General features: G+C 39.6%; 6 protein-coding genes and 1 long non-coding RNA gene across 13 annotated transcripts; 3 read left to right on the plus strand and 4 right to left on the minus strand.

The window, feature by feature from the left end:
* Positions 1-10,786: 10,786 nt before the first annotated feature.
* Positions 10,787-24,253, minus strand: rhot1b (ras homolog family member T1). Of its 3 annotated transcripts, XM_062431294.1 has the most exons (20): positions 23,952-24,253; positions 22,928-22,986; positions 22,669-22,750; positions 22,427-22,470; positions 22,278-22,331; positions 22,062-22,114; positions 21,492-21,600; positions 19,400-19,501; positions 19,164-19,262; positions 18,893-19,001; positions 18,664-18,784; positions 18,445-18,529; positions 17,938-18,083; positions 17,615-17,715; positions 17,119-17,249; positions 16,775-16,858; positions 16,225-16,347; positions 15,470-15,672; positions 12,840-12,962; positions 10,787-12,086 (listed from the first exon to the last, which is right to left on the minus strand). In XM_062431294.1, the coding sequence occupies exons 1-20, from the start codon at positions 23,986-23,988 to the stop codon at positions 11,969-11,971; spliced, it is 1,983 nt and encodes a 660-aa protein (XP_062287278.1). In that variant the 5' UTR covers positions 23,989-24,253; the 3' UTR covers positions 10,787-11,968. The 3 variants fall into 3 exon arrangements, with proteins under 3 accessions (XP_062287278.1, XP_062287285.1, XP_062287271.1); XM_062431301.1 differs by lacking the exon at positions 12,840-12,962; XM_062431287.1 differs by lacking the exon at positions 10,787-12,086 and having other exon boundaries at positions 12,151-12,962.
* A 956-nt stretch (positions 24,254-25,209) lies between these two features.
* Positions 25,210-31,214, minus strand: LOC133992340 (arf-GAP with dual PH domain-containing protein 2-like). 3 transcript variants are annotated; one of them, XM_062431079.1, is made up of 11 exons: positions 30,905-31,214; positions 30,346-30,476; positions 29,440-29,531; positions 29,124-29,212; positions 28,891-29,003; positions 28,612-28,758; positions 28,316-28,399; positions 28,163-28,225; positions 26,016-26,090; positions 25,577-25,805; positions 25,210-25,455 (listed from the first exon to the last, which is right to left on the minus strand). In XM_062431079.1, the coding sequence occupies exons 1-11, from the start codon at positions 30,990-30,992 to the stop codon at positions 25,427-25,429; spliced, it is 1,140 nt and encodes a 379-aa protein (XP_062287063.1). In that variant the 5' UTR covers positions 30,993-31,214; the 3' UTR covers positions 25,210-25,426. The 3 variants fall into 3 exon arrangements, with proteins under 3 accessions (XP_062287063.1, XP_062287054.1, XP_062287073.1); XM_062431070.1 differs by having other exon boundaries at positions 26,016-26,093; XM_062431089.1 differs by lacking the exons at positions 28,163-28,225; positions 28,316-28,399.
* A 1,911-nt stretch (positions 31,215-33,125) lies between these two features.
* tefm (transcription elongation factor, mitochondrial) lies at positions 33,126-35,813 on the plus strand. The gene is made up of 5 exons (XM_062431823.1): positions 33,126-33,258; positions 33,441-33,928; positions 34,679-34,828; positions 34,910-35,088; positions 35,270-35,813. The coding sequence occupies exons 1-5, from the start codon at positions 33,216-33,218 to the stop codon at positions 35,532-35,534; spliced, it is 1,125 nt and encodes a 374-aa protein (XP_062287807.1). The 5' UTR covers positions 33,126-33,215; the 3' UTR covers positions 35,535-35,813.
* A 2-nt stretch (positions 35,814-35,815) lies between these two features.
* atad5b (ATPase family AAA domain containing 5b) lies at positions 35,816-41,904 on the minus strand. The gene is made up of 13 exons (XM_062425617.1): positions 41,379-41,904; positions 40,425-40,521; positions 40,239-40,321; positions 39,939-40,087; positions 39,033-39,184; positions 38,626-38,890; positions 38,437-38,530; positions 38,302-38,366; positions 37,920-38,082; positions 37,635-37,765; positions 36,760-37,568; positions 36,310-36,468; positions 35,816-35,943 (listed from the first exon to the last, which is right to left on the minus strand). Exons 1-13 carry the CDS (start codon positions 41,902-41,904, stop codon positions 35,865-35,867), a joined length of 2,772 nt encoding a protein of 923 aa, XP_062281601.1. The 3' UTR covers positions 35,816-35,864.
* A 2,780-nt stretch (positions 41,905-44,684) lies between these two features.
* Positions 44,685-56,642, minus strand: suz12b (SUZ12 polycomb repressive complex 2 subunit b). Of its 2 annotated transcripts, none has more exons than XM_062431808.1 (17): positions 56,357-56,642; positions 55,967-56,111; positions 55,278-55,324; positions 55,117-55,181; positions 54,877-54,945; positions 54,638-54,687; positions 54,264-54,349; positions 53,943-54,174; positions 53,681-53,786; positions 53,499-53,604; positions 53,232-53,409; positions 52,148-52,233; positions 51,656-51,799; positions 50,543-50,700; positions 49,675-49,873; positions 48,812-48,891; positions 44,685-46,819 (listed from the first exon to the last, which is right to left on the minus strand). In XM_062431808.1, exons 1-17 carry the CDS (start codon positions 56,369-56,371, stop codon positions 46,507-46,509), a joined length of 2,079 nt encoding a protein of 692 aa, XP_062287792.1. In that variant the 5' UTR covers positions 56,372-56,642; the 3' UTR covers positions 44,685-46,506. The 2 variants fall into 2 exon arrangements, with proteins under 2 accessions (XP_062287792.1, XP_062287784.1); XM_062431800.1 differs by having other exon boundaries at positions 52,148-52,236; positions 56,357-56,641.
* Positions 56,643-58,894: 2,252 nt separating this feature from the next.
* utp6 (UTP6 small subunit processome component) lies at positions 58,895-66,860 on the plus strand. The gene is made up of 19 exons (XM_062429144.1): positions 58,895-59,095; positions 60,130-60,214; positions 60,314-60,355; positions 60,560-60,652; positions 61,017-61,064; positions 61,160-61,223; positions 61,364-61,482; positions 61,613-61,690; positions 61,793-61,874; positions 62,230-62,311; positions 62,514-62,692; positions 62,915-62,994; positions 63,179-63,256; positions 63,532-63,711; positions 64,881-64,961; positions 65,391-65,500; positions 65,594-65,660; positions 65,877-65,949; positions 66,284-66,860. The coding sequence occupies exons 1-19, from the start codon at positions 59,004-59,006 to the stop codon at positions 66,436-66,438; spliced, it is 1,788 nt and encodes a 595-aa protein (XP_062285128.1). The 5' UTR covers positions 58,895-59,003; the 3' UTR covers positions 66,439-66,860.
* A 6,842-nt stretch (positions 66,861-73,702) lies between these two features.
* On the plus strand, positions 73,703-95,953 carry LOC133998404 (uncharacterized). Of its 2 annotated transcripts, none has more exons than XR_009927355.1 (3): positions 73,703-73,914; positions 91,567-91,702; positions 95,700-95,953. It is a non-coding gene; the product is annotated as an uncharacterized LOC133998404 (long non-coding RNA). The 2 variants fall into 2 exon arrangements; XR_009927356.1 differs by lacking the exon at positions 95,700-95,953 and adding an exon at positions 92,333-92,520.
* Positions 95,954-109,015: the final 13,062 nt, after the last annotated feature.

Genomic DNA, 109,015 nt, shown 5'->3' on the forward strand with positions numbered 1-109,015 from the left:
CAGCGACAGAGGTTTGCAGAGCTGGAAAGGAGCCTGAATTTTCCCTCATCAAGAACAGAGGCTCAGGCAGCGGTCCAAGTCTGTGAGGCAGGGGGACGCACATTTGCAGAGTTTTTCACTTTGCGAGATGCGACGCAGTAGCAGCAGCGGAGCGCAGATCCATCTGAAAGAAATAATGACATCATCAAATGCTGACAACGACATGAAACGCAGGGCAGAAATGACAAACCGGACTGAATGATGCACACGTCTCACCTGGCTGTTCCGTCCAGAGGAGCCGGTGAAACTCGAATTAAACAGAGTGGGCACAGTCATATGACAGACTCAGAAGTCAAAGCAAGTGCCCGATTTTTTTGGTGCGTCATGATACTTGGCACGCTGTTTTCTGCGGCGCAGAGCGGGGCCATCCGTCTGGTTTCTCCTCAGTGTGCCGGCAAGAAACCTTGAAGGAAGAGGAGGGGGTCGGGGTCCGCCTCCGCCGGGATGGTTGGTTCAGCTCCAGGAGACGCCAGGAGTCTGGCCGCATGCGTCCTTCCAGGCACAGGGAGACAGAGGGAGAGGGTGGGGGCGGAGAGGCAGGGAGAGATTTGACCGGCGGTGAGGAGGGATCACCAGCCTCTCCCGCTTAGGGGTTTCGAGGAACTCCGGCTCCATGAATAGCTGGCTGTCAGTCTCTCTCACTGGCTCAGACGGTTTATTTGCGTCGTTTGGTCATTTGTACCTGCTGATGATAGTGATACTGAGGAACATTATGATAAAGGTGTTGGAAACAGAATGCAGGAAAGCAGAGCGTAAGTGGAGAAAAATTAAACTTCAAATTCACCATGACCTCTATAAACAAAGCCTTTGTAATTTTAACCATGAGTTATTGAAGGCTAGACAACGACGCTTTTCTATAATTATTAATAAGAACATCAATACTGGCACTCTGTTTGCTATGGTTGATAAGCCTACAACTCCCCCTAAACAGATACCTCCAGAAGTCCTTTCCACAGAAACGTGCAATGAATTTGCTTGCTTTTTTAGTAATTAAATCCAATCCATAAGGTTACATATTAACACAAATCAGCAAAACAATAAAATGAAGCAATTGTAATCCTTAAAATCACCCAGGAATAACTCAACTTCTATATCAGAATTTAATACAGTTGACCAAAAAACTATAGAGGAAACAGTTCAGCAGTTTAAACCATCAACACGCTGTCTCAGGACAATGCCATCCAACTTTTTTTTAAACTACTGTGAACTCTGTCCATACTGATTTGCAGCAAATAATAAATAGCTCACTTCAATCAGGCACGTTTCCTAAACCCCTAAAAGTAGCTGACATTAAGCCACACAAAAAAGGGAATGCTGGATGTTTCCATGTTAACCAACTACAGGCCTATCTCAAATCTTCATTTTATAGCCAAGATGGTTGAGAAAGTTGTTGTTTTTTTTAAAAGATTTATTTTGGGGCTTTTTGCCTTTATTTAGATAGTACCTGGCAGAGATGCCGACAGGAAACAGGGAGAGAGAGAGGGGAATGACCTGCAGTATATCTGCGATTATGTGGCATGCACTCTAACCACTGGACCACCAGGGCGCTCCAAGAAAGTTGTTTTTAATCAACTCAGCCATTTCTTGAACTTCAGTGGACTTTTTGACAAATTTCAATCAGGCTTCCGACCTCATCACAGTACAGAAACGGCTCTTATTAGAGTGCTAAATTATATAAGGTTGAACACTGACTCAGAAAAGGTGTCAATTCTAGTATTATTGGATCTCAGTGCTGCGTTTGACACTGTGGATCGCAGTATACTGTTGAACAGGTTGGAAATTTTGGCAGGACTCAATGTAACAGTCCTAGAATGGTTCAGGTCCTACTTGGAGGAGTTATTTTGTGACCATTGGAAGCTATGAATCCAATCGAGTGGCTATGACCTATGGAGTTCCTCAGGGGTCGGTTCTTGGAGCCCTTCTGTTCAGCCCATATATGCTGCCTTTGGGTCAAATTCTGCACAATTCTAATGTTGACTATCATAGTTATGCAGATGACACATACACATATCTACCACTGTCCCCAGATGACCAAAAGGTCATCCAAGCTGGCATGTTCAACCAGAAGTCTTCCAGCCACGAGCGCAGTGCCTTTTTGCAGGCCATCTTGGAGCATGAGGAACAAGACGAGGTCATGGGCCAAGACTATGTCTAGGCATGAATGTGTGTGCGTGTGTGCACCAATGACACACAATTCTAAAATGTGTGCTTTCCTATGCTCTGCTCGTCAATGTGTTTACTGTATTCAGGAGGAAGATGAGGTCCCAGACGATGAGATGGTCAACCAGATGACTGCCAGAAGCGAGGAGGAGTTTGACCAGTTTATGGTCTGTCTTTATTCCAAAGATAATTTACATTTCATACAAACACATCTATAATCCATTGATGAAGTCCTCACTTTCTGCCATAACTCAATCAAAATCCTCCCCCTACATCTTTGTATCTCTCGTTCTTTTTCCTCTTCTTCATCTCCCAGCGTATGGAGTCTCTTCGTTTCTCTCAAGCAAGCAATAGAGGAGGGAACACTGGAAGGGATGGAGGAAGAGGTGCGCCACAAAAAGACGACCTGCAACAGGAAGAGGGACCGCAACCTGGATCTCCCTGGCCCCTTTTCTTCCTCAGGGAGACGAGTATGAGGAGACAAAGATGAAGATGGAAAGAGGCAGAGAAGACTTCTTCACAAGATATTTCTGTTTGATCTTTCCACCTTTAAGTTAACTTGTATAAACACAAAACCAAACAGGTCAGTCTTTAAACACTTCACCCAACTGGACACTGAGGACAATCTCCCAGTGTTATAACTGGGTGGAAACAATTAGGAGAGTTTTTAAAAAAACCTGCATTATAGAAACCATCCAAAGTCTTTACACAGATCCTTTATATTTGGATGGTGACATGCAGTTCACTATGGAGGAGAATGAGGGGAGAGCATCATCATCAGAACATTTTTAGTCATAGATTACAATTATCTTATCTTTCATGTTTAAAGTTTACATGGAAAAAAACTAACAAAGGGAAATTTTATGTGATGAATTCAGTTATTTATGGAGATCTTTCATATGCTGATAAATGTGTTTCTCACCCTGATGATCATCTCCTGCAGTGCCAGTGGGCGTCAGCTGAGTGAGGTCTTCATCCAGCTGCCATCTCAAAAAAGAGCTTCCAGAATACTTCGAACTGACCCGCAAGCCTATAGACTTCAGGACGATCAAGATAAGATCAGAAAAATGATTATTTTAGGGTAAATTGGTCACCGTAGCAACAAAGTATAGACCCCAAAAAACAAAAGTCTCTACTCTCTCTTAGATGAAGTGATGTACAGACTCACTCCTTTCCATCTCTAGGAGAGGATTCGAAGTCACCGCTACCGCAGTCTGGGTGACCTGGAGAGAGACGTCATGCTGCTCTTCCAAAATGCTCAAACCTTTAACCTTGAGGGATCACTGGTGAGAGCTGCTTTATACAATCATCACTCATTAACACAGACAAATACCTGCTTTCCTCCTCTCTATTGTTTACTGTTCAGTTAGGATAGTGTGAGACCTCTCACTCTGGGTATTTTTATACATAACAGAAACTGGTATAGCTGCCCTCAGCAAGGTCAATATTTCATAATTTAAACAGCCATAATTACCATATCATCAATTCAGTTTTGATGAAACCTGGAAAAATGAATAATTTTGTTGCTAACTGGCCCAGCAGTTGCTTATGTCTTTCATGGAAGAAACGTTCTTTCAGTTCTTTCTTTTAATTTCCCCCTTTAAAAGAAAGTAATTGTAATCATGCAGGCTGAATATTTTGTCTTTCTCCCACTGAAATCTTTATCTACATGATGACGATAATGAAATCCAGCTGTTTTCTCTCATGTTATGTGAGCAGATATATGAAGACTCCATCGTACTTCAGTCGGTGTTCACCAGTGTGAGGCAGAAGATCGAAAAGGAGGAGGAAAGCGAGGGAGAGGAGAGTGAGGAAGAGGAGTAGGAGCAGGAGGAAGGATCAGAGTCAGAATGTAAGTATGTCTGTATGAAGAGAGCAGCAAAAGTAAAAACACAGCGGACACAAAGAGACACGAAGAGACAACTGCATCTGATTTTTCTTTCAGTGCTACTCTGTTTTCTGATTGTATTTCTGAGTTTTAAGTCCTGTTTGGACCAAAAGTTCCAGGTACTTCAGAGGAGCTAAACTCTAGAAACTAAAAGTCCCTGTTGTGCATTCCTGTTTGCATTTCTACTGCAGCTGAGGAACCGGGTAGATCATTCATATTGAACCCATGAATTAAGAAAAGACGACTACAGCTTTTGAAACACAGTATTCACACAACAGAGTTGTCCTTTTGTTACTTTTTGTTGAATGATTCTGATGTTTGAGTTACTGATGGAATGAATGAAAAGATGAATAGAAAAGTGCCTTTCTACTCAGTAAATAATCTATTTAGCGTTTGATGGTTACTTATTTCTGCTTTGGAACATAACGGCCATAAAAGAATCAGAGAAAAAGTTTAATTATACTTACTGGCTTGTTTTGTTCTCTCTACTGCTGAGTTTAAAATGTTTTTAGTCATACTAGTTGGCAAGGTAATTCCTGACAAAATTAATTGTGATATTTTTGGTGAACCTTTAACTTCTGAATTTTAATTTGTCCAATATTTTCAATGCAGTCCAAACTTGTTTATTAAGGACACAGCTCATGGTTTCTCCATAGTGCAATAAAATACAAAAAGAAAATAAATATATAAATACAGAATAATTTATTTTGAATAAATACATGCAAAACTAATGTGATTCCTATCAGCTTCTTTTCTTTGTTTGGGTTTAGTGCTGATTAGTAAATGCTAAGATGGTGAGCATAGTTAACATTTTACCCAGTCGTCATGTTAGCATTGTCTTTCAGAGCATGTTAAGCATGCAGATGTTAGCATTTAGCTCGAAGCTCTGCGATGCTGCTATGATTGTTGACTCTCAGTCTTATGTAAAGATTGTTTGTAGTCAGCTGACACATAATTGCTTTTATTTTATCAGGCTTGAGTTAACTGATGCAATGTAAGTATTGTTGCTATGGTTATTGATCTATACTACTGTCATGTTTGTACGGTTAATCTGAAGCACCAGTGAGTTATCTTATTTTAGCATGAAGACTTGAAACAAGGGTAATAAGGGAAACAAGTAAACACATGGCTGCACTATGTGTTGGACTATTTCTTGGCTGGGTGCAGTATTAGTAGCACGAGTAGTATCAATCTTCTCATCTATCTCTCAGGGAGACAGCTAATAAGTGTATTTTCCAATGTTTCAAAGTATTCCTTTGAATATCAAAGAAATAATGAATACATTGTATGCTGTTCTTTTCCAGCAATCAACAGGTATGCAGCCATGCCCGCAGAAGCCAAGCAGTCGCGTTCTATTGCTCTCTACATTGTGCTGCCGATAAGTAAGTTCTACTGTCTCTGCGTTTGTCAAACACCTCAGCTTGCCCCACTTATTCACACTTTGAAATTCAAATGGCTGTTTCACTACTTCCCTGCCCTTATCTCGCCACCTGTTCGTCAACTCTTCTCTTCCACTCTGTAGTGGTCGTGTCTCTGCTGGTGTTTGGAGCGCGTTGCTGTGGAGACACTGGCGTCTGAAGAACACCAACACCATCCACTTTGACAACCCTGTGTACCAGAAAACCACTGAGGATGAGGTGCACATCTGCAGGAACAGTTCTGATAGCTACGTTTGCCAAGTCACTTATTATTATTATTAAAATTGTTGTTATAAAATTATCTTCAAAATGCACTGCAAGTATGTAGTTTGCTCATTCCGTGTTATGCGTTTTTTGCAGAGGCAAATGCTGAGCATGGATGACATGGATGTTGCATGACCCAGAGACATTGTTTTTATCTGAAGTGAAGGTGAAGCTTTCTACTGCTGCTGCTTAACAGCCCCTTCCCTCCCCTGTGACCTCATTTTGTGGCTTATGTTTCTGACCTCAGCACTGTACCGTCCAAGTCCAAAGGGAGAAAAATAGAAATGCAGATCTTTGAAAGTGTGGTTTAGTTGGACATAACAGAGCATAATTGCAAAAAGCCACAAAATGGTTTCAGAAGATGATGTTCTTAATCTCAGAGCTTTGACTCTTTTGAAGCCGAATCTGAAAATGGTCTATCTATCATTCTGTCATTTTCAAAGATGCAGATGCTTTATTTCTCCTTCATTACCTAAAGAAATGTAAGCAGTCTCTTGTGCAAGTTAAACTTGAAAAGCCTGATCTGTGCCTTCCATCCACAGTTTAGTTCTGTTTATGGGGGCTAAAACGAGCCTTATAGACCTTCCAAACCAGTTTCTGTGATAATTAATGCCAGAGATTTAGCCCTTAGTGGGATGGTCTTCATAATTACTGTGTGGACTTCCTCTTCTCTTGGCTTCAGAGTTGTGCATTTTTGTTGGCTCCCATATCAAACTCAATTTTTTCTGTATCATCCATCATCTATCTATCAATCTACACATACGGTTCAGGGTATGAAGAGTGACAGATGGTTTACAGTGTAAATGGAAAAGCTGCTGAATTTTTCTGAAGTGAACCAAAATGAAGAATATGTACATTTTTTAAATGAAGATGGAAACAAGTGATTGTAAGTGATTGCTTATCAAAACACTGTAAATAGTCTCTGTAAATGTTTTGTAAATCACTGGATCATTAGTGGTTCTGGTTACTCGGGAGTGAATTAAAACTAGCACGTTGTTAACGTAGACACAGGTAGCACACAGTAAGAGGTCTGTTGGTGAAGAGCTGTGCCAATCGATCACTACACCCTCTTCCAGTCTGCACATATTTTCCAATTATTGATCAGTATTCACCAAGTGAAGTGCAAATGTGATTAACATCCAAAATGTCAAATTCACTTCTTGCTAGAAGACAGTTATTCTTATATATAATTAATTTAACTAATTACTTCTTCTTCTTCTTAAATGCATTTATTGATTGTGTTACTGTATTTCCACACATTATTGACATATGAGATTTTACAGTTTGAGTCATCTCTATTTATTCAGCATGTTTTTACTGCTAAATTTTATTCGTGGTATCCTGATAATATTTTCTGTTGCAATGGCCCAGTATCCTATTGGGGTTCATTCACATTTAACCGTATTTCATCTCATGTTATAAATACCAAGTGTCCCAATGAAACAGCATACATAAATTCCTAAATTTCAAAGTATCCTCCTTTATAGACTTAGAAAGAAGGGAGTGTCCAAGCTTGTAAATTCCAGGTTGTTTTATGGGTATATAACCTGTTCCCTCCAGGTCTGCTGCAAGAGTCACTAAAATGATGGGGTCCCATTACAGACAAACACCCACCTATTAACTAGTGAGACATCAAACACACTTAATAGTTGGGTGGAAGCCATCTTTAAGGAGAAATGATGCAATTGTGGTGTGGTCTGTAGTGTGTAGGTTGATCAGTATCCCTCTAGTGAAACTCCCCCAGCTCTGTGATTGCATTGCCATGGAAACAATATGGCCAGTTGATATTACAAACCCTGGAGGTCTTTTCCTGACTCCTACACAGTGACATAGAGTTCAATTTGAAGCCTGTTGTCTGTTACCTGTTGCCATGTTGTTTGGAAACACCCAGGAGCCATTGTGCGTCGCCACTCACAGAGTCAGCAAACCATGGCCAAAAGGGTCGGATCAGAATGCAGATGACTAAAAAATTATAACAGCTGCACAAAATAACTAATTTTACCTCCCACATAATGATAATCATTAAAGCTTAAACAATGAATTTCAAAGTAAAGCCTATGCACAAAAAAGCCAGTACAGGGGTGATTAATAGAATGTAAGGACTTCGGGGCATAAAGCTGCCAGGATTTGCATAACAGATGCAATGCACATCTTATGGGCATAAACATTAAACTTTAAAAAGTTTTTAAGCTTCACAATTAACACAACGTGTTTCTGCTGTTCCTGGAAGCAGTGGTCGATTTGTGAAATTTTAACAAAGGGGATGGTGGCCTTTGAAGACATTTGAGAATGGAAGTTTTGCTTGTAAAAACATCTCAATCATAGATCTAATAATTTAAAGTGTTACAGTATAAGTAGTTTCTATTTTATCAGTGCATATTTAAAATTCTGAATTATATTGCAAAACCAGTCAGTCTGCATTTTAAATAGTCTGCTTCTATTATGAATTGATTCAGTTCTGTATTCAGTTATACCGGAAGCAGTGTATCTCTATGATGTCTCTTCACACGTTGCTACTTTGATCACAAAGGAGACACTACTTTCTAAAGTATATGAACTACAATATAGTATGGAATTGAGTATTTATAGTATATGGTTTAGAGAATGCTATATACTGTATATCCAAGACGAAACTGACAGAAACCGGGGACTGAGAGAAAAAGGTGTAATTACAAATCCATCTGCAACTTCAGCACAACAGATTTATCAATACACAGCTCAGATAGGCTACTGATATTTCAGAGACATTGTCAGATTCGTACTTAAAAATAAATCTCAGTCAGATAAAGGATCAGTGAGTCAGGCAGACTGGCCTAACATATTCATAACCTTTCTGTCCCACACTCTCCCTGCTACTAGGGGATGGAGAGAGGCTATGGCAGGTTAACGGGGGAGATACATTTTGGTCATTTTGCTTACAAGCAGGATGGCATCAACCCTTAAATTGCCTACTGCCTGGAAGTAAAATCCTTAATTCAAAGAAAATTACACTAAAAACTGTGTACAGAGAGAACTTAACACATCCTGGAGGTTTTACAACAGACAATAGCTGCAAATTTCTTTTGAGATCCCCCCAATGAAAAAAATTATCAAACCATCTTTCATATTACCAGCGAGTGAAGGGAATTATTGTCTTGTTAGCTAAAGGCATCAGTGGGAATTTCCATTAAAATCAGCTAATTGGACAAAATAAGCTTTGACGTGCTCACAAGTCATGTGCTAAAATTAGCTGAGGAGCTGTAACGTGACAGGCAGAGAGATGATGGAGGGAGATGAGGGAAGAGAGTGTGAACAAGAGGGTGAAAGAATGAGAGCGATAACCAAAACACCTGCTATGTGGGAGAACTTGGCTCATGTATAAATTAACAGCTGGGCAGTATTACCTTATTTTCACAGGAGTCTCTCTCAAAGCAGGCACTAAGTGTTTTCTTGGTAATTCTAAAGAAAGCCTGTTGTGTTCACACTTTACCGGTATGCACTAGCACTAGCTTCATTTTCATGGATAAATAGGCGTTCTCATGCAGCACAGTGTCTGACTACCTCACATAGTTACAGATACTCATTAGGGAGAAAATCAGTGGTGCTTTAAATGTCCTGACAAAGCAGCTGCACCAGACAACTCAGCTTCAGATCTTGTGGATTTAATAACCCAGAATAGTTTTTGGGCCTTTTTAATATAGCCTACTGCTTCATTGAACACATTTTTACATTCTGTTATTCAGAAAGTTTGTTGGTTAGTGAGTAGTCTAAATGTAACATTTTGGAAGAGATTAAAATTCAAGGTCAGGACTCTGAGTAAACCAGACATAATCCTCTGTCACATCCCTCATGAATAAGTGATTCAAAACTGCGCAGCGGGTCCAAGCGATAGCTGCTTCAGACTAATATGCCAGTAAATAAATGACTAGTTTATTCACGAGCTTGTAAACTCTGTATGTTCTGTATCAAAAAGTCAAACTGAGAAAATTAAACTGAAAAGTATTCGATATTTCGAGAGAAACCATCTGTGTGGCTGACAGTCATAACGCAAGATGCTGTTAAATTACCATGACAGAAGGAAGGGCTCCTTGTTCCTAAATGGAGATGATGCCTTGATTATATTTTGTTATCATACTGGAACACAGTGCAATCATATCTGAAATCTGATATGTTAATCATCAATTTGATATTTCTTAAAGTGACTCCTTACACATTTTCTCAAGGCTCACCTTGTACAATATCACTGACCACTTAAACATGCCATGCTGGTCCATCCTCCCCTCATAGACTGGCTTGTTGTGGAAGCTGCTTTACTTTTCTAAACACATGAACAGACTTGAGTTATTTTCACACTGAATTGTAAAACATACATTACATTGGAGCCAATGAAACTGGTAACTTAGTTTTTACACTTCTTTTTTGAAACAACACTGCCCTCTTGTGTTTAAACAGATCTTACCCTGATACATATTAAATGTGTGTTCCAAACAATCACTGGATGCAACTTCTCATCTAGTCTGGACAGTTTTCCGTTCAGAACAGTCGAGGACAGTTGATTTGGTGATATAGAAGCTGTGATTGTAATAACTAATTGACAAGTGTGTCTTTAAAATTGTGTTTTCATCATGTTCCTTAACACATTTCCCTCTGCTGCAGTGCTCTGTAGACTGAAAGACAACCTTATTAAAACACAGACCATGTGCAATTCAGAAATACATAAAATAAAAACATTTCAGTAACACTTTCTAATTCAGCCTGCAACTAATGGTGCAGTTTTGTTGTATGAATTACATAGTGATAAAATGCTTGGTACAGTGGAAGAAAAAAAAAAGAAGACTGCTGGGTTCAAGAGTAACAACTGGACATGTTTGAGGAAGGAGAATTATACTAGTTTCATTACCTGATGTGTATGCGATACAAACAAAAAAGTTACACTATCAATGGGCTGTATTAAAAAATGTTTCACTGAAAAGCAAGCATGACTAAGACAATTAAATTTTTGGTAAAATGAAAGGAGTCAATTCCATCACACCAGATGTAACAGACATTTATTTATTGTAAACTTTTGGAAAGGCAGGGATGAGTCAATACATCAAACTGAAGACCATGGCAGGCAGGTACAATTGCATGAAAACTGATAACGGACTGATTGCATCTTCTGCAACCAGGAGAGCTAACCAGGGATCAACAGGGGGGTCCGACAAAAAGACCATGAGACTTTTCTGAATCCATGGATCCTTGAGAACTTGCAAGCAATGTGGAGAAGTTGGCATGGTCATTTTTATACGGCAATTCTTAACACACTGGAATGTGGTGAGAAATTATGAAGCATGCAGTACACAGTGTATATTTTCACTATTTAAGCACACAAACACACACGAAAAGTAAAGTGACCAACGTGGGAAGACATGAGAGAGAGCAGCTTCGTTCCACATACTCACATCCGTTCATCAAACACCGACCTGCTCAGATGTACAAACATCAAAAGAAAAAGTGTGCATCCAAACGTTTGGCCATGACAGGCAAACCAATAATCTGTCAGTGTTGAGAATCAATGCTTATGTTTGTGAAATTCTCAGTGTAGTTTATGACCTGTTTGTTGAACTAGTTCATTTGCATTTAGTGTCTGAATGTGAATCAAAAATGACCCTTTTTGGACTAATGACAAACAAATGTACATCCACTATGTTATATACAGTATTTACATATTGTTCACTCTAATAAAATCATGGATTCTATTGCATCCCTCACATCACAATCCCTTGTACAAGTGACACCGAGTTGTTCATTATTTAAATCAGCGAGCAACCAAAAAAATAGCTATTTATGCGACTCTCGGATGTAGCTCACTACGGCTCATCAGCAGCCTCTATTTTTCAATATAAATATAAATATATTATTTTTACTTTGCAAATACTTGCAAACAAACAGATTAAGCAAATTAGCAATTTTGGTACAAAATTAAATTTTTTTTTCTTCTCTTTTATCCCCAAGAAGAGAAATGTAAAATGGAAAGAAAATGCAAAAAAATAAAATAAAAGTTAAGGTAAGCTTGCACACATTTTGTTTTCAACTTATTGGGACCTTTCCAACAATAAACCCATCACAGATTTTTCCATAAATTTACTAAATACAAGGTGGGAAGTCTTATGGTGGGACTGGTCAAAATAGTTCTATATGTACCCTGTGTAAAGGGGGGTTGGACCCAGGTGCCGCAGAATCACCGTGGTTTGAGCAGTACTCTGTACATGGCGAAGCCCAGCACCACAAACACTGTGGCCCCGACACTCGCTTTCAGCCAGAAGGTCGAGCTCTTTAGGTCTGCTTGGCTCATGTGTCTGTGAAAAAGAGAAGCACGGCCAAAAGGAATATAAGATTAATGCCTGTGAAGTTTGTGAAGAACTAAAAACACTATCTCTTGAATTGATATCTCTGAACAAATATGAATGAAGACAGTCTCAGATGTTAGCAAAACATATTACAAAGAGGGTTGATGTAAACAGGAAAAACAGACATGAAGAAAAATATGGACGAATTGATGACAGAGCAGGGGACGAAGCCTCAAAATATGGAGATCTCATACAGATGAGAAGCTAGCAGGGTTATAGTTATGACATGACACAACAAGAACCGACATGAGTTATGACATCTCTGTTGGATGAGACAGCTGAGGAACGGCAGCACAAGCAAAGAAATCAGCAGCAGGGAATACCACATCAAATGAATGACAATGGGACTGGAATCCAAATGCTTTCAAAGTGCTTCCAATACTAATAAATGAAGCCTGGGAGGAATATCAAAGAAAGCTGATAGGAAATGAAGATATCAGAATGGTTTCTCAGAGGAAAAAAATTTGCTCAAAGGACTCTGACAGCATGAAATAAGGGGAAAGGAGTGAAATGGCAGGAAATTATGTAGAAAACAAGAGGGACTTAGAAGTAAGTAAAGGTTTTGCTGATGAATGTCACTTTTAATCTAATTTCTGAGAAACTGATGGCACAAAATGAAGAAAACTTTGCAAAGAATGGCAGAATAAAAGGAAGAAAAATGAATGAGAAGAAGAAGAAAGGAATGTAAGAGGTAAAGAGGACCTTCTGAGTACCACAGTGTAGAGTTTGGCCCTGACCGTCTGCAGCAGCTCAGAGTTGAGGAAGTTCTGACACAAGCAGAAGGTGCACCGGTTACAAGTGCACATGCAGCGCAGCCTGGCATGGCTGAGAAGAGATACGGGGAGGACAAACACCATCACACAGTTCATATACGTACACACAGAGCCAAACACAGCACACACAAAACACACAGGGGAAAGAAAAGACGGTTTGAGTTAAAACATGCCACTACCATCATTAGAGCCTCATCTGTGGCTCATTACCTGAAAGCTGAGATCCATGAAAGATGATGAAAATATATTTAGGAAGATGAATCACTACACTAATCTCTAGAAGGTCATTCAAACTAAACTATTCTTAAGAAAAAGTATTCAGAATACACGTTTTCTAATAAAAGCATTTTCAAATTGACTCAATCAGATCTTGTCTTGAACAGGGATGCACCCAGGCTCTACTTAAACTTTGCTTTCCTAACTCTGTAAAACAAAACGCAAATACATAGATATAAGTTTTCTGAATTTTTATTTATAAAAATAATTGTATCCGATACCAGATCATCCCAATGTCACCAATAGCCAATCAAGCTATTTCAGTCGGTATCAGACTGATATCAGTACATCTATAGTCTCAGACTTCAGAGTTATTCAAGGAGATTATTAAACTTGAACGTGATCCTTTCTGACTCTAATAGTTAAATAGTCTCTTATACTAGTTCTTTGAACAATAAATCCAATGGGGTATGCAACATTCTTACAAAAATGAAAAACTACCAAAGAATGGTGGAGCATAAAAAATGTGTCTGTCGCTGACTAGGCTGTGGATTAAAATCTGCTTTCATTTAATTACGTAACTGTTTGATGTGCACAGTGGTGCCGTGTGTTGACAGTGAACTGCAATATGATTGCAGGAGCGTGACCCTCTGGGAGAGATCAGCATCCCTGCTCAACCCACAGTGCAAAATACTGTGGCATCAGACTGAAAGCAACATGCCCAGAGGTCAGTGAACTGTGTTAATGCATGTAGACGGCAGTACATGATAACAGAAACCGACACTTGCAAGGAGAAGAAACATCCCAACAGGGAGTGAGTTTATCTGAGGTAGGGAGCTATGTCACAGAAATCACAGATATTTTTGGATTCTACGGAGCCCCAGAGTGGTCATAGAGAGAAAATATACAAATATAAATATAATTGAGGCCATTTTTTACTACACAGAGTGCTAGAAATGCTATTGCTGTATCAACAATTCAATCACTATCATTGCATCTCAAATGATAAATAATACTTAGTTTACTAGATCAGGATACCAATCAATGTTTTCGCTATAGCAGAGGCTTATTAACAGCTAACTGGTTTCATGGGGTTACGTCACAGTGCATATTTTAAAAATTACAAGCCTGATTATGTGAGGCATGCTCTGCACACACCTGCATATTCTTAGGTGTGGATGCAGTGAGAGTACAGTGCACTAACACTGTAGACTGACAATTAAGTCTATGAAATCAACCTTAACTTGGCATCAATCTATTCACCATAATAAAGCCAATGTTGAACACATAGGCAGGCTATCAACAAGCAGCTACGGTATGTCTTAATCCACCGTGCATAAAGATGTACACAACTCATTCAATGACACTGATAAAAAAAAGAGCTATTTGTCAGCTGTGTCTTGTGCCGAAAAACTAACTGTGGGAATGAACTGTGTCTTGTGTGGATGCAACAGCATTTCAAGTGCCTGATGCAGTAAAACGTGGCCTTGATATATTTTTTTCATCTCTCTATGACCATTCTGTAGAATTCTGATCACGGTTTGTGTTTTTAAGTTTAAGTTAATCCTTCCTGACCATCGAACCATAGAACTATAAAAACCATGCTGTGTTTTCAGCGATAGTGAAATGGGGATGAAACAAAACAAAATCTCATCACACCAGCAAATCCTTTTCAGTGCACAAGAAGTACTAAACAAAATGTAAGATCAAAATACAAAATTGTCTATTAAACATCAGCAACCACAGTCATGTCCATGAAAGCTATTAAGAAGAAGAAATTAAGCCAAGAGAAACAAACAAGCTGAGAGAGACAAGTTGGCATGTGACATTTGGCACAGATAGACATGCACACATGTTGAAAACTGGACATTTGAAATTTGGTCTTTTGAAAGAAGGTCGAAGATTGCATAAATAAAATTGCAGTCACCAAACTGACATCAGGAGCAAAAATAAAAACTGGCTCTGGTGGGTAATAGTCTGTAAAAGTGTCATATCTTAACATACTAGTTATCCATTAGCTGGTAGATTATGATTTTGAATATCCCTGTACATTTTAAACCAGAAAGTTGTGTCAAAAGTTGACACAAACAGATAAGACTTAGGGCCTGATTTACTAAGATCCCAAATATGGGTACTAAATTGTATGTGCATATTTTCCACACGTTCTATCAGTTGAATGCTGCTGTAATTTGGTCAAATAATATATGAGACTTAAGTCTGTATTAGTAAAATGTATTTCAAAACTGTAAAACTACAGTTACACCTGCTACCATTTGGGGAAAATGGAACAAAAATGCTTTGGCAAATTTTAACAAGTCTAGATCATGTGTAGTGTATACGTACGGGTACATGGCCATTGTGGTAAGCTTGGTGTAGATGTCTCTGCTGGGTGCATCTGCAGTGTTACAGGTGAACGACTGTGGAGGTGGCATCTTGTGCCTCCTACAGAACTCCAGAGGACTGCAGCCGTACAGCTGTTTGACCTCTGGCAGGTCCGACTTAGCTGCTATCATCATACATGGAATCTTGCTGTCCATGAAATATTGCTGAGGGGATAAAAGAGTACGTAATGAAGGATCATGGTTGAGTAGGACTGTGCGATAAGACATGTATCCTCACATAGGTAATTTCATATCCAAGTAATAATACACATCATAATATAGTACATTTTCTGCAAATTTAATGAATAAATAGTTTCTGGTTCATGCACGTCCCCACCCCCTGTCATCTGTCCATCATTTGTGCAGATTTAATTATTGTCATTTACAGTTGTACTACTGTCCTCTACTCTCTGTGGTTCAGCGAGGGCGAGGCTCAGCACACACAGCAGAGTAGAGGATAGTGAACCAGGACAACTACACTCATTATGTTATTGTAAGTGCAAAAAAAGCTCAGCATGTAAAATACTGCAGTGAAGAGTGTCATTTACAACAACAAAATAAATGATAGAGCATTATATGAAACAGACATTTTTTTGCCTTCACACAATATATATCATCATATTGCGCAGCCCTATCGTCAACATGTCAAGATGAAGTCACAAAGGGTTGACACACATTTCTTTCAACTCAGCGAGAGAAATGCCCACATAGTTTTACCTTGAAGACTTTGGCGCAGTACTCAAAGGAGTAAGGATTGCTGATGTCATAGACCAGGCAGACAATGTCACAGGCCAGATCAGCATCAGACAGGTAGTCAAAGTCGGGGAACACTTCATGAAGCTGAAGAGAGAGGAGATGTGGAAGAGTCTCAACCTTATTCTCTGCTAACGTTCTCCATATTGCTTTGGATAGCTGTAGAGGCCTAGTTTACTAATGCCATCAGTTAATGTGTAAAAAGATGGTGGAAGAAATACAGACTAGTGCACTTTGCAAGTTAAGCTTTATAATGCCGATGCCTTTGTCATGCAAGTATAAATGCTTCCTTGACAAAAGCATTAGGTGGACATGATAAGAAGCTTACACAAACAGCCAGGTAAGCACAGCCACCCTCACACTGGCCTTGAGGGTTTGGAAGAGAAATCTGTACACAGTGCATTGTAGTACATATATACTGTATATACTAATCAGGGCTTTATACAAGCACTAGAAAAATGTTATTTAGATACAAAAAAATACCCATTAATTATGCAATAACTGTAATACTCACAAGAAGGTATTTCTCTTGACCGTAAACATAGGTTGTGCTGATGGCGTAATAGGATATGTGTTCCTCTCTTATCATATTTTGGCGCTGAGAAGAGAAGAAAAATATACATCAGGCAAGTGTATTTTTGATGTTATACTGTATGTGCTAAACATAAGAGATTTCTGACAAGAAACATTTCAGTGGAATAATTCGCATATACAGTATGTTTTACTCACTCAAATATATAGGTTTGTTTTTGCCGTGCCTGTAAGGGTGGGGTGGGTTTATGAGAGAGTAAAACCACTGGTGAAAATATCTATGGTGGCAAAGCCTCCATTAAAATGCTAGTGTTTATCTCTGTTTACCATGAGGTTTGTACCCAGGAAGGCTTGGAGGAAGCCACTCTTGCCGCTGCCAACGTCTCCAAAGACATTACAGCGGAAGACACTGCGCTGGGTCTGCTTCTTCTGCAAGTCAATCTTCTTATCTCTGGTCACTGCAGGGGGGGCAAAACACACACTGGTATCAGAGGATTAGTTGAGACTGCTGCTGTACACAACGTACGCCTGCAGTCAGACAGCAACAACATTCAGTTTGACCAGCTGCAGCAACTCTCGAGCTGCTGACGCTATGTCAGAGGTAACTACTGATGTGAAAATTATTCAATAAAGCAATTTATTCAACAGAACAAGGACTTTATGATGCTGAATAATACTAAGGGCTCTATCATTAAAATGAATTAAGGTAAGAAATTCAAATTAAAATGTCCTCGTTACAATCATGAACGTGATGTTACAATCAACTTTTATATGATTTGAAAGCTTATCATGAATATAGAAAAGGTAAAACAGTACAATCTACCTGTAATTCCTGCTGCTTGGGACTCCTGCTCAGCAATTATTGAGTAACCGAGGTAACCCAAATACTCCAGGCATCGCTGGACGTCGAGATAAGTTGTTAACCTGGACAAAAAGTGATGGTTTAGTTTATATGTACAGTGTGAATCCTGTGAGGAGTTTCTCAGGCAACTAGGCATCATCTCAAAATGTAAGATCTACCATAATTACAAATAAGACTTTTTAAGATGTTTCGGACCTTCTGAAAATGTTATATAATATTTTTTAAGGATCTGTGGGAATCTTATACACACATGGAGCCTTTAAATAAATTAAATGCCCACTTACGTCCACTGTGAGAGATACCCCTGGTAAGTGATCCAACCCTGGTCATTAGTGCAAACTGTGTTATTGACATCTGGGCCCCAGGGCATGTACGGAAAAACCTCAAACAGGTCCCTCAGCTCCTCTGGTGACAAGGCACAGTCACGATCCTGAGATACACAAAGGTTGGTTAGCTGTACACAGGAAGACAATCAACACTGAAAAAAAGCCACTTGGTAAGCTGCCTGTCAATTCAACAAAAACCAACATGGACTGAAACACACCCACACGTTTGCACAAGCTACCACTTTCTTTTTTTCTTTTTTGACCTTAATTCTAATGTCACTACTAATTCTTCTGTTAATCCCTCCTCAGTGGCAAGAATTCAACTCCTCAGCGGGTGGTCAGTGTTGGCAGGAGGAGAGTTCTTTGGTTTCATTCAGAATTAGGTGCTGAGCCGCTTCCTGTAAGCGTTGCCAAAGGGCAGAAACTAAAGTAAATACAGAAGCAGTCATGCTTGCAGGGTTGTACCTTATCATGTTTGTCAAAGACGCTCTGCAGGAAGAGGTAGGCATTGTGGTTGAGCTCTGTGGTGCAGTCTGGAGGAATTTTCAACCTGAACGGGGTGAAATACCACAGTGTGAAAAAATGAGTCATATTAAAACAGCAAAAATCAAGATATGAAGACATTTGACACAGTTAACATTACTGAAGAGAAAAAAAGGCAGAGGTGTTAAATCAGAGACTTACGGAGGGAAGAGGTAGTCCTGATTTAGCTCCAGGTCATCATCATATCCAAACCTCCTGAGGACTGTCCAAGTTGTTTCATGGCGACCTCGCTGGATGAACAGCGTGTGAAGGAATAGGAAGCCTACAGAAATAAAAGACACAGAAATAATCAAACAACACAGTCAGGAGTACTGTGAGAGGTTTCTGTGCTAGAAAAACATGAAAAGGAGGTCAGCCAAGTTGTTCCTACCTTTCAGAGTGAGTCCGTTGTCACATACACCATCGCTCAAATTCCTCCGTACCACATTTTTTACATCCTCCAACGCCTGATGCTCTAGTGGGGTGTTAAAGCATGTCCGCTGTGGGAAGTCAGACAGAAACATACTTTTATAACTAGCAATAAGGCCTCTGTTCACAAGAGAGGGAATGGTTTCCCCTCCTCAAAATTATGAAAAAAATAACCTCCAAAATTTCTTTTTTGAATTATTGTTGAATTTATTGATCTGCAACATTTGATTTACCTGGAAGAAGTTGAGCTCATTATCATTGAGGATACCATCGTTGTCTAGGTCAGACACTTTGAAGATTCGAGTCAGGGCTTTTACACAAAGTGGCTTCATCTGAGAACAAACGCAGCAGACCAAAAGTCACTCAGAGAGAATGATTTCATAACCAAATGTCTCTGCATGCCTGAAGATGTGACAGAGACGTCAGATGAAATCACGACTTGAGTAAAAACACTTATCCTCGCTCTTACATCTTTTTTCTCCGGACAGTAGAGGGGACCTGTTGGATGAAGAACAGCCTTTTGGGCATAGTAGAACAGCTCTGAGATGTTCTTCAGGTTCTTCGCTGAACACTATGAACAGCAGGAAAAAAAGGTTTAGTTATACACATGCACACAAGTTTTCAATATTGCAATTATATAAACATACTGTACAGTACATAGCCTTGAAGCAAACCAGCCTTAAAGCCTTTGCAACCCTGTGATCAATACAGTCTGACATGCACTGGTAATCTAGTGGTAAGTAAGGCCATCCCTGTTTACCTACTGTGTGTGTTTCTATGTGTGTATTGGTCTGTATATACTCTCTATGTGTGTGCGTGTGAGTGTTGGTGGTGTGAGCTGACTAAACGCCAGACAGGGTATTAACACACAGGATCCGTCTGAGTGACACCGCTGGTCTAATTACCTGTCTGAAAACCCATAGATGACGACCTGATAGCAGATAGCACTCACTGCTTCAGTGACAGTTTGTGGTCACTACTGTCACCTATCATACTCAACACTACTGTACAAAACAGAAACCTAGCACATCAAACACTGTGGGGCTGCCGCATCGTAAACACTGTGGGCCTGATTAACTAAGATCCCAAATAGTGGGTACTTGCGTGCACAGTGCAATAGATTGTGCGTCTCGTTTGTGTGCGTTTTGTGGGTGATCTACTAAGAATAACTGCATAAATGACAACAGGTGCAACAGGGTGGAGACAGCAGTATTTAAATGAGGGTTTTGCGTGTCTTTATGGAGAGTTTGGACGAGCAGAAAGCTGCAAGCACAAAATGAAATGTGATCAGGTTCTAGGGAAAGAGGTTAACAAATATATTGACTTATAACAAAAACAAATATTACCAGAAAAACCGACATATGGGAGAGTATTTGTGACGAAGTCAATGCTGTTAGTAAAACCAAAAATATTCCACTGCAAAATTATTAACACAGGTGGAAAAACTCCATCCTGTGCTATTCTGTCATGGTGCCTCCGTCTCCTCCTCTCTACAGTAACAGAAGTCATCTGTGCGCAGTGCGCAGCCGGTTAATACCTGCCCTTCAAAGGTATTATTTATAGACGCAGTTAGTGTCAGAAAAAATACCTTCAGGTTTGGTAAATCACAATGTGTGTGCTAAATAACATATTTGCATTTTCTCCTCCCTGTATTTTGCGCACTGGGGTTGAAACGCCCCATATTACATATTCATTATGGCAAACGTACTAAATGGACAGCGCGTACTATCTTGCACAGTTGAAAGACGCAAACCTCAGTGCGCCGCGTTAGTAGATCAGCTTGCACATTTTTTGTGGGTGATGTCAAGTTTGCACACGTTTTTACACACGCAAACCTTTAGTAAATCAGGCCCTGTGAGTGGTAAAAATGCAAAAAAAAAAAAAAAACACACAAAAAAACAAGCCCCCATTAAGGAGGTCATTGGAATTAATAAAACTGACAACTCATAATTCAGTATATAGGCTGCAGACATACACAGCTTGAAAGTTTACATAGTTCAAAATCACATTACTGACAACGGACAGATTGACATGAGGGAGAAACACGTGTTCCTTTTGGCTGGATTGTGAGAATCACAAACATAAAAATATATTTATAGGAGAAATAGTTGTAAAGCCAGGGAGGGAAAAAAGGTTCACAGGTCATATCAAATAAGTTTTATTGTGTTTGTCAGTATGTAAAAAACATTTTACTTTATTTACTTATGTTACTTCAACAAAATGAAGTAAATTCAACAAACTGATAAAAACCCCTAACAGCACTACAGATAATCTAAAAAACAAGGTCCTTTCTCTTGCTTCCTAAAAAGTTTCCACCCAGTATTACTGTTAAACTGCTGTCATGTTTCTTCCCCTCTTTAGGTCCTGTTTAATGATGACATCACAAAATTTAGATTTCCATTTAAGCTCATGTCCCTTTCAACCTCCTGTTTCCTGGGCAACACATCTGTGTCGGTCTGTTATAAGAATAAATAGCATTACTACAGCATTTAACTTGAATATGGAAGTATTTATCAGGCCAATCATCCTCCATTTGATGGTAATGTTTTGCTGTTTCTCACCTCAACACAAGTCTCTATCTCACTGTACTGGTTCATAATGGGCAGTATGGTCTCCATGCTGCTGTGCTCTACCAGGTCTGACTTGTTCCCCACCAGGATCAGAGGAACCCTGGACACACACACACACACACACACACACGCACACACACACACACACACACACACACACACACACACACAGTATTATGCGAAGAATCAATGATAGCTCCAAGACAGTAAACAAAATACAGAATGGCAATTTTTCTCCCAGAAAAGCTGTGACTCATTAACACAGGAGGCTGAATCCGCTCATGTGAAGTGCTGCATTTCCACTGCTGCTCCTGCCTTACACAGAGGCGATTGTGAACATTTCCTCCCTGTGACTACACTGTAGGTCAGCACTTCAAACTCTAGTAGAAAAGAGACCAGTCTTTTGCAGACTTTTCATTGGGTTGGGAGTTAGCATTAGGAAGGAGTTGGTCCTGCTGTGACACGCACATACACAAAATGAGAATTGTGTCTCCTCTGCTTCCCCATATTTCATCAAACTAAAACTGAAGTGACAAGATCAAAGAACACGGAAGTACATACCTGCTGTCCTTGTCTGTGTTCTCAGTAATGAGGGGGATCCAATGGCTGGTCACCTACATCAGTCAAAGCAAAGGTAGAATGAAACAAACGCTGCTATGAGATAATACTCCTAATCTGAGTGTCATGCAGTCACACAGACAGTCTTTAATGTTAAACTTTACTGTTTAACTGCTATACAAACACATTATGGAAATGCTTACAGCGGAGGTAACTCACTTTTTCTATGGACTTCTTGTTGTTGACAGAGTACACAATGCAAATCACATTTGCCTAGGTAAGAGACAGACACAGACATCTATTAGGCTTTTACCGCACTCAGCACTTCTCTCTCAAGTATAATAGAGATACTTAATGCACTAACTGACCTTGGCAATCTCCTGAAACAGCTGCTCATCTGTCTGCTCAGCCTCTGTCAACGCCAAGACAAATGCACTTCAATAAAAATAAGGAAAGTGCTCTTCTGTCTCAACTTACCAGACGAAAAAAGGTATCTAAACAAGAGTTTCCAATGTAAACTAAAAATGTATGTAGTGATGATAAAATGGCATGAAAAGCTTTGTCACTCACTACATAGTCAAACGAAGGAACAGTCTTGGTCTTGCATTACCTGAATAGTCCACAATGTGTGTGGGAACTCTCTCCGGTGTGACATCTGCAGGTATGGTGATCTCCTCAGCTCGGTAAGGAACCTGCGATGGACACAACTTGCTTGTCACTTTTATACAGACAGATTTACTTCATAATACAATCAAATCAGACTTGTGTGAAACTCTACAAAGGCAGACACTAATGGAGTTGGAGCGATATCGTCAAGGTTTTCAATACCCCTGTAATGCATGTCTAACATAAGAATAATTCATTCGTACCACTTCTGGGAACTCCTCGCTGACCAGGGACATGATGAGAGACGTCTTTCCCACCTTGGCTACGGGGGGAGAGAGAGACAGAGACAAGAAGAGTAAGTGGAGTTTTTTGTCCTTAGCATACACTGAAAATACATAACTCATTAAATGAACGTGAAAACTATTATTGAGCTTAACAAGCTATTCAGGCCATGTGGCTGAGACACAGATCTCACAATATGATCATTATACATTATACATAGACACCACAGGGCAACTTTTAATGTGTGCATGTGTGACTATGAATTCGCAGCTTTCATGCAGGCTCTGCTTTTTAATATTTTCTTTGTGACTTTCTATTACCATGACAGGAAACCTTAGGTCATATTCAACAGCTTATGTTTCTATGGAAGAGTGTAAACAAATATATCATGAATAGATTCAGGAAGATTAAATCTGGTGTCTGGAGTACACTTCCCCATATTCCATAATATTCCAAGAATTCAGAGACCAGAGGAAACCCCCGACTAGCAGATGTCCCCCGACAGCTGGAGTTGTACAGAGCTTTGCGCAAAAAAATAAAAAAGTATTCACTTCTTTGACCCTGTTGTAGTGCTGACGCATTTCTGCAGTGATTTCAAGAAATCAGACATTTTAGTTTTGGTAGCTTGCCCGTCTTTCTATAGGTCGACAAAAGTCCTAAATGACATGCATTCAAAGTCAGTACAACCTTTTTTCAACAAGCCTACATACAATGAAACTGCTAAGGAGTCCCGTTGAGATTAAAAAAAAAAAAACCTCCTTATGAAACGTCATGGCCAAGATAGGGGCAATAACAATCACTTACAGACCAACAACACATCGCAGAGAACACAATACATAACAAAATAATGTGGAAATGAGGGGGCTAATGAACTGAAATTGTCATGAAAGACTAGCGTGACTGGTTGTCATCATCACATGCCCGTTTGGTAGCATCAATGTGAAGTGAGTACCAGAAGCTGAATCTGCACACAGCACAATGTAAGTTATTGTTCGCTTCACTTACGCTCCCCCACTAGTAATATCCTCACGTCCTTGCGCATCTTCTCCAGCGTCGAGATCCAACTCGGTAAACTGGTTTGTGTGACACATTTAGGCTCCTGTCTGGATGAAGGGTACAGCCGGGCCAGCTCTCCGCGGCCTGGCTCGCTCGCTAACAGCTACGTTCGCATTTCAGCTCCGGCCTACGGTGGCTCACAGCGGACAGTAGAGTAAGTACAAACCGGAGGATATCCAAGGTACAAGCAGTGTGTTTTGTTATATTCCGCCTGCCAGGAAGAGACAGTCAAAAAGGGCTGTCGCTGCTGTGTTCACCTAGCTAACCTACTTATATGAACTTGAATAGCGGGCGCTAGCGAGCGTGCTTTGCACCACGCCCCTCTGCTTCAGCTGACTGTGAGCGCTAGCACAGATCGTATATCGACAAAAGAATCGCGTAAAGGTTTTTAAAAGTCGTTTATTTAGGCGTACGACAGGCGTGAACATTAGTAATCTGATACTGACAGTATGATAACAACCTGTGACTTAAAATATAGACAGCGATCTCACTGTATTTCAGACTCGACTCCACTTAAGGTCTCGATTACATTTCTGGTACCAAGAGAATGGCGCAGAGTGAGACATCTAATTATTTTCTCCAGCTCAGGAGTTCCTGTTCTGTCAACATGCTCCATCTACAGGCAGGAAAACTAAACAGCAGTTTCAACATTGTTCTCAATTATAACTCCTCTTTTAAAAAAATGTGATTTTACTCACTTTGTTTTAATTTGAGCCTGAACAGGCATTTCACTAGTACAATAATTCATCACTAGGACTGAATTAAACCACTATGGATCTAGAGCTCCAGTTTGCTGCTTTGCCTGGACAATATTCCAACCTTAATCTGCCCATTGCACATGATAGTAGAGACATTTGAATAGAGGCCACTAATATATTTCACATTGGTCATCTGTGATACATCACTACTCTATACTTTATCTTTCTTATGGATGATGCATACACTGTGCATACACTCTTAAAATGGTAAAAAAAAAAAATATATATATATATATATATATGCAATACACAAATCAATTGGGAAACTGTGCAAATGTATTCAAAATAATGTATAATAATGTTCTTTCAGTTTCCCAGAACTATACAGACAGCTTAAATGAAAGTGTGTGAATAGAAAGACAAACCCAATCTTTACTGTATGAACAAAATTAGTTAAACAAAAAAAAAATACTAGATCACTACAAAACTTCAGTCATCTTCTAAATAAATACAATATGTGAATTCATACAGACAGTGTAACCTCTGCAATGTGTCAGATTTGATCATTTGTCGATGACGTCGAGCAGTCAAGCCAGTTTCTCTCCATGTTTTATTCCCACTGACAAGTTAAGGAGCATCTCTTAAAAGTAAAGATTTCAATCTGTTATGTCCCAAAAAATACTTTCTCTTTTTTTGCATCCTGTACCTTCGCAAAACAGGTTCCAGTCATTTCCCCCTTCTCAGGTTGGCTTCATCTGACAAAGAAAAAGACACAGACTAAGACGGAGTATAGAGCCATTATGTCATTAACCATCATTTAATATATTGCATTTTATAATAAGTTATCAGTTGATCTGTGCCAGGTCAGTATCTTACTAGCATAGTCCTCTGGGGTCATTGGTTGAGAGATGACCTTTCTAAAGGCCTCCATCCACTCAATCTGCTCCTGCTCCTGCTCACACATGAACACAAACTGTCTCCCTGGAGTCTGCAGCGTGATGCCACAGTGCCAGCGGCCTCCTCTTGTGCTCCGGCCGCTGTACTCTGAAACAGAGTAGCTATGGCTCTCTGTGCCAATGAAGACAGCACCCAATTCTGTAGCATCCTAACAATGAAAACAAACTGTTCAGGAACACACGTAAATAAGAGAATTTGGTTACAACCATAATATTTTGATGTAAATGTTGTCCACTTCCAAAATGCAGTATGAGAGTTGTTGCTTACTATTTGAATAATAATTATTTATATATTCATAGTGCTTTTTTCATTTATTTTCACAAAGACTGTAGAAACTGTGATAGTCTCTGTTCATTACCAGTGGGGACTTAAAATATAGAAGTTTTCTGTTCAGTGAGCAGAGTGTGAACCACCTCTTCTTGAATGGCTCCCTCTGCTGAAAAAACACACACACACACACACACACACACACACACACACACACACACACACACACACACACACACACACACACACACACACACACAGAGAGAGAGAAAAAGTGACAGCGAGAGACAGAAAGATTAATGACATTTTTTTTGGCAGATGTCAAAAATGTAAATGAATCAAATTAATATTTGGACACCACTTTCTGATAAGGCAGTTATGGGTTTATAACCATTAATTAATGACCTAATAAAGGGTTAAGAAATCGTTAATTAATGCTTTATAAATAATTTAAAAACATTAATTAGAATAATTTTTGGGTTACCATGTTGTGAAAAATCCCTCCTATATATACCAGGATAACATTTGCTTTATCCAATTCTTTAGGAATGTACTATGATGTATTGTTCAACAACTGACCTAGAAAGGGCTGCAGGACATTCAGATCCATGTAACAACATTTATAACTAAAGACTTATTTTCATTAATGACTTATTAAATATAACTGCAGACCTGATGGCTTAGAACATGTGCAATAATAACCCTTTATTAATAACTCAAGACCTGACGACTTGTCAGAAAGTGTAAAACATTTAACTCTTTATTAATGATTCATATGGATTTATAATTGTAGGCCTTAATATTATCAGTGATTGCCACTCAATCTTCTTTTGGGTGAAGCTAGAAGTCAAAAGGGCAAAATGTGTTACAGTAGGATTAACATATTTAAAAATGCCAGTCTAGTATTACCACAACATTTTTAAGCAGAAAGAGGTTTTTTGAACAGGCTACAAAATCCTGAGACTGCAGTCATGTCCAGGGCGGATTTAGGAGTTGACAAGATCCGAGGTTAAGCCCAGGGCACCCAGAGCCAGCCTTTTTTTTTTACACGAGCAGAATTTAATTTTACTGCATTGTATGACTAATGCAAACATTAGTAATAGTGATTGGTTTTGGTCCTTATCAACAATTTCCCAAAAACAATACATATAGAAAAAAATAAATAAATAAATAACATTCAGGAATTAGATCAAAATGAAAACCAAAATATTAAATTTATATTATATTTAATATTAATCATTACATGTTTAACTGCATTTCACTCTGTAATATTGACTCAACTGAAATGTCTTGAAAGTTTCACTCTTAATCACAATTGTTATAAACTAATTCAGTCAGTTGGTTTAAGTCACTGTTCAGAAAAAGACTTTAACCAGATTTTTTTTTTTTTTTTTTAAGATTTTCTCTGGCATAGACGCCTTTACTTGAAAGTAGAGAGACAGGAAATTACGGGAGAGAGGGGGGGGTGTGACATGCAGAAAGGTCCGCCGGCCGGGACTCGAACCGGGGTCCGCTGCGTACATGGCATGCGCTCTAAACCACTCGACCACCTGCGCGCCCTTTAACCGGATTTTTAAGAGATTCAGGGATTTTGACAAAACATTCAGGGCTGCAGTCTCCAAAGCCACCCCCTAGCTCCACCCCTGTGTATGTCCCTCAATAAACAGCAGACTACCACAAATGATCCATTAATAAAGGGTCAGATGTCTCAGACTCTCTGATAAGTCATCAGGTTATTATTAAAGGGCTAGCACTGCACATTTTCGTAGTCATCAGGACTGCAGTTATATTTAATAAGTCATTATTGAAAATAAAGACTGCAGTTATGAATGTTGGGTCTCTTTAAATTAAACTTAAAGAGTACGGTTTAGACCTGTTCTATGTGTAAAGTGCCTTGAGAAGACTTTTGTTGTGATTTGGCGCTATATAAATAAAGATTGATTGATTGATTGATTATAATGTTAAAGAAATGTTAATAAATGGATTTTCGTCTGGATGCCCTGCAAGTGGTTGAACATCGCAGGTGTCTTCCTAAAGAATTTGATAACACAAATGTTGTGATAGTATAGAAAGAAGGGATTTTTCACAACCTGGCAACCTAAAATGCTGCCTATTAATGGTTTGTAAATTATCTATACAGCATTAGTAAATTGTTTATATAACATTAATTAATGCGTATAAACGCTTTATAAAGGAAGTGGTACCAACTTGGGTAATAAGTTCAGATTGATAACAGACCGTTGGGCCAGTTTTCTCCATGTACCCCTCCTTAAGGCACTCTCCTGTTATATGAGGTATTAACTGTGCAAAGAAACATGGAGGACACTGTTAATTAAACACAATTTACACTTTTAACATTTGAACACTACATTTTCTGAAAATTTGTCTCACGTCATTTTCATGAAGAGCGGGATTTATTTTCCGGAGGTATAGCAACCGTGTTGCCCGAAGAGCATTGAACAAGGATACAATTACCTATAAAGGGGTAGATATAGGGCAGTATATCAGGAAGACAAATGCATAAATCAGTGTGTGTCATCTAATACCTTTTAGGTAAAAACTGTATTCTGGGCAGGGACATATAAGGTGAACTGAATTCTAATGAAGTATAATAAACTTGGATTAGATTAAATAAAGATATTGAATAAAGTATTAGATAAATAGATATAAATAGCAGTTGTGCTCACTTTTCCATCCTCATGATAAACAAACAGATTTCTCGTGCGTTCGTCCTGCACATAGGAGATCTGCAGGCCGTGAGCATTACCAATTTTCTCTGGTTGGAAAACTGCATTCAGGTCCTTCATGCTGATGACAGCTTTGGGAGTCTTGGACTTGGTTTTCAGTGAGAAGATTGAGGGAAGATATTAAAAGATTGAATGCAAAATGACTATTTGACTATAACCCAAGTATGCTCATAAAAAAATGTGCATTAAAAATAGTCATATGGCAAAGAAACTACTTACATCCTCTTTAATGAAGTATTTGAGGGTGAAGTCTTTCTTGGACAGTGAAAAGATCCTCTTAAGAAACTGCCTGTTGTCTTTGCCTTTCTTCCATAGTGTTGACTCAAAGAGGTCTAGGTTAAATACATCAAATGAATAAAAAGACATCTGCAAACTGCAAGAAAATCCTGAATTCTGAATATGTTGCTGCTAGGAAGAATTTTGTGGTGTGAGAATACTTTTAGAATAATTACCTGAGGTATACGTTTGCTGTATGTAATTGTTTTCTCCTGTGAATTCTCTTCTCTCATACTTTGCACGTATCCATTGATCTTTAAGAACCCTAAAAGTACAGCAAAATACCCATTATGATCAATGAGTCTCATGCTGTCTGTATTAGTGGCTCCGCCTTGGTACCCAACCTCTTGGTGCCCAACCAACTGTGTGTTCCTCTTTCTGTATATGCAACACTCCCATTCACTAAAAATAAATAGACTATTTGTCAAGTCTACACTTTTCACTTCCACACAATAGGGTCAATGGATGTTGGATGCAGTGAAAATCACTTACACACAGTCTTTTTCTTGAGGCCTGTAGAAAAAGGCAGGGACACACTTCTCATAAACAGCTTTAGCTGCAGAATTTCCCGTCTCCCGCATGAACTGAAACCACAAGATACAAGATTTAAAAGGTTACTAGACAACAACTAATATTCAGACATTTTGAGTTCATTTCTGTATATCCCTTTGTCAAAGGGGAAGATTCCTTAATTTTCAGGACAACCAGACTTAGTAAAAATAGAAATAGTTACTTTGCAGAGTCATCCAGTGAATTTTGATATTCTGCTTTGCGAGACAGACCGTATGAGATTATAAACAATAAACAAAACAGGTATCCATAGTGAGATACTCTTCACAATTACCTATCAAAACAAATTTAGAACATTAACATAGTGGAAAGATTAGGTTTCAAGATTCAAAGGCTTCAACTCTCACATTTGCATACATGTGCAGTGAAATGCTTCAAAGGTGCAAATGACATACACTACAAGTCAAAAGTTTGGACACACTTTCTCATTGAAGTGAGTGTGTCCACTTTTGACTGTTACTGCAAGTGATATATACGTGGTGCAAAAGTCTGAGACCACTTTCCCATTCAAGTGAATGGCCACTTCATTAGGTACACCTGTGCAATCTAATGCAATCCAATACAACTCTGCCATGAAATCTACATTTACAAAGCTTATACATGCTCAGTTTTTATTGACATTGTCAGAAAGGTGATCATTCTTCTTGGGGGTTGGTTGGTTGGTTGGTTGGTTGGTACTGGTGTGCATTATATTGAATGGTGTTTCTTATATTTTGTCCAATGCATTAACATACATGTTGGGGTAAAATATTAGGAACACTTTTCAATATAATGCCCTCCATGTTATCAGTCACTCACATAAGATGAATACAAACTACATATCGATACCTTTACTAGTGTATCATCCCAGTGATCCAGACGTATGGATTTCACTTTGCTGACTGCGGGCAAATTACGATGCATTCCTGAGCAGTTCAGACACACAAAGACACCAAGAGTATAGGAAGCCCAGTCAGGGTCTGCAAGCAAAAATAATCACAATGTTTACTTTGTCAGAAAGGAACTAAATACAGTACAAACTGTAGTTGTGTGAGCAGCAAGCACACAAATAACCATCTCTTTTCTAGGAAAAAGTATAATACAACAAAATAAATCAAAGTATATGATGTCTGGTGTGTCTTAAAATATATACATATGTTTTCTCACTCTTTTCAACTCACACACACACAGAAAGGACACATTGTCGGGAGTTATAGGAGGAACATTGAGGTCATATCACACACAGCAGCCACCACTTCCCCTTATTAGAGTTGATCATAAAATGTGACTTGGCTATAAAAATGTTATTTTGCAGCTCGTACTCATAGTTAGAAAAAAAAACAAGTCAACAACTGTAATGTTGTTATTCAAATTAATAGATTGAGGTTATGAATATTTTTCTACTCACCAGGAGCTCCACAGTCAGCACACTCATTGTTATCTGGCTGTCGCACCAAATCAAGCAGGATTTTGTTATTTCTCTCCTGATTGGCCATGGGTGAAGATTATATTGCTTCTGTCAGAATGACAGTTGAGTGCCAGCATAATAACTACTAGGTGTTGACTCCATATTGATCCTACACACTGTATGGTACAGATTTACTCTGCTCTATAGCAGGTGAAAAACATCATTTCTTCTCCCTGCCCAGTTACACCGTGGTGGCCCAGCATTTCCTCTTACCAGCACAGCATCATGAAGTTGATTGTTCTGCACACAAACGCAGTGGTCCAGAAATAACAGAGAAAGGAAGTGAAAGGCACGTCACTGGTTTACAACATGATTGACTTGTATATAGCTCATAGAAAGCTGAGTTTGGTGTGGACAAAATATTATCATGTAGTAAGACATAAGCTGTAAATATGGGCTGATTTATCTGAAATAAAGTTTTGTTTATTGAAGAATATTTGGCATATAAATGTAATGCAAGGTGTGTGTGTATATATATATATATATATATATAATAAAAAAATTAACTAAATGTATTGAACAATCTATATGAATTCTGACGAGCAAGTAATATACTTTTGTAAAAATACTTGCTAGTGGCAAGTGCATAATGGAATTTACAGTTTTCATTTGGCCAATATTTCTTTACACAAGAAACAAGAATTGCTCTGAAATGGACAGTGCCTATCATGTAGTTTAAATATGATGTGGAAGAAACCAAAATGTAACTGAGCTTTCTGCCTCGTTTAAGTTCCCTTTTTATGTGCAGAAATGTATTTTGGCCACCACAGGACCGATGAACAGTGTGTAAACAAAACAGTATTATACATGTGCTTGTACTACTATGACAAGTTTGTCTGCTGTAATAAAGTCCTGTTAGCAAAAAAACCCAAATAAACAACCTTTCTATTAAACGGCTACACATTCAGCAGGTGTTCAAGCCTTACTTGTTACTTCATCTGTGTTTGGCACTAGGCAGTCGGTTTATTAGAGCCTTTTCACTTAAAATAGCTGTGTTCCACTGCTTGAAGCCAGGTTGTTGAGAGCAGTGAGACTCTATGTTGGTTGGGTGGGTGGTTTTTGTTGCATGCAAATACAATTGCACAGCTCACGTAGACTAACAATACACCAGAACACAGTTGTTGTGGTGAAACATTTGTCAAACATAACATTTGCAAAAACATTTTATTTTCTGTACCACCATGCTCTATAAATGAGCCCCAGAAAAGTTCCCTTCCTAAACACTCAGGTTTCTTATAATAATTTATCGAGAAACAAATTACATTTTACTAATTAGTGTAGCATTTAAATCATCACATGATGAACAATAAATCACATAAATGAACTTTGCCATCAGTTTCACCTAAATCACACAGCAAACAGTCTTTTTTATTCAGAGAGACCAGTAAACCTGTCTGTTTCCGTAACTACTGGTAATGTACCTGAACGTAACTGTGTAACTTTTGGATAGATTCTGCTTCATATAACGGTCCATACTGCAATTGTTTTTCATCAAGCACTATGCTCTTAATACAGTGAAACAGTGAAATACAGTGTATTATATAGAGCCAAAACAATAAGCAGAAGTAAGCTGAAAAACTTGTAAACTATAAACCTGCAAAGTGGGTTGATAATTCTGTGTGTGTCCATCATTATTATGAGCCCTTTAAAATTACACTTACAGTGTTGTTAAAACAAATGCTGTCCTCATGAAGGCACTGAGGTCATGTCCTCTGTACTATTTCTGGGGGGTTGGCAACCTGAGGGATGTTTACACTCGACAATTAACAACTTAGATATGGTGGACACTTCATATTCTGGTTACAGTATATTTAGACTCAGAATATTCATATTTGTCTATTTTTCAGCCATAAAAATGCTTCCTTACTATGGACAAGGGCAATGAAAATTGAGTTAGATAGTCACGCTGAGAAATTAAATCTTCAACCGAATACATAAAGCATTAAACATTTTAAAAATAGACTATTTGTTAATGTCTGGTCAATTGTTTCTGAAACGTCTCAGAAACTAATTTCTAAAATCCGTGTTACTGACCTGAGAGCAGCTCTGTAGTAATGCAGTAAGCAGTAACACTCCCATACAGCAGGTGTCAGTATAACACGTAGCGGAACGAACAGAGACGGAACTAAAGGATGGCATCCTACTGGGCTACACCGGTGGATTGAAAAGCGTCGGACAACAACGAAAGGGCATAATATGCACGATGTCAAATAGGCAAAATTATCGATTTGATTTACTGTGATTATAGACAATGTGGGTCGCCAGGCGATTTCTGTCGTCGGTTGCTCAGAGAGGCGAGTAGCGGGGGTGTGTGTGGCTCTCATGTTTTTCGTACACTCGCCCTTTTCTGTGCATGATGTGAATGTTAGGCTAGTTTAACTTGGCTCATTGGAAATGTTAACTCACATCAATATTTCCACAGTTGTATTAGCGCTTTAAAAAAAACTCATGGGCTATCTTGTGTTGTCTTCTGTAGGTCAGTATGCGGGGCAGTCCGGCTTATTTCGGCGCCCTCAGCACGGCTCCCCCCCTGAGCTGGAGCTGCGGTATCTCCAGTGTACCTGTTGCTGGAGGAGCCGAGTTCCCGTGGCAGGCTTTGAGACCCTGAACGCCACCATCTCCCCTTCTTCCTTCGAGCCCTGCAAAGAGGACAGCAGCGCGCCTCTGGACGCCTGCTACACCCCCGAGCAGCGGGACGCCATCCTGCAGCTGCTCAACAACGCCTCACCGGCGGAGCTGGCCGGTGTCAAGATGCTGAGAGGCCGCAAGTCGCTCAACATTGTGGAGTACAGGACAAAAAACGGACCTTTTAAAACGCTGGAGAGCGTGGTGAATGTCCCACTGCTCAAACACAAAAGCGCCGTCGTGGTCTTCAACGCCATCCTCAACCCGGTGAAGAAAAAGAAAGTGAAGATTCAGCTGGCAAAGTTCATCAGGCCGGAGGTGGACAGGTCCTGGTTGGATGTGAGGTTCATTGTTCACTTGCAGTACATTTTCTTAGAGTCCCCTACACATTTCATACCGCTGCTCTGCTCAATCACAGGTTCACAGTTTTTCATGCCTGTCTCGAAACAACAGTCAGGTGCCCAAGTGAACACGGACACCTATTTCTTCTTGCTGTCATTCAATCATTCCTCCTGTTCATACTGGCCATGAAAAGACCCTTTTACTATTTCGCTTTCACTAGGAGTGATGGAGGACCAAATTTACAATCCTCCTCTATGCAAAACATGTGTTTAAAAGTTTATCTGAAGCTAATATGATGCTTCAGCCGCCCAAATGAGTAAAACCAAGTGGATATCTTTAAATTCTGAGTTTGTATTACTATACTACTACTGCTGATCTACACTGTCCAGGAAACAAAAAAGTAATGTTATTGCAAAAACAAAAAACTTTTGCAAGATATCCGGCTGATTATTATCCATTAGCCAGTATTAGCAGGAGGAACCTATTTCAGTCTTCATTCAGGCAACTGAATATTGTCTTGTGCTAGACTTGGAAAAACTATGAACCTATCCTTTTAACATTGGGGGATACAGTCATGTGGTTAATTAAAGGAAAAACACAATAAATGCAGATGCTTGCATACAGGTCAACACTGGTTTGAATATGAATGAGGGTTTTTTCTTAATTATTTTCATCCCAAATGTGAAATGTAGAGAGAGAAAGCAGGATCTTTTTTTTACTATGACCACTTTCTGTTTGTTCACTCAGGATGCTAATACCATAGTGTCACTAGTATGTGGGACTAATAAAGTCGCCTGGGCACATGTGGACCGTGGGATGGCAGTGCTGGACTGGCAACAGCATGACTGTCCTAATTTCTTGAAGGGAACATACATGGCCTCTGCATACTTGAATGATGTGAGTTCACACCTCATTCTATTAAAAATACTAACGCTGGATAATACAAATCCATATTGAAATGTATTTTTCTGTTAACAGGTCTCTGCAGTTGTGTCACTCCTACCATCTGCTGACTTCTACATAATAGAGAAGCCATCCATCTCAGTCCAGAATACGGCTCTGTTCCCTATCATGGCCCACATGAGGACTGTGGAGGCCATGCTGTTTGCTCTGCTGGAGCCAAGAAACATCCCAGTGGAGACCAACATACCTCCCAGGTGGGGAAAAGGGATTTAATATCGGTTTAACTATAAAAGCCACCAAAATAGCGAATAAACAAGAAAGCATATTCATTTATAAATGTGCTCTTCAGCACGTGCACAGTATTTAACACATTTATATTTAAAGAAGTCAGGTTTGTTTGTGGCTCCTTTTTCATGAAATTACTGGGCTTTGCAGAGTTCTGAACATGATGCGTACCGCTGTGGGACGTCACTTTGGACTGATGGTGGGCGAGTCACGGACCAGCGGTGCTCAGACAGTGCGACAGCTGATGACGGAGTCGGTGACACAGAAGTTTCCGCGAATAAACTTCCCCCCGGACCTGCTGATGAAGTACAGGAATTCGTTCCAGATGGGCAGCAGCAGAAGAGGAGGAGAGCAACTGTGTGATGCCCTGCTGCAGGCTGTGGCTTTTTACGAGCTGCTCAGTGAATCCAGTTGAGCCGTGATGTGGACTGATCCGGCCTCGCACTACATCCACTAAGCTGAACACTAGAGGCATCCTGAGCCCTTAAACATATTGACCTGACCAGAAAACCACATCAGTACCTCGACAAGACTTCAAAAACAATAACTTATAAAAATAGAGATTTTTATTTACTTTTCATGGATGCACTTATGTGTGAATAAAAACATGGACATATCTCAACTGCAACATAATGTTCACAGTATTTTGATGAATGAAATGATGAAATGCATAGTAAAATAAATACTGACAGTAGTAAGATGAGATTGAAAATGTGATGTGTAACAGCCTTTGTGGCGGACTGCTCTATGAGAAATCTTCTGCCAGGCATTGCAATGTTGACCTTGGGAGGCCCAGATGTTTGCTGCTGAGGTAGTTCAGACACCTAATGTAGGAGGAGGGATAAACCTGTTTAAATCTGGCTGCTACTACTTATTATTTCAATGTACAAAATCAAATGGTTGTAATACTTGATAAAACAATGATTTAAGTGTAAGACTTACCGTAACTGATAAAATTAGCTTGCTTGGAATCAATAAAACTAAAAGGTAGTTGAGTGAGGAAGCAGTGCGGTTTAAGATACAACTACCACCGTCTGCCTTTCACTCAACACCGACTACCAGGGTGTGACTAGATTTGTTATAATGGAGGTAAACTATTTTTCCACTATTAAGAATAGCACTATCATTCTAAAGACCACAACCTTCCTAAGATGGAAATGAATTTAAATCTGTTATTGTGTCCGGCTTACCTGACTGGCTCCTCTCTTTGTTGCTGTGGTCTCTGAGAGCGACAGATGGAGCGGAGGACAGGCATGTAGTCGACAGTGACAGCCTGCCTGTTCCCCAGTAGGCTGAAGGACTGACTGCCAAGCACCGTCCTGCTCAGCTCATATCTACTTTGGGACACACTGTGGGTACAGGCAGGAGCATTATATGTGGTGGAGGAACTGAGACATTTTAAAATGGTAAATTACGCTAAATAAAGGCTTAATAATGCCAAATAAATAGTTCAAAGGTTAGCATTGTTAATTTCTAAACAGGATCACAACTAAAACAATAGAGGCCATCATTTTGTCAAATAATGATAAACTCTTAAATGGAGTTAAATTTGATCTCTGAGTAATTGTGATATGTGAAATGCTGAAGATGAAAACTGAAATGTAATAGTATTCAGAAGTTGAAATAGAGAATAGACTCACCTTGGTGCACAGAGAGGTTGAAAACTATAGCTGAGGCTCTTTTTATTGACAGACACAGGAAGTTTCGGTGTCTCCATCAGCCTCCCCCACCTTGTGCCTCCCAGTTTCTGTATGCATCTATGGGCTTCGGTCCACGATTCAGACGCTCTCCTCCAGCATCTGCGAAACCCCAAACCCTCAACAGCAGCCTGAATATCTAACAACATGTCCTGGCGACAACATCGACCCTCCTGCTCCCCCTCTCTCATTTCATCCAGCAAGCTGTCCTTCATCTCTGCTCCTGTCCAGACAAACTCTGGTCTGCATGGGTCTGAAATAAGTGGTTCTGCAGATGGTATTGTGGCATCCAGATATGACATGAGGTCAAAGAAGTCGGTCAGGGCGTCCAAACAATCAGTTGTTACTTTGGCTGCGTTTAGTTCAGTCCTGTCATCCGAACTCAGGGCTCTAAAATGAGTTGCATGGAAAGTTAATGAGGTTGTTTGAGGTTTTTCTGTCAAATTGGAAGATGATGTGGCATTAAATGCAGCTGAAGTATATTTCCTTCGGCTAAGCCTGGATACACTCCTAACTGAGTTGCTTTTTGCTGCTGTTGCCATTGAATCAACATTTCCATTCAGCTGGATGTCAGAGGGTGCCAGCTCACTTTGCTGCCCAGAAGAGGTCACCTTGTCCAGGTATTGGACTGGAGCTCCCTTGGCCCTGATGGGTAGAAAAAGCTCCTGGTTGGAGTAGAGCAGAGGAATATTTCTTCTCCAGCTCTCAGCAAGGAGCTGCAGGAGCTTGTTCATGTCTGAGTCAGTCCAGGACTGATGATGAAGAATCAAAGCCAGAAATTATTGACAGATGAAGAAAGGCTTATGAAATGTATGCACAGTAATGACTCTATCAATAATTACCTTTAGGAGGTTCAACAGATGGTTCTGGGTCACAGAGTGGAGACCCAGCATGCTGGCAGAGCAGCCTGCGTCACGTCGATTAAGCTGAGAGTCTAAACTGTCTCCCCCTTCAACATTTGAGTATAGAAAATGTAGTAAATTGAAAGAAAAAACAAAACAAATCTGCATACGTATTCAAAAGGATTCTCTGACTAAATAAAATTGGGATTTCTTTGCAGTCTATTCAGAGCAACTAATATTGTAAACAAGTAGGTTCTTTACTTTGAGATGTCCGTCCTCCACCACTGTTCACCCAGAGCTGCAGCTGGAGCAGACAGCGTCTGACGTCACCTCGGGTCAGCGTGAGGAGGCTGATAACATCGTCCAACTCCAGTTTTGCATTCTCAGCCAAACACACCAGCTGCAGGTAGCTACACACATTCATCTGGGAACAGAGTAGAAGACTTTATGACAAACTGGGAAGACATTTTTATATAGGCTCTTGCTGTTGAGAGGCTTAAATACTGCAGTGACCAGCCTGAAGTGTGTGTGTTTTTCAGTAATGTTCTCGGCCCAAAATGAAGGAAAAATGTAGAGCTACTTCAGGTCATGAGCATGCGGATCAGTGAAGCTGTACCAGAATGGAGATAAAAGCTTGACCTACTGCTGACGGTGTCTTGAAAATGATTTCTTCCAAGCTGCAGCAGAATCTCTCTCTGAATGAGGGATCTGAGAAAGACATTTGTTTTCACCGCTTGTCTTTAGATCTTTTCTGTTCTAAATTAGTGAGTGCATTTACCGTTGGTGGTCAGAATGACCGGCCTTTTTGTGGTCGTCATGAAAGTCTTGATAGCTGGGAGGAAACCAACATCGCCTTCAAATATGACATCAACCTGCGAGAGCCGACAGTTGCAAAATGACCAAGCCAGATCAAACATGGTTTATTGTAATTGCAGGTTTTGCAGTGCATGGTTGCCAAATGGTTTACCTCTTCAAACAGAATGAGTGATGTGGCTTTCTTTTTGTTCTGTAGCGCTGTTTGATCGGAGCCTTGAGATGAACTGTCGGGCTTCTTCCTGTCTGGATTCTCAGACGGCAACAGGCCACCAAAGTGTAAGTGATCTGCTTTGGCTTTCATCTTAAAGAAGTTTGCCAAAGTAACTGTGGCTGGATTAGCTTTTCCTTTGCGGTTCTGTGCTGGTCTCTTCTTTGAGCTGGAGATTACATTTTTGGGAGCCACAGATTTTCCTGTTAAAAGACAAGAATATAAATCTATGACTGACATTTTTAGACTTGTCAAAGCAAACCTTGGAGAGGTTTTGTATGAGTATTTGAATTTTAACTTAGGGCTCAATCTTTATCAGTCATATCATACCAGGTAGATTATCAGAGCTGTGTGAGCAGCTTTTGGTGTTGTAGTTGTTGAAGTAAGCAGGTTTCAGAAGGTCTTTCCCCGACGTCTCCAATAGGTGTGACTGGGTTGCCTCCTTCAGTTGGGAAAGAACGTGGCGGCCACTGCGCTGTGACGAGCAGTTAACCTCAAATACCTTTGAGTTAATGTAGGGTGTGAGAAAAAAAGAGAAATAAAATTTAAAGGATGTTCCGATGGCTTATGGCCTGATAGTTTAAAACCTGGTGAAACTCCTTTGGTCCTTTGGTAGGAGCCATATAAATCTGTCAACAGTTCCCCAATATCCAATTTTGACACTGGCAGTTTCATTCCTCTACCAAAGTAAGTTATCAGTCTAATCTACAGCTTATAAAAAGAAAACAAATGCACATTGTAGAGTCGACTAAATATCTGCCTTGTTGCATCATGTTGGCATGAACCATTAAATGACTGAATGTAGCCATCAGGGGTGAGTTAATACTAAGACTTTTTACCCTGCCAAGAATCACAGTTTGGTGGAAATGATGAGTACTTCACAGATACTTTCATTCATAGATATAAATATGGAAACTTATTAACAGCTTTTGGAAGCACTGATTCAAATTAGGGCTACAATGAACTCATTATTGTCATTACCAATTAATCTGTTGATTATTTTATTGATTAAATGATTAGCTGTTGGGTCTACAAAATGTCAGAAAATGGTGAAAAATGGACACAATTTCCCAAAGCCCAAGATGCAATCTAGAATGTGTTGTCCTGACCACCTCAGATACTCAGTTTACTATCATAGAAGACTAAAGAAACCACATTTAAGAAGCTAGAACCAGAATTGTTTTCTCTTCTTTAAATATCTTCTTTTTTTTAAACTATCTAAATTAAAAAATATATTGTTCCAGTTGGATTCCAACCTTGAAGCCAAGCTCCTGGGCGCAGGCATACACTGAGGCAGTCTTGCCCCCACCTGAAGGTCCCGTAATCAACATTGTGTTACACGGCGGCTCCAAGCTTTCTCCCTCTGTACCAACCTCACCCTGGAAGTCTCCACAGTCCCATGAGTCTGCAAAAAAGGACAGTGATATTTTTTCAATACAAAAACTATCATATGAATACTGAGAAATCATCAGGCTTGTTCATGGCTTGTTACATAGACACCACATTAAATGTTTGACCCTGAGTGGAGATAGGAGAGGAAACGCTACAGCTCATACCACTGCTGTTTTCCTCTTGTTTTCTTTCCTCCTTTTTCCTCCTCTCGTCAAAGTCAGCTCTTAGTTTCCATTTCTTCAACCAACTGAATTACAGAGAAAAAGAAATCTTTATGCTCACATTGATTTCCAGTCCAATATAATAGATCAGATGGTGGTATTTATTTAATTTAATTATATAAATAGCACCTGTGCAATTTATTCACCGAAGCAGAATTGCCAATGACTTCACTTGAACGCTGAGGACTGTACTTGTCTGTCCAGAGTTCATCCTCAAAACTGGAATCTAAACCAAAAAAAAGGAAAATACTATATTTAATGTTAGTGCTGGGCAATATATTGATATTATATCGATATTGTGATGTCAGACAAGATATCGCCTAGATTTTGGATATCGTAATATCGCGATATGTCATCAGCGTTGTCTTTTCCTGGTTTTAAATGCTGCATTACAGTAAAATATATGATTTTCGGAACTTACCAGACTGTTCTAGATGTTCTGTTATTTACCTTTTACCCACATTACTGATGATTATTTATCAAAAATTTCATAGTGTAAATGTTTTATGAAAGCATCAACAATCCTCTCTACAATATTGTTGCAATATCGATATCGAAGTATTTGGTCTAAAATATTGTGATATTTGATTTTGTCCATGTCGCCCAGCCCTATTTCATGTTAACATAAAATGTTAATGAAAAGCTTTACCTCTTTGGAGAATGCCACAGGTAATGAGTGACTCGCTGTGTGATTCTGTCTGATTTGTGTGTTCAGAATTTGTCTCACAGTTGTTCACCAGGCCTACGCTCTCACATCGTTTCTTCAATCTGTGAGTGCGGCTCAGCCTGCTGCTTCTGGGCTGCTTCTTCGCCGAGAGGACGGGACTTTCCTGGGAATCTTGCACTGACAGGTGACCATGACTCGTACCAGTGGTGTCCTCTGTAGTAAGAGACCTCAGGCGCTTAGATGCCTTCTGAGCGCTTTCATGCCCCCGCTTCCTCTTCTCTTGAAACCAGCTCTGTCTTGAATGTGAAGGGTTTTCTGCTTCGGGAAGTAAAGAAAGACATGGCAACAGAAGCTCAGTTAAATGAACAGGTTTTTATAAATGGTCAGAATAATAGCAGACTGTTGCTCAGTGTCACCTAAGGATCCCACATTTTTCTCCTGAAGAGAGCCAAACACTCTCTGGACTGGAAATGCCAGGTTAGATGTTTGTATTTCCTCCAGGCAGCCGAGGAGAGCTGAGGATGACAACTGCCATTTCCAGGACCTCTTCCTCTCTGTCAGGTGAAATCCTGCAGGTGATGATAACCGACTTTTCACAGGTTTCTGTTCATCACTTTGAGGAAGAAGCATTGATTTCTGCAACTCCTCTTCTGGTTGATCAAATCCACCATCACTGCTCCTTTTACCCTTGCCCTGCTGTGTTATACGTAAGAAAATAGGAGCGATGTTGATGTCTTTGGCGTAACACCCCCCCTTCTTCTCCTGCAGGGGTTGAGCTTTACAGGATGAGATACTTCCTTCAGCAACATTTGAACATTTGTCTTTTGCAACAGGTGATGTTTCATCATCTGATAACGTTATCACCTCGGTGGCTCGCAGAGGGTTTTTACTCGTACACGAAGCATCCTTACTTATTTTACTTAGTTTGAGTTTGTTTCGCATTGCAAAAAAGCAGCAAATATTCAGAGGCTGTCCGGTGGCATTTTGGATTTGGCGCTTGGGCGTCACAGCCGCGACGAAAACTTTTGACCAATTCTCTGACGTTGCCCAAGCTAGCGACGTATTTTAGCGAAAGCCACAGAAGCACAAAATGGTGAGTGTTACAAGTAAATACATAAAACCCTGAACTCTTTCATATGTTGCTGTTTATGTCGAGAAAATCCCAACTCATCTTCAGTGACGTCCAAAACGTGCGCGAGATTTTGGTGCTGCCAAAGATCGTCTATTACACATAGATGCTGATACAGATGTTGACACTTCCCTACAGCTGCTACATGATCAACCCGTGTCAACTACACGATGATACTAAACTTAACGTTAATCTTATTCATTCTTATTCAAACCCTTTTGTTTCGTTTTGCGGGTCAATTTGACCCATTTCCACTGTTGAGTTGTCTAAAATATTGGTTACCATCGCTTTACTCCCTGAAATCCTGTGACTTTTATCATTTATGCTCATGTCCTTTGGTGTAAAATGTTGATACACTGATGTGTCTGTGCTGAATATGTAATATAACAAAATAATACGGTTGGTCAATTTGTCAAGTTGCACAGATACAAAGTAAAAATGTGTCTTTGATGTTTATTGTTGTTATGATTGGTTTAATTCAGGTTCTAGTTGGCCTGTCAGGTTAAAAATGTGCTGTCCCAGTGCTGCAACAGATTTAGCAAAAAGACAGACGCAAAAACATCAAACTGAAGACTGAAACATACTTCCAAAAGGAAGCCAACGTGAATGGGTCATTTGAAGACGTTTTCTTTTCTTTTATACTTTTATATATACTTTGGAAATGTAAATATTAAGCTAAATGCTAGCTTTCCTGAGTGTCTATGAACCTTTTATATACAGTCTATGCTATGAACGCATCTTGAGAGCGAAACACTGACTGAACGAGACCGACTGAGATGAATGAACGGAGTGACTGACTGAACGAGACCGACAGGAGATGAACGGAGTGACTTAAGTATCTGGGCTTAATCGCTCTTTTTTAATAACACACATAACAGTAACGTGGCCCAGTTCGTTACAATATTTCTGCCTAGCTTTTAAACATGTTTGTCAGCATATTGGGTCTTTATTTCTTTATTTAGTAGCCCTTGCTGAAAGTGAACAAAAAATGAAGACAATAAATTAGCCACTGTTGTATTGTACATAATCATGAAGTTGCAGCTATGTATTAACTTTAGCACGATCGTTTGAGAACGAGGAGTTGAGAACTATGACTCACCGCTGAACAACGTTGTACCGGAAACACGACTGATCTGAACGAACGATATGAACCGATTCTTCCAGCTGAACTGACTGATGAGAACTGAATCTCGGCAACGAATCATGAAATCCGTCACTAAAGTGCAGTAAACTTACACTGCTCATCCTGTGGAGAGTATTTAAACAGCATGGGTCAATTTGATCCAATAATGGATGCTTTTTTTCCCTCAACATAATAGGAGGGTTAACTTTAAATGTAATGCAGGACATAATTTTAGCATAAAACAATTTTTAAAAACTCAACTTTTAGTGCAGCGTGGCTGTTCTTTGATCATACTACTTGGTATGTAAGGAAATGGTGTGTTTTGCTGCTAAACTAAAACAAAGTAGATCACTGTAATATATATTAAAAAAAATAGCGATTGAGAGTTTATGTCAATACACAACTGAGGAAAAATGTGCATATGCAGCAGCAGAGAAAATATGTGGGGTTTCTAAAAGAGCTTTCACAGCAGCATGAGGAGCCGACCAGCTGTGGACCACCACAGGGAGGAGCTGGACACAGTGCCATATTTACGATGCACACTTATATTTGCATTGCTGTTGAGGCAACAGCTGGGTATTTTAAACCCCTTAAAATGAAAACTACTCACTTGGTAGATTGATAGCAGACACCTAAAAATAAGTTAAACTTGAGCACCAGCCACTGTTTCCTTTCAGTGTAGTTACACCCGAAAAAGGTGGAAAAGTTCTCTCGACTGTCCATCAAGGTGGTCCTGCCTCCCTACCCAACAACCAGGGGTCTCTGACAGTGAGGTCATGACGTCCCCTGAAGAGCAGCACACTGAGCGCACATGGATATGAAGTTTAGACCAAGAAGACACATACAAACCTGAGATGTTTTCACTCTTTTATGACATTGCACAGACTAACCTAATGAGATTAATCAGTGATGAATATAATCAGTAGATTCTGCCCCCTTTGTATTAAGTGATGCCTGATATGAACATTCAGTATGAAAACATCACTGATCTTGAGTTTAGAAAAGCTCTGTTCAGGACTGATGATCAACCACTCATGCTGCACTTTCACATTTGTTTATGCATTAATATCAAAATGTACTAAGACTCAAATGAATTTTTTACTAAACATTTTTACCAAAATTAATTACATGTGTCATGAAGCAGGTCACTGAGTTGTTATTCGGTCATTTTAAAATCATAACCTGCAGCTGACTTTTCATCAAGAACAAAACAGCTATGCAACTGAAACCTCCACAGCTGTATGTTAACTTTTAGTTGCAGGAGTTGAATGTATAAAGGCATAATGTAGATTTTAGCCTGGAGGAAATTGTATTGTTGAAAAAGGTTTATTATACAACTGGCAGAGTTTGACCCAGGAAATGGTTTAGCCGCAGCGGTAAACCATCCACATCCTCACGCATCTCATCTTGCAATAAACTTTGTACATGAAGACCTGGACAGAAGAAACTCCGAAGATAATGGCTTTTTCTTTAAGGTATTACATTACATAAAAAATATATTCTTTTGTATGCAAGAGGTGTTCCTAGTTTCAGGTGAGGTGGCCCACCTCTGCAGCTGGACACTGACTGGATTTACTTGGCAGAGAGAAACCATGATGCAAATGAAGGTGTCCCATTGAGCCCAAAATTGCTTAAACATTACAGCAAATAATAAAAGGACAAATGTGTTTTATTTCTTTAAATATAAAAAACCCCTTAGCCAGAGTGTACAGTTCACAATTTCTAACAGGGTGTTTTGACAATAATTGTGACTAAGTCTCCCTTTTTTTCTCAAAATGAATGCAGAAACCCTCAATGAATAATGGAGAGAGAAACATATTGTTAATTTGGTTGTCCACGAGGGAAGTCGGATGAAATAATGAGCGGTGATGATCACCAATTTATGTTTAAAAAAACACAACTACAGCCTTTTTTAAAACTTGCCATGGAATGAACAAAATAATATACACTAAAAAATATATAGAAATAAGAGACTGATGAAAATATCCCCTTTGGCATAAACTGCACCTAACAGGACAGACGACCGAGTTGGGCCTGAAAACCAACCATCCAATAAACAGCATATTGCTTGGAGAGAAGAATTGCAATCTGTTAATTATTGGATTCAGAACGGGGCATGGCTAAACATTTGATGCAATTACAATGTATACAAATTTCTGTCGATCGGCTACTGATACGCAGAACCCATGTTAAAAAAAACCAAACATGTTAAACATTGTGTGTTCAAACTTTTAAGTGAAAGAGACTACAGGTGCCCACATCATCAGAAAAATTGTTGACATTTATATCTTCAATGCTATACACTCTACAAGTTACATGGGGTGATGTGCTGCTGGTTGTCTTAGTAAATCTTAAGAAAAAGAAAATATTCAGAAAAGTTGATTTCCCTGGCTTTCCTTGAGCTACTACATTATCAATGCAGACCAAATGGTGAAGGAGTGATGAAGTAGTGGACTTTCAGCCTGGACCGTAATTACAATTAATTATCTTACCCAGGATCCAAGCCTTATAACACTATTGTCATGGCAACCAACCAGCAAAACCCACAAACCGTTTTGGGGGTCCTAACACAAGCTTTACAGGTTTTATATGCTCCAAAAATGAAGATATTTACCGTAATGTTCTCTTCAAATAAAACATCATTCACAACAGTGAATTCCAACCCACTAAAGGTTCTCCACTCAGGACAGTGGAAAAGCTGCTTTTGACATTTGGCGCAGCATGAATTTAAAAAAAAAAAAAAGTTGATTTTCAAAAGGTAAATTTATTCTAAATACAAAACACCAAGTGCTAAAATAATCAGCTAAAATGATAAGTTTTCAACAAGGTTATTGTGTATGTGTACAAATAATCAAGAGTGACAATGTTACCAGTACAGTTTTAACTGTAGTCTTGATAACCGCCGTCTATATCAAAGACATACCAAAGGGCAGTCGCACCACATCAAAGGATTCTCAGTTTGTTCACGCTCACCCAAAAGACAGATACTTCAGTGGCTCCTACAAAATGCATATTAAGTAGGTTCAACTTACATCATCCAGTCCTCAAAATTCTGGTTTGTGTAGATGCGGGTGATTCACTTTTATATTGTTCATATTTGGTTCAGTTCTCAAGTTCCAGAAACTTGTTTTACCTTGTATACTGGTCTGCTTCAAGTCAGATCCTCTGCTCCTCCCTATCTAAGCACCAAAGGGTTGGTAATGTTCATTGAAGAAGGGAAAAAAAACCCAAAACAGAACTAAAATAATAACACGACAATCATTGTTCCATCCATCCTTCCATCCAGCCTACATCAGTCTGTTAGGGCGCTTTTTGTCCTCTTGCCCTGCTTTCCCCCACTGGAGGTGACCGCGTTGCCGTTGCAGGTTCCTGCCGTTACCAGAGTCTGGTCCTGGTGCTCCTCCTCAGCGTCCGGCAGCTCCTCCTGGATCTGTCGCAGACGGGCCATGGCACGGTCAATGGTGGCTGTGCTCACCAGGTTGAAGTCGTGCATACTCACTAGATGCAGGAGGAAGTTGCGGCAGAGGTTGCGGCGGCTGACGTGAGCACCGCAGTGCTCCACGAAGAGCATGATGGCCTGATTCATTTGGTTGTCTGCTATGAAGCTGTAGGGGAAAACAAAAAGGGCAGAAGTGTTTAGTCCTTGTGTGAGTAGCAACAATAAAACAGCTGTATAACTGACCAGATATAAATAAGAGACATGAACTAGCATTTTCCTGGACATTTTTTAAGTGATGATCTGGCTGCTATGACAGACAGGGATGGCACTACACACTAATATGTTCTTATCTGTGGAAGTTGGCTTTAAAAAGACATGCAGTCTATGCCTATAACTTATCAATGAAATGAAATCATCTCTTATGTGTTTATATAACAAATTGATATAGAATGATGTACAGCACTTCATAATATTATTATAGCCACATTACAATGATGGTTTGGGCAACTCTCACCTCAGTTTTCTCTTTTAAATTCTCTTTTTTTATTTGGCTAAGTAAAAAAATAAAGAGCTAGCAAAATTGGCACCTGCCTTACTTAAATAAAAATCAAAGAGATCAGTGCATAGACTAACATAAATTGGCTAAAATAGAACTAAATAACATCGAAATGTCCCTGGCCACAAACATTCATTCAACTGTAAAAGGTAAATGGGCAGCATTTATACAGTGCCTCACTAATCTTATCAAGATCACTCAAAGTGCTTTACAACACATGTCAACAACCACCCATTCACACTCTGATGGCAGAGGCTGCCATGCAAGGTGCCAACAAGCTCATCAGGACAGTGTATCCTATCCAAAGTGCCCATTCACACACATGGCGCAGCCATCTGAAGCAATCAGGCTTCAGTATTTTGCCCAAGGATATTTGGACATGCAGACTGGAAGAGTCAGGGATTGAACCACCTTTTGATTAGTGGACAACTCGCCCTTCCTCCTGTATGATTGACATTCATTCCTGCATATAAAACAAAGCAAATGTCTCATTGAAATAAAAATGTTCCTCATTGACTTTAGTGTCATCTCTTGAGACTCTCCTGCAGGTTTTTCTGAGCTTTTTCAGTAGCTGTCAAGCTCTTCACTTTTCTTTCACACTCTTGCGATAGGAATTTGATTTTGACAGTAATGAGAAGTCCTGTTTTCTCTCTGCCCTGACTGCCATTTTGTCTGCCTCTGCATTGTCTCAATACTTGGCATTATTCCTTGCTGTTTTGCTTTGACATTTACCATTTCATGGTGGAGGTCCTTTCTTTTCTTCTCATTAGCAGTTTGATCTTTTTATCCTCCAGGTACTCACATACCTCATTCTTGCTCCTTTGCAGTGTTGAATGAAGACTTTTAGCAGGGCTTCATCTATTGCAAGCTCCGCCATCCTGGACATAGTGTAATGCTACTAGAGTCCTCTCCTTCAGGTTTAATATGAGCACATCCTTGTTGGCTGAGCACCTTCTTTCTACTACAGCTAGTCCATGAGTGCTTCATACTTTGCTCTGCCACAAGTCTTCCATAAAAAAAAAATCATCAAGCCTGCAGCTGTAAGCTATATCTTTATGGTTTGCACTGACATGCAGTGAGAATGCTTTGCCACACTCGGAGGCAGTGTACCATCCTGCATCGAGGAGAACCTGTAGGAGTTTCCCTAATACTGCTATTGCACGTTCATGGTCACATAATCAAGGGAGCTCATATGCTGCACTGCCTGGTATATAAGAGGACTTGTATCCATGATTTTCTTGCAGGTCACAGCATAGAGGGAGACACATTCTTTCTTGAACACCTGTATATTCAACAGATTCTCCTGAAGCTTTTCAGACATCATTACCAAAGCTTTGTGGCAAATTCCATATCAAGCTGTTTAAGCGGCAGTAATTTGCTTTGTCTTGTGTGTTCACTTTCAGCAGGTGGACAGGTGTCTTAATCTTCTTCAGTTCTTCCCATTTGATGAAGCAACTTTTGGAACATGAATATTTAATTATCCAGTTTCTCACTGTGGCAAATAAATTCTCTCCAGAATATGAGCAAGTTACCCATCAAAATAGAGAAGTAAAGTTATATAAACGCTGCAAAAAGTGTGTTTCAGTGACATATTGAACATACCCATTTTTCATGACATGTAGGTTCCACAGCTTCATCACTTCCTTCTCTCCTTCATTGACATCTGTGAATTCATCCAGTTGCTGTACAAGTCAAAAAGACAAATTAGTAAAACACAAACGCATTCTGATACCCGTAAGCTGCAAAACAAACATGGTCTGCTGAAACAGCCTCCACCAAAATACTAAAAGGGCGGTCAGCCACCACCACTCTTTATGTCAGCAGCATTTTCATGTGAGCCACAACAGTGAAACGAACATAACAGAAATAGACTTGATTCTACTGCTGGAAATGCGAACAGCTTCAGGAAATCATTACTTAAGTGATAAGTATGTTGTCTTAACACCAAGCTGAAGAAGAGTGCAATGTTGGCAGTGGTTTATGTTCTGAGAACCTCTTAGGTTATTTATGGGGAACAGGGCTGACCCAAATGCATTGACTATTGGTTTCCATGGTAATAGACACCAAAATAAGTATCGCAATGCTTCATTTTTATGTTTTTCCCTCCTCTCAGGAATGCTTACTCATACATAATCATTTTTAGTCAAGTTTTCAGTCATGTTTTGCTTTGGCACTCATTGTTGGGCTCTTTGTTATTTTGATCAATGCTACAGATTAAATTAACACTGCTGATTTGAGATATAAAAAGGTGGAGAGAAAGCTGCTTTCTCATTGTAATGCTGTTAATGTTTACAGCCATAGTCAGAGACTGTGAAGCATTATTATAAAAGGCTGAAGAGTGTATTGTCCAGTTTTTTTCCCCCCACTCTTTGGTGACTTTCTGGAACTTTAATATCTCAATAAATGGTGTGATGGTTTAATCCCACAGTGGAGCCGGACACATTAAGTGAGAAACAGCTTCTCACCGTGGCAGTCTTCTCTCTGAGCCATTCTGGATCTCTCTCGTCCTCGCTGTCTTCCTCCATCTCCTGGGGCCGCAGGGGCATGCAGCTGTCACTGTGGAAGTACAGGCGGTTGTGTCCGCTGACGTAGGTCCTCTGCTGCTCCAATTCTCCATCCTCAGATTCCAGGAACTCCGACAGACTTGGCTTGGTTCTCTTGGGCCTAGTGAAGGAAGGGGGGGGAGAAAACAAATCCTGCATATACACAATGTATGCTGTAATTTCACATACTTGTTACTAAATGCTGGGCTCTTAAAAAGATATTCTCCTAATTAACACACGTTTATTTTCAGTACCTTATACACCAAATCTAAATTATGAATAATTCCCCAAGTGGAATGTGTCGCATACACAATACTGAAAATGAAATTTTTTTTCTTCTTCTTTTTAGAAAAAAAAGATTTTGTTGGCATAGACGCCTTTATTTAGCAGTAGACCGACAGGAAACATGGGAGAGAGAGGGGAGGGGGGTGTGACATGCAGCAAAGGACCTCCAGTCGGGATTCGAACGGGGGTCGGCTGCGTATATGGCATGCGCTCTAACCACTTGACCACCTGCGCGCCTAAAATTTCTTTACTTTTAAGTATTTTTTCCCTCCACACGAGTATGAGAAACCAGTCGATTGAGACAATATGGGTCACCCTCTTGCAAAGTTCCTCAAATCCAACTCACTGCTAATGAACAGCTGATTAAAAGTTAATTAATATTTAAATTAAATTCAAACCAGAGTTCATGAAAATCCAATTAAAGTGGCCATTTAAAATAAGTTAATTACAGTGTCTGATGTGCACTGACATTGAATATGAACGATGCTTTAGGTCACAAGTTTACCTGCAAACCAGTATGTGAGTGACTGCGGTCCTCTTGACTGGGCCATTGCGGCTGAAAGCAAAGCCCGGCTGGCTGTGGATGTCCTGAGGATTGCCAACATACGAGCCGTCATAGCACTCATTGATGGACACATCTATCCTTGCTCCTTTGGGGTGAGGCTGCAGGTGAAACAAAAATATTTAAATAAAACAAAATATTTTTGCATTTGAAGCTAAAACACAAAAGTAAGCAGGTGCACACTTGGCTGGAATGAAGGTGGTCTGAAAACTGTGCAAAAGTAACAGTTACAGTAAATGGCTTCTTGAATTAGGCCATTTGTCAAAACTTTATGATCTTCATTTGTTGAGATAAGTGCAGCCGAGTTATGTGTGTGCAGCTTTGCCATTTTTTTGATTTTTGTTATCCAAGACAGGGTTTTCTGACAGTTACAACATAGGATATATGATCTACAAGTGACTGAGTGCTAACTGTTTAGGAATGTGCTCGCCTTCTGGGATCCGGTACCCCACTAGGGGTGCATTTTCCCAGGTTTATTATTTTTTGGATTACAAATCAAGCACCAGATCCTGTCCCAGCAACAACCCCCACAATAGCAATCACATTTTACTATCACCTATTGACTGTAGTATCCTGTGATTGAATTGAATTTTTGTCAATATAGCTGCACAGTACATAAAGGGCTGTCATTATTTTGTGTTAGCAAATCCCACAAAAGGATCAAAAAATATAATTTATTTATCTTTTTAAGTACTGAATGTAACCAAAGTGTGACATAACTTCAGCCTTTGTGCCATAAAACACCACTATTACTAGTGAAATATACTGCATTTAATTAGTGTATTGGACCTTTTTCAGCTCATAAACTAACCTATATACAGTAGCTGTGTTGAAGATGTCTAATGTATGTTATTGCTTCCAATCTCCCATATACCAAAAGAGTATACAGTATGTATGCTATGAAGTGTGGTGACTGAGGTATGACTTCAAATGCACTCGACAAATACGGACCAGAATTCCTGGAGTGTCCCTTTGTTATATTTAGTTTTACTTCAGAGTTGACAGAAATCTGGTGATACCTTATGATGAACAAGCAGTCCATGCACACACACTTACCACATAGTTGAAGATGAAGCGGGAGTGGGAGAGTTTAAGGTGTTTGAGCAGGCTGTAGAGCTTGCTGCAGTTTAGGGTACACCACGGACAGTGCAGGTCATCTCTGGCTTCTGTTTGCTGCCGTGTATTATTGTTGTACAGGAACTGGGTAAGATTGTCAGATTACATTAGTTACTACATGGTAAAATCAGACGGGGTCATCCTATAGCAGATGTATTATGAATGGATGATTCAAAAAAAATGTTGCATCATTTCAGAGTTACTGTCACATTTTGGTAACCACACCCTGAAAACAGGGTCAAAATAGTCCACGATTAAATCCTGATGAGCAATTAAATATTTCCAAGGTATCAAAATGCGACAGCAAATCCGACATCTTTAACAACGATAACAAAATAAGCTCACACAGGCGCTTTGCTTTTCAGCCACCTCACCAAAAGATTCTTGTAATGATTGTCCCAGTTGTATTCCTTTTACTGTTGTGTGGTGTACCTGATAAAATATACGTAGCTTCTGCCGCGGCTCACACAGGACCTGCTCTTTCCTCGTCTGAATGTCTGTGCTGACTGACTCTTTCACTGCTGACGGGAACAGATGGACAAGTTAATTTTTTGAAGAAATATTTGAGAAAAACGTAAATATTGCAGAGTTTTCCAATGACATCCTCAGTTTGAAATGACAGCGCATGTATGACTGTTGCTAAAGTCCCTTTCAGACATGGAATCTGTAACATTGCTGGCTTTATCTATCCTTTTATGACATTTAAACATAGGTCTCCATTACATTAAGGTTCTGTTATGATCTGCTCAAAAAGATGACGCAGCATTATTTGCTGTTTGACACATTAAAAAGGGGTCCAAAAGCCCTCTTTCCTTCTTACCACAGAAACAGCACTGATCAAATATGGTAAGAGATGTATTTATAGCCGTGTAACAGGTTGAATCAGCGATAGATTTAAAACGTATTTTGCAGTTGAATCAATGTTTCTATGGGTTTAAATGATTTATCATCTTACACAATGACAGCAGGAGGGAGGCCAGACTCCACTTCTCACTTGTCTAAGCAACACTATGGAGCATGTAATATATTTATCTTATCAATTTAATGACAGATAAAACATAACAAACTCCACTGCCTATTTCATGCAGCCACAATAGAATTAAAAGTGACACAATGTTGGGTTATGACTGCATGCATATTGCTGGATAGTTACACACGTTTATCTAAATGTTTTTAAAAACTTGCTTGTCTGAAAGGGACCCAACAGTTATGACTCAAGAGTGCCTTCTGCCAGATTCAGTTACAAATAGACCATCCCACACAAATATCACAGGTGGTGAAAAATCCAACACCACGACTCATTCAGCTTTGCTTGTTTGGTACTCACTGAAAACACGTTTACACTCATTTCAATAAAGCAGAATGTGGAATTATGAAAACCCCCTCCCATCTTTACTAACATGTATCTCCCTGCTTCCTGCTCTTAAATGTAATACAAAATCCACATCAGTGTATTTCCACATTAACCTTATCTTAAAATAAAATTCAAGCGACCCTCTGGTGTGTTTGTACTTACTCATGAGGGCAGCTCGGTGGTTGCTGGTCCGGGTCTCCATGGGGCTGGAGCTGTCTGAGTTTCGGGTAGCAAGAGGTTTTGCCACAGGGGCAGTGGACTTCCCGCTGGCGTCACCTGTCCAACGCAGCGTGAATTGCAATGTGGGTCCCTGAGAAAATGTCTCAAATGGTGGCAGTCTCTGCGGGATTTTCAACAAGATACAGTACAAGGTTAAGTAAGTGAAAGTTAAGATCAATGGAGGTCACACACTTTGTGAACCCCCCCTACCTTCCCATCAAGAATGGTTTCCCATGTGGCTCGTTTCTTGCTCACAGGGCTGTCCTCCATCCCCTGCATTGACACCTCATACTCCCCATCCAGCAGTTGCAATCTCCTGCAGAGAACAAGTCAGATTTATAGTCAAGGGAACAAAGAGGAGGTTTAACAACCCAAACGTCACAAAAACTTACCTATTCTTATCAAAGACAGTCATCTGTGCAACAAAAGTCTCTGTGGTGTCTCCCTCTTCTTTATGTGATGAGCTTCTCTTCTTTCTGCTAGGAGTATCTGTTACATCTGTGCACAAAAAATACAACGAGCCATTTCATGCATCCAGTCACTGCCATCATCTCCACATTTCAGGTATAATACAATACAAATACCCCAATACAGATTTTATGATGTCTACACTAACACAAAAGGATTTCACACAGACTATGAGGAGCTTCCTACCGATGTTCTCGTTGGCCTCTCCGTTGACCAGGCCGTTTGTATCCCTTCTCCCTGTGCGTGACACCCTGAACAGGAGCGAGTAGGACTTCACCATGTGGCTGTTGCTGGGCTCAAACTCGTTGCTGGAGACCAGTAAAGAAGGGTAGGAGCCAGACTTGGTTTGGTTACTGTCAGGATTCAAAGGCACCTGCTTTTTACCTGTAGGCACTTGCTTAATCGGGCAGCTGACATCCTGAAAGAAAAATGACCGAATACAATTTAACACAACACAGTAAACTCAATGAATTTGCTGCTTAACAGTCTCATAGTATTTAACTTTACCTTGCGTTTTTTATGGCAGACTTTGACGAGTAGCACCTCTAAGGACACTGAATTTTGTTCATTTTCTGAATTCTGTGATGGCTTTTCTGGATGGAAACAAAAAATGGTGTGTCAAGTAAATCAAGGTTAGAGGAAAAACATCACTAAATCTTGGTTGACATCAAAGAGAAACGCACATGATTTCTGTCATCTCTCTATAATAGCTGTTGGGCTGACGCTCTACTAGCAGCCATAACCCTGAAGTCTTTTGCATTTCTGCTGAAGAGGAGCGGAGAAGTGTCCACTAAACCATGTTCCAGCATATTTGCTAAGCAATTCCCTTTGAAGAAATACACTAAATAAAAGTAGGCTGTAAAAAAGTGAAATCTGCTCACCATCCTTATGGAAGAACCCAGTGAAAGTTAGTTGTAGATGTGAAGACAAGCTAAAGATCCAAAAGAAAAAATTGAAATTAGTTCAAATCTGACTGCTTCAGCTGATAATATGACTAATGAAATTAACTAAGCTGTTAATGTTCATTAAAAAAATAAAGCTTTTCCAGTTTTTTTAATCTGAAGAAGAAAAAAACTTCCCAGCAATAGTGATGTGTGAACATCAATTCTTATAGTGTTACCTTGGAGAATCCTGCTCTCCCTTCATCTTCTCCACTGTCTGCAACATATCATCTACTTTGAATGTTTTCCTGGAAAAATAAAGTCTCAAGTTCAGAGTGTATTCAGGAATATTATCACGAAACAATAAATGCCATTGTAAAAGAGTCCATATCAAGTACTGAATCATCTTTAAAAACCATGTTGGTGAATCTACAGATGCATCAGAATTTATCATATTTAAAACCATGCAACATTTTTACCTTCTAGCATTTGATCGACCATTTCTGTGAGACATGAAGGTGAGCGTCCTGTGCAAAAAAATGGGCTGAAAGGGGAAAAAAGACTTAATTATTACTAATTTTAGTGGGCAGGATAATAAATACACAGAGTAAAAGAAAAAGGTATCGAGTGATTAACTTACTGCAATCAAGTTCCTTGTGCGCAGAAATCTGTATATCTGAGTTGGTTCTGGAAATTGAAAAAAATAAAATAAGAAACTTACACCAAGCTTATTTGGGCTTAAAATATATAGTAAAAAACAACAAGAACTACTTAAGCATAACCAAGTAAAGCATTTCATATACCTCTCCCGGTACATTGCAAACATCACCACAAACTACAAAACTAACCAAAATGACCATCAATAGAATCAACACCTTTCTAAAAACTGATTAAATAAAAAGTGAACATGATATCCTTTAAAAGGACTTATTTCAGGAACGCTGCCTTATTTAAAATTATTGATAACACGTTAAAACAAGGGATGTTAACAGGTGGTGGTTGATTAGGAAAAACGTCCAACTTCCAAAGGAAAACTGTATAAATACAACACATCTCTAAAACTGATACCAGTGTGATAATTTCTTCTTAAAAACCAGTATCATGATACACAGTTAACTATACCAAACACTATCTGGGACTCACGTTATCAATGCAAGTTAAACTAAAAGCAGGCCTGTCATAAGCAGATGCTGGAAACAAATTAACACAGTGGGAAGTTAAACGGGTCACTAAATGCTAATTGCAATCACTTAAAGTAAAGTTATTAATGTGTAACAGAAACAAAAAAATAAAGCTAAATTACTAAATGTCGAGTGGGTGAAATCTCACTTTCAAAGGCCTGCAGAAACAGCTCATGGTCGGCCTGAATCTGCTCCATCTTCGGCTTCTTCACAGAGCTTATCATTGCTGATGAGGCAGGGTACACGGCGCCGTTAGCTTTGCAACTCGCCCCACTCATAATATGACCTGAGTTCTGCCAGAGAAACAACACACAGCACATGTTATTATCACAGAGCTAAATCATGGCAGCACCACAAGTTAGCTATTAGCCAGTAGGCAAAAATGCTCGCGCTAGCAATCCCACGAGCTAACTCGGCTAAAGGCACAATGCTAGCTTGGTGTTTCAGCGTACTTCTTCCATTTACTCAAACCAGTATTGACGAAAACCCCCCCGAGCCGGCATGTGGTAGATATTGGACATAAATGAAAGCAACCCACCCTGGCTGATGGCATTAATTTGTCAGCCTCGCTGCCTCCAGCACCAGCCTGGCAGACTCAACAGCAGAAACCCATGAAGATGAAGAGGAGGCGACGAGACGCTGCTAGTTAGCTACCAATGCTAACATGGTTGACTGGAAAATAGACCTCTGTACGCCTGAGGGTTCCCGCATTCAATTGTCACAAATATTACTAGGAATCGGAGATGCTTTGAGTATTTTGGATCAAATTAGTGTTGTATATCTAGTAGTTTATTGTCGTTGTTGGTTTCCTTCAATTTGTACTGAACAACAGAGCAGTACTCAGCTCTCAGCCAATCACGTCAGGGTTGACAAAATGCGGCGCTCTGATTGGCTGCCGACCGCCGAAGATGACACACAACCCGCTCTCGCTTTCTCCGATTTTGCGGGAAATCGAGTTTATCAGCATTCAGATCAAGAAGACGACCATGCAGCTGACTAACTGTATTCACAGAAAGAATTATGAAGAATAATCCTTTAGCCGAAACTGCTTATGTTAAAATGCATCTTTATTGATCCATCTTGGGAGAAATTCAAATTGACACAAGCAGTATAATGGAAAAAAGGGTGAAAGTGATAAATACAATGAAATAAAATACTATGTACAGTAAACAATCTATGTGTAAATTAAAATTGCAATATATAAATACGCAATATGCCGAAATTCCTGAGATTATATACATGTGTGTAATGTTCCTTGGATTCACATAGTAAGGACGGCATCAGTCTTTTTTTAGTGGGAGTTGGAGGTACTGGAAGCTGTGGTGGTGTACAGTCTGATGGCTGATGGTATGAAAGTCCCCCACCCAAGTGCTTTGAGGCACATGGCTGAATGAGTCTGTGGCTGTACGTGCTCCTGAGCTACATCAGCTCGGCATAGAGAGGATTAGAGGGATTGTCCCTCCAGCTTTTCTTGTATTTACATCAAGAATGATGAAGAATGAAAACTGAAACTGTATCATTCAGATCAAGAAGACAACCCTGAAGCTAAAACTGTATCACCCACATGAGACTTTACAGTTTGTAGTGCAGCATGCATACAGCAGACTATATCTTCTATTTGATTATTTAACTGGGGAAAACAACTACAGCATACAACTGAAAGATATTAAAGGATAGGTTCACAGTATTTCGAGTCTGTTTTAAAACAGCAGCCTAGATTAATACTGATAGAGGTTTGCCTCTCTGCAATTCCTCTTGTTCATACAGGCTATTAAGATGTCTCTTTCATATGTGCTTTCAATGTAAGTGACAGAGGACAGAAATGCATTTAAAAGTTTATCTGAATCTTATATGAGCTTCTCTCTTTGTGTTTCCCCCGGACAGTGTTTCCCTGTTGGTAACACAAAGAGGGACTTTGGCACTAAAAAGATTGTAACATTGAAAGATATTGATTTGATATGACTAATTTGGATGATTGAAGCTTCATATTAGCTTCATATAAACTTTCAATTTTTGCACAGAAGGAGGCTTGTAGATTGTGGCCCCCATCACTTACATTGAAAATACATTATGAAGGAATTTTCAAATGATCAGTAGGAATAAGATGAATGATAAGAGCAAAAACAACCAAAAATAGTATTTCAATGTTCATTTGTGCATCTGTAATAGAAATAGGAAGAAGAAATAGAGTTAAGAGTGATCTTTTAAATTATCTTTTATATTGCTATTGTGACTGAGTGCCCAGTGATGAATGACATCTTATGGTATGGTATAGACTTAACACTTTGTAGTATATTAATTAGTTTGTAATACCATCACACTGTATGGTACAGATATACAAAAACAATCTTATTAAAACCGAACTTTTCAACAACATACACGGTTATGAACATCATTTTGAAAGTGAGACAGCAAAATATAAAAGGAAAGGACTTTGGCCACAAACTATTCTTCATGTCACAGTTTCGAAATCCTGTAATTTTCCCATGAGTGGGATTCAATTCAGCACACATCAACAGTTTCATATTTAATGACTTTTTTTCTTAGACCAAAAGTTCATTACTTCACACAAGTTTTATTTTATTTATTTATCTCTGCTAGAATTTCCCCATTAATAACTTTGTATTTTAAATCGAATTAAGTAAATAAAAATAAAACATTTCAAGTGGGTTTTATTCCCTATATGTCACATTAATTATTACATCATATCCTTGTTCTTTCTACTTTATTATTATTATAATTAATATTATCATTATTTTTATGCATTCTACGTATTTTATTTCATCATTATCGAGTGAGTTTTATTTCCCATCTTATGTCACATTAATTATGGTATTTATTTTTTTTACAGTCTTTTTACACTCGATACATTTTGTATAAACTGCACCAGCTGCTGAGTGAGATGATTGGATTAGGTTAGGAATTTAACGAGCCAATCAGAGTAGAGTAGGGCGGGTCTTCTCAGAATGCGGGTGGGAAGAAAATAATGCCACCCAAAGACACTTGATCGTGTTTCTGGACGGAACTATTTGCAGACGGAACCGGAAAGCATTGAATCACAACTTCCACACATGTGTAGGGGAGAGAATCAATCCCATTGACTGTACTTATGTAGTATTTCAGTGTAAAGTTGATAGCAATAACTTTAATTATCATCGGAATAACAACTGAACCGCGTCGACACGATGGCGGAGATCGTTCAGCAGCGGATTGAGGACAGGATCCCGGAGCTCGAGCAGCTGGAGAGAGTGGGGCTGTTCACCAAGAAAGAAGTCAAGTAAGACAAACATCAAAGGCTCTGCAGACACCGTCCTCCAGTTGAACATCCTAAGGGTTTTTAGTCAGAGGTCAGGATTTAGCAGAGAGATGATAGAGAATAATGACAAGAACATTCATTTTGTCCTCTTATTAATCTCTTGCTGCCCTCACTACTACACAGGTGTTGTTAGAGGAACCAGGTGAAAAATAAACCTTAAAATGAAAACTGTACAATTTATAACGGCAATATAATATATATATATATATATATATATATATATATATATATATATATATATATATATATATATATATATATATATATATATATATATATATATATATATATTATATTGCCGTTATAAATTGTACAGTTTTCATTTGTGAATCCTGTCACACTTATTCAGAGTGAATTCACTGTGGCTCTGTGCTGCAACCCTCTATACTCTATAATATGTATACTAATTATATATATTTAGTTAGTTTTCTTTTTTTCATATTTAGTTAGTCATTTAGTTCTGTATATAAGAACAGGTGTGCACATTGTCTGATATACAACTGTGATCTTTATACTCATATAAGATATTCCTTTATTAGTCCCACGATGGGAAAATGTACATTTTTGTAGTAGCAAAGTAGACAGTAAAAAAATAGAAGAGCGTCAATAAAAAAGAATTAATAACAATAAATAATAAGTACAAAAGCAATAAAAAGACAGTAGTTTCAAAAAATATAGTAAAATAATAGTAATATCATGTACAAGAGTAATATTGTTGTTGAGTGATAATATATTTGAGTTTGATAATACAATACAATTTTATATAAAAGAATATTAAGAAAAACCTGTAAACCCAATAAGTCCGCCAGTAATTCATGGACTGTAGGTGAAACTGAAGTGTTGATTGTCAGATTTCCATTTTAGGTAAACAGTTGTCAGTATTCATAGATGCTGAAATCCAGTTTCAACAGAAAACCAAAAATGTTAAGGTGTATGAGTGTATGTAATGATACAGTTGCAACAAAGTTAATCTGTTTTTATTCTCACTATTACAGATCCATAATCAAGAAATCGACGGCCCTGGAATACAAGCTGCACAGGTTGATCATAAATAAAGAGGACTTCATTGCTTACATACAGGTAGAGTGTACCTCAGTTCATCCTGGTTTTTACACAAAGAATTAAAGGCTATGTGTGATGTTTGAAACACTCACATCAGGTTATTTTTTTAAATTACAGTATGAAATCAACATTTTAGAGCTGGTCAAGAAGAGAAGAGTGGTAAGTCACCTAGTGTCAATTAATCTCGTGTTAATGTTTTCTTTTGGATAGAATTAACTCGATGGTAGAAATATTCTTTTTCTTTTTTAGTGGTAAACTACTTCTTAACATGCAAAACAAGTAGGAGTGCACAGAAAACAACTGTCTACCTTTTCATTGGTGCTGTTGGATGAATTTTGACTATGCTTGATGTTTCCTTTGCAGCACATTCACTACCACTTTAAACGACAAGACATTGAGTTCCCCATCATCCACAGAATAAACAGTGTCTTCAGAAGAGCAACAAACAAGTGGAAGGTACTGCATGCAGAGTATTTATAAAGCTGCTATTCGTAAGCTTAATTCATAACATCAACACATCAATTATACATTATGACCATTCAGCCACATCTGTCCACCAAAAGGAATAACCTGATCAATATATCAATCAATATAATCAATATAAAATGCTTTTCGTCAAACTTTTTAAAATGACTTTTTGAAATGCATCATTACACCTGACCCTAAAAAACAAAGTGTGCTGTATTTTACCTTCCCAAAGTAAAACAGATAGCTTGATAAAACTTTTGCAGTGTGTAAAAGTTTGTGATCAGTTTTCATTATAATAAATAAATGAAAGCATGAAACTAGCAAAAAGACAAATGTCTTCTTCTCCCCGCAGGATGATGTGCAGCTGTGGCTCTCACATGTGGCTTTCTGTAAGAAATGGGTGAGTAAAGATCTCCTCTCCTGTTTTCAACATAACAGAGTCAGCAGGAAGTCTTTTCATATTTATAATGATCTATTCTGGGTTTCATTCATCAGGCCACCAAAGGCCAGATCAGCAAGGTGTTCTCAGCCATGCTGGCAATCCACCCAGACAAACCAGGTACAGAGGATGGTTTTTAAAGAGTTTTTAAGTCTCAGTCATACCTTACACTGTTGCATTTCAGTGTAATAATACTAATTTGCAGGGTTTGCAGGCTGCAGATACAAATGAATGATGACTTTGTACTTCTCTCTCTTTAGCCTTGTGGATTATAGCTGCCAAGAGTGAGCTGGAGGACAGAAATTCTTCTGAAAGTGCCAGACACCTGTTTCTGAGAGCTCTCCGCTTCCACCCAAACAACAAGAAGGTGTACCAGGAGGTAAAAGATGCAAATATATCTGTTTTTATTTATTTGAAGTGAATATAAAAACTAAGACCTAAAAGACCTAAAATTAGTTCAAATTCAGTCAGATGTGCTCTTCTAATTTTCTTGAATGACTGTGTGTTAGTATTTCCGTATGGAGCTGTTGCATTGTGAGAAACTGAGGAAGCAGAAGAAGGAGCTGGAGCAAGCTGAGATGGATATGGTGAGTGTGTAAAAAAATTGAACACAAGCAGCAGGAAATGCAAAAAGTTAACATGCACATGCATACACAGAAGCTCTCACTTTCACTCTTCACACCTTTCAGGGCGAATATGAGTTTTCTCCAGAGATCCTGAGTGGGAAACTGGCCGAGGTTGTGTACAGAGATGCTACAGGGAAAATCAACGGTATTCTTTTAAAAAATCCTCTCCTGGTCTGCAGAAATAGAAAATACATTAAGTTCAAAATCATAACAAAGTGTAACATAAAATAAAAAAAATTAAGAAAATCTAATCCAGTAACATCAGTTTCAGTTTTTACTCATTTAAAATGTATTTAACAACCTGGCTGGATACTGGGAATGCTGCACACAGTTTGTGTACAACTTACAGTATCTACAGGCTGGCTTTGTTAAAGTCAACATTTAGTCAAAGATGATTTTTATTGGAAATTAAGATCTCACCAGTGGTACCCAGCCATGTTAATAACAGTGGTTCTCAGATCTGATCATTTGTTTATGTTGCTGATCTTGTTGCCCCACAGATGCAGAGTTTGTCATCTCACTTCTGAATATCGCAGCTATCTTTGACTTCACCAAAGAACTCCAGGACTCCATTCTACAAGAGTGAGGCACCACTTTACTTACAAATGAGTTTCTCTGTTTCTCACACACACACACACACACACACACACACACACACACACACACACACACACACACACACACACACACACACACACACACACACACACACACACACACACACACACACACACACACACAGAACCTCCTCATTAAGCACAAACATATGTCCACTTGTTTCCAGCTTACAAACTAACTACACAGAGGAGAGTGTGACGTGGGATTTCATGGCAAAGAGGGAGCTGGAGGCTCCCGGTGCAGGGGAGGAGTTGCAGAGCGCTAAAGGCCGGGCGTCCGATATTGATCGAAGGGAGGAGCGTTGCTGCCAGGTCTACGAGGAAGGGGTCAAGAGCCTTCACACAGGTAGATGCTCACACATACACAGACAGAGAATGAATAGTTCCAAATTGACATTTTTATTACAGAGTGCATTTTGTATCAAAATCTCTGCTACAGATAGTTTACCTTTGAAAACATCTTAATTTAGTTGTTCTGTTGCCCTGTATTAATTGAGTATTTGCTTCCTGCTAACATGATGTGTAAGTATAACAAATCAAAGCTGTGCTTGTGTGCATTGTACTCTAGAGCCCATGTGGACTTGCTATGCAGCCTTCTGCTTGGAAAGGCTGAAAAGGAAGACCAATGTCCAAGAACTGAAAGAAAAGGTAAGTGAATAACATTTCAGTTTGAAAGTATCACTTCTGCTTTACAATTGTTCCTCAATATATCACTCTGATAGTTTGTTTACTCCTGAGGATAGAAATTAAACATGTACACAGAAAAATGTCAGCGGCTTCAGTGAGGATTTGCTGGGGTAAATCCTGACATGTGTTTATGTGTGTGTCACAGAGGCAGGAGAGGTTGCTGGGAGTGCTGCAGCGTGCCCACAACTCCTCACTGCTGAAGGAGGATTATTATAAGAAATGGGTAAGATAATGGCGTATTAAATGTTTGTGTCATAGAACTCCAGAGAGTTCAGCCTTAATGGTTTGGTCTTTTCTTGTAGTTAATGAGTAACTGGCTTTCTGTTCAAACACAGCATGTTTACTGCATTAGGTTTTAAGTTTAGCTGTGTGCGATTTATTTGTCAGGGGGTTGAAGTTGGAAGGCAGGGCTCATTTGACTCTTCTTCTCTTCTCAATTAAACTTTTTCTTTGATTTAAAAAAAACAACCAACATGATGTCCCTCTTCATGTGACCAGCTGCAGATCCTGATTTCATCTGCAGACGTTGAGGGAGCGGCCAGCGTTGCCATGGCAGTCCCGCAGCGCTACAACCAATCGGTGTCTATGTGGACCCTGAGCCTGCAGACGCTAATGCAGCTGGGGAGCGGGGACGTGGGTAGACTGTTCCAGGACGCTTTCAAACACATTAATCCCAAGGTACACACACACACACACACACACACACACACACACACACACACACACACACACACACACACACACACACACACACACACACACACACACACACACACACACACACACACACCACACACCAGCACTGCTGTATAACTGGGCCATCTCCTTGGCCCAATTAGTCTCCCATTGTATTAACTTCCTCAAATGAATTCCTCTGACCCCCTCTATACGTGTGAAAACCTGAAGACGTCTTATATTAAGCCTACGTGCACTTCAGCAGCCTTCAGGTATAGGCACAACACACACAGCTTGAGTTGATTTATATGTGTAATTATGAATTATTTGAAGCCAGATTCACTTTATCTTAATTTAACATGAACGGTAAATTGGAGGGATTACTGTTTAACACTATACTCTTAATAGATTTACAGGCTTTAGATGTATAATGAGCTAATCCTTAGAAATCCCCTGCTGCACCTCAGACATTTGGGCGCAGTCATCATTAAGCCAGAATTGATGATTTCTTCATGTTATTACAGCTTACGGGAGTGCTTCTCATGTTCACTATACACACAGCACATTTCCTGCTCTTGACATCCGACTCTTCACATCACAGTATATTGCTGTGTAACTACGAACGCACGCCTTGCCTCAGCCACAGGCTTCACATAATAGCGACCAGAATAGCTGGTTATTGTTATGGTGGGGGTTTCACAAGACCGCGGCCCTGAGAAGTAGCTGTGTGAGGAGGATTACTCCAAGTCTTTTCTCTCAAGATCAACACGCTCCTCAAGTGTTGGGAAACGGTGTTAAACCAACCAGGTTTTTGCGTCTGGTGTGTTGAACAATAATGTGTTTTCGTATCGCACGACCTAGAAGTATGGACAAATTATTGAGGGAAAACAACAAACCTGTTGGGGTACTCCCAGGTGATTCATTTCTCACCCAGATGCTAGACCATGATACTGAATACATGTAATATACACAGTATACATATAATGGAAACATTCAGTTGCTAATTCTTCAAGCATAGATCTAATTTACACTTTCCAACCAACTGCTGTGCTGGGTGTTAACATGCTTAAAAGTAGTAAAGCAAACATTTAATACATTGCATACCTGTTAATGATGGTGTAGACAGTTGACAGTTATTCAGTCAAACTCACTCAATCTTCCGGACTTGACAGGAGAGTCTACCACTTTGGCAGCTTCTGGTCCAGTGGAGCGTGGCAAACCAGAGTCCTGAAGAAACAGAAGCTGTTTTCAAGGTAGTCCACCTAAATCCACCAGTTATGTTAGAATCACTTTGAAACTTCTTCTCTCATTACCACACATTTCTTCTGTTAGCATGTATTTCTTCAATGACAGCGGGCTAGAATAGCTGTTTCTTGTAAACCTTTACTGCATCAAGACATGCATTTGTGTGTTAGTGCTTGGTTGGAAAAGCGGTCATTAGTTTTCTAATCGTGCTGATGAGAGAGAAGTGCAGCATTAAATTAATGAAAAGCTGTGCAGATGTCATGTTCCTGTTCTGGTCAGTAACGTTGAGAGAGTCCTGTACACTGAAACCAAGAAAAACAGGTGCTGTTCTCAGTGATAATGCAGATAAATACTTAAATATTAATAGCCCTCAGTGTCTGCAGTGTTTTTGCCTTCGAAATGCCTCACAGACAGATTGTTCTCTTGTTTGTTCCCAGAGAGGTCTGCTTTCTGCAGTAGTGGCTGTTGCCATGGAGATAAAAGAGAGCTACCTTGATTGGTCGTACTCTACCGGAGGCTACAAGAAAGTTAGGAAGACCTTTACAAGGTAAAAATAAACCTTTTCTGCTCATTTTGTCATTAATGTAAATGATAAATAACACAAACGGAGCAGGAAAAAACAATTTTTTTTCTCCTGTAGCTTGCAGGAAAGCCGTCCCTTTTCCAAGGCCTTTTTCACCAGAATGATTCAGATCGAGAAAGAACAAGTGAGTAAACCAACTACTGTGCATCATATGTGAAAACACTGAACCATCCAGTGGTTTTAGTTTAGTTTAAACTTGTACGTTTTACGCAATTCATCAGTAGCTTCAACTGATCGTAAAGATTTTGTCAGGACAGACGGTGGACTTTGATATTATGAGTATTACTGATGAGTCAACACAAACCTTAGCTGTTACTGACATTGTGGTTTGATCTTGCAGGATACTCCAAAGATGAACAATCTGAGGGACTATTATGAGAGGGCCCTGCAAGAGTTTGGCACCTCTGATGACGGTGAGATGATCTTAAATGTGTTCAAAGGGACAAAAGTAAAAAAGAAAAGTAATGTTAGCCAAAAATATTTATTCACAATATCTTGTTATTCAAGTATCAAGGACGTATTCATGTTATTTGAGCAGATACAGCTCATATGTAATTTAGAGGATCAGAGGGAAATACATTCTTGGGCTGAGACTCAAAATGGATCAGACATTAAAGACCCCACATAAGAAACATTTATAGTCTGGATGGTGGGATAAGTATAAATATTTCAGTTGAGGTATGGAACTGTTCATCTTCACCTTTTAAATTTAGCTTAACATTTTTTGCTGTTTTTATTTTCCTAAAGATTTGTGGCTGCAGTACATCCAGGAGGAGCTGGGAGCCCTCGGCCGGCCAGAGAACTGTGGCAAGATCCACTGGAGAGCCATGAAGTTTCTTGAGGGGGAGAGTGTGGAAAGATTCATTTCCAGATACACTCTGCTTCAGACTGGACACTTGTAAGGTCTAAGTTGTGTAGATCAAGGCCTGTAAGCTCGGATAACAACAGCCAGTGTTCAACAGTCAGCTGAAGGAGCAGCAAGTTCTTCTTGGTCCAGTGATCATCCGTGAATTGTTTCAATGCCTTCAAGTGGAAACCAAGTATTGTCATTTCTGAAGTTTGCTGTCCTTCAGGAACAGGCCTGTGTATTTTCAATCAAAGGTTCCAGCAGTGTTGGCAGAAATGTTCTTAAATTTGATTGAACAGCTGTGATTCAACTTTCATTTTTTATATACACAGCTGTTTGTGCTGCATTTGATATCAGAGTAATGTTGGAAACGTAGTTTTTTGAGTAGGTCCTGTTTAGAAGAATTCCACATTTATTTGGCTTTGATGCTGTTATGATGATATTAAAACAGTCTCTCATTCCTGGGTCTTGTGGTCCCCTCTGGCACAGTAACATGATAAATGTACACAGATAAACATACACGTTCTGAACACAGGGTCCATATAACAATAGTTTTCAGTGATCTACGACTTCTTTAACAGTTCTCTTGGTAGATTAGTGAAGTTACTTTAAGTTTACTATGACACTAAAACATCTTTTGTCTGCTAAAATATATTTCTGATTCCACATTTATACACTGATCAGTTGTTTACAGTCACATCTCTAAAACTGTTGATTCTCGCCTTTCATTGTGCAAAATATTACCCTTAAAAAAACAGAAACATAAATATTAAGCAGCACATCTATAAAACATTTTAACAGCCAGCTAAAAAAAACTTTCAATGATATATATATATATATATATATATATATATATTTAAGGACACTTCAAATTGTTGTTTTAAACAGCAGTCGTGCCAACAGTGATGTAAAAGCTATACGATATAACGCAATGTTAACTAAAAAAGCATTTCATGAGCGCATCATGATTTTTAACTTTCAAGTCTACCTATAAGAACTGTAAATTACTTTATATCAATTCAAAATTCAAAATGACTTTATTTATCCCAAAGGGGAAATTCAATTAGTCTGTTAACTCTTCTGTAAATTATTGAAGAATTAGACAGCCTGATGGCTGTAGGAGAGAAGGATCTTTTAAATCTCTCTGTCCTGCAATGGAGAGAGGATTATATGGGTTTTTTTTCTCAAAATGCTAACTGTCATGAAAACTGACTTATTCCGCCCTTATTCATTAAAAATGGTCATACTGTAAGAGATCCACATGGCCAAGTTTATGGACCATGATACAAAATGCTGGAAATAACACCTCTTCCCCCCCGATGTCTCTGTCTTATTAACATCTTCTACAAAATGGTCTTTGAGACATCACAGCACCTCTGCGGTCATCTGTCTGACCAACACTAGTTTCAGTAAAGTTCACTTCTGCTAAGACCTCAGTCAGGCATTGAGGAAACTAGTGAAAACATGAAAACATAAGATGCTTTAAGGCAGAAGTTGTTATGGCGAATTACATTTTTAATGATGATGCCTTTACTTAATGGCAAAATTGCATTGCTGAGGCAATGCTCTGACTCATTGTCAACTGATGTTTGATATATAACTGACAGACCTATTGGTTTGCTGATATACAGGCCTACTTTATCAAAAAGAAAGCTATCGGCTTGTTGATATTTACTGCTTTCTGTGCAGACAGTGCGCTGTTTTTCTATCATAGCTACCCTGAGGAATCATTTAAATGTGTTTTAGTCAACAGCTTTGGTCTGCAAAAACCTGGGTTTCGATTTGCCTTAAGAAGCTGTGGAATCACAATGTCTCATCATGATGGGAATGTGGTTTCACAGCCTTTTTAACCCCACAAACGGTAACATTTTTGGGGGAACTATGAATCATTTTGGTGTTTAAGGCATGAAAATAAAATATTACATGAAAATGTACAGATATTTTATATTTCCACAAACTTTGAACCCCTCATGCTCACCTCCTACGGAGCCACTGCAATGTCGACAGAGAACATGAACCTCAGTGTGTTTTCCCAAAACAGACTGGCACTCCAGCGATAAAGTTTTTTTGTTTAAAGTGTCACCTCATGCCTCATCATTTGTAGGGTGTTAGGTTTTGTGTTGGTTGCATCTTACCACCTTGTCTAAATAAAGAACTGTGTGTCTGAGGTCCCTCGCCACCTCCTGTTTTCCGCTCCCACATTAGAGAAGCTCTTATGAGCCTGTAGATTTTTTTACCTTTTACGCTGTAGTAGATGTTTGCTTTACCACACTGGAAACAAATGTTTGATTCTGGTTAGTCCACCTCCTTGTCACGTCACCCCCAGCCCACTCGCTCACACATCCTCAGAGCTTCTTGAAGAGGATGTAGGTGAAGAGAACCAACACGCCTGCGGACAGCAGCCCTATCACACACTGGTGGATGGTGATGACGTTCTCCAGGGCGTGGATGCGCTCCTCCATGGCGTTGGTGTTGATGTAGTCATAGATTGAGGCCCCGATACTCCACACCGCCCATACAGCATCCACCACCGCTTTCATGGTGGGAGAGACCATTGAGAGGGCCGCCTGCAGCCAGGTACAGACTGCATCCGCTGCTTGTTGGTCCCGCGGCACTACAGAGAAAGAAGAGGGTGATTGCAGCAAGGAGAAAGCAATGTGTGGGCATACTGAAAGCCTCCAAAAGCAGACATTTGAAGGAGTTTTAACTATGAGATCTCAGATCTATTGGTTCATAGGAAATCTATCCTACCACATTGTCATAATTTAGAGCAGAACTGCTGATGGAGAAGTGAAATATCTGATCAACACAGCCGTATTTATGCATTTGTATTAATTTTTAGGTCATAGAGGCCAATTTTATTTTCAATAGATAAATACAGAAGGGTGACAAATTAAGGAAAACCAACAAAGTGTCTTAGTGAGGTTCTGGGCCACCAAGTATCACCAAAACAGCTTTTATGCTCCTTGGCATTGACTCTACAGTCTCTGGACTCTACTGGAGGGATGAACACTATTGTTCCAAAAGATCATTTGGTGTTTTGATGATAGTGCTGGAAAGTGCTATGTAACACGTCTGTATACAATCTCCCATAGATGTTCAGATGGGTTGAGATATGGTGACTAAAGGCCATAGCATATGATTCACATCATTTTCAGACTCATCAAAACTTTCAGTGACCCCTCGTGTCTTTCTGAAGGGGGCATTGTGATCCTCGAAGAGACCACTTTCATCAGGAGAGAAATGTTTCATCATAGGATAAAGGTGATCTCTCACGACAACTTGTGTTGATTTGCAGTGACTCTTCCTTCTAAAGGGACAAGTGGACCCAAACCATGCCAGCAAAATGGCATGGTCCCCTCACTGTAGGGGTCGAGCAATTAAGCCTGTACCAGTTTTTCCTTTAGTTTGTCACCCGTCTGTGCATAACAGAAATAAAGTGATGTGAGTATTTCCTTGTTATAGTTTGTGTTCCATGACCTCATAAATAGCCTACTGAAGTTTTTACTCCACTACATTTATTTGACTGCTATAGTCACAAGTTACACTGCAGATTTTAAAAGTTTACTTAAAACTTAAACTAGAGCTTAGTTGACTAAAGCTTATAAAATATGATGCAGATCAAGCTATCAGACACAAAGTAGGTAAAATTAGCTTCACCTGGCCTGGCTAAAATATACAGTTTCCTTACACGTTAATGAATCATAATAATAGTCCAACAGATTAATATATGAAATAACACAACACTAAAAGTGGTCATTCTGAGTGATTGGACTGCACATCTGTCCTTTTACTTAGTTGTTGATGTTTTTATTCAAGAGTCACAGTGATGTATTGCAGCTTTTTCTTAAGTAATGTATGATGTATTTATTCCCTGCTTTAGCAACAGCTGCAATATATCTTTCAGCTATAGTGCATGAGTTAGTGTTTGTCCTTCTGCCCTCAGCTCTTTACATTCCTCCCTGTCTGCCTCTGGACCACTGACAGGTCGACTGACGCCTTCAACACACGCTGACGTCATTTCTCTATTAAACTTGTTCCAGTGTTGAACTGGATTCACATGTTTTGGTTCAGTGATATCACCATTCCTCAGCTCAGAGCCACACATGTGAATCTGCAGTGCAACAGGACCCTGAGTCTGAACAGCAAAAATAAGGAACAGCAGAGATTAGTGCGCACAGGTTTTATGAGGAAGGCGAACTCAAATGGACTCAAAACTCACCGACAGGAGTCAGATGTCACTGTGATGTTGCAGATGAGGATAAACATCCGTTGTGCTATAGCTGGAGAGATGAAAAGTCTTGCTTAGAAGAGGCCAGGCCGTTCCTGTCACGCTCATGATGACTATCAGTGTCAAAGCAGTCCCAATCAACCACGCCGCTTCCAGTCACACCTTTCACAATAAAATGGCTCCACACTAACACGACTTACAAAGCTGTTGAATGACAGGGAGCGGAAAGAAATGTTTTTACAAGGAGGAAATGTGAACCCAGCACAGATAATATAACTGCTGCTCAGCTGAACAGTAGGTCATCCAGGACAAAGCATCAGGTCAAGCTCTTAATTCTGAAAGTGCAACCACCCCGTTTCCTGTATATTACACTGACATTGACTACACTGAAGCAGCTGACTGCTGCCATATGAGAAGTCTCCACAGACACTGAAAGTGGAGCAGGATCCCAAGAGTAGAGCATAATAGAAAATAATAGAACAGAAAATTATAAATGAATTAAGTAGAATAGATTGAAACATATTAGAGTATAATAATAGAAACAGCAGAAAAGAATAATTGAATAGAATGAGAAATATTTTTTTTTAAAATAGCGAAAATAATATAAGATAATGTAAAACATTAGAATACAATAGGAACAGAAAAGTGCATTATTGCAGAAAGAATAGAATACAATACAAAATAATGAAAGAAAGTAGGATAGAGAATACTGCAATAAAGCAGAAATAATAGAAAAGAACAGAACAGAATAAAAAGGAATTAATAAGAGGCAGATTGAAGTGTTTAGTCTGGGAATAATCATAACACTGAGATTTATCTTGAGCCACTGGAAAAGCTCTAAAACTCCCACTGTCACAACTAAATCGATGTCCTGTGAAATGATTTTAATCAGAAGATAAGAGATAGGCCTCGAAGGTGCACGTTGTAATTAAATATGGGAGTATTTACTTGTAGATTATTTTCCTTTTTTAATTTTACATTTTTAAACCGTGTTGTCTTAAGGATCGTTTGTGAAGAGCTGTGTTCTTATGTAAAGTAGAAGAGCAGAACAGAGAAGAATAAGTGCAAACAATGGAAAATAGAAATCACTATAGCAGATAATGAAGCATAAAACATAGTAGTAATATAAACATCTGAGGAGACGTTTATTACATTTCTCCACAACAATCACGCTGTACATCCCCGTGTGTAGCAACACGTGACTGCACTCAGTGATCTGAATAAAACAATAAAGGTTTGTGTTTGAAATGAGATTAAGTGTCTTGGGGCGTCGCTGCCAGCAGGGGTCGCAGCACACTAACATATTGCTGGCCAGGGAGGGACCAGGAGAGGCGTGATGGACCTGGGGATGTAAAACCAGGGTACGATATGTGAAAAAAATCAGGGAGAAGGGGGTGTTTTTGAAACGTTTGTTTTAATTAATTAAAGTAAATCAACACTCAGTGGCCCTATAGAGACTATAAGGCTTGTTTGGCTGTTTCTTGCAGCTGCTACGCTGACATTTATAAAATAATTATGAATTTTAATAAAGAAATTACGAAACTTGCACTTGACGAGGAATATTTTAATCTCTTCTTCATTTAATTCGTCAAGTATCGCGATATTTTTTACGCTGGGGGATGTGGTGTGAAGTTCATGCCTTGTCATCTGCTCATCCGAACACATAGAAGATGTGACCATACACAACGAAACATAAGGTTAAATGCTAATTAAACATGCCAAAATTAAATCCCCCAACGCTCCTTTCAGTACTGTGGATAGCGCCACTCAGCCAGAAGTGCCAAATCACTTAATACCATTCTTGCAAGTCACTGTTTAATTCAACTCTATGCGCAGCAAACTTCTATATTGAATAGAAAATAATCACACAGCTCAACGTGCTGTCATCGTGAAAAGAAACAGGGTACAGCTATATGTCTACTGTCACACTAAACATTCTGCTCTGATGACAGACTTCTGCTTTCCTGTGGAGGGGTCAGCCGCGGCGTGTGGCCCCTGTTTTACCCTCTGCAAACCTTGGAGCAGGGCAGGGGGCGACCCCTGGTCCATCTACGGCGTCATCACGTAGCCTGGACGCGGTATCATCTCTATTGTCACAGGAGCGCTGACAGTGAAAGTCCATATCTGATTTGATTGTTCTTTGCACTACAGATTGTTTTCACGTTGTAGCGCTTTAGTTACATTTTCAATACAATATGTTTATTTGACATATTTTAAATGGTGTATTGGTGAAGAAACATAAATCACTATGAGGGGGATAAACATTTTGTCCACACCGGTGATTTAAAAAAAATCATTCAGCAGAGGCAGGTAGGGGTGGGGGGGATCCCCCCACTCCCCTCCGGCAAATCGCACCCTGTGTCTAACCTCCTGAGCAGCATCGATAAAAGAGGGAACACCTTGAGAGAGAGCCGCAGACGAGCCGCAGCCGCAGCGGAGCCAGCACTGCAGGAATGTGTGCACTTACAGACAAACACACATGCTCGGACATTTTAACTCAGTGTAGAGCGTTTTAAAGTCCTCTGTCAGGATAATTGGAAATACGGGGCCACATTGCTGCGCCCTCCGACGGAAACCTATAATTGGAGACGAGCCAGTGACGCGCTGAAAATAACCAGGTTACCACTTAGCACCGGTCCATTTTGGGGAGGGCCCAACACGAGGGCGCAGCACCATATAGGCTATCAGCTCCTTCCAGCTGTTTGGGAATATCCTGCTCATAATATCGAGGCTGCAGCATGTCAATAGCAGCAGCGGGCTTCTTCTCTCTCCGTCTTCTTGTCTCCCCGTCTGTCTCTTGCCAGAATGGATATTGGGTGACGGGCTGGGTGCTGTGTGCGCACCGGGGATCTCTCGGTGGGAAACGAAGAAGCTTTTTTTTTTCTTTTTTTTTTGAGGGGAGGGAAGGAAGGAGGAGGGGAGACTGGCACAAGGCGCGACACTGTTGCGTCTGCATGTTTTTTCTCCTTGGACAGAGGGGAAAAGATAGGCCAGGGGGACTGTCCGACTTATTCCACAAGACAATTTGTTCCCCCCACCCCCAAAAGGATAATCTTGCTCAATTTGGGATGCGTGCAAAACCAAGTGAACAGATATTACTGGGGCGGCGGTGGTAGTGGAGCTGGCGGTGGATGGACGGGTGAAGTTAAACTTCGCTTGCAGACGCGATCTCCTCCAGGCAGCCATTCAACCAACCAGACAGTCCCCGTACGGCTACTGGATGCTGACACCTGCCCGGTACGCAGGTAACTACAGTGGGGCAGCTACTTCTCCAGACACTGAAAGACAGCAGATGATTGGGTATGTATCTGGCGTGATCATAGATGAAACCCATCGCATTCCTTCATTACCTTGTCTGGAAGTAACATGTTGTAGTAGCACAGACGACATTTCCAGAATCCATAGGTGTTTGGAGTTTCCTCTTCACAGAGTCCCCACCGATGGGGCTGATGGTTATGATGATGATGATGATGGTGTGTGTCAGAGGCTGGGTCTTTGCGGGCAAGGTGAGTCCTCAATTCATTCAACTGGCCTACAAAGTCCCAGTTTCTGGCTCATGTGACCACCAACTTATAGGAAATACACAATATTAATATTTAAAGGAAAGAAACGGGCCCAGTGAACAGATGGAAGAGTACAACTATCGCCACACTATTAAGTAGGCTAGATACGGTAGATATCATATTTAATACCGCAGATACATAATACGGTCTGTAATAATTATAGCAGATTATCACATCATTGCTATGATAAGAATTAAATGAATAATGGCGACCATATATTCATTATGAACCGCAGGTAATATCATGGGAATATTACAGTGATTCTTCTTTAATATTCAATGTCAGGGCTACAGTTCAGGCTAACCCTAACCCTAAACAAGAAAACAAATGTAAAATCACTTATTTAACAAACCAGAGGGTCAAACAGTGAATGTCATTGCTCAACAATTGGCTAACCCCCCCCCACATTTGATTAGTCAAACATGAAACTTTTCACATGCAGCCAACTGTAAAATAAAAGCATGCCAATTAATAGTGTTACAGGAAGCCAGAGCAGAGGTTCTTCCATATGTTGCATATATTGTTGAACAACCTTCATATGTCATTTCTCTAGAAAAGTGACTCTGCATCTAACCAGCCTCATTCTGCTGTGCAGATCTTGATTAATAGCTTTTTTTGGGGAAAAAAAGATTTTCCTAGCAAAGCCACTAATAAAGAACTAAAATAGACCAAATTAGAAGAAATTCAAAACTTGATTAAAAACTTCATCTTCATTTATTTCGATGCGTAACTGTATCCAAACCTGAACCCTGTCTGTACTGTTTGCACGCTCACAGCTCAAAATCTACATGAACTGAACTCAAATGAGCAGGAACAGATAGATAGAGCTGTCAAAAAAAAGAAAAACCTGAGACGTGCAATACTCTATTATGCTGAACAAGTGCGTCAAGTGGGGAAGAAGTTGTTTTGGAGGCCTGTTTCTATATCTGTCCTGACCCTAGCATGCCGTACATACCTCACTAATGAATTTAGCATCCTGACACTAGATGCTTTATGTAATTAATAGAGCGGAGGGCCACGGTGACATCTCCATGCTGCAAGTGACACATAGGTAAGACATTCGCTGAAGCATGGGATTTTTATTTTAAAAACTCGGCGAGACCCCGGTGATTATTAAAACACACTTAAAGCAGTCCTGTAAATGAAACGGGCTGCCTTGAACGTCAGAGTAGGTGGGAAACCATTACATTTATATTTAATCTTTCCGTCAGCTTTACTTGTTAAAAAGCCACTGCATGATCATAAGTTATTCTTAGGCTATGTATAACAAATCAGTGGCAGGTCATTTGTTTTTACATGCCTGGTATTCCTCATTGCAGTAATAAGTAATAAGTAATAGGGTAGTAAGTAATAAGTTGCTGTTGGCTGAAGTTCTTTTTAAGGCTCTAATTAAATTCCTTATGATTGTAAATGATATCCTAATTCTAATTAACAGTGTTTAAAATATTTCAAACCCTCTTAACTCCTCTTGTTGTCAGATGGTTTATCGTTGAATATATTTAAAATCAAATATAGAGAATACATGAAATTATTTTCGAGTGCTCCCCAGATTGGGAGAGATGCTCTCAATCGTCATCATTGATTCCCTCCAACGTAGCCCACTAAAGCACCATGACACATCACAGAAAGCAGATAAAACCACTCCTGCCAAAAGCTCTCCATATATGCTGCAGGAGAGTAGGAGCCAGCACGAGTATGAGAGCTGAGGGCCTAGTAAGGGAGGCTTGGTGGAATGAGCCTGGTTTGAATAAGCAGCATGGCTACGGGGAGCTCTGGGATAGTCACCAAGTGTGCTGATTAAAGTTGTGATATTAAACAGTGCTGGCTGCTACCGCCTGCCAAGCCTCTCTCAGTGGCATTTCACATTGTTTAAAAGGCCCAATCGGACTCATCTCGCCACTTGCTGCACAGTGTTGCTTACATCTTTTTTTTCCTTTTTTTTTTTTCCACCACGGCTGTCTCATATTCTCTCTCCTCGCACCATTTGTTAGCAGGGTTGTAGACTTACTTTAAATAGATTTTGCCTACATTTCCCAGGTTTCTGCTTTCTGCTTTGGGTCACTGGGTTCACTTAGCTCTCAAACTGACCACAACTATAAGTGCGCAGGTATGTTAATGCGAGCATCGTATATAAAACTGTGCTACGGTATTGTGTTGACCTTCTCTGTGAAAGCTGAACTTCTAATGAACACACAGTGCGCTCCTTCTCGGAAATTCAGCTCTGAACTCATTCAACTCCCTTTAAAAACGTCACTGCAAATCCCAATAAAACTCTGCCATTATAAATATACAATTCATAAATACTGGAAAGCAGGCTTGCTTTGTGTGAAATATATGAGCGATCCCCTCCCCCCGTTTCCCCTTAAAAGGTCAAACTTCAGATGTTGTGGTCACTGCAGGTTGTTGCATTTCTTCAGCCACGATTGAACAGATACCAAAGTTATGCACCGAATCGCACTCAAGGAGCCAGCAAATGCTGTAGTTTGATCTCAAACGTTTGGAATGAGACATAGAACGATTAAGCTGGGGAGGGAGGGAGAGAGAGAGAGAGAAAAGGCAGCAAGAAAAGTGAGGGACTTTTAGGGGCAGCTGTGTTTTATTAACCCAGTCATAATGCCCCTAAAAATCCTTATTGCTCTTGCAATGGTCAACAAATCTCCTGTTGCAGCGTGTAGAGGATCTCTGAGAGGCGTGTAGGGATTCACATTAACAACCTGTCGTACTGCAGGGCCAGGGCACTGTTCAATGTATATGTATGTGTTACATCCAGAGATTTTCACCTCAGTTAAACCACCCATGAAAGTCACAGCGCTTACTGAATTACAGAACACACACATTTCAAGATGAAGTCTCACGGGAGCTGCTGAAATCAAGCCGTAACAACAGCGACCTCAGAAGTTTCATCAAAACTTTCACAACGTGTTTGCTGATGGCGATTAGCGCAAAGTTGGAAATGGTAACAGCTCTATCAGGGAGCTGCGCAGGCAGAATGAAAAGCATCTCTAAACTAAACAATACCAATGTTTCCTTTTTGGCAGACTTATGAATTATGCTGTCATTATATTTCTAGCCGAGTCCTCGTAGTTTAACATGCAGACAGGGGAGTCGACAACGCTCTGTGTCCTTCAGTGTTTTGACTTTGTGTTTGAGTGCCAAGGAACAAACTGGAAGACAGAGACAGAAAGGCAGAGAGGCAGGTAATAGGCTGGCAAGCAGCAAAGAGTATTAAGATATAAAGTACAGACTGGATGAAATACAGGCAGGCAGATGAGAGTATAAAGACAGGTAAATAATGAGACATCTTGAGGGAGATGAGCATGCTTGAAAAGAAGAAGACAGACAGAAAGGAAAGAAAGACACAAAGGGACAAGTAAAGACAGAGAGGGGAAGGACATCGAGGCAAACAGGCAGTGGAGGACTGGGATCCAGGCTTGGGTGTGGTGTGGTGGGCTGTCGTGGCTGTAGAGCGGGTGGTGTGGAGTGGAGCTCTCAATGTTGGTGAATGAGTCATCGGAGGGAGGCTATTCTGTTGAGTTTCCCATGTGGGACGGCCGCTGCTGAAGGAAGGAAGGAAGAATCTTCTCCACATCGAGGGAAAGACAGAGAGAGAGAGACAGACGAGCAGACAGAAAGACAAGGGGAGAGGGAGTGAGGGAAAGTGTGGACGATGACTCAGGGCCACGAACCACATGGTGATGGAGAAGGGAGGGAGGAATTACTCATCAGAGCATGTGGAATCTCATATGGCTATCACAGGACTGACAGTGTGCTTCCCTCATGGCTGCTATTCACCCGCCATCCAGCCGCCGTCACTCCCTCAGGCTGAAAACCAATCAGCCTCGCTCTTACTAACCGAGAAGAGAGTGAATGTGGGGGATCGGGGTTAGCTGGGAGTCAAATTCAAATGGGAAGGGCTCTAAATTGTTCAGTCAAAGCTGAGTGCCCTCCAGGTTGTACACTTTGGGGTGTCACAAGTGACAGTTTGATAATAACTGAGTATTTTAACTGCTGTATCAAAGCCAAATCCATCCCAGTAATGTTGAGTCACAACAGAGGCGTAGGCAGAAATTGTGTTTTGGATGAGCCAATGCAAAAGTGGGTGGGTCATCTTTTCCCAGAGAAAAGAACAAACAGACAAACTGAAAAACGAGCAACCAGCTTACTTTGCAACGTTCTGTATCACAAAGGTAATAACTGGAAAACACCTATCCAACATCACCATCTAACAGCTCATCAGACCTGAAACAAAAGTGTGTTTTTTTATTGACTTTAGATAGTGGCAAGACTGGCTGGTCATCAGCTCTACAGTGCACTGTTAATTAACTATTTTATTGGACAAATGGCAACTTAACATAAACCCAGACAGCAGGGAAGGTGTTAACTTGGGCAGAAACATGTCCCTCTTGCATTCATTATAGCTTACAGCCATTGTTACTTCAGTACTGGTCAGCTCAAGAAAAAACAAATCTGCACATTTTACAGAAAACTACATCCTATCCTAACTACACTCTATTGACTATCCATACCACCGTGATGAAAAGCACCTCAACCAATTTGAATGTGGTTTATAAATGGCACATAAATTGGCGAGTGAACCCACCACCTCGAAAACATAATTTCAGTTGGGGGTGATGACTATTAAACACCCCCTCCCAAAAATGTTGGAGTCTATTAAATACTTGTATTGACCATTTACACAAATAGCACAGCAGCGTAATTTTATTTATAATTTAAATGTCCCGACATGATCAGTCAGGATCTAATGTTGGTGAATGTTCTGTGTCTTCTACACTTTCAAAAGGTCACATACACAGACCAGGTTCTTACAGTGAAATTGTTTCAGCCGTCCTCCTGATAAATCCTGAGCTCCATCAGAGCCTAAAAAATTATTTCAGAGGCTAGAAGTTTAATTCTGTTTCCACTGACTTGTCAAGTTGATAACTACAGTTTTTAGTAGTCGTTTTTAGTAGTTTAGTAGTTCTTACTGGCATATGTCAAATGGTCCGTGAGACACACAGTTCTTTTCCTCACTCCACTATCTTTAAACGCAGTATCTATTTTTGCTGCACTAGCTCGCACATGACAGAAAAAAAACCAAACTTGCAACAACACAAATATACCTATAAACTGCAATTACCCCAGCACCTCTACTTCCCATGGCTATGGGTGAACCCGCATCAGGCTGACTGGGAGAAAATGCTATACCGCCAGTGAGAGAGTGGCTGGGCTGATGAGCCTGGTGGTCAATGGAGGCAGTGGCATTTCTTCTTCCTCAACTTTTTTCAAACAACACATCAAAAACTTTGTTTAGCCGTTGTTATAGTGTTAACGTTACATTGCCTGAAAAGCCAGCTATTGGTCGAAGGCAGCTCAGGAAGGTCTGCATGTCAGAACCAATTACATTGTGGAGACTTCCAACACTTTATTTAAGCAGTTCTGTTTTAATCAGACGACAAATTCAATACACACCTCAAGTCAACAAATCGAGCTGATATTTATTTATTTCCTTATATACATGTATTTTGCTAAAAGATGGCTGGGTGGACCAGTGATTAATATGGGTGGGCCAGTGCCACCCAGGTCCATTACCAGCTATGTTCCTGAGTCACAGCCCTCCTGTAATGCGTGTTTTCTGCTTCATGTTTTATGCGCTCCAACAGGGTGTCGCTTTAGTTGTAAGAGAATATGTACCAGCAAGTGTTGTAGCTACTATAGTTTCTAGAAACACGTGTGTGTGGGAGGCTAGACAGTCTTGAGTCCTGGCTTTAATCAAGAATGAGACGTTTTATCGAGTGTAAATATCATGGGGCTTTTCAAACAGGAGTTTCACCTCAGTCCGTGTCTGCTTATAGTTGGGTTTTAAATTACAGCAAGTTGGTGCAGGCCTCTCCGCTCTTGCTGTGAATTAGGCAATCCTGTCAAAATATTTAATCAAAGGAACTTTTCAAAAAGGAGAAGAAATAAAAAAATATCTTTATGAATATGTATCTACGGCACGCAGTGAAGAGAGGGTGACATTTTGAGTCCAGTATGCTCTTATTTTCTCTCTCTGTAGCTCCGCTTACAAAACAGCTAATTCATGGAGTAAACCCATTTTAACAGTGATAAGTACGCCACTAGAGCGAGTCTTTGGATGACAAAGTCGTACTGAGTGATGACAAGACAGAGAATAGAAACGGGTGAAAGGGCCACTGACACAACATGCACCACGGCTTCTCTTTATCTGCTTGAGACTCAGCGGTTGAACCTGTAGGTGTCCTTGAATGTGACTGCTGGTGAATTAGTCACAGATGGCTCAGTGGCGGAGTTTGTTTGTTGGCATGTATAATATGTGCATATGCAGCAGAAAGAAGATGGTGGTGAGTGCACCATGGTGGCATGACTCAACAGGTGAAAGCGGCACGCCCATGAGACTAGTTTATGCTCCCCTCTTACCAGTGGCGGCTCAGTCCTAGATCTGTCTAACAGAGGCTGCCATTACTGTAGGGTGTGTGCTGACAGCGCTCCCAACACCAGAAGAACCACTCAAATCCAGAGCAAACACTGCAGACAAAAGCGAGAGGGCAAGAAAAACTGGAGCAGACCTTCCCTGTGTGGATCCCACCAGCACCCCTCTTAAAAAATGAGAATGAACCCTCCTGACCTGCTTTCAGACAATCAGACTGCAAGACCTGGCTTTGGTATGACTTAAGTAAATAGAGAGGAGTTAAATCAGCCATCACATATAGAGAAATGGTTATTTCCCCTTCGTAGTACTACCTTAACCCGAGATAATGTGTCCACTGCCTTTGTAGAGCCAGTTACACCAGCTCTTGGCCTCACTGTAATTCATCATTAAATGAGAACAGGTTTCACCAAACAATCTAGTTATTTTGAAATTAGTTATGACTAAAAATGTAACTGCCAGGTGTTACTGTTGCATACCTAACTGTACGAACTAACGTCATACGAGATACATTTATACTGAAGAGTAAAAGAGGTAAAATAGAATTAGGTCGACACATCTGACACTTGATAAAGCTTCAGCCATGTTAGTATAATCAGATGTTCCCTCACTTTAAACTGCATTGATACTTCTAGCTGTGACACACTTATTTGTCCATGTTTGCACATGTAAATAAAAAGTGATATTAACATTTACACAAGATTTCTGGTTAAGTTTAAAGTTAAATGTTTTAAGACATAAAAATATCCTGCTAGGAAAAACATAGTTAAAATGCATCTACTCCTTCTTCCTACTTAAAAGAAAACCCAGAATCTATGAATATAAAGATGTTTTTCATATGGGGACTTAAAGTTTCCACATCACACTTTCCCAAGTTTCAAACTGGACCATGACTGGCTCCAAAGTTGTGATGTCACAAGCTTATGCTCACAGGCACACGCCTTAAACTCACATTTTCAGTGAGCGTAGAGCAAATTTCCAACATTGGTCAATTCATTCATTCATTTAAAAACAACCTTTCTAGTGTCAAACTCTGCTTATATGTCATTCTGCACAGTGAAGATCAAACATACAATTGAAGTAACAAGAAGCAAAACACATTTTGAATGGAGGGGGACTTTAACATGCTGGTTGGCTCCCTAAAACTGTAATTTTTGGAAGTCATGCTACTTTTTCTGATGCTAAAGTGACCTATTCATATCAGCTGATTGCTTTTGTATTTACTAGCTAAGATCTTCCTTAATAATCCCCTCCAGACATGATTATTATTATATGATTATAAGATATTTATAAAATGTTCTACTTTGAATAATACTTTGTCTGATATGGTTTTTCTACAAAAAAGGTTAAATTTTATTATTATATTAATAAAATCCCTCATTAAAAATTCCAGACTATGAATATACAAATATTTTTAAGTTCAAAAGTTTCAATTTCTTGTTGGACACAAAATGTTTACTACTTTACTGTCAAGTCTATTCTTAGTGTATGTGCACTGGAGCTTTCAAGTTTCCACTTCACACTTGAGTAGGCTGAATCCTGGATCAGGATTGGCTCCCACCTACTTGTGATGTCACAAATCATATCCTTAAAATTGGATTTTTAGTCAGCCCAGAGAAACTTTCCACTTTCAGCAGATGAATGTGGAAACAGCCTTCAAGTGTCAAACTCTGCACATAAATCATTCAGCTCAAACATCCAACAGTAGGAACAAAAAGAAAAACAGTTTTGAGTGGAGGGGGACTTAATGTTGCAACTCAATCTATTAAATCACAAGCTTGAAACTAGCAAGTAGTTACTAAGGACAAAGAAAGGAAAGGCTTAACATGCAAACTATTACAACTATTTGATGGGAGAGATCCATTTACAGCGTCAATAAATCACCTCAGAAGGAAACAATTTCCAGCCGTCCCCTTTGAAAAGATCTGGCAGCATCATGTTGCCAGTGTAAACAAATATAATAACAGAGCTGTGCTGTGCGATACAGCAAGTTTAGGTGGTTCGTGGACTGAGGTTAAAATAAACACCAAACATGACTCTCAGGCTTCAGCTATAGGCGCAGGAGGCGTGTCTCTCTGTCTCTCATGCACAAATCGAAATTGAGATCTGTAGACTCAGGGGTCAGCACTGTGTACACACAAATGTATACTATACACAAATGCACACATCCAGACATATTAACTCTCTGGCCCTCACCCTTACTCACTGTTTACTTTTCATAGGGAATGTCAAGCTGTTGACAGGTAACTTTTCTGCACCCAGTTCAGTTCAATCAGCAATCGGCCTTCATCTCCCACTGTTTGTCTTAGCAATTATGTTTGCAGATACATAAGCATGTAGTGCCGCTTCATATTTGCAGTGTTGATGTTTGCATTGTGTGAAACTATTTTCTATAGTATGAAGAGAAATGCAGCCCTCCTAGTCAAGAGGCTGAGCTTCATTTCCACTTAAATATATGGAAAAGTCATTCCTCCTCTATTCTCCTCTCTCCCTTGTCAACCATCTACAGAGGCAGACTGGTTTCCAGTTGTTTTCTGGCTATTTGGGGTCAACGATGCATGTTGGCAGACCTCATCCGCACTTTCTCTTTGCATTGCAAAATCTGCTGGAGGCTGAACTCGGCTCAACGTTTGTTTGCTCCGTGTTGTGTAACAATGAGCTCCGCAGGGCGATTGGCAGATGTCTGTTTAATGCTGCAGATACAGTCATGCCATTGTGTGGAGTCAGCAAGTGAATGTGTGTGTTCATGTGTGTAAGGGGTGAGGAAAAGCGGGCGTTTGTTTTGGCAGAAAAATCATTTGCCAAAGAAGGTGTTCTGCTGCCAGAACTCACCAAATAAATCTGTGGTGTTGAGTGTCAAACCTTTTTGGTAGTCATGATGGCCATTTTGCCCTCCATACACAGGTTTTTTTGAACTCATGGTGAATTGTAGTGGGTCTGTACTGTATTTCAGTGTGGTAAAAATGGACGTGAGATGCTAGTTCCCCAAACTTTTTTGTAACAGTTGTAGTTAAGAGGATGAAGTGAACATTTTCATTTAATCACGGGCCGACAGAGCTTCATGGTCGCTCTGATCTTTTCCTCTACTAGCTGTGGCTCACTTGAAACCCCATTGTCTGGCCCAAGCAGACATCCTCCAGTCCAGAAGCCCTCCATGCCAAGCTTGGCTCCGATGCTATTACAAAAAGGGAAAACCCATCTTCCCCAAAACCTTCTTCCATTACAGAAAAGAGGTTTTCCGCTTCTATCGAAACTGTCAATGGACGATATTCAAGCCACTTGGAAAACATCAGTTGCTGCTCTTTTCGGTCTTTATGTTGGCAAAATCATCAGTCATGGGGACAGCGTGATCCTTCCATGGTTGGTTTTCAGAAACAAGGGAGATTGTGTGTGTGTATGTGCGTTGTACGCGCCTGTGTTTTTGTACCCTTGATGCTCTTTGGGGAAATGCCAGCATCTGCATTGCTTTTCTCAATGTAACCTTTGCGAGCTGATGTGGACATGAATAAATTGCCTGCGTCTATGGATGAATGTGTGGATCTTTTAAAGTGTTGAATGAAGAGCTGTTTTATGTTGGCACCAGAGAGATGGGAGCCACAATGTGACAGACAGGCCCGAGGCAACCTTAAGCCCAGCAATGTGCCTTCTTGGAAGTTCCTTCTCATTCCTTGGGCATAAGAACAGTAACACAGCGCCCATCTGAGTCCAAAACCAATAGTTTTGTAAATATCTTTTATATCTGCATCCCAAATATTCAGATGTGTGTACATGACACTTTCATTTAGTTTGACAGTTTTTCTTCCTTTGTGGCCCTTGTGTTTTCTTGTCGTACTTGGCTGTTTTTGTCTTGACTTATCTCCTTGGCACACATAATGGGTTATTTTGGGTAATGTGGACGTGTGAATGAAAACAGAATGTACCACATACAGTATGATTGCATGCAGAAACTGTGTATACATTAAATATGTGTATACATACATATATGTATATTCAATGTAAGATTGGTGCTAGCAACTTCCCCTTATCATGTCATCACAACAACTGTGACATCTCCTCCTGTAAGTTTTCATATCCTGTTCATTTTAAAGGAACAGTTTTGGGAATTACGAATGTCTGCTTTCTTGTAGAAAGTTAGATGAGGCAATCAACACCACTCTCATGTCTGCATGGTAGATATGAAGCTAAAGCCAGCAGTATGTTAGCTTCACGTAAAGACCGGAAACAACAAGGTGGAACGGCTAGACTGGCTATGTAAAGGTAACAAAATACGCCTACCATCACCTCTAATGCTCACTTATTAACACGTTATATCTCGTTTATTCAGTAAGCTTAAAACAAACAAGCTGTCTAAACATGTCCAAAGGCAAAAGTGTTTATGCCTGTTCCAAATGTTAAACTCGAAGGTGGTGCAAAAAGCCTGCTGTTACAGAAGAGGGGTGAACCGTGATGAACTGTGTTTTACACACAGTGGATAATGACACATACTTTCACACAGACAAAAGTGGGGTAATTAGTTGTGTGAAGATTCAAGAAGAGGCGTTGAGGGTTCAAGTCCTGCTTACTTTCTCACCTTTGCTGGGTGAAGTGGGCATACTTGTCAGTACTTGATGTTTGCAAAGTTACAGAAATTGTCAAACTGAGTCTTTCAAATTCCAACATCGGAGCGATGCAAGGAGGATGGTTCAGATACTGTCTGCTGATCAGACGAGCACTTTGTTTGAAGCATACTGACGCTTTAAAGTGGAACTCCAGATTCTGAACTATTAATGTGGTCATGAAAAACCATCTATATCACTGTTTGATATCACACTCTCAGTTTGCTCGCATCTGGTGGCATTTCAAATGCTATGTAGCTTAATTGTCATATAGCCTCTGGCTTTATTAAGCATGTGGGGAGGATAAAGATGTCTCGAGACAACTACAGCTGAGGAGTTGGAGGCAAAAATGAATGCAACAAGCACAGAGTTCTTATCCTACCAGCAGGGCCTTAGCAACAGCTACAACCATTTCATAAATCTACTTGTTCTAAAGGAGCATGTACAGTACATAATAGATTACACACGCCCCTGTTGCAAAAGCTGTATGGGAGGTGGGGGAGGGGTCAGAGGGTGATGGGAGTTTGGAGGATAAACTCAGCTTAATTTTGCCTTGTCAGCGCATCCAAATTCCCCTCATAGCCCATCATGCTCCCCTCTCCACTGTCCGTATTTGAGTGCCTTACTACTGTGAGCAAAACAAATGTATTCTGTATCTGAAAAGCTATTAGAGAACCTGAGCAACTTAATGTAATTTGAATAAGCACCCTTTTATACAAAAAGCAGTCCCTGCAGGAATAATTAAAACAATTTCAACAATTCCTCACATTATTTGTGTGAGTTTGCAGTTTTGCCATTTTCTGTGAGAAAAAAAGAAAAGAAAAATAAGTGGTCTAACCTGAGGAGTTCTTGCAGATTTTATTAGTGACTGCATTCACTCACATACTAATATAATAATCCAATTCACAAAAAAACGCTACAAGCACAGGAAAAATCTAATCAAACCTCACAACTGCAAATGTTAATCAGCTAAAATGGCAAACCATTTATAACCTTACAAAACTAACTTCTTATAATATGAAACTATTGGTAACCACTTGGATGCTTTTCCGTGAAAACATTTAAAGCTCTATTTTAATGTTGGTACTAAATTATTTTAAACTCTTAACATTACAAAAGTTGTCAAAGTTGGTGACAGACGGCCACAATAATTATGACCCACAAGTCTATTTTTGGGGAAACTGTGAAGACCCAGACGTTGCGTACATTGTCTTCCACTACGACACACCACATGGGATAAAATGAGTAACTGTTGCGGCTAAAGCTAGTTCATTTTTATTCCACGTGCCCCATGTATTTCAGGTTGAGCTAAAGTTCTGTAGTCTGATCCTGGCACACAAGTAAGAAACACCAACTGAAACATCTGAAGACCATTTATACTCTTACTGGAACTTAGTACGTAAGAAAAAGACGCAAAACACGTAATTTAATATAAAGACACTGTTAGCATAGGAAAGTAGCCAAATCACAAATAAACTGCAAGATCTTGGCTGGATCGAATGAAGTAAATTGTGAGGAGAATGAACAATTTCATGATTTATTTCAAACCTGATAACATTTTTCCATGTGCTGTTTTCAATTGCCTGTCAGCCTGACTGTAGATTTGTTATACAGCTTTAGGCGAGTACTTGGTTAGCTAAATAAGAGCATTTACATAAAGAGTAGCCCATAATGCCAGCATTCACCATGTTTCTTAAAGCTGAAGCAATGATTGTTGCACAGAGATGTATGGCTGAATAGAACATAATAATATTCAATCCACAAAAACAGGCCCTGACATTTCAGGAAAGCTGATACAGTTCACTCTGACAGGTGGTTCACAATGTCCAAAACAGCAAATCATTAACATTTTGAAAATATGGGCAGTTTTTCCCTCCCAGTGTCATGTTCCAGGCAATTAGATAGGCAAAGACCAAATTTGTAAGTTGGCTACAAATCTAGAAGCTGACAGTATTTTATGCAGACTATGCAAGGACTTATTTGGGTAGACTTTGGCAACATAATGTAACGCTGCAGATATTAATATTTTTAATGTCATTTTGGGAGCCATTTCAATCTCAACTTGATCCACTCTTGTATTTCTGAGCCAGTGGGGGCTGTATGAAAAACTGTGGCTGACCTCAACCAAATTTTACTCTCTAGCTAGCTGGTAACCACCACATTAACTGTTGCGTTCTTTTTGTATGTTGTGTGTTGGGTTGCAAGCATGGAGATAATTAATTGGTCACAGTCTAGTTTTTCCGGGAAGTTGACTGTATTAGTGAGAATGTTTTCTGTTATGTTCTCACCCTCTTCTTCCATTTTTTTTTCTTACTGGCAACTGTCACACAGAAAGCTTTGGAGAGGGTGTAAATAAGACGAGATACATGGCTAATGAGCAGGAGTTTTTAAAAAAAAGAACTAACTATTGTTTCAGCAATGGCTCTCTGTTTACTCACATGTCAATAATTGAATCTCAAGGCAGACAACTTGCTTAATTGCCTGTTAACACAAAGAGGCAAAAGCACCTTTTTTCAAATTTTTTTTTTTACATTTGTTGTTGTGTCAGGGAAATCATATCTGTTAAATTTCATACTTTCGATTTAAAAAGTCAACACATCTGCAAACAAAGATCGAGACTTTACCTTGTGAACTCACTTGTCAAACAGATTAACATCTGACTGAGACTTACCAGATGGACATAATAAGTCTATATTAAATACTGACAGTCACTTCTTCTCTGCAATGTGTGCAATGCTGGTGAGTAAAATGACGAACCCCCCACCCAACCCCCAAAAAAGAAACAAGAAGTAAGGAATGGGTCTTCTACTTTCAGATTTACAGCTGTGGGGTCACCAGTGGAAGTGGAGCTGGAGCAGAGTGGTGCAGCCCTCCCTCCTTTACCTCCCCTGCTCCCCTCCCACCCAATTTCTGCTCTCTCTCATACTGTATATGGGTCATACTGAGACTGTGCGTACATGCAGGTGAATATGGTTTCTTTTCCAGTGAGCATATGGAAAGAAATGCTCAAATATTTACTAAAAGTTGCAACAGAGTGGGACAATATGGTGTGTTTAAAGGTCACGCATTTAAACCTTTGCTTGTCAATGTTATGAAGATTGATGCCTTTCAGAATTCAAAATTAATAACTGACCTTTAATAACTTTTTAAATTGTTGTAGCTGTTGGCTCAAGTGCTTGAGTAGTTTAAATCATCATGTTTTCTAAATGTTTTATGCTTTGCTTGTAACATTTTTTTCTCTAACTTCAAACATTGAAAGATAAAAAGCATTTTACTGTTAGTATCTCAAAATTGGCCAAACATAAAAGAAGCACCTTGTTAAGTTTCACCACTGGTCTTTTCATATCTGTTATCTGTGTGCATGTATGTGTGTGTATGCATTTATAGCCCTATGTGAACATTTAGAGTATAGAATCCATAGAGTACACTTTATTTGAGGAGGTGGAGTCTGCCTACGTGGTGCACTTCCTTCTTTCAGGACAGTTTGCAATTTAAGGGAAAAGTACTGAATCAAGAAATATTGTAATTTACCAGAAACTTACTAAAATACATAATAAACTATGAAAATATGAAAACTGTCCTGAAGAATCTGAAACAAAACATTTTTTTTGGTTTTACCAGTCTCAGAAAATCTTATTTAGTCCTTACAAATGTGTATGAGTATGTATATGTGTGTGTTTGTTCCCACTAGTTTACCTGCGCTCCCCATGAGAAGTTGCCACAATCTCAACCCGAGCAAGAAGGCAGGATGTTTTTGATGAAGCAGAGGGCTTAATTTAGGCTGAGGCATTCTCAGTATCTGTCACCTAACTCCCAGCGATCTTAACACACAGAACAGGAGGCGTTTGTGTGTGTGTGTGTGTGTGTGTGTGTGTGTGTGTGTGTGTGTGTGTGTGTGTGTGTGTGTGTGTGTGTGTGTTTGTGCTGATGTGTATTCAGGCAGGCGGGTTATAAATTCAAGAATTGTATCGACACTTCTTAAAAAGATGAGACTACAGTGAAAGACGTCCTCATTCTTTTTAATGATGAGAATAATACCAGCTTTACAGCACACTATTGTGATATGGTTTCTCTTTGATATGATTTTCTAACGAAATATTAAAACTAGCTATTAAAAATCACGCTAACCCTGCCAAAACCCCCAAATCTTGATATTTTTTTTCTTCTGAAGGAATTGGCTTGGTTATAACTCCTGCTTGGCCATAAAATAACCAGACAGGCAAAGGCATCGCCAGCAAACCAACTAAAGCAGAAAGATGAATGCCAACAAGCCCTGCCAACGCCTTAAGCTTGCACCCAGTGTTCTCTTTCTGGTACATAAAGACATTTTCAGCCTCCTTCTCTGAATTACAAAATATATCTGCCTGTATGAAAAATGGTTTCATTCACAATGCTTCAGGAAAAGCTAACTCTGTTATAAAGCAGCTCTATTGTATCATATAATTACATGAGTCTACACTTGGTAGCCCGCTTTAAGCCTGAGGTGTCATATGTGTTTGATGCACGCATAGGCTGAAAGGAGCAATGCGGTTTTTGAAACCCCCAGAAAAAAAACATCTCGTGACACTGCGACCTCGAGCTTGTCGTAATTTTAATGTTGCATTACATGAACGTGCTCCGACTCGTCAAGTGACTGCACAGAGCGCTGAGAGGAGAGGCGTGTGGTCGTCATGAATCCATAACGAATGGAAAGAAAGGAAGACCACACAGCGGCGTGGTCAGATCAGGTTGTCAGAGCCCATATTTAAAATTTGGGTCAGAGTCCAGGCCATAACCTCCCTCTCTCTCTCTCTCCCTCTCACTATTGCTCTAAACTCCTTCCTCTGCAACCTATTTCTCCTTCATCTCGTCCCACTACCCTCTCTTTCTTTTTTCACCCTCTTGCAGCTTCATCTACTCACCCACTTTACATATTCACATCTTTATTTCATTCACCCCCTCTGCCTTTCACCTTTCTGCTTGTCTTTTTTTCTCTTTATATGTGCTGTGTGCTGTCTAAGTCATCCACAGAGGGATACTGCAGATGTTGAATTTAAGAGGCAGCATTTTCAGATTAAGATCATATTAGTCTAACTGTAAATGACTAAGATGAAGGTGAACATAAAATTTAGTAACAATAACAGTAAAATGTCACTGTAAACTTTATGAATTGTTAACTGCTGCTCATCTCCCATGAGGAATTATGAACATTTGAGGCGAGTGTAAGGCACAGACATATGATTCATATGCAGGTCCAGTGGCAGCCAGATGACTGAGCGTTATGAGTATTACAATAAGCCTATTCAGTTCTACTTCATAACATTTAAGAAAAAAACAAACAGGGACAGCTGTTGCTGCAGTACTTACACAAGACTGAACAATTTTTTCAGGGGCTTCTTTTGTATGGTAAATAAGTCAAGACAAAAAAATGATCAGAGTTTAGGCATGTGAGCTAAAATTAAAAGAACTACTCTGATACACTACACTGATATTTTGGGAAATTAGAAAATCATATATCAATGTAATCTCTGTGCATTCAGCAGAGAGACTGATCCAGGATGTGTTAAGCCTCGTTTAGCACTAAAACTGGAAGCCTGGGAAAACAGCTAGCCACTGTTTACAAAGAAAAATAGACCTTCCAACAGCACTAAAATGGTCTTACTTTCATGTTGTATCATGTTAGCTAAAAGGAAACTAGTCATTCATCATTTTTCACAATCGTGTAATTATGCAAAGCTGGTAACTTCAAAATGAGTATGGACTCCTGAGGGGCTTCAGACAGGGCAGTCTGGTCCCCGTTGTTGTCGGTCACTAAGTAGCTCTGATGCATATGTTAACTGCTTGGTAAACCATGTTTCTCTTCTCTACAAATGTAAAATGTTCAGGATACAATACGTAATTATGACTGAGCTAAGCTAGCTGTTCTTCTTGTGTATTATTGTAAGTTTAAATCAATTTTTCATCTAAATCCTGGTCAAACTTTATACAAGTAGAATATTTCTTACCCACAAAAAATATATAGTCTGCATATGCCTTTATGAAAAATCTGACGTACTGTTGCTTGGAGACTGTTAAGTAGTCAGTGATAAAGTTTGATTCAAGATTTAAGGAGGTGCCACACTGCTGCCTATTCTCTAAGGCAGAGCTGGCAGGTCGGCAATGACTTAAACAGTGCTTGTGCTGCCATTCATCATGGTAAAATGGCAAAAGAAAATCAACTGGCATAAATGTCCATGCTTCTTTTTAGCTCGCTGAATCAGAACCTATTGTGGGGCTATGAACATGGCTGCCAACAATAAGACATGATGACATTGTCCTGTTTTCACGCTGGAGGCCTCCCAGTAAGGAGTTCTCTTGAATACCTCTTCAGAGTGACATGGAGACGGGCCCGCGACTACCAGCAGAGCCGAGCTGAGCAGAGCTGAGCTGCAGAGCTGTTTTAGAGCCCTGCTGAGACCTGCCAGACCCACAGCTTTCCCTGCCAGGGGCCTCGGCTCGCAGTCAGAGTGAGTTACAACCCATGCTCCTGACACACACTAATACAGAAACACAAAGACGGATAGCTTAAACTTGTACAGTATGCAGGCATGCAGGCGCACGCATAGATGGAATACAGTGGATGTATGTATGTGCACCACCATAAACCAACACATGCGCAGACAATACATGCAGACAATATAAAACAATACACTTGCATATAAGTATGCAGACACGTGCAAATGTATGCACACAAGTACCCCATCAACAGTGAGTGTAGCCGCAGTGGACAGCTTGGACACACAAGTTGCTACTTACAGTATGTCCCCAACTATTTTATTCAAGTCAGCACCACAGTATTTGTATATTAAAGTGAGCAAGTCCTCCTACAGGAGCTCTATCTCTCAGGGTTAGTTTAAGGTCAAGGTCAGGCAGCGGCTGGATCAGCTGGATTGATCTGTCTGGGTAAACATGTAGGGTGGAAATGAGCATGTTTGTGATTAAGGGCTTAGCAGAAAGTGTGTGTGTGTGTGTGTGTGAGTGAGAGAGAAAGATAGATTAAGTGAGAGAGCAACAGCATCAATTTGTGGTTGTATATATCCTGTAGCAGCCATGTATATCAACTGCATACATTTGTCATATGCTTTTTTTCCCCTCAGAGCTCAGACAGGATCACCTACATCCCATCTCAACATGATGAGATGAAGCATATAGTTAACAGAGACGAATTAAACCCACCGTCTCCTGGTTCTGTATCATTGTATATGTGTCTACCCTGTAAATCCAACTATTTTTTCCTATTAGTTTGGAATATATCATGGTGTCACACCCTTACAAAGTAATTTAATTGAATGAATTTATGACAAGGCTGTTTTTCTTAGCTCATATAAAGTTAGTATCTTGGAGCTACAGCCAGTGATTGGAACTTTATGTACGAGGGAGAATGAATTGTATTGTACATATTATTGCAGGACAGAGTGAAATAATCACTGCTTGAGTGAGAAAATGGCCTCAACATCTTCTTATTATGTTATATAGGTTATAATTATAATATATTATATTAGGTTTTTGATCACTAACTTTGTGGCTGAAATAGTTGGTTGGACTGACTAGTTAGTCCAAAATTCACAAGTGGCAAATAGTAATATGAATAATAATATGGAGAAGTGTGGGCAATCAAACCAGTGTGGTTAAGGGTGGGGAATAATAATGGATATGTTTCAATATTAAAATATATTGGAATGAGGAGACCTTGCATGAATGACGTCCTGTGGTTTTAGTCAGTGCTCATTCCCCACATATATTAACAGTCACTTTCCTTAATGATGGTAACTATCCCTGCCAAGTACTTGTTGTCAGTGGTCATTTAACCTTCAAACAGGGTTGCAGGGGTTTTTTCCCTTTTTGATTAATCTGTCCATTATTTTTCCAATTAATCTATTAGTAATTTGGTCTATAAAATGTCAGGAAATGGTGAACAATGTCTCATAATTACCCCAATGACATCTTCAGTGTCACGATTCCTCTAATCAACAGTCCAAAACCCAAATATATTTAGTTTACTATCACAGAGGGCCAAGAAAACAAAAAAAAGTACTTTTAGTAAATGAGAAACAGAGAATTTAAGGCCTTTTTTCCTGAACTATTATTTAAAACGATTCATTGATTATCAACATAGTTTTAAACAACCAACTGTACTATACCAATCACTTTATTTTTTCAGCAGAGCCCTTACTAATATGCTCAAATGATACTTTTTGCATCTGCATAGCTAAAAATGTCAGCACATATGTCCTAGAGCCAACATTTATGGCAGAGTGAACCATATGTATCAACTCCATGTGTGTACACATCTGCATACACACCCAATATAGTGTTACATTGCTAGTCCACCCTGCAGTTCACATCCACGTCTGTTTTGGGGTGCATCAGACAACGAAAGCAGAAGAAGAAACTTGTAAATGTTTTAGCGACACGTTTCTCTTATTTTTGACTCTTATTTATCAGACAGCCAGAAAGTGTGACTGGGATTGACTTTCAAATGTGGTAGTGGGTACCTGAATTATTTAATCTAGTGACTTCACTTGTAAAATGCGGTTGTCATTCTCTTTTATAAACTGGATCAGATCATCACTATATTTATCACTCACATGAGTGCTGACAACAACTTTCTTCTGGCTGTAGGAATTTATCTCACAGCAATAATATACTGTGTGTATGTGTATGAGTAGCTATAAAGCTTGTGTTTAAATTAATCTCAGGAATGTTGATGCGGTCCAGAGTTTAATAGAACGAGGCGTGGGTGTCGAGTAAGAGTTCCCCAGGGCAGAGTTAAGGTCTTAAAGTACTAAAAAGCCCCGACCCAGATCCTACACACCCACTCAAAGGGACGGAGCACCTCTCTTCCAGCCCATCACAACCTTTCATACTTTCAATATGCACCAAAGACAAGAAAAAAGATATGAACACAGACAACACATATACGTTTCTCAGATTAAGATTAGCACAAAATGTACCCAGACGCACATGCTGATGCCTTCGCTCGCCCACAACCAAACACATCCCTGTTGTCTTGTGTTGCTCGTCATGCAATGAGGAGCACATGACTTAAATCGGGTGTGGTGCATGACCTCTTATCGGACAAAAGCGTCCCACAGAGAGAGCCGATGGTGCGGTGGAGGTGGGGTGAGGGGGGATGCGCCTCCCCGCCTGTCATGTCTGTCGGCAGTCATGAGGTCTCCATCCCGTTCGCCACACTGTGTCTCGTGGTTCAAAGACCATAAAATGTTTGAGCTAAAAATCCCCTGCTTTTAAAAACATCCAGCCATGGTGGCTTGTTGTCAATAAATCAGCTGCTTAGCCCGAGGACAGCGGCATTAACCGAGGGGAAGGAAATATTTGAGGCTTGTTTTTAAAGGCAAGAATGAGGCCTTTGACTTTTTTTGTTGCGTCTCTCGTTGAGAATGGTTTGTTTGTATTTTCATACAATTACCCCAAAACAGCCGTCACCAACCCCGCTCCTGAAGAGCTACTGCCCTGCATGTTTGAGGTATCTCCCCACTCTAACGCGCCTGATTCTAATTAGTGACTCGTTATCAAGCAGCTGAAGCTTGTCAAGGGCTTGATAGCGAATTAATAATTAGAATCAAGTGCATTAGAGTGGGGAGATACCTCAAATATGCAGAGCAGAAGCTTTTCAGGAGCAGGGTTGGTGACCATTGCCCTAAAGCCACTACATGCTAAATGCAGTAAAACCAGGGCTAAACGCAAATATTCAAAAGAAATTCTCATTTATCTGTGTGTCTGATCTCATTTTAGTGTCTTGCTGATTAACTTTTATCAGTTAACTGTCATAATGATGATAATATGTGTATGTTGGATGGATGGGTCGTGTGTTTCATAGCTTATATACCATATCTCAGGTATGACAGGACTTACTTACAGCTGTATGGATGTTTTCACTAAAACCTCTGAAACACTTTTAGAGCCCAATAATCCTAATACTTAAGAAAATACCATATATTTTTATGTTGCACAGTAGGTTTCATAGGCAGGTAGTTAAAATGCCTCTGCAAGTGTTAAAATGGCTAATAAAGCAAAATGCACACCCAGGGCAAGGTATCTTGTAGAAATTGGTGAAACAGAGGCCAACGAGAAGGAAAGGAGTGGAGATCAGGGTTATAAAAGTTTACTACTGAACATCCTGTCAGAATGTTTGATTTGGTTGATAGCTGTAACAGGCTGGCAGTGTAACCAATAGGGTGAAATCAAACTGAGCAGAGATGTGTGAGGATATGTGTATGTGTGTTTGTGTAAAAGCCGGCCGTCCCATCACAAGGTATCGTCATTGAGAGGCAATGCCCCCAGGCAGCTGGCCGCAGTCCACCCAAGGCAATTTAAATTGGAGTAGTGTTCACTAACACAAGGTTACAGGGTTCATCCACAGTCAAGATATGAAAAGGGCCAATTGTCTCGTAGAGCACTGATGGCTGCATGAAAATCGAGTGAAAATGCTTTGAATTGCAGGCCTATATGTGACCATAACTAATTGTGGAGTGAATCGAAGGACCAAAAGGATGGATCGAGGCGTATGTAAGAAGATGCAAAGACAGATGGTTGTCCCTTTGAGTGAAGGCTGCCTAGAAGAATGAATAACTTCATGAATGTAGAGTATGCTGTGTAAAATAAATGAGTGGAGTAAGTGATGGTTTTGTAAAATGTTTGATTCCTGGATTATGTACTCTAATAATGCGTAATATATTCAATAAAGAGTGTCTTCAAAATAATATGAACCGTGTTGCTGTCTGTGTATAAAAACCTTGTATTACATGTTATATATTTTATATGTTTTAACTTAAGGGTATGCTTAATATTTAAAGTATCTCTTATTCTTCAAAGGATACATTTGGTGACATTTATATTTTAAAGTCCCTCTCCACTCAAAAATATGTGTTTCTTCTTGTTCCTATTGGTGAATGCTTGAGTTTCACTGTGTAGAATGATATATGTGCAGAGTTTGACACTGGAAGGCTGTTTGCATCTCATTTTCATGTGCTGAAAATGGAAAGTTTTGAAAATCCCATTTTAAGGGGCAAGCCAACAAGCATAATTTGGGACATCACAAATAGTTTTGAAGCCAATCATGGTCCAATATTCAACTGATACAAATATGATGTGGACATTTTAAGCCTCCAGTGCACATACACTGAGAATGAACTTTACAATAAAATAGGAGACATGTTGTGTCCAGCAGTTACATGTCTGAAATGAAAAACCTATAGATTGTGGAGTTTTCAATGAGGGAGAAGTAGTAGATACAATTTTACAGATTTTAAGATTATTAAGCTTTTTTGGGTGGAACCCCCCCCCCCCCCCCCCCCCCCCCCCACGCCAATATATCAGACACATTACTGTTCAGTGTAGAGTATTTTATATACATCTTAAAACATATCTGAAAGGTATTAATTCATTAATTATGTTTAAAGAAATTACATGAAAAAACAAAACGTATGATCTCTGCAGCCAAAGCAAAGATATAGCTTATCCCTCTGTGTCACAGATCAAAAACACATCAGTGAGCCACACTGTTGCAATTATGACATCTGCTTTGTTACAATGAACATGTAGTTTATTTTGAGTCTGTCCCACATACACCATCCTGGTGCTGCAAATACTTACCAGTGCACCAAATCTGCAGATGAAAATAGTTCCCAATTTGCTAAAACTACAGTGCCTTGCTCTTCTATGAAATTATTTAGACTTTAAAAAAAAAAGAAAGTATATGAGCAGTTTAAATACTTGACTAGACTCCGGGCTAAGAGCCACAGTTGGATAAATATCATTTTTCTTTAAGAATGTGTTTGACACCCATTTAGTGGGTTTTTAGTGAATATATGCAACCAAAAAAAGCATAGTTGACGGGTCATGTAACCACTTCACCTGTGTGAATGTTATTTATCTATGCTAACTGCTTTGATAAAAGCCTAGGAGGCCAACATGTTTATACCCTGTGCTTGATAAATACAGTAGGACAACAAGAAGTGTGATTCATTATTTTTGCTTGAGTGTGGGTGACATGCAGCTTTTGGTAATCAGTTCACGCTGAACAGCAACAAAATATTTTCACTTCATCTCATTCACAACATCTGCTATGGTTGAAAATGCTGATGGAACGACTAAATCATTCAAGCATATTTGAGGTGAAACTAGGAAGCTTACCCAGCTCTTGGAGAAAGAAAGAAAAAAAAAAACATGTTATCAGGCTTCAACTGCTATGTAAAACGGGAGTAGTCAGGGCTCCATTCTCTATGCAAAGTGACAGCTAAAGACTCAGTGGGGAGAAGAAATGTGTAAATGATCTAACTAACCTTGTTTAGCTCAGCCTAACTGAAGATGTGACTGTCACGCACACACACACAGGATAATGAGTCAGACATTCTTTGCATATAAAATACTCTGCTCTCTCGCACCAATGTTTGATAAGCTAGATCACTGCGTTGGAGAGTCTACAGTATGTCACATGCTGTTGTTTGCAAGTGAAACGGTTTCACTTTTAAAAACAACAAATACTTTTCTCTGAGAAAGAGGAATGACAGAATTACTGCGACTTTAACGTGCTTCAAAATAGACAGTCTTTAATTGCAGCCGTTTTCAGTACCTTATCTGGTATATGTTGATATCACTGTTAGTCATGTCTGAAGAATCTGTGGTGAGTGTTTGTGCGAGTTTTGTACTCGAGACACAGTTTTGGCAAACCGCAAAATTCCTTCAAATCCCCCCACCAAATTATTAACTGCTCCCAACAAAGCAAACTGTAACTGCGAGGAAATGTCCCATGAAGCAGAGTCTGAATAAAATAAACAGTCAATGGACACGAGCACGATCTCAGGAGTGTTATACTTATTACATAGAATTTTGATATCCTGCTTTCTCACTCATGGCTGCAGGTTGCTGCTATTTTAAGTAGTGCTGCTATATTAAGTGATTCCTACTTATTTGTTATTAAACTTCTTTATTGTTATGGTTTCACATGAGTGGAGCACTTGGTAAATAAGATGAATATCCAGAAGCTTGACTATAACTGCCTGAGCTCATTATTTATTGAGGACACTTTTATTCCATGTGACCTGCACTCCGGGTTAAAACGGGCATATGACTCCTTGTGTTACACTGCTTCACATCAGTAATTTCATCACATCACAAGTGTGCAGTACTATATACTACATGGAAGGTTATGTAACTGTGGGAAATCACCCATCTGATGAATTTGAAGGAAAAACTGATCTTTTACATGGCAACTATCCTATTTGTCCGGTTTGTTGAATTGTGGTTCCGCCATGGATCTGAAAAGTAGTTTAACTGTGAGAGGCTGGTGGCGTGCCCCACCCTGTAGCTGCATCACATGGCCCATTCATAAAGCCATATAGCCCAGCCCTGTTGAGGCTCATGCACAATGCCTAAAAGCTTGACCTAGGAGCTGCATCAGGAGGTCTGGTCGTACAGCCTGGAGCTGTATCCACACCCTGGAGCAGCATCGGAGGAACTGCTTACATAGTCCAGTGGGACCCGTCTAGGATTTGCAAACATGCAGACACGCCTTATCTGTCCTGTATTTCTTCCAGATACTGAGCATACACACAGATACTCACAGATAAAACAGCAAAAGGCACAAAGCCAGATAAACTCGCACCTTCCAACTTTGAATACAGTTCTTCATATCCTACATTGAAAACACCCGTTGCTAACAATAACTAAACGTGGCTACAACGCTAAAATGTCCGCAGTAACTTGTGTGTTTATCATCGGTAAATACACACAGCTGTTAGCGTCCAGTGTAGCGAGTGAACAATGCTGGCAGCTCCACACCTCCAGCACAAGGGACACATTAAGAGAAATAGTAGGAGGAACTGGCCCACTCACTCTACACAGCAGTTCCCACTGTATGTGTGTGCGTGCACGTGTGTGTATGTTTAATGTAAAATGTCCTCATCTTTAAAGTAGGAAGTCTTATTGCAAGTCAGGGATTGCAACATGTTTGCAAAGGTTAAAAGTACACACGTAAGATGAACTAATAAAGAAGTGGAATGAGATCCATTGAATACGTTGGATTGACGTTTAGATTTCAAATACACAAATCAAGACCTTGAAAGCTCATCAGAAAATCTAAAGCCATTCAATTCTGCTGAAAGTTCACATTCAGTTTTGGCACTTTCAAGTAATTCTACAATGTTATTGTATGGGCCCAATGTTTCAACCAAGTTAACATAAAAAGTGTCAAATCTTTGTCCATCATCGTTTTCTTACTTGCATCAGTCAAGTCCCCACAGGTAGATGACTTTCAGATGCACATAGAGATGCCACCCTAACATGTTCCATTGTGCAACCTGTTGATCAGGCTCTTTCTCAAAGAGCATGATGGATATTTCACTATAGGCTGCGTCTGTTAGCAGTGCCAACAAACACAGTTGGTTTAGTCTGCCAACTGCCCCAAGCTGAATCCATAATTTATTCTAAAATGTCTATAAGCTGGGCATATTGTAAGTATCATACATGAACAAACTACATGTGCAAGTTTGTGCACATCAGCACACCTATTTGATCATCAACACAGAAGGTATGCAGGGTCTAGTTATGCAGCAAGCTACAAATCCTACTTTTGCCTTTATAAAACAAATGTGTTGATAAAGATGTGAGTGAAAGGCTGGACAACAAGGAGTTGCCCGAGAACAAACTTCAGCGTCTGTTTGGGTTTTGCAAGCGTATGAAATCTCTGATTTCAACAGCAATCCCCATGGCCTACAGCGGCACATGACCCCGACACTGCACTTGGTCGCTGGCGTGGTCGGCTGTGAGGACACACACACACACGTTTGCACACATGCATACACAGTCGGACCCCTGACTCCCTTTTCACCAGCTCACCCAGAGAGCACTCCCTCTTCGCAATCCCTCTTTTTTTTCTCCGATGGCCATCGTGAGTAGCAGACGGTTTTGCCATCCCTCTCCCAAAATAGCCCCCCGTTAGCACAGCCAGGTCAGATGGTTTTGAAACATCCATGGCAAACGGTGCTGGAGTGCAGGGGTGGAGGGGGCACGAGTGTGTGACCATGTTTTTGAGAGCTCCAGAAAGGTGGTCATAGGTGGGCCTCAAGTGGAGGTTTCTTTCACACTCGGGTGACAATGAGTGCTGGGGGACAAAGGAGGGGTGTCTAAGAAAAACTGGTGATTTGTGTGTGTGTGTGTGTGTGTGTGTGTGTGTGTGTTTGCAAGCAACAGGTGGCATTTATTTAATTAATTACATTTTTTAATTCAGAGATATTATTATATTACAAGAATGTACAAGTGAGTGCAGGGTTGTGTTCTTTTTTTTCTCTTTCAGAGCTCTTGAACTAACTTTCTGGTAAACAAGAACTTTAGAGTAATTCATCATAATGGATATTACAAAAAAAAAGAAAAAAAAAGTCAAATGCGGTGGGAAAAAAAATTGTTTTCTATTTGAGCTTCAACACTTGTAAACAAACACAGGCAGTGGTTTCTAAGAAACATGACTCAGAAATCATTCTTGTTGATTTCATGCATGTTTTCATGGAGTAATCATAACCATGACAGAAGTGATTGTGAATGCCGACTCGAGAGAATTTCGCTGACAAATCTATAGGCAGCGGTAAATAATCACATGCACATCTGGTTTGACTGATGTTGTACCGAAGTTACTTTTTAGCAGTTGTAACACACACAATCTGTAGCAGTGTTGACTAAAAGTTAAAATGATGTGGAGCTTGGCAGGCCAGAAGATAGATTTACTCTGACCCTCTGTGTGTCTCTTTCGCAGGCAGTTGGCTTATTGATTTATCAGAGAAGTAGGCCGAAGCTTGACATAGCAAGCGAGCATGCAGTCTCCTAATGACTTAACCACATCAACTCTTTCTCTTCTGTGCTGTTCACCCTCCCTTCCAGGCACCAACCGTGGCTATAACGCGGTGAGTCACGTTGGAACAAAAAGCCCCATTCAACACACACACACACACGATCAACTCTACCCAGCCTAACTCTTACAAATAAAAACACCTTCTTTTCTTCTACACCCCCCCCAATCTCAAGGCGGAACCAGATCGATCGGTGAGACCAGATTAAGCCAATCCAGTTGCCGAGCGTGGATCAAGTCACCATTTTGGTGCTGCTCTCAGAAACCACCAGGAGCCAAACCTCCCGGGGTCTTCCCACCACATCACACACCCTTCTGCCTTGGCACATGAGTGTGTGTGTGTCTGTGTGCGAGTGAAGAGAGGCAGAGAGAAGAAAGCAGGATTAAAAGATAAAAACCATACAAGCAAACCAAATCTATTTTGAAGTACTATGACTTCCTTCCTTAAACAAGGCCTCAGTTACTTTTTTATCCCACATGACACATCATCACGCTTCTTCGTTGGCTTTTTTACAGAACTACGCTCTGATTATGGGTGATTTATTCATTTTATTGGTTTATTTTTCACAAGGTTGAGAAATATTCAGTGAGTGCAACTGCAAGTGGCCAGGATTAGCCAACAAACGGCTGGTCAGCTTAGTTTTTCTTATTTGTTTATTCTTCTTTAGCAATATTCGATTAGCAATCCCCAAATGATTTTGGGATGTCTGGGTTTGTTTCTTCTTTTAATCTTTATTGCGTGTATATCCTAAACAGACCTCTGTGTGCAACCAACTGAGTATTACAAACTGAACAGGAGGTTTCAACATGCAAGACTCAGATCCTTTATACTTGAGGAAATACTACAAGTTTTAAATCATTATTATATTAACTTTTCAAATAAATATAGCAGTGAAAAAAATAAAACAATTCCAATGAAATTAACAAAATCAATAGCAGAGGTATTATAGCATGAAATGGAAATACTCAAATGAAGTACAGGTACCTTACAACTATACTTAAATACAATATTTGATTAAATCTACTTTCAGGCAGTGATTAATGTACATGCTAGGGGATTCAAAGTTTAGTTGGTCTGTCATCTAAAAAATATAATTGAAGATCTCAGAGCTTAGTGGGCAAAGGACCTATGTTTTGTGAGTCACTGAACTAACTAAAATAATCATTTCAATAACCCTTTTGAAGGCCTGCGCTGCACTCACTGATGAGCTGATTTGAAGAGACCTTTCAGGAGATCCTCTGCTACCTGAACCCATGTAACATGACAACAGTATCAAACACGTTTTCTCTGGCACTGTGCCAGTATTCACACTTGTGGTCGACATAGGAGAAATCTCTCTGCAGGTCACAGAGTTTGAGTCACACACTTGTGTCGATGCCATGTATAGACTGTGATAATAGGTTCATACAGAGGCTCAACACACCACAGCCTTTTGATCTCGTGATCTTCTGTATCTTTAGCCTTTTTTTATGGTTCAAAGATTTCTGAGAATATTTTCACGAGCGGGAGTTAAACATGAAGGCACTCGCCTGGCAGTTGTGAGTTTTAGTCATTTTTATTCACTTAACTTTTGAATGTAACATTAATTTTAGTCTTTGCTGCTCACTATTAACTAAGATTCCCACGAGTGGCCAAGAAAGAGCCCAGAACAAAATGAAACAAGACATGGAGTCAAGGTAAGAGGCCTCTAAAATACCTTCTGCTTTATCTAAAACGCTGGAGCTAATTTGCCTGGAAAAGCTGGCTTTTGTCCATGATTGTTCTCTCCGGGCAAGTGGGGAGGTAGGTGGAGACGGGGAGGGAGAAGTTCCCAGTCAAAAAGCAAGTCAATTATTCAGCACATTTGCTTGATATTGTGAGGATGAGGGCAGGACGGGGGGAAGGCAGCAGTGATCCCTCGGGGAAACTCTCTACCTTTGAGATATTAGGCAATTATTCACTTACACAAAGCTTTACCCCTGACATCAATTCCAGCAGGTTAACTGTCTCTACATGTTTCTTCTTTACCTGCTGTCTAGAAAACATACATTTAAAAAAAAGATGATTTGCATATTCCTATAAAAAAACATAAACGTTTAAATAGACTGCAAATCAAAATTCCCATTACATACATTAATACTATAGTTGTGACTCAAAGTTATTCCACATATTTCTCTCAGCTCAATGAGCTGTGGTGATACATTTACATTGGCTACATGCACATTTTACCTCATCATGTTTCTTGCCTTAAGCGCCTTACTTCTACTCTTTGCATTCTTGACAATTAAATATTTATTTGTAGGAGATCCTAGTCAGAAATGTTCAAATAAACTTTTAAATAAATCTTTTGCTTAAAATAAGGCTTGTGGATTTTGACCCACATCACTTACATTGTAAGGGCATTTGGAGGGGATATTCTAAAGGTCAGTATGAAAAGTGAGCAAAACATGTTTCAGTCTATATATGGGCACATGACAATTGTTTTAGGACAGACTTCAAAAAATTGTGAACCTATCCTTTAAGGTGGTCATTACAATGTCAAATTTGTGCCATAAAGAGTAAAAAGTAAAATGGGAACTGGGATGGGAAGCCACAGAATAAATTAGGCTCAGCCTCATTCTTAGATTCCTAGTAAAACTGATGAAATTTGGAGGATTTTGCTGGCAGTTTTGCACCACAATTAGGAGCCTATTCTTGAAATAAATTCCCCAGACCTAAAAAATTGTGAACCTATCCTTTAATGCTGTATTTGCAGTACGAGTGTATGTGCCAGGAGTGTGTATACAGTTCAGATGTTACATATTTTTTTTATGCCAAAAAGGCAACAGTTTTTATGTGTCTGTGGACTGAATGAATAAACGGCAAGTTGTACTAGTAGCAGGAGTACAGCAGACTTTTGACCCAGTTACTGTATGTTTAAGTTCAAATGTAGCTTATTTTGAATGTAGTCGATTTATAGCTCCTCTGAGCAGGTTCTAAGTCATTCTTTATGCATTGTTGTCAGGGCGGAGGGTTAAAAGACAGAAGAGACAAATGATAGAAGAGCAAATTTCAATGTGACTGGGAGCATGTTTCATGCGACAGACTGAATGTCTTTATATTTATAGTGATGTACTTTCAGTATTGTGCTGTACAGGTACTGTTAACTTGGATAAGGGGTGATTTTGTTTGATTTTATGCTGCGTTCACTTGAGATGGGAACTGGCGCTAGAACGACTTGTTAACAGAAACTATTTGATTTTCTTAGTCTTTCTGGCAATAGAAGTTTTTTCAGATATATTTGTTTATATTTTTACTATTTAAGAAAATATTTATGTGTGATAGTCACTCCCACCTTAGCAAAAACATCAAAATACAGCAGAAGCAACTGATAAATGATTGCTGAATTATGAATGAGGACAAAACGTAACACATTAACTGTAATTCACACATCTTAGCATAAATTCCTTTCTCTTAATAAAAAAAAAAAAAAAAAGGTATGCTAATTGTATAAATGACTTTGGACAATAGTCAACAGTTAGAGAGATTGTGCACATATTTCAACCTGCACATATTGCAACCATTTCTTCCTAAATTGTGAATCCATATTGTACAGTATTTTCAGACTATTGTGTTTGCTTATCTGTCGAATGAGTTGCATCATTTGGAGTTCTGTACTGTGCGTATGATGCAACGCTCTCCCTTAGCATGAAAAATGACATTTCTAAAGGGTTATACAGTGTATTTCATCGTCACATAGAGGGGAAACAGGAAGGCTTTGGGTCCCTGTTAAAAAGCCAATTTTCTCAGAATATTTGAGAGGTGCTTTTTAATCTTCCCTTAACTCACAATTGGGTCCTGACCCAGATTTTGTGTGTGTGTGTGTGTGTGTGTGTGTGTGTGTGTGTGTGTGAACCTACAGCACTCTGTCGAGTGTGTGTAACAGTGGCAGGATAGGGTGTGGTATAGAACAGGAGACATGATGGAGAATACTAATAAGAAAGAGGGGCGCCTACAAAGCAAGGATGACTCAGTGTCATCAGCCAGGCTCTAGATCACTATAAAAGGGTGGAGGTGTAGACCTGTCTCCCAACACCCACTCTTCCTCTCCCACTGCCAGTCCATCCTTAGACACTCAGACAGGGCGAGGATGAGGAGGAGACCAGAGGGTGGCGGACTTTACAAAACCCTGCACTAACCCCTGATTCAGAACGAGATGACACCAATGCAATGTGAGTCATAAAGGAATTTCCCTGACATTTTTCAACCACAGACAGTCTTTCTTACGTTGAACTTCCTAATAAAGATATGTGGCATCCTGTAATCTAGGTCATGTGCACCAAAGCCACACCTTAACCAACATTAGCAACAATCTTAATGTGTTTCTTTATTTGTTTAAGCATGATTATGGAGTAATTATTATTATAAGCAAACGTGTATGTCAAAAATAATTACTTAGTGATTCTTATTCCACTGAATGCTTTCACTCTGCTTCTACCTTCTTCTCCAGTCATGACAAACTAACCTCAGAGGAGTCCAGATGGAACCAACATGTGATTCTCAACAAACCAATGATGTTTGATTGACAAGGCAACTTGTGTGTGTGTGTGTGTGTGTGTGTGTGTGTGTGTGTGTGTGTGTGTGTGTGTGTGTGTGTGTGTGTGTGTGTGTGTGCGCGTGCGTCTTACTAGTCTTACAGATGTACAAGACAGATGAACTGACAGTGATGGAGAGAGCAGAGATAGTAAAATACCTGCAGCTGGTGTGTTTGATATTTTTTTCCTCTGCCTTCCTCATTCTATTATAAAAAGTAGATCAGAATAGATGTGTGTGTTTTTTCTTTGCATCACAGGGGAAGAGAGAGTCTGAGATATATCAAGGATGTGTGACTATATGTGTATTGGGTGTGTGTGTGTGTGTGTGTGTGTGTGTGTGTGTGTGTGTGTGTATGATTAGAGGCTAAAGGGCAAAGAGTTGAGGTGGTGTTTGATGCTAGTGTCTGTGGCAGGCTTCAAACAAGCTGTTGCTTTGCTTCTGTCTAAAGCACACACACACACACACACACACACACACACACACACACACACACACACACACACACACACACACACACACACACACACACACACACACACACACACACACACACACACACACACACACACACACACACACCAAACATGATTACATGTACATGCATTTGCATATACTGTAATATGTTCATTAAGGCACAAATATAATGAAGAGACCAAATCAGGTTTACCAGTTTTAACAAAAAACCCTGTATAACATGCCTGTGCGTTTGCACAATCACACACACACTTATAGTATGCATATGAACAATTGTGTGTAATCATACATACTCTTAAGAATGCAGAATGAGTACATAGATAAAGAAGCAAGTATATTCTCTTTCTCACGTACACACATTTAAACAGCACCCAAAAGAGTCAGGGTTATCTTGCTCTTTCCTTTACAGTGGGCCATTTCCTTAAACAGATTTATCAACAGTATTGCACAAGCCATTCGATTTACTTTGTGCATGACTCTGCGTATGTGTGTGCTCTCTTTGTGAGAGTGACCAAGTGAGCCTCTGTGATCGTGTCTCTGTGGGTGTTTGGCAGTGTGTGTGTATGACAGGGCCGTGGGCTCAAGCTATTAAGATCGGTACAGTGGTTAGATATGTGATCTGAAGGATGATACTTGAGAGCCTAGAACAAAGCAGATGCTATTCCAGAGGAGAAAACTGTGCAGGGCCAATATATAAGCCCTGGGGGACCCCTCAACAATGCTAGCTTTAGAGGCGCTGTTGTAGTTGGCCAAATATATTACAGCCAACAGTTAAACCTAATACACTATAAAGCACTGCCAAGAAAATCTGCTGCGATATCGACACATTTAACCATCTGTGTGCAACATTCTCTAACATGATATTTTTGTCCAAATTTCTAAAAGTAAGTACAACATTTTATGCTCTCATGAGAAGAGGGAACGTGACAAGAAGTTTGACAGAAACTATCAGGGGCTTTTGGTTATGTTGTTCATGCGAGATCCCTGGCATATAGAAGTAGGTGATGAATAAAGAAAAAAAGGGAATAATAAAGCAGAGCAGAAATATAAAGATAAACAGAGATAAAGACTGTAAGATCTATCACAAAGTGCTGTTCATTTTCATTAGAGACAGAGATCAAGTGTGCTGATTTTTTTTTTTTTTTACAAGAGCAACAGTTAGGAGAGATGGCAAGAGATCACTAGAAAAGTAAGGAGGGAAAGAGATTAAGATATAGACACATATATATATATATGACAGAAATGGAGGAAGAGGGACATAGACGGATGATGGATTAGGAGAGGAGTGAGCTGGAGTTTGGAGGCAGCTTTTTCAGTAAATCGAGTCAAGGCCTCTTTAAAGCTAAATAGTGAGGACAAAAACACACAACTAATTACTTCTTCTAATCTTCATTCCTTTTTGCTACCTCACATGGGGAAGTCAAGTTGGGAAGGTCCACCAGACAGATTAGCCACAGTGACACATAAAATATGAATGGAAAAGCTAAGAGGTCAGACTTGAAGCAAGAATGAAGAGTCATCCGGAAAACCATTAGTGAGTCACTACGCAAATTAATTTTTACATCCTATTGGCATACAATAAGTCCACGTAATATTTACCAACGTTACACTGAAATTCATTCAGATATATTATTTACTTTGATTAGGGAGAATATACATTATAATATCTGAATACATTTTGTTTGTAACCTGTATAGAATTTTAAAAATTCAATTTCTAACAAACAGGAAATCTACAAACGATAAAACATTTAATTGTCATTGTAGTTTTTCTCTTTTAATATCTTAAATGGTTTTAAGAAAAGTTAGTAAATGTATGGCTGTAAATCTACTGTTAATCTATATACTCTCATAAAAAACCTGCCTGTATAGAAAAAACATTTCCCTAATTTATTGGATTTTCAGAAGCTGACATTTTTTTCATAGAGAGAAAAAACCCCACTGACGATGCAAATCATTTCCCAGCTTTAGTTTGCATGGTTTTACATGGTTTTAAAATTTGAATTGATGGTAACAATCATAAAATGTTGCTCAGTAACATGAGGGAGAGACTGTATTTATCTCTTAATACAGTAATTATATGAATAAACGTAAAAAAGAGTGTCCAATGTGGGTTCACATGGGGGAAAATGTTTGATATATATTGAGATATATTGCTTATTACTTTTATTAAGAGCATAAGTGATATAGTTAATTTATATATTATGTTCAAAATGAAAAAAAGAGTAATAAACCTAGGGTACCTAACCTACCAACTGGACACAGTATTAATGTACATAGTGTCAGTATTACTCTGCTCTGATTTCACTGACTTGATTTTAATGTTAATAGACAGTATTTTCTATTTCAAGTAATACTGATTTGTTGAACAGCTCTAAACAGACTGTTGTTTTATTGGATAAAAATTCTATTTTAAAATTAAGCTTCACAAAATCATATCTCATATCTTTAAAAAAAAAAAATCTTGGACATGATTTAGCAATTTCTATTGTTTAGCCTTTTTAAGTGTTTAATTGAAATTGCAAACTTTTTGGAGCCTTTTTCTTTTTTAACAGACTTTTGCACTTTTAATGCCATTACCTAGGTCCATGCAATGATTACAATACTACATGAAAAATGAGAATAAAAAGTAAGGGGAATTATTTTAAATTAACTTTGTAAAATAATTTCAAAAATGTTGATTCGTTTTTTTGAGGATTTGGAAATAATTTATGTAAAGACAAATATAAAGAAAAGTAACAATGAAATGTTTGTACATGGATGTTGAAGGAAAGCAACATTTAAGTTAAAGGGCCTTGGCATGTCTTTTATTAATGTGAGATAACTAATTGTAATAAATTGTAAGATAATTCATGTCTAAGGTGTCTTCTTTTCTATAGAAAGTAAAACG

Source organism: Scomber scombrus, chromosome 2 (genome assembly GCF_963691925.1).
Source record: "Scomber scombrus chromosome 2, fScoSco1.1, whole genome shotgun sequence".
Classification (NCBI taxonomy): Eukaryota; Metazoa; Chordata; class Actinopteri; order Scombriformes; family Scombridae; genus Scomber; species Scomber scombrus.

Coding starts and splice junctions, on each gene's coding strand:
- suz12b (XM_062431800.1), bottom strand. Junction 55,182..55,277: donor GCACAAGGAACTTGATTGCA/GTAAGTTAATCA, acceptor TTCCCCTTTCAG/CCCATTTTTTTGCACAGGAC. Junction 53,787..53,942: donor AGAGGCCAACGAGAACATCG/GTAGGAAGCTCC, acceptor TTTTGTGCACAG/ATGTAACAGATACTCCTAGC.
- LOC133992340 (XM_062431070.1), bottom strand. CDS start 30,992: ATGGCCAATCAGGAGAGAAATAACAAAATCCTGCTTGATTTGGTGCGA. Junction 30,477..30,904: donor TGCTGACTGTGGAGCTCCTG/GTGAGTAGAAAA, acceptor TTTTGCTTGCAG/ACCCTGACTGGGCTTCCTAT. Junction 29,004..29,123: donor ACAGCAAACGTATACCTCAG/GTAATTATTCTA, acceptor TATTTAACCTAG/ACCTCTTTGAGTCAACACTA.
- tefm (XM_062431823.1), top strand. CDS start 33,216: ATGTGGGTCGCCAGGCGATTTCTGTCGTCGGTTGCTCAGAGAG. Junction 33,259..33,440: donor GTCGTCGGTTGCTCAGAGAG/GCGAGTAGCGGG, acceptor TGTCTTCTGTAG/GTCAGTATGCGGGGCAGTCC. Junction 33,929..34,678: donor TGGACAGGTCCTGGTTGGAT/GTGAGGTTCATT, acceptor TTGTTCACTCAG/GATGCTAATACCATAGTGTC.
- utp6 (XM_062429144.1), top strand. CDS start 59,004: ATGGCGGAGATCGTTCAGCAGCGGATTGAGGACAGGATCCCGGAGCTC. Junction 61,875..62,229: donor TGCTACAGGGAAAATCAACG/GTATTCTTTTAA, acceptor GTTGCCCCACAG/ATGCAGAGTTTGTCATCTCA. Junction 62,995..63,178: donor TCCAAGAACTGAAAGAAAAG/GTAAGTGAATAA, acceptor TGTGTGTCACAG/AGGCAGGAGAGGTTGCTGGG.
- atad5b (XM_062425617.1), bottom strand. CDS start 41,904: ATGCGAAACAAACTCAAACTAAGTAAAATAAGTAAGGATGCTTCGTGT. Junction 38,891..39,032: donor AACACCAAAAGCTGCTCACA/CAGCTCTGATAA, acceptor TTCTTGTCTTTT/AACAGGAAAATCTGTGGCTC. Junction 35,944..36,309: donor CAAAGAGAGGAGCCAGTCAG/GTAAGCCGGACA, acceptor CTCCTACATTAG/GTGTCTGAACTACCTCAGCA.
- rhot1b (XM_062431287.1), bottom strand. CDS start 23,988: ATGCGCAAGGACGTGAGGATATTACTAGTGGGGGAGC. Junction 22,115..22,277: donor ACAAGAAGTCCATAGAAAAA/GTGAGTTACCTC, acceptor TGACTGATGTAG/GTGACCAGCCATTGGATCCC. Junction 19,263..19,399: donor ACTGTCCGGAGAAAAAAGAT/GTAAGAGCGAGG, acceptor GTTTGTTCTCAG/ATGAAGCCACTTTGTGTAAA.